Source organism: Danio rerio, chromosome 12 (genome assembly GCF_049306965.1).
Source record: "Danio rerio strain Tuebingen ecotype United States chromosome 12, GRCz12tu, whole genome shotgun sequence".
Lineage (NCBI taxonomy): Eukaryota > Metazoa > Chordata > Actinopteri > Cypriniformes > Danionidae > Danio > Danio rerio.
In genome coordinates this window covers 11,193,112-11,337,290 of record NC_133187.1, presented here as the reverse complement: position 1 = coordinate 11,337,290, position 144,179 = coordinate 11,193,112, and the positions used below count along the sequence as shown (strand labels likewise).

Below are 144,179 nucleotides of genomic sequence, written 5' to 3'. Positions count from 1 at the left end.
TTTTGTCTGTTCCAACTTTGAACCCTAGGGCTCATGGTTCAACCAGACATACTGTATTCATGTGCCAAAAACCAGCCTAGTACTATAGATAGGGGCATTGGACTGATAGTAAATGCAAGGGTCAAGGTATGTAACTTCCATATTACAATGGCTAAAACTAATAAAATCCAGCTATTTTAAATAGTCTTTTTATTATGCATTTTGCTTTATTTGATAGGACAGTACAGGAAATTAAGTGTAAGAAATAGGAGGAGTACAGAGTTTGGGAAAGGTTCAAAGGTTTCAAATTTAGCACATTAACCACTGGGCTATCGGCATCAACATTTCAAATTATCCTGACTGTTAGTGAATACATTCATACCCACATTTTTAGGTGTATCTTTTAAGCAGAGGTTTTTAACTGTTTGGTGGTTTGGGACTAAATAATAAGGAGGTTAGTGTGAGCTGCATTCAGTTGTTTTATCAGCTTCACATTTCATTAAAGAGTTAATAAACTGTAACAAATCACATCAAAGTTTAGTGTCCGTTTGTTTAGTTTTGTGGAAAATAGCCTTGTAATAAGTAGGACAACATACATATAGGCAGTTGCAGAATAAACTCTTCAGTCTTAAGCCTCATTCATGCTACAGGCAACCGTTTATATTGATGGAAAGTGAGCAACTTACGGTGACCTCTGTCTAAGCGAGTGACAGCAACCGTTGGTGACCAGGTGGGAGTGTCAATCGATGCGAAAAAGGTTCCTTCAACTTACTGCAAATGAAGAGCAACTTTCTTGAGCGACAGCCAACAGGAGCACCAGTAGAACTCACATGATCCTTTCTTAGCTTACTCAGAGGCTGGTTGTATTCTCCGTGCTGTAGGCCTACACAGAGCCACCTAGAGTGACAGGCATTATTCAACTGATATACTGCATTAACTGCCAGGATGTACATTTAAAGGCTCCTATTTTACCCCTTTTACAAGATGTAAGATAAGACTTTAGTGTCTCCAGAATGTGTGTGTAAAGCTTCAGCTCAAAATTACCCATCAGATTACTTACTATACCTTCCAGAATATCCCAATTATGCGCTCAGAGCAATGTGTAGCTTTTTTGTAGACTGTGTCCTTAATGCAAATGAGCTTTTTCTCCCCGCCCACCATTCCCACATGCGTGCATTATGTCAGATAAACAACACAGTGACAGAGACAGACATTAATGAAGACATTAATTATTTGATATATTTGTGGTGGAGCTTATTCAACCACAAGTCACACACAAATATCATTAAAAAGTTTGCAATACACACACACACACACACACACACACACACACAGTTTTTGCACATCTACTTGAAGCAGTCTAGTATAGCCTCCATGTCTTTTCTTGTTTACAAACATGCTCTGTCTTAACAACACGTTCTCACTCGTCATGTATTGGCGCTTGGTCAGGAACCCTCGGCGTAAGTTTTTGATGCACAGGGTACCCCTTCAGCGTCATATTTAGACATGCAGGGCTTCCCTATAGAATCTGTAACTAAGCCTGTGGCGTCATATGGAGACACTTTACGCCTCGTATAATTACCAATAGATGTCAACGCAATTTTTAAAACCTTATTTACACCTATTATTGCAGTTTTTTTATTTTAAATATATGTCATTTAAATTTTGTTCATGAAAAGCGTATGTAAACTGGGTGGAAACAACTGTAAGAATAAAATTCGGTCCACGTGACTTCCATTCAACGGTGAGTTTAACATCGCTCAGCTATTGGTCAAACTGCATCAGCGGTGAGTTCAACGATGTGTTCACCGTTCAACAATAAGTGGTAGGTTAATGCTGCATAGAGTATTTTTTATTAGAGATTAGTTGATGTTGATAAATATGTAATCATTTACTTTATATTTAATGAGTGAAATTATATTCGATTGCCCAGTTTAGGGTAATTATGCCTAATAAAATTTTGATTAATTCATTTTATTTATTTTTTTAACTTAAAAATCTATAACATTTAAAGTAATAAGTTTAAAAAATATTTTTAGCTGATCTTTTTATTATTAAATTATTAATTGATGTCGGGGTCTATGATCTATGGTCGCGATCCCAAGGTTCACTGCGGTTTTCCACTCGGTAAGTAAAAAGTAAACAAGTAAAGACAATTTATTGATTTAGATTAGGGTTTGTTTAGAACCTTTATAAAAGCAAGGTAGCTATCTCCTGATAAAATGACTTCAGACTTGAAATAAATAAAGCATGTGCCGTAAACTAGCTAATTACCTTCAAGTTTCTTTATTAAAATTTATTTGAATAAAATGTTATAAATATTTCCACATTTTTGCATGACTAAATGTATAAAAAAAAATTAACTTACTCCGAGGGTCCCTGACCAAGCATCAATATATGATGAGTTGGGAGTGAGAACGTGTTGGTTTTAAAAATGTTTTAAAATTGTAAAACTTATTCTTGAGATCCCAGTTTCCTTGCCACTCCTGTTTTGTGGACATTTTAATACACGACTGTCAATCTATTAGGTGGGCAGGGAAAACCACACTTGTATGTCACATTTCAGTGGGCCTCAAAATCAGAATGGGATTTGGATTCTATTTTAACATCAGAAAATTAAAAAAAAAATAGACTTGTGTTTATATCACTTCAATATGAAAGTGGGCACATTATACATGCACAAAGTTCTGTTCAAACAGCTTACAAAAGTTGATTTTGCATCATAGGTGACCTTTAATCCTTCCTTAACAAATAGTTAAGCTCCTCTTGAGTCTTTTTTATTACTTAAAGGTGATATTATGCCCCCTTTTACAAGATAAAATATCTTATCTCCCTAGAGAGTGTATGTGATGTTTCAGCTCATAATACCCCACAAATAATTTTTTATAACTCTTCGAAACTGCTCCTTTCAGGATTTGATACTAGTTGTTCCAGATTTCAGATGAGATTGTGCTTCCAGTAGTCTTTTCAAACAAAAGCAGAGCTACAAATGCCAATGTGTCAGCATAGTGGTGGATTCAAAAACAAGACTAGCATCCTGTGCTGATGAGGGAGACATCGTCACTAATGATCGGGTCTCCCCCCTTTGATGACATGTACAAAGGGAGAATGTCAATCAAAGTGTTTCTGCAGACTGTTTTTTATTCATTCATTTATTTTCTTTTCGGCTTAGTCCATTTAATAATCTGGTGTCGCCAATGCGGAATGAGCTGCCAACTTATACAGCACATGTTTTACGCAGTGGATGCCCTTCCAGCCGCAACCCATCACTAAGAACATCTATACACACTTAATCACACACATACACTATGGCCAATTCAGCTTACCCAATTCACCAGTATCGCATGTCTTTGGACTTGTGGGAGGGAACCGGCGCATACGGAGGAAACCCAATATGGGGAAAACATGCAAACTCCACACAGAAATGCCAACTGACCCAGCCGAGGCTCTAACCAGTGACCTTCTTGTTGTAAGGTGATTGTGCTACCCACTGCATCGCCCAGACTGCTTTATAAAGTGTAATTATAAAAATATAAATTATTTGTTTTGTTTTTTTTTTCATTAGAAGCTATTTATAGTTATATAGACTGTTTAGACCCTTATATAAGAGATTTCTGCATAAAAACTCTCCTTTAAGCATGACTTAATATAGTACATCTATTATATACAGTTGTAGTCAGAATTATTCGCCCCCTTCAAATTATTTTCTTCTTTTTTAAATATCTTCCAAATGATGTTTAACAGAGCAAGGAAATTTTCACAGTATGTCTGATAATATTTTTTCTTCTGGAGAAAGTCTTATTTGTTTTCTTTCGGCTAGAATAAAAGCAGTTGTAAAATTTTTAAACACCATTTTAGGGACAAAAATATTAGCCCCTTAAGCTATATTTTTTCTCGATAGTCTACAGAACAAACCATCATTATACAATAACTTGCCTAATTACCCTAACCTGCCTAGTTAACCTAATTAACCTAGTTAAGTCTTTAAATGTCACTTTAAGCTGTATAAAAGTGTCTAGAAAAATATCTAGTCAAATATTATTTACTGTCATCATGACAAAGATAAAATGAATCCATTATTAGACATGAGTTATTAAAACTATTATGTTTAGAAATGTGTTGAAAAAGTCTTCTCTCCGTTAAACAGAAATTGTAGAAAAAAAATAAACAAGTGGTCTAATAATTCAAGGGGACTAATAATTTTGACTTCAACTGTACATGCATTTAAGGTATATTCTTTGGGCTTTGAAGTACTAATTCAATATAAAAACGGCAGCTGGATGGTAAGCCTCAAATTTACTTAAAAGGGTGTAAAAAATAAAGAATACTATGGAAAAACATGAAAGGAACGAACTCAACCACAGACAGACTGGGCAAAGCTCAAATTTGTTAAACACAAACATATAGACACAAACATGTGCAACCTCTCAACCAATAAATGGTCTGCGTAAACTACAATTAAAACCCTGGGCACTAATTTAGTGGAAATAGCAGACTGTAAAAAAGAAATGAATGAGGGAGGCAAGGCGTGGAGCATGCAGTCACAGTTTCAAAACTTTCAGATAATTTAACTTCAACATAAGTTTTCTTTTCGAGCTACTATAATCTCAGAGATTGTTCAGCAATGCTATTTATTTTATTGTGACCATCAGCTGGGTAAGCTATATGACAGTATATATAAGAACACATCAACAGGGGTTGAATTTGATCCATATTAGGTCTCAAAAAATCCCTACCAAATCAAATATCAAAATTATTTTACTGTATGATTAATTCAAGGTATTTAATCTAGTTTCTAATGTAGAACAGGTCATTCATTCATTCATTCATTTTTTTTGTTTCGGCTTAGTCCCTTTATTAATCAGGGGTCGCCACTATGAAATGAACCGCTAACTTATCCAGTATATGTTTTACACAGTTAATGCCCTTCCAGCCACAACCCAATGGGAAACACCCATACCCTTTTGCATTCACACACATACACTACGGCCAATTTAGCTTATTCAATTCACCTATATGTCTATGGATTGTAGGGAAAAGCGGAGCACCCAGAGGAAACCCACGTGAACACATTGGAGAACATGCAAACTCCATACAGTAATTCCATCTGACCCAGCCAGCGCTCAAACAACAACCTTCTTGCTGTGAGGCAATCATGCTACCCGCTGCCCCATCGTGATGCCCATAGAACAGGTCATTAATTACAATTTTACACTAGCCAGGATAGAGGGAAAGATGAATGCAGCAATGTACAGAGACATCCTGAATGAAAACCTGCTTCAGAGTGCTCTTGACCTCAGACTGGGGCGACGGTTCATCTTCCAGCAGTAACCCAAAGCACATCGCCAAAATAGCAATAGAGTGGCTTTACAACAACTCGGTGAATTACCTTGAGAGGCCCAGCCAGAGCCCAGACCTAAATCCTATTGAACATCTCTGGAGAGATCTGAAATGGCTTTACACCGTCGTTTCCCATCCAACCTGATAGAGCTTAAGAGGTACTGCACAGAGGAATGGGCAAAAGTTCCCAAAGACAGGTGTGCCAAGCTTGTGGCATCATATTCAAAACGACTTAAGGTTGTAATTGCTGCCAAAAGTGCGTCAAACAAAGTATTGAACAAAGGCTGTGAATACTGATGTACATGTGATTTTTAAGGTTTTTATTTTTAATAAATTTGCAACCATCTAAAAAGTTTTTTTTTTTTTCATTGTCATTATAGGGGTATTGTGTGTAGACTTTTAAGGAAATAAAAGTTAATCCATTATGGAATATACTTGTAACATAAAAACTTGGAAAAAGTGAATACTTTGCAGATGCACTGTAGGTTAGTTGGCTTTACTTCTTTTCTGTCCTTGGCCAATCATATACTCTCACATTATTAGTGTGGTGTAAGCAATATCTAAATAAACTTTACATATATATTAATAGAAACTTTAGCTGAATAGATAGTTGTGTGTTTTACGATATGCTGTAATAAATTAGAACATGCATTGTTTTTCTTTTTACCACGCATGTATTAGGTCATGAAATTAAACTTTGAAGTCTTAGAAACAACATGGAAAAGTCATGTAATTTTGGTAGTTTAAGTGTGTACGAACCCTGCTATATGCCTGGACTGTATAGGATATACAGTGCTCAGCATAAATGAGTACATCGCATTTTGAAAATGAATATTTTTGTCAATTTCTCAGTAGCCAATCATGTTTTGGTGTATTTAAACAAAACAGTTTTATTAAAGAGACTAAGGCTGCGTCCGAAACCGCATACTTACATACTATATAGTATGCTAAAATCAGTATGCGAGCTGAGTAGTATGTCCGAATTCATAGAATTCGAAAATCAGTAGGCGAGAAGTACCCGGATTACTTACTACTTCCGGCGAGATTCTGAAGTGCGCATCCCATGCACGCTGTGCTATCCCATAATGCCATAGTGAGAGAATTCATGAATGGAAGTGAGGCGATGCAACTGACGCAGGTAGGTTACATGACCATGACAAAATGGCGGATGTAGTACGTCCGAATTCCATTCATACTTTTCACATTCATACTGTATAGAACATACTTTTCTAATGGCCAAGTAGTATGTTTAAATTTAAATGCAGTACCTACTGAGTAGTAGGCGGTTTCGGACGCAGCCTAAGATTTTAGTCACCAAACACCTAAAGGGATAGAAACAATTACAAACGACAGAACTTTTACAAAATTTTAGATATTTTTCTTTTTTTTTTCTGTTTAAATAAAAAATTAAATAAATTTGTATTTAATATTCTACCCAACATATTTATTTGGGTGTACAAATGTTCGATTTCTTCCAGTTTCTTTTTTTGACCAATCTAAAGTACATACACAAATATATTATTATAAAACATAATCATGTAGAAAGTGGCGAGGCAGTGGCGCAGTAGGTAATGCTGTTGCCTTACAGCAAGAAGTTCGCTGGGTTGCTGATTCGAACCTCAGCTCAGTTGGCGTTTCTGTGTGGAGTTTGCATGTTCTCCCTGCCTTCGCGTGGGTTTCCTCCGTGTGCTCCGGTTTCCCCCAAAGTCCAAAGACATGCGGTACAGGTGAATTGGGTAGACTAAATTGTCCGTAGTATATGAGTGTGTGTGTGAATGTGTGTGTGAATGTTTCCCAGAGATGGGTTGCGGCTGGAAGGGCATCCGCTGAGTAAAAACTTGCTGGATAAGTTGGCGGTTCATTCCGCTGTGGCGACCCCGGATTAATAAAGGGACTAAGCCGACAAGAAAATGATTGAATCATATAGAAAGTACAAACTGGAAAGATTAATATGCGAGGGCTGTACTCATTTATGCAAAGCACTGTATTTTTAAATATTTAATACAAAAAATATTCATTGAAAGTGTAGGAAACACCTTTTGAATACATACTTTGAGTGACCATTTAAGTGGACTAGACAGATTTTGAACCTTCCCATGCTGCCAGAAGATCAAAACGAAATCAATGCTGATTAACACTGTAGACTGTTGATTAAGCTTCTGACCTGCATGTCAAATTGGACATGAACGCTTCCAGAAAAGCCCCCGGAGGCCTAAAATTTCCTGACTCAAGTCCACCAGCAGTAATAACTAACTAGCTGATGAAACTGCTAGAAAGAATGCCGTTGCCTGTCAAAACTGAAAATGATTTTGAATTCATAATGTTTTGAATCATCAGGTCAAATGTTTCAGAAGTATACATGGTTTCAAAGCAGCTTTACACAAATGTTACTGATTGTTGTCAATGATATCTTACCATCTTTGTGGCTTAAAGTGTGTACTTATTATCATGCACTTCCATGCATAAAATCTTCAATTCTTTACACTTCATATTCACCTTAGAAAACAAAAGGCAATCCTGTTCCAACAGTATGTCCTTTTTTGGTGGTTTAACACTTCAAACAGAAAAACCAAAAGAGTGGAAGAGGTATAAGAAGGGAGGTAGTGTGCTTTATTAGTCACCCTTCTGAACTTTCATGTTTGCTCTTGAGGTGTTAAAATAACAGCACCTCTAACCGTCTTTGTGGTTTTGGTGTTTTGAATCAAGGGTTAAATCTTTCATATCTGTGCTTCCGGAGTGACTGCCACACCTCATATTTACAGAAAAGAAATCTTTTTCAATGAACTCCAGTAGAGGTTATTTCACTATAAATCAGTCAGGGCTTCCTGTTGTAGTGTGTTTATTTCTGTCCAGTATTAGTTTATTACCAAGACTTAGTTAGATTATAGCTTGTAAAATACTTAGAATGAATTAAAATGCTTTATCTTTTCTGTTTTTGCTATATTTTAGTAACAGTTTTGGTCATTTTTAGCATGCAAATTTATCATTTTACTTTTTTATTTACTTTTAATATTCTATATGTTAATGAATTCATTTATTTATTTTATTTTCGGCCTAGTCACTTTATTAATCCGGGGTTGTCACAGCGGAATGAACAGCCAACTTATCCAGCAAGTTTTTACGCAGCGGATGCCCTTCCAGCCACAACCCATCTCTGGGAAACATCCATTCACACTCATACACTACGGACAATTTAGCCAACCCAATTCACCTGTATCACATGTCTTTGGAATGTGGGGGAAACCAGAGCACCCGGACAAAACCCCCGCGAACGCAGGGAGAACATGCAAACTCCACACAGAAACACCAACTGACCCAGACGAGGCTCGAACCAGTGACGTTTTAGCTGTGAGGCGACAGCACTACCTACTGCGCCACTGCATCACCTTAATAATGCGTTAACCTTATTAATTGTTAATCTACAATTCTCTAAATCAGTGATTTCTTTCTTTACAAATCCTACCAAAACAAAAAATGTTCCAGGGGTTGTTCTTTTTACCCTGAATGTGGCATTTTCCAAGTTAAATACTACATTTACATTTGAATGAAATTTTTTTTATTTCTAATGTTGAATATACAAGTGACTAACAGAAAAAAATATTCTAAAATGAAACTTAAATCAATAGGTGACGGTATGTTTGCTGACTTATTCAATTATTCAGGAATGAGTAAAGTAAATGTCGTAATGAATGGTTCATTGGTCTCACTCGAAATTCAAAATGCTCATTCATTCATTAGCACATTGCTTTGAGATGCAAAGTACCTTTATACTGTAGGTTTGAAACTATTTCTTGGTAAGAAATGTTGTCCATCTGTAAAACTTTCATGTTTCCACAGCATTTATGGTGTTTTAAAATAATTTTTAAAATAAAAATGCTTTTTCATTTTCTTTTATAAAAACCGTCTCCATCCACACTTTACAACATAATTCTTAACCATTCATGCTCACTGGGTATGCATATGCATATTTTTTGACAGTGCTAAAGGCTGAAATGTGTGTGCTATGCAATGAAGAGATTTTATTTACTGTGAAAAATATCTGTAAAGCAACAGTTTTTCCATATTATGTTTTATTTTTCTCCTTTAATTCATGCTTTTGAATCGCATTATGTGACCTTAATCTTTCTTCCAACTTTTAACCTAGAAAAAGTGAGTTTTACTATCATTTTAAATTGTTTAAAGGAATTATTTTCCCGGGTTTGTGTTGTAAATTATGCTACAAAGACCTTGGAATAAACTGTCAGTACATTCTGTTATTTTACAGCCTTATTTCTCTATTATTTCTTATACATTATATTTTTTTCAAGAGTTCACACTTAGCTGATGATTGATTGTAAAGCTTGTTTGGCATGCTGTCCCGGGAGAGAGCCCTGTGCTCACAAGATCTTCGAGCCCGGGGCTCCCTCCCATTTGCAAGGTGAGAGGGGAGTCTGAGCTCAGGTAGATCTCGAGAAGTCCCTTGCTGTAGTAACTATTGAACAGATAGTGATTGCTCTTAAGAGATAACTACTTACTAGGAGCATGTCTATGGTGCTGATTTGGATTAGTCAATTAACTTAATTTGCATGTTTTTGGATGGTGGGAGGAAACCGGGGAACCTGGGGGAAACCCACGTGAGCATGGGGAGAACGTGTAAACTCCGCACAGAAACATTGGCTAGCTTGTTAAGGACTACAACCAGAGACGTTCTTGTTGTGAGGCAACAGTGCTAACCACTGGGCCACCATGCCACCCATCTAGAAAAGGAGGAGTAGGGGTGAAAGGGGGATTCTTTAAAACGAAGATGGCTGTTATATGGAACCTAGGGTATTTATAGTGGCTTAGGAATCGTCTGATTGGTGAATCATGACTTGAATAATGCAGGACCGGCTGCAAGCAATCATAAGCATGTGATCCTCTCGAAATTAGTTTATAAATAAACCTCACTTTAAACTACTAAAATATTTCTAAAAGTCACTTTGTTAAACTGTAGAGTTGAATTTTCAGCATAAAAAGTCAACAGAGAAGACATCAAGCTCTCACAATGCAATTCACAACCATAAAAAAACGGAAACAATTAGTTCACGAAATACAGAAACAGATATTGTTTTTTACAGATAAACCGTCACATTTACCTGAGGAAAGCTGCTCAGTATCCAAAATATTTTAATTATTAGGAAAAATTACTTTGCTAAGTATATGTACTATATGTGAAATTAAATTAAATTGAATTATAATTGAAAAATATAAAATTTTTTATCATATTTAAAGGTGAACATGTCTTTATTTTTTTTCACTGAAATTTAATGCGGACATGTTTTTCACAGTTTTAACCCAGGCAATGAACTGAGCGCCCTTCACACATGACATCACAGATTAGTGTCTCTGAACACCCTCTCCGGATTAAAGTGATTGCAGGTATGGCCCTGGCACTGGAGTGGAGTGGGCACATGGACTGGCATGAATGTTGGCACAGAGCTTATGCAAGCAGATACAGTGAGGATGGTAGAGGCATGACTGAGGGTAAGATTGAGACATGGGAATGGTGCTGGGTACATGAGCTGCCACTGTCAGACCGGGCAGCGCTCGTCTGCCTGAAGAGATAATCCCTCTGTACAGTCACGTTTCAGGAACTCAGGACGTGGACAGATGGCTCGAGCCATGCCAAGCGAATATGAATGTGTTTGGGTGATTATTTATTTATTATATTTTGGTTTCAAGCCAAAAACACAGAATAGATTCTACAGGGGCAAACAAGGGACAGGGTATGGGAGGGGGTGTGAGATGGGGTTTGAGATTGACATTATAGGCATACATTACTACTGGATTTCTCAAAGGCTCCCAGTTGCAAGCATTTACAAGAACACAACAGCTGAAGATTCTTTGCAATAATGTGATAAACTTTAAGAATTGATGTCTAATCATTATTTAGAGTTTTAAAATTATTGGTATCAGTCCGTTGAGCATGTTTTTTTTAACACTGCTGATTGGCCTTTGTGTTCATGTACTTAACAGATTGGCTTTGAAGGTCATTGCTTCACTACTTGTCACTGCTGTTCACCAAGTGCAAACACAGATACACTTTACACAAACACAGCAGTGTTTGAAAGTCGCATCTATCAGATGATCCATCTGTCAACAGATTTATGAGAGATCCACTGATGGAACAGCTGATAGACGTGGCTTTCAAGCAGTGTTTAAGTACATGCTCACCAGCACTCAAATGTTAGCTGGAAATGGTCATTTTTACAATTTTTGCATCAATTTGCACTAACATCAATACTTTCAACAATAACTCTTAACAAAAATAATGGGGTAAGCAAAAAATTATATGTCAAAAAGAAAAACTAAATCATTTAGCTTAACCAATTAGGAGATTATTTTGCTTCCTTAAAATTGACATATTATTTCTTAAAACAAGACAGTATTTTTGCTGGTCTAGAAAATACTTCTTTATTCATAGATGTTAAGATAATCCAGTCCAAATATTTGAAAATTTGGATTAGGAACAAAACAAAAAATCAAAATAAGTAAAGCATTTTTGCAGTGCAGAGACAATATCCCTGCAGGCACAGGACGTCAACATGATGTTGTATTGAAGTACAGCGTCATGGGGATGTTGGATTTTGTTTGGAAATGAAAATCGAGTTGACAACAGAACCCAACGTCAGGCCGACGTCAATGTCCGATGTACAACCAAATATCAATGTCTAATCGTGTTACACCTTGATGTTGTGTGGACGTTACCACTATGACATCTTTCAGACATTAAATTTTGGTCACTTTCCAACACAACCTAAAATCAACTAAATATTATACTGTAATTTGACCTCGTTATTGGACACCAAAATAACGTTGTCCTTAGAAGCTGGCTAGACATAGAATTTTAGTAGAGTTATAATTACTTATTTGTATTGTTTATTGAGTTATGGAATAAGTGCTTTACTTAAGCCTACGATGTATTTAAATGAATACATCTGGTTTAATAAAGAATAGGGGCAAAATATGTTTAGTGGTGTTCATTGGATTTTGATTTGCCTTAAAAGATCAAACATCTGAATGCTTTTCATTACTCACTTCCATTTTAAATCAAAAGCAGTATAACTTTCTTCCTACTATGGATCGTAAAAGATTTTTGAAAATATATCAGCTATTCAGTATAGGTAGTGCTGTCGCCTCACAGTAAGAAGGTCACTGGTTCGAGCTTTGGCTGGGTCAGTTGGCATTTATGTGTTGAGACTGCATGTTCTCCCTGCATTCGCGTTGGTTTCCTCCGGGTGCTCCGGTTTCCCCCACAGTCCAAAGACATGCGGTACAGGTGAATTGGGTAAGCTAAATTGTCTGTAGTGTATGAGTGTGAATGAGTGTTCCCAGAGATGGGTTGCAGCTGGAAGGGCATCTGCTGTGTAAAACATGTGCTGGATAGGTTGGCGGTTCATTCCGCTGTGGCGAACCTGGACTAATAAAGTGACTAAGCCGAAAAGAAAATTAATGAATGTCAGCTATTCTGTTTAATGCTGCTTTCACACCAGACGCGGCACGCGCGTCAAGCGCGAGTGATTTACATGTTAAGTCAATGCAAACGCGCGAATAGACATCCTGCGGCGCGATACGCGCGAATGGCGCAGCGCAAATTACGCAATTTGTGCGAATGGCGCGGGGCGAATTGAGCGTTTTGCGCGTTTGACGAGCTTAACGAGCGTTTCGCGTGAATCTTTCGATTTCGAAAATCTGAACTTCAGCGTACATTCGCGCCGCGTTAACCAATCAGAAGCTTGCTCTTGTGGGGGCGTGATTGTGACGTAGAACCTGTTGTTGGTGTTCCGAGGGAAATCCTCCAGTCTTCACCGATAACAGTTCATCAAACTCGGCTTGGCTCAGTCAGAAGCACCGCTGAAAGCCTCCGTCATCCAGGTTCAGTTTCTGGAGGAGTTTATGAGCTCACAGAGCTGGATGCACCTCTGAAAGAATGTAGTGGACTCAGACACGACCCTAAATGTATCGATGCTGTTTTTCAGTCTTCATAAAGCACATAAACACTGTTATTTTCTTCATAAAATCTATGTTAGCCATTTAGCTATGAAGCTAGAGTCTTCGGGTAGACAGAAGCCCTGCGCATCACGCGAATCCGCGTCTGTTCTGATGTGAATTTGACACGTGAATGAATCGGGGTTTAACGCACGTATGAAGCGAGTAAACTCAAATGTTCACGCGGCTTTTTACGCGCGAATAGCGTGATTTTTCCGCACGTTCCGTGTCTGGTGTGAACACAGCATCAAAGAAGTCACACAGGTTTGGAACAAAACTAACCAACATAGGTTCATTCTGAAAACGTCCCCCTATGGACATTTCTGGAAATCACAAATTATGTAGCTAGAGCTACGTATCTGAGCTACATGGCTGCATTTCATCATTAAAACAAACACTATAGGGTGGTATAACGCCGTTCCACTTTATGCTTATCAGCTGACCGTTTACCACCGTATGGAAGACTTTACTCAGTTACCAGTAGCTATATAAAACAGAAACTGCATAAAACGAACCCCCTGCATGGGACAAATTCGATGCTCTCCAGAAGTGTATATAGCTGTATGTTTTCAGAATGAGGCTGGGTTGAAACGAATTAACATGAACAAGACAAACATTTGATGTCATGAGTTTCATGCATTTATGATGTTCGGCTGCTGAAAATATATTTAGATGTAACTGCTCTCTTTTTTAAATCTGTGTTTTGTTTTGTTTTGTTTTTTAATGCAGGTGCAAATCCAGTGTGAACTACTCATTTAATAGGTCACTAAATGCAAAAAGCAAACTGCATATATGCACGTCCTGAAGCAAAACCAGCTGGGAACCCCTGATCTAATACATGCCTTCATTGCTCTAATATGTCAATATTTACAGATGACCTCAACTGATCATGTTTCCTGCCCTTCCTCAGGTCTCAGGAACAGATGAGGGATTCTTGGATTGATTTCGGGAGACAAGCATCAGAGGGAAAGAGTCCTGATCTGCCGGAGTCCATGATAGCAGAGATGTGAGGGTGAAACAGATGTGATGAGATGTTTGGAGGACTGCATGAGTCAACCAGACCAGGAACCCGAGGGTGTTTGATGACCAGCTGAGTTTTACTATCCATATTTCAACATCAAATACATAAATAAATATTTGTATACAGTTGATGTCAGTATTAGTAACCCTCCTGAATTATAAGCCCCATCTATATTTTTTCCCCAATTTCTGTTTAACGGAAATATTTTTTTTTCACATTTCTAAACATGATAGGTTTTCTTTTATCTTTGCCATTAAATCTTTTATCTTTGATAATTTTTACATTTAAAGGATTAACTGGGCAAGTTTGGGTAATTAGGTAAAGCTTATTGCTTAAAAAGTATTGCTTAAGGGAGCTCATAACATTAACCTTAAAAAAGCAAATATATATATACACATTCACACACACACACACACACACACACACACACACACACACACACACACACACATATATATATATATATATATATATATATATATATATATATATATATATATATATGTATGTAAGTATGTATGTGTGTGTGTGTGTGTGTGTGTGTGTGTGTGTGTGTGTGTGTGTGTGTGTGTGTGTGTGTGTGTGTGTGTATATATATATATATATATATATATATATATACATATAATATTTATATAAAAATGTAATATTTAATTTTTTATATCTGTCAAAGGTGGGTGGCATTGTGGTAGAGATCTGCGCAGAACTAAATTTTGAATCCCGCCCGCACCCGCCAGGTTTTAGCCCGAACCCGACCGCTCCCGCTTGTATTTTCCCGCCCCGTTTTCTGCCCGCCACGCCCGATCCCGCTAAAGAGCGGGGCAGAACAAAACCGAAAATAACCCAGCTATACAGTCCAGACGGCCAAGCTGTCTGTATAAACACACACACAGCACCAAGCACACACACACAGACAAAGCTCTCTCTCTCTCTCTCTCATACGCGCGCGCGCACTAACACACACAAGCACCAAGCACACACACAGGCAAAGCTCTCTCTCTCTCTCTCTCTCATTCGCATAGCAATATACGCGATATTGCTAGACAGCCCGCTCCCATCCCAAATTAAACCTGTTACCGACCGCTCCCGCGATTTATACAGAAATTTATGCAGACCTCTACATTGTGGCCCAGTGGTTAGCACTGTTGCCACATTGCAAAAACGTCACTGGTTCTAGTCCTTACCAAGCCAGCCAATGTTTCTGTGCGGAGTTTACACATTCTCTCTGTGCTCACATGGGTTTTCCCCATGTTTCCTGGTTTCCTCCCACCACCCCAAAAACATGCAAATTAAGTTAATTGACTAATCCAAATTAGCACCATAGACATGCTCCTAGTAAGTAGTTATCTCTTAAGAGCAATCACTATCTGTTAATTAGCTACTACAGCAGGGGAGTTCTTGAGATCTACCTGAACTCAAACTCCCCTCTGGCCTTGCAAATGGGAGGGAGCCCCGGGCTTGCGGATCTTATGAGCTCAGGGCTCTCTCCTGGGACAGCATGCCAAACAAGCTTGACAATCAATCCTCAGCTAAGTGTGAACTCTTGAAAGAAAGATTTCTGCTCAGTATACACTACAGTTAAATGTATTATGTTTTAAGTTAAACATGCACATATAATTTGTGTTTGCTTTTACATTGTTTATCTGCAAACTTTTTATCTCACATTAGAACTATATGTTTTATTTATTGATTTATTTATTTATTTAAATAATTTATATGAAAATCAACATATGAATTGTATTTATTTATTATTTGTATTTATTTATTTATTTTTACTTATTTCTGTAAGCTTTCTTTTAATTATTCAGCTTTTTTTGGCTTGCTGTAATAATTTGCTTGGTTGTTTGCTTTGTTGTTGTTTTTGGATCCTACATAAATTCTTTATTTTCTTTAACCTTATTTTGTAATCTTGTTTTCATTACATATAGATAAATGCTTTTATTCATATAAAGTCTTGGATTTCATTTTAATTTCTCAGATCAATAATACATTAATTGTACTGATAATAAAAAGAAGATTAGAAGGTATAGTAATTTCAACACATTGGGTTAATTTAATGTAATGTAATAAAGTTAATATATGTCTGGATTTAACAGACAGAATTTATTATTTAATTTGATTTATTTGTTCTAATAGAACAAAACTAAATTATTCATTAAATCCGCACAAATGTGTGTGTATGTGTGCAGGAATAAAGTTGTCTCCTTTTTTCATGACACACTATTACATCACGGTAGGAGACCTCTGAAAGTTTTACATCCTCCTCAGAGCAGAGTATGCGACAGCTGAGGAAGACAAGACACTGAGCCGCTCATCCTAATACAGGCTCCCAGCAGCCCTCAGTGCCTCTTTATCTAACAAATCGTCACCCTATCCCCTCTATCAAGACCTAACATTATCTCTCAATATCTTTCTCTCCCACTGTTTGGTCTCTGCTGTTTTTTTTTTTTTTTTTTAGTCTGGCTTTCATCAGTTGTAGAAGCTAACAGCCAGAGAGACATCTGAAGACTGACATTTGAAAAAAAAAAAAGAGAAAAAGAAAGAAAAAAAGACCAGACAGGAGTAACTCACCAACTGAACTCCCACGGGTGTATGTCTGTGTTGTCCCATTGGCTTTAATGTGTTGTATCTTTATGAACACTCTATGTCAGTCAGGTAGATGGAAACAATGATTTCACATTCTTCTAGTCGAATGAATCCTATGCTAGAGATGAGCGCTGAATGATAGACACACACAGACAGATAATCAATGGTCTCCTGTCAGAGTTCACGATCAGAGAAAACAACACTGCCATCTAGTGTCAGAGTTTAACTCAAACATAAAGCGCCTGTCATTAATCTTGATACATTTTGAGACAGTTTTTAGATAATTGACACACAGTATCCCCAGGCATGGGCAGTATTTCTGATACAATTATTTTAAATGCAAACTAGTATTTTGTCATTGGTTTATAATTTGTATCAAAAGTCTTCTCACATTGCAAAATATCTCTGGCCCAGCTCTGGCTCACACAATCAGCCTTTGCTTGGCCCACATGCCATAGTGAATAATGGCACATGATTGGACCAAATCTGGCTTCCAGACAAAGGACAAACATGGACCAGATCTGGGCCGAGTCTCAGCCAAGTTAATAATTCATAACTGAGCCTGAACTGGGCCAGATATGTTGGTGTGTCACAACTGCAATGAAATTGATAAACCCATGGATCATTGTAGGCATGCAATTAGTGTGCTTTTTCTCGAAGTGACCTGATTGGTAAACTTTTTTTCTTTTTCTGAAAAAAATAAAAACATATTTTAAATGTGGGTCAAGATAGGTCAAACTTACATGGCCCTCATATCAACTATTAACATCTGGGCCAAATAATACATTTAACATCTGGCTCAAGTATTCCCTAGTAGCAAAGAATTCTGGCCCAGATTTGGCATAAAGCTGGCACAGCAGGCATTCATCCGGCACTGGCTTACAGCATCTGGGCCAAACATGGCCCGGGTTTGGCAGAGGTGGCACCGTCTTTAAGGCGGCACACAAGATTTGGGCCAGATGAAAAACGTAGTATTTGGCCCAGATTAAATAATTTGATAAGTGGGCCATTTGAGTTTGGCCAGTCTTGACCCACATTTAAAATACACTAAAATCATTTTTGAGTAAAGAAAAAAAAATTCTACCAATCAGGTCACTTTGAGAAAAAGCGTGCCCATAGTGTGCCTAAAGCGCATCACTCCATGGGTTTATCAATTTAATTGCAATCGTGACACACCAACCTATCTGGCCCAGTTCAGGCCTAGTTATGAGTTATTAACTTGGCTGAGACTTGGCCCAGATATGGTCCATGTTTGTCCCTTGTCTGGAAGCCAGATTTGGTCCAATCATGTACCATTGTAATTCACTGCGGCATGTGGGCCAAGCAAAACCTGATTGTGTGGGCCAGAGCTGGGCCAGAGAAATTTTGCTATGTGGGTTATGTGCCTTCTTAAAGACGGTGCCACCTCTGCCAAACCAGGGCCATGTTTGACCCACATACTCTGTGCCAGTGCCAGATGAATGCCTTTTGTGCCAGATTTATGCTAAATCTGGGCCAGAACTCTTTGCTACCTGGGTTTAGTGTCTTGTATTTTGTATTTTTAAAATACTGTAAAGAACTTTTTAAGAAGTCTACAGTACGTGATGACATTATAAAAATGCAGCCTCAGATTTATGCTTTCTCAGTTATTTGCCTAGGCTTGAGATCAGAATAGAAAATTAAGAAGGCGGTCAATGCTTAGAGTGTAGATGGAAATTTTGCAACACACAAAGAAGCAACAGAAGTCAACAATCAATGAAAATAGTATCCTGTACAATGCTAAGACAGTAGCTTAAAATGACAGTATAGTGTACAATTTGGCGTCAGCATCTTTGCTTAAGAAATGAGATGGAATAAAGTATTAGTCCTTAAGAACAGGACGTGGAGTCTTCAGCACATAATCATTCTCAGTCTCAGTGCTGCAGGTGGAAATGCAGAGGATGTTTAGAGTAATAAAACACCTAAAGACTGTACTTATATTCACTAAGGAAGCAGACTGGGACTCTTACACTTAAAGAAGAACTGAAACAATCTTGGAAGACTGAGTATACTGGGCAAATAATAGTAGTTTTGGATGGATTGCTGATGTAGAGGCCAAGAAAATAAGACAAACAACATACAAATAAGTCATCATGGAAAAGATAAAATAAATTAGTTATTATAACTGAGTTAATAAAACTTTTATGTTTAGAAATGTTGTTGAAAAAATCATCTCTCGTTTAAACAGGAATTGGGGGAAAAAATAAACAGGGGTGCTAATAATTCCGGAGGGCTAATAATGCTGACTTAAACTGTGTGTGTGTGTGTGTGTGTGTGTGTGTGTGTGTGTGTGTGTGTGTGTGTGTGTGTGTGTGTGTGTGTGTGTGTGTGTGTGTGTGTGTGTGTGTGTGTGTGTGTGTGTGTGTGTGTGTAGTTTACATACACTGTATAAAAAGGCACATAAACATTTTTAAAAAGTGAGATGTTAATGTGACTAAACGTTTTCTTTTTTTTTTTTAGGTAAGTTAGGATTATCAAATTTGTTACTGTTATGCTTAATAGCAGAATAATGAGACAGATATTTTTTGAGAAATTGTTATAACTTTTCTTGAAAGTCACGTTTATATACAATAAGATTATTATGCCTCTGAAAAAAGCTCAGATGATGATATCAAGGGAAGTTTCTGATTGGCTAATTGACAACATTTGAGTTAATTGGAGGCACAACTGTAGAATAGTATTTAAGGAAAACCTGGGAAAATCAACAATCCAGAATCAACAAAAAAGCCAGATTACAATTTGCTAAATTACACTGGGAAAAAGAATAATTTTTGGAGAAATGTCCTGTGGTCTGATGGATTTAAGTACTAAGAATTGGTTGGCCATAATAACCAGTGTTACATTTAAAGGACAAAGGGGAAAGCTTACATATAGGAGCACCATCCCAACTATGAAGTATGGGGGCGGCAGCATCATGTTGTGGGGCTGTTTTGCTGCAGGAGGGATTGATCCACTTCACAGCATAGATGGCATCATGTCTCCAGACATCAGCCAGGAAATTAAAACTTGGCCACAAAAGGGTATTCCAAACAGACCATGGCCCTAAGCATACTACCAAATAAGTTAAAAGGTGCTTTAAGGACAACAGAGTGGATGTTTTGGAGTGGCCATCACAAAGCCCTGACCTCAATCCAATAGAAATCTTGTGGGCAGAGTTGAAAAAGCTTGTGCGAGCAAGACAGCCTACAAATCTGACTTAGTTACACTAATTCTGTTAGGAGGAATGGGCCAAAATTCCTTCAAACTATTGTGGGAAGCTTGTGGAAGGATACCCAAAACATTTGACCAAAGTTATACAGTTTAAAAGCAAAGCTAAAATAAAAAATAAAAATACCAAGGAAATATATGTAAACTTTTGACTGTCTAGAAATTACTAAAATATTCTCAAAAAAATTCTCTCATTATTTTGGCATTTACCAAATGTAAATCAGTTAGGTAATCCTAACGGAGCTAAAATAATAAAGATTTAGTTTGATTTATCATCAGACATTTTAATAAAATTGTTATGTTTCTTTTTTTACAGTGTATGTAAACTTCTGGTTTTAACTGTATATACATGTGTGCCATTTTAGGCATGGGGAGTTCTCTGGGTTTGGGCTATATTCCTCTGGTCTGCACACCAAATATGTTTACATATTGCTCAATCAGCTTATGTGTGGGGCAAACTGCTGTTGTTTTTGAAGCTTTATTGCCTCTGTAACCTTACACTTTTGTTGTTTGCAAAAGAGCAGTGTGAACATGTTGCTATACAATTGCTTTTGTGTTAAACAGAAGATGAAAAAGATATAAGGATTTGAAACCATGAGTGTGAATGACAGCATGCTCATTTTTCTTTCCAGTGCAAAACCCCCTGTGACATGGTGAATGGTATGTAATGTAATGTATAGGGTAATCAGTAGAGATCAGGGAAGTGTTTGTTAAGAAAGAGTCCTCGGGCTGAGTTGGACAGCTGATATCTTCCGAAATAAGGCAGGAATGTCTGGGACAGATACCACAATAGCGGACAATAATGTATGGTGTAATGAAGATGAGATGCAGGGGCTGAGAAAGACAGATGAGAGGATGCTATCGAATGATATCGCACCTCTTTTTCTGTAAATAGGACATCACACTGGAAGAAAAGGTATATATATATCTGATAAAGAGAAAGAGAGAGTCAAGAAAAAGAAAAATCATCTCCACTGTTAGGGGTTTAAGAGCAATGTCTGGCTTTTTACTTCTTAACTTCCTCTGCTCAAGGACAACATAGAATATGATGACACACACACACACACACACACAAGTTTTTTTTTTTTTTTTGTGAAAAGTGGGGACATTACATAGGTTTCCATTCATTTTATACTGTCCAAACCGTATATTGTATTGCCCTCACCCCACCCCACCCCTAAACCCAATCATCACAGGAGACTGTGTGCAGCTTTACTCTCTGATTAAACTCATCCAGTGTGATTTATAAGCATTTTGATATATATATATATATATATATATATATATATATATATATATATATATATATATATAATTGAAGTCAGAATTATTAGAATTTTTTTTCTTTTTAAAATATTTATTAAATTATGTTTAACAGAGCAAGGACATTTTCACAGTATGTCTGATATTTTTCTTCTGGGGAAAATCTTATTTTTTTATTTTGTTTTAGAATAAAAGTAGTTTTTAATTTTTTTAAAAACATTTTAAGGTCAAAATTATTAGCCCCTGTAACCTAATTTGTTCCCTGATTGTCTACAGAGCAAACCATCGTTATACAATAACATTAAGGTTGTAACGATACATGTATTCGTATTGAACCATTAGGTATGAGACTTTCGGTTCGGTACCCATAACAAACCGAACGATTCAAACTAATATCTAAAAAGATATAAGAGAATAAGTGTACAAAATATAATGTTTTCAGTGCAACAACGCTCAACAAGGCATCCCTAATGACGTGACAGGCAACACTACTCCAATCAGGCAAACGCAACACTAGCTTGCAAAATGGTTATAATGTTAATGTAATTCTCCTTTAACCAACAGCGGGTCTGGCGTTTGAAAGCTGTTTGGTTTTGGTACATTTATAGCTGTGGATATGAGAAAGGGCTCGAAATTGCGACCATTTTGGTGCGCCCGAAATGTTATCTATGCAACGTACATCAAAATATATTTAGGAGTGCATAAAATTGATGTCGTGCGACCAGTTTTCACAGCAAAATGTTCACCACATTCACAGATTTTGAAGGCATTTACGCATTAAGCATCTCTGCAGCTAAAAATGCCAAACACAGTGCTCGGGAATGGTTTAAAACAGTTGACATGTGAACTTGCAGTAAACAAAGCCCGGCTTCAAGGTCTTCTTATTGGCCCACTGCGCTAGAACAGAAAGCGAATGGATTGGTCAATATCAGCTGTCAATCACTCAGTTCCAATGACAGAGAGCTACAGCCAAGAAAAACGTAAAGGTCTGGATACAAGAGAATAAAAACAACACTGACAGATTTAGTTTTAGAAACCACCTAAAGTTACAAATAATGACACATCTGATTAGTGATCATGTAACGAATGTCAATCCAGCATTTACACTTTTTATAGAGTGGATAAAAGACGTCTAGTGTTTAAAGTCCGCTATGAAAATGACTAAAGCCATTCATCGTAAAGCCGGTGGGACTGGGTTTTCTACTCATTTTAAGCACCAGATGTTCTAACGTTATTTAATCCTTCATTGAATCATCACGATGCTGTCAGTCGTGCGACTGATACTGCGTTCACCATAGCTAAAGAGCATGCATTCAATGAGATGAAACTAATATTGCAGCTCATGAAAAGACTGTTACTGCTATTAAGATGACGTATGTAAATAATAAGTTATATGTCAATATCATCTGTGCAATATCAGACATCACCCTTGAGAACACAGGACAGTTATTATTAATTTATAATTAATAGTTATTATGTTAACTAATAATAGGGCCGGTAAATTAAAATCTGAGAAATCCTCTGGCTTTTTTATTTTTTTGCTGTATCGAAACATACTGTACCATGACACCACTGTATCGTATCGAACCGAACTGTGATTTTTGTAAACCGTTACACCCCTTAAAATTACATGCAAAATTACATTAACCTAGTTAACCTAGTTAAGCCTTTAAAAGTTCATTCAACCACAACTTTAATGTTTTAAAATACTCATCAAAATGTCTGCAGACAAAAAACTATAATTTATTATAATTATAAATTTTTTCCAATTAAGTCTTCTAAAGTAAAGCAACTGCTTCCTATGACAAGACTGACCTTAGACAGTTATTCACATATGAATGTTGGTCAATGTACATGCATTTATATGTAAATAAAAGCCTACATTCATACTAGATTCAAAGCCATAGCTAAAGTCTTTTTTTCCATAATATGAGCTGCCTTGTATCATCACGTAGGCAGCATCAGAACTGTTATGAAACCTTCGATTTTTGTGTATAAGTTGTCCAGTGAAAACTTTCCTTTGATGCTTCGAATTAAAGCTCTTGTTGCATATGTAACCACTGGAGAGCCTCTGTGTTTGGTCTCCTCCTCTTTCCAATATGCAGTAAACAATCTAACCAAGTCCAATAAAGCACAAAGTTTCTATCAATGCTATAATATAGAGTTCCATCAGTCATTTCGTCTGACAACCTTACAACTTAGCTGACTTTTTTTGGATTGAAAGGAATGGCACCTTCGTTTTTTATGTGTCATTCTGTCTAGAGAACAGGCATATCTGCAAAACCTTCAAAGTATATTCAGCCATTGATTTGTGTGCATAAATGAGTTGAACATGGCCAAGGTCACCGCATGGACATGTTCTGTTTGAACATTCACCTCATTGCTTGGGTGTTGTACACAGATGTTCTACACAATTTTGTAGAATCTTTTCAAAGAAGGTAAATATTGTAATGACCTGGCCCACAGCAGTATAGCCAGGTGCATCATGGGAGATGGTTTAGAGTCGTTTTATGTGTTATATTGGTTAAATGGATGGGTTGTTTATCTTTGTTTGTGTTTAAGTAGGCTCCCTTGTTTTAAGCCCAATATTTCCTAGGTTTATAAAAATATTGGCTGTGTTACGTGCCAGCTCAAGCACGCAACAAAAAATGAAGGGAACCCAAACCAAGTTGAATGTAATAATGCAAAAAGATATTTATTTAAAGGTTACAAAAAGACAAAATTATAAAATAAAATAATTTGCAAAAAGGAGTATCAAAGTAAACAAATTAATTGTCTGACATAACAATATTCAATACAACAAATTATATAGGAGCAAAGTTCAAATAAACAAAATTAATAGAAGCGGTGGGTAAGGCAAAGAAAGTCAAACGAAAAAACGGTCCCCCAAAGCAGTCTCTCCAACACAGTTTTGAAGCTCCTTTTATAAAGCCTGAAGATTAGCCGCACCTGCTGCATCATAACGAGTCACCTGTTTAGAAACAGAAAGCAAAACCCAGGAAACAGAACGAACCAATCACAAACCCATAACAGTTGTCTCCAGCAACAAGAATGTTGTGTAAAGGAAGCAAGCTAGTGGTTTGGTCCTGTGAAGGGCAGTTCATATTTTGGATCTCAAAATAAGAAGGTGAATTAACAATGCTGCCTCCTACCTGCTTACTCTGCCAGACTGCTACTAACAGAGACAGTCAGAGTCGTGCGGTGTATGGGACATGAGTGTTATTCTCTCTAACATGTGAGTAATACGCTATAAATGCATCCTGCTTGCCGTTTTAGATTAATTAAACAGTTTAGCTAGGTTATATTAGTTCCAGTTGCCCACATACAGCAATTGCTAAAATACTGATAATGTGTACTATACTCTTAATGTACTCCGTGATCCCAAAGCCTTGCAATATGCACACCGCAATATTTTGAAAATCATATGATTTTATCATGGATGTACTGTATAATCTTGGTTGTGGTGTGGAGAGAACCTCCTCACGACTGCGAAGCGCTTTGTGTGTATACATGATAAATGCGCTATATAATTCCACAATACTTACTGTGTAAACGTATGACACTACCATCAAGTCAAGGTAATGAAATCAAAATAATCATATGCTCCTAATGTTAGAGGAACTACAAACCATATAAATTTAAAATTAACCTACATATGGAATGAAGAGAGACTAAATCGCATCATATGCCAGAGTGTTGCTAATCAACCTGCTATGTGTGCATGTAAATTGTGATTTTGATTCTTTATCGTCGCCAAAAAAGCAACAGTGCATGGGGGGAAATGTGTGCTGATTGATATAGTATGCATTTGTCTACAAAATCATTCAGGTCGTTTAGCATTTGATTAGATAGGCTGTGAGCATTAAAGTTCACACATGACACAGTAACACGCAGTTGACATTCACCAACCTCTCAAACTGACAAAAGCAGAGCAGTGTGTGAAACTGCAGTCACGCAATGAAAGCATGTGACTGACAGAGACAAAGAAATCAAGAGAGGATTTTCTATAGTACCCTCTTTGCTTTGGGATGTTTGACAGCAGTTTATCCTACTGTAAGTGGAAAAACTGAGCGTTTCACTAGCAAGAAAACAGTTAAACAGAGCATCTGCAGCGCGAGAATGAGAGATGAGCCTCCTCATTCTTTACTTTTACTTTCACTCTCGTGGATAGGAAAACTTCATGTATGCACCGATATCCATTAGCCTATAGATAATTAATTTCGTTTGTTAAGCACAAAGATTTGTTTCAAAACTATTTCTAAATTCAGTTCTAATTTCCAGCAAATGAATAAATGAACAATAATAACGAAGTGTGGTAAAAAAACTTAGTTACATCCAAATACACATGCTGTGCCCCATATGGTCTAAAACCTACAGGTTGGCAAGTCTAAGCTTGTTTTTAATAAAACAAATATTAATATGGCTATAATAAATAATACTGCTAATAATAATAACAACATTATCCAAAAGCAAAATGTTATGAATTAACTGAAAAAGCCCCCTGAGATGAAGAAGGCATGAAAGCAGTGTTTTTTATGTTTATGTAGGCTAGAAAATAATAATTTTTGTTATATTTCAATCCTTTATATTTATATCCTATATATATATATATATATATATATATATATATATATATATATATATATATATATATATATATATATATATATCTTTAATATTTGAATTCTTTTTCATATCTAAAGATATTTGCGTATTGCTGTACATCCTGTCTGTTTTAAGCAATGTGTAAGCGAGGCGCACAACTAACGCGCTCTGCGCTAGCCTTTAGACCGGCTGTCACGACTCGGTCCCAGTCATTCCCCTCGCTGGCCAGCAGAGGCCACCATCTCCGGACTTTTAGCATTACATCATCCACCTAAACTGATTGCGCACACACCTGAACTGAATCCCGTTAATGAATCCACGGCCAACATTTCTGAGCACTATTCCTTGCCTGATCTCCTGTGTATTACCCCGGACTGTTTCTGACTCTGAGTTGCCTTCTGCCGCCCTCGACCCATGCTTGTTATACGGACTCTGAAACACGCTGCCTGCCCTCGACCCACGCTTGTTATACAGACTCTGAACCACGCTGCCTGCCACTGATCCATGCCTGATATATCACATTGTGTCTGTCAGCCGCCAGACCCTCGACCATTATTGCATGCTGTTGATGTGAGTTCGCACTTTAGTGCGTATTGTATGATTGTGATTGAACTGTGTCGATTAAATACTGCAAATGGATCCCTCCGTGTCAGTCTCCTCGTTACACCGGCTTTGTTCTGTTCTATTGAACAGTCTATTATAGTTTCTCAAAATAGCAACGCGCCAGAAATGCGCCTCTACATGCCTCCTTTTTAGACCAGAACGCCTATGGGCGAACATATGAGCGCAAATGCATTTGCTATTTAAACAGCGTTGTGCAAAACATCAAAATGACTTGCGCCAAGCTGAAACTAGCAAACAACAGTTGCGTTGCGCCGCATTGCGCAAAGTGTATGAGGGCCCCAAGGATTCTTTGAAATAAGTGATTTAAGAATCAGATATTTGCTCAAAAATAACAATTTTGTTTTGAGTTATCGATTTTTGTTAGGCTACTTGCTAGCATGCAAGCAACAGTGGAATGGATGAATTTTGTTTAAGTAAAATCATTTGACTACATACTCATGAACATTTTAACGTAATCAATCCTCACATTAATGCATCCTGTTATAAATTCTAAAACATTTTAAGTGTGAGATTTAACATGTGCATTCTGAACAACAATTTATTTTTAATTAGTTAATGTGTCTTGACACAAAGTAGACTGTTTAAATATCTTTTTAAGTTGGTTTTAGATAAGCAGAGTCTGAACTGATAAAATTCAAACAGTGCCCAACCCTACACCCAACTCCTGTGTCTGGGTTAGTATTTTCATCTATCTTATTTTTAAGGTCAGAGCAATTGTGCCTATTCATATAACTCATCCAAAGCAATCTTACAAATAAGCCTTTGCCTCAATAAACCTATGATTTGCTTCTTATTAATAGTTAAAGGGGTTTAGGAATAGGAAATTATTAGGATTAAGGTTAGGACTAAGGAATCTTAAATATAGTCATGTGGAATAAGGCATTAATATGTGCATAGTCATTGTTCTCTACCTCCGGGGGTTTGAGGTTGGTTAGATTTAAGAAATCCCTTAAAAATCCAAAGAAATATTGAAGTAAATTAATCCATTATTAAATAAACACATAATTAAAGTATTATTACCAAACTGCAATTATTAGATTAACAATACAGTACAAACAGTAATATTGTGGAATGTTATTACATTTTAATTAGTGCAGGGCAAAGATTACTTTTGTGTATATTTGATTTGTATATATAAATACACAAATACATGCAAATATTTGAGAAAACTGTTATTTATATTTAGATATAACATATATATGATACAAATGATTATATATATATATATATATATATATATATATATATATTATAAAATAAAATATTTTTGAGACATTTGTTTTGTATAGTTTTGTTTTTATGTATGTGGGGCTGCACAGTGGTGCAGTGGGTAGCACCATGTTTGCCTCACAGCAATAAGTTTGCTGGTTCAAGCCTCGGCTGGGTCAGTTAGCGTTTCTGTGTTTAGTTTGCATGTTCTCCCTGCGTTCGCGTGGGTTTCCTCCGGGTGCTCCGGTTTTCCCCACAGTCCAAAGACATGCAGTACAGGTGAATTGGGTAGGCTAAATTGTCCGTAGTGTATGAGTGTGAATGGATGTTTCCCAGAGATGGGTTGCGGCTGAAAGGGCATCCACTGCATAAAAACTTGCTGGATAAGTTGGCGGTTCATTCCGCTATGACGACCCCAGATTCTGTGACCCCCCCATGCCCCATGTTCGTGTGGGTTTTTCCGAGTGCTCCGGTTTCCCCCACAAGTCCTAAGACATGCAGTACAGGTGAATTGGGTAGGCTAAATTTTATGTGAGTGAATGAGTGTGTATGGATTTTTCCCAGTGATGGGTTGCAGGTGAAAGAGCATCCGCTGCGTAAAACATATGCTGGATAAGTTGGCGGTTCATCCCACTGTGGCGACCCCATATTAATAAATGGACTAAGCCGAAAAGAAAATGAATGTATGTGTGCGAATCACATACAACATGCCATTAATTGCTATTAATTTTGCCAATTAACTTTGCCCAGCACTTATATTAATTTACACTTTTATTACTTTTTAATAAATATTTGTTTCTTTATCATTTAGATATAATTATAATATGCTGATTTTGTGCTCATTAATCACTTCTTATGATCAGTTTTGAATAAAAAATATATATAATTTTGGACATATATATTAATCAAAATAATGTTTTGTTTTGTTTATTGTGGAAAAGTTTTTAATGCCACATTTTATAATTGCGTGCATCTGGACTAAATTAAAGAGTTAATTTATTTTTAATTATAACTATTTAAAAGAATGCCACTGCACAAACCTGTTAATAGGCTGCAGACTCAGTGCAGATGGAAGCTGAGCTGCATCCAATGCTCTTTAATACCCTCACCTAACCCCACCCCTAACCCTACCCCCTTACAATGACGTCACGAGCTCCACTGAGTGCATTGTGTCTGACACTGCATCTCAGCTTGCATCATAAAGGCTGCATCCAGATACAATTGCAATATTTTGCTGTGTGAGGAGCACTGTATGAATCATTGCCTCACTCCAGCTCAATTTTCTTCTATACCTGCCTGGATATAAATATTCTCTCTTCTCAAGAGGACTGTCTGGCTTTCTGGGTGGTTATTTTTTTCTTTGTCTTTCTTTTCTTTGTCTGATCTAAACCATATTGCTGCTGCTTTTCAGTCTCAATAGAAGCTGATGTTTAATGGCTGTTATAAAGGTCATCTTGTCAGTCAAATATATAAATCCCATTGCATTACATACATAAACAATACTATTCCTTTAATCGTGTATTTCTTTTTTGTATGCAGAATGAGGTTGAGAGGTCCTGGCTATAGAAATATTATCAAAGTTCTTTCAGAAAAAGTTTATGAGTTTATATATTTTCTATCTGGCTCCTGAAGGCAACATCAAACAACAATTTTCAGCCATTGTTTGATTTTTACATTTTTTTTGGTTAGATTTTTTTGGCTTCCTTCTCTTTTTCCTCCATGTCACATCACATTTGGCGATGCTCTCAGGGAAAAGGGCATTGTGGCTGTAGATGAGTCAAAGCTCCAGGCTGTCAGGCAGACCTGCGGAAAAGGTTAGCCAGGCAGGGAGGCCTGTGGCTGGGCCGTCACACAGCACTCGGCAGTCGCCCCCCTGAGAACCTGCCGTCAGACCTGCATTCATCACTAAAAAACTCACCTGTTTATGCACTTACAATACTGTCTTGGAATTGCTAGGGGCACAAAAACATGCTTTCGTTTAAAAGAAAATCTCACAGGCACATTCTGTATGTTATTCCGAAATCTTCTTGTTATTTATATTGTCATAGAACACTTTTGAACATTTTGAAGACCTTAATACCTCAATACATGCAATTTTTAAACCATTGCTCACTGAAATTCTTCTGTTTCAGTTCGGTTCTTTTAAAAGCTATTTTACAATAATCTGGTGCAGTGTAGTTTATGGTTCACAGTTTGATAATTTTTATATAACATTCTATTGACCTTGCAACTACATCCCAGATAACAAAACATTCCATTATGTTCCTTAAAAGTCATGTAAATGTTCGCATTCTCTCTCTCTCTCTCTCTCTCTCTCTCTCTCTTTATATATATATATATATATATATATATATATATATATATATATATATATATATTCTTGTCGTCTTAGTCCCTTTATTAATCCAGGGTTGCCACACTGGAATGAACAGCCAATTTATCCAGCACATGTTTTACACAGCAGATGCCCTATCAGCTGCAACCCATCTCTGGGAAACATCCATACACACTCATTCACACTTACACACTACGGACAATTTAGCCTACCTAATTTACCTGTACCGCATGTCTTTAGACTGTGGGGGAAACCTAAGCACCCAGAGGAAACCCACGCGAACACGTGGAGAACATGCAAACTCCACACAGAAACGCCAACTGACCCAGCCGAGGCTCGAACCAGCGACCTTCTTTCTGTGAGGCAACAGCACTACCTACTGCATGATCACGCTACCATGTCGCATATTTATAAATAGTTCTTGTAAAATTGATAGAAATTATAATTAGAACATTTTATAATGTGAATGCTGAGAACATTAATAATACATAAATATTTTTTAGAATACTTCAAAATAACACTTTCATAACTTATGATTATTATTATGAATTATTAAGGAATTATAATTCATTCAGAAGAACATTAACATAATATAGATGAAATGTTCTAATTACATTTGACATTTGAGAACGTTAATATAATATGACACTAAAACTTGATGAAAATGAATTGAATAACATTATTATAATCAGAAATTATGTTTAAACCATGCATTTTGAATGTCCTAATAAGAGCATTCCAAAAATAACAATATAAGGATGTGACAAAAACAAACATTTTCATAAACTAAAAATGTTGGATGTCAACTTTCAGTCATTGGAGTCTCAAATGAGTCTGCTTAAAATCTACTAATACTTTATTTTGATGGTCCTCAACACATTCTGCTAAATATATGTAACTTTTAGTGTACTGGTCAATTTATTCTACCTCTTTACATATCCATCTTCCCAGCAGCATCATAAGACGTTAATATTAGGTTAGACATTAAATTCAATGTCTAGCTAGTGTCAAGGACGTTATTTTGACGTCCAATAACGATGTCAAATTATGCTAATATTGGGTTGATTTTAGATTGTGTTGGAAAGTGACCAACAATGTCTGATAGATGTCATAGTGGTAACGTCCACACCACGTCAAGATGTAACACCTTTAGCCGTTGATATTTGGTTGATATAGCTTGATTTTAGGTTGGACATTGAGCATTAATGTCAGCCTGATGTTGGGTTCTGACGTCAACCCAATTTAATTTCCAAACAAAACGTCCCGACAATGTTGGTTTACGTTAGGCTACAACGTCAATATGACCTTGTGCCTACAGGTTTAGTTTATTCTACCAATACTCCAATACAAATGTGTTGACATGTAGTTGCAAAGTTCTATGTTGACCTTATTCTTCACGTATGCAGGAGTAGCCATTTGAATCTTTGGCTCAAGACTTCCAGTCTCAATAACTTCCATTCATTTTTAGAGGTTAAAAACAGCCCATTACGCTGCTTGATGTTGCAAACTGATATTTTCTTATTATATTATTCTGCTTTATCTGTACTGTCATGAACAAACTTGTTTGTAGAGCAAGTAGTTTGACCTTTTTTTTTTTTTTTTGCAGTTTACAATAAGGGATGGAAAATTAGTTTTACACATGAGTGAACTGTTTTGGGTAAGGTTTGAGCTTTTGCAAGTGAGCTGTAGTGTTGTGCTAAACTGTAACACTGTTTTGCCATATGATCTTTGAATTGAGAATGTAATATCGTTTCAAGAAATGAGTCAAATCAATGGAGAAAAACTGTAAACCAAAAAAACGAAAACGTGGAGATGTCTATACTGCAGATAATTCAGACTGGAACAACTGTGTGACTAACAAGCATTATCTTATAAACTGTAGTCAGATGGACTGATAAAATATAACACGGTTACTCTGGGGGAGTTGTGTAAAAAGGGCCAATCAGATAAATTGAACTTTTTACACTGAGAAAATGCATAATATGTGTGCATATTTCAATAGACAGTGAAATGGATGAAATATTACATGTTTATGTGTTCATATTACATGTTTATGTGTTCATATTACATGTTTATGTGTTCATATTACATGTTTATGTGTTCTGATCTCATGAGAAAATGTAAGTATTTTACGTTTTGCCAGTTTAGTGACTAATTCGTACGAATTTGTACGAGTTTACCATTTTAAAAAGTAGGCGTGGCACCTAACCCCACCCCTAAACCCAACCGTCATTGGGGGATGAGAAAATTGTACTAAATTGTACGAATTAGATCGTACGAATTCATACGAATTAGCCACTAAATCAAAAAGTTACAAATTGCTGTGAGATTGTGTTGGTTCATGGTCTAAAATATCACTTTTAATGGATGGATGGATGGATGGATGGATGGATGGATGGATGGATGGATGGTTGGATGGATGGATGGATGGATGGATGGATGGTTGGATGGACTTGTCAAATCAAGTTAGAGTTGCAACCTAACAATATAATAGACGACAGCACAAACACAGACACTCTTTCTCCAACACAACAAATAGACGGATGGCAATCAGGCTCAACTAAACGGATAAACACACTGACCCTAAAAGAGGAAGGAAATGAACCAGAAACAGCATGTTTGAGCTCTATGTCAGAGAAAATCTCCAATCATAGAGCAGAATAAATGTGCTGCACCGTAACTACATCAGTTTACCCTGTTTTCATCACAAAAAGCCATTCCCAGGCCTGCGGGCTGCACGAGAGAGGGCCACAGAGTTCATCTGCCTACTATACTCTAAAAGCCTCTGTTTATGAAACATGATGTCGTCATCCAGGAGAACGGGAGATATTTCCTCGGGGAGTCAGAGAAAGATTACTGTGGGAGTATAAAGGAGGAGAATGTGGTGGGAAATCTAGTACTCAAGTGGGATGATGTTCTTGCATAAACTACCGGTTTACCTTCTTTAAAAAGTGTACTACAGGCTACTTGATTTCTTTGAAGGATTCATTATGCTTGTGTAATTAATTCCACTAAATTGTTAGTTGAACTGTTTAAAAACCAGCAATGAGAGCGATATGGAGAAATGCCACTGTGCTTTTCAGTTGCAAATGCTTTAAATATGTTGTATCAGAAATGCCAAATGTGTGACAGTTCTGACAATCAATTTCTGAGCAAGTGAATGTCTCTGTTCGTGTATGTCTGCCCTTGTATAGAAACCTTTTCTATATAAAATTAAAGTTTATTGGGGGAAAACCTTATAGTTATATTTGTTGGCTTGGTCAACGACCTTGCAGATTTGCAGGGAGTGGTTATCCTGCAATTTTGCCTCCTCACATACACAGTGCTGCATCCAAAATGCATATATAAAGCATCTCCAGATTTTACTATCCTAAAAGAGAGAGAGAGAAAAGAGATGGTGACACAAATGACAAGTTTAACAGTCTAAAAGAAATACTATTGCGCTGTGCTGGCCATAGCAGACTGAAAAGCCAGCAATGTCTGATTAATTTGATAAACAATTTAATAGATACAAATATCTGACAAATAGTTCATTTTAGCAGTTTTAACAATAGTTGAAGTTTATTTATAAACAAATTTCGAGAGGATCACGTGCTTATGATTGTTCACAGCTGTTCCAACTTTAGCTAACGACTAATTATCCTATGAGATGATCGTTAACTCACTATAAATAACCAGACTTTTCTCTTCTTAATATCTTTGTCTTGATGAAACCCCCCCCACCCAACCCTACTTTCCCTCCTTTCAAACGGGCGTCAGGGTGTCCAGTGATTAGCGCTGTTGCCTGACACCAAGAATGCCCCTGGTTTAATTCCCTTCCAAACCAGGCGACATTTCTGCGCTGAGTTTTGCTCGTTCTCCCCATGATCGCGTGGGTTTTCCCCGGGTCCTTCTGTTTCCTCCCACAGTTCAAAAACAAGCACCCTAAACAATGAATCCAAAATATTTTAGCCAAACTCTGAGTACACATTCTCAGCATCCATATCTGACACTTAGCTACAATAAGCAGGAGGGGGAGTCATCGAGATCTACCTGAGCTCAGACTCCCCTCTCACCTTGCAACGGGAGGGAGCCCAGGGCTCGAGGATCTTATAAGCTCAGGGCTCTCTCTTGGGACAGCACGCCAAACAAGCTTTATTATCAATCATCAGCTAAGTGTGAACTCTTGAAAGAAAAAGAGGTACAAAAAATAAGCTAAAATTGGACTAGAATTTATAATAAATGTTGTTTAACCCTTATATGGTCAAGCTCTGAAAACCTTTTTCCAATGCCCAACATGGGTAAGTTGAGCATTTTTGTTTGTTTATCTTTTGAAATCAGATTATTACAGTATTTTTAGATTATATAAAATGTTTTATGTAATTGTTTTACACAAGCTATTTGAACAGCGATTATAAATAACAAGTAAATATATTGTTAAAACATTAATTTCTTCATTTTCTTTTTAGCTTAGTCCCATTATTAATCTAGAGTCGCCACAGCACAATGAACCACCAACTTATTCAGAATATGTTTTAAACAGCGGATGCCCTTGCAACTGCAACCCATCACTAGGAAACATCCATACACACTCATTCACACATACACCACAGACAATTTAGTTTACCCAATTCACCTATACCACATGTCTTTGGACTTGTGTGGAAACCGGAGCACCCGGAGAAAAACCCACGCCAACATGGAGAGAACATGCAAACGCCACACAGAAACGCCAACTGATCCAGCAGAGGCTCAAACCGAGACGGGTCTGGATGCAGACCTGATGCAGTGCAATCTGAGCTGCATCCAATGCCTTTTAATGTGCTCACCTAACCTAACCCCAACCGTCACAGTGACATCACACACTTCATTAAGTGCATTGTGTCTGACATTGCATCGCTGAGTGATGCAATCTCAGCTTGCATCATAAAGGCTGCATCCAGATACTATTGCTCAAACCAGCAACCTTCTTGCTGTGAGGCGATTGTGCTACCTACTACACCACTGTGATGTACAGTTGAAGTCAGAATTATTAGCCCCCTTTTGATTTTTTTTCTTTTTTAAACATTTTCTAAATGATTTTTAACAGAGCAAGGAAATTTTCACAGTATGTCTGATAATATTTTTTTCTTCTGTAGAAAGTCTTATTTGTTTTATTTCGGCTAGAATAAAAGCAGTTATTAATTTTTTAAAAAACATTTTTGGGACAAAATTATTAGCCCCTTTGAGCAAATTTTTTATCGATAGTCTACAGAACAAACCATCATCATACAATAACTTGCCTTATTACCCTAACCTGCCTAGTTAACCTAATTAACCAAGTTAAGCCTTTAAATGTAACTTTAAGCTGTATAGAAGTATCTTGAAAAATATCTAGTCAAATATTATTTACTGTCATCATGGCAAAGATAAAATAAATCAGTTTTTAGAAATAAGTTTTTAAAACTATTATGCTTAGAAATGTGCTGAAACAATCTTCCTTTCATTAAACAGAAATTGAAAAAAAATAAACAGGGGCGCTAATAATTCAGGGGGGCAAAAATTCTGACTTCAACTGCATGTTAAAACATTTAAATATTAAACATTTGAACATATTTGTATAATTTGAAAAAATCTAACAAATGAAATTTATTTTAAATATTTTCATGTTTAAAATAAAGAATATTACAAAAATATGACTCCAATTCAAATAAAAATAAATAAAAATAAAAATGATTCAAATTAATCAATGTGTAAAAAAAGAATAAGCACATTATTTGCATGAGGATATACACATTTGAAGATACATGGTCTATAGAAGAATGAAAAAAAAAAGATCTAGAGGATCAGTAGACTTGGTTCTCAATCTAAATGTAAGCAATTAACCAAATCAGCCATACATATTTTTGTGACTGATTTAAGTGGATGAATGACTTCTCCCATGAAGCACTACAGCTGACAAAATCAAATCAGAAACAACAATACAATAATATGACTGATTTATAGTCACTAATATGTTTTGATAAAAAAGCAATACATTTTGGTTGAAAAAGGTTTGATGAAAATCATTTGCTATGTATCACATAATTGTGTGTTAGCAGTTAAAATGTGTCTTGTAAACAAACAAGAAAACATGGTCTGTGTTTTAGGCTTGTCAAGATGAATGTACAAAAATGAACATATTTTAGAGTTCATGTAGAGTTTAATATCCTGAAATTTGGCTCTTCCTCTATACCCACATATATATGCAGAGAAGGGGAGTATGGGCACCTATATTTCCCAGAGCTCCTTTCTGTTCCTATTCTCCATGCAGAGAATGACTCGTTGAGTGAGATGACCTAAATACAGACACAGCTCTACACCGCACACAAGCCTGCCGGGCTTCGGAGAGGGAGGGAGAAAAACACAGAGTAAAGCAGAATAAAGTTTGAGACGTTAATCTTTTTTTCCTCTTTGGGCAGGAGAACAGTTACGTAAAAGCCATCTATAATTCCCTTCATGCGGATCAAAGGAATACAAGAACCCAATCTGCATACATGCTGCTACACACCCGCAGGCACAGACACACATGTGTGTGTGTGGGGGAGAGGAGACCATTTCTTCCTTTCTTTAAGCAATCTATAAACCAGATCACTACTATTGCAAGATTAACACCTAACTGCTGTTCCATATGTGTTTAAAAGTTGAGATGTAACTGAAAAACATTCTTTTTAAAGCTAAGCTAGTGTACCAGTTGGTAGTGCTTTCACCTCACAGCAAGAAGGGAAGGTCACTGGGTCAAGCCTCGGCTCAGTTGGTGTTTCTGTGTGGAGTTTGCATGTTCTCCCTGCATTCACTTGGATTTCCTCCGGGTGCTCCCGTTTCCCCAACAGTCCAAAGACATGCGGTACAGGTGAATTGGGTTGGCTAAATTGTCCGTAGTGTATGTGTGTGTGGATGTTTCCCAGAGATGGGTTGCGGCTGGAAGGGCATCCGCTGCGTGGCGACCCCGGAATAATAAAGGGTTTAAGCCGACAAGAAAATGAATAAAAAATCCATCTGAATAAAAAATCCATCCAAAACTGAATCCATCATAATGTAAAATAATGCAAACTGCTTAAACACGACAAGGAATATTCTATAATGCTGCTAATTGCTGTTTAACTTATTGTTAAACCTCTAAAACCATAATAGAGGTTATTACCATTAAGAGGATTTTACCATATTGTGCTTTAGCTAAAGATGCTAACCTAAAAATGCCAATGGCATGTTTAAAGAGCCCCTATTATGGGTTTTTGAAAATGACCTTCCATGAGTGTGTAACACAGCACTAAGTGAATGAAAACATCCAGCTGAGTCCAGCTAAATCTGAAAGTGTACCGTGTTTAAAACTATCAATTCTTTTTAGCGAAATAGTCGACTCAGAGTCGAATAAATGAATCGAGTTGGGTTCGGATCTTTTGCTTAAACGTTTCGATGTCGATATGTACATCACCAAATATGTAGTGCCGATCTGGTAAAATGTGAACACGCTTTTCCTTCAGACACAAGAGGAGAGCGGTGGATCACGAGATTGATCATGACACAAATAGATGATGATCACTGACAGATTCGGCTGAGGAAAACAAAGGGTTAAAGTTCATTTTTAGCACACCACCAGTATAGCCAACCGTGTGCTGTGTTTGTTCCTGTCATTTTTTTTTTGTTTTTTTTTTTTGTTACAATAACCTACACTGCAACGCGAGATCGGCCATTTGTTATTAAAGGAAGGAGCAGCAGAGAATATTTTGTAAAGGACTTTGTCAGTAACTGTTAAAGGTTTAGGACTAGTTTCTCCTTCGTCTGGATCATAACATGTAAGTGGAATTAAAATTGTAGCCTCGTTTTTGTGTAGTCTGCAACATATGTTTAATTGTGTGTTATAAGTTGTAATCGCTCTGCGTGGCTTGTAAACACTTATCTATTATAGTGCTCGTACTGTATCTCTCAGGTTAAATTTGTATGGGCCTGTTCACATACTGTGTCCAAAACCATGCTGAAAACGCAATGCGTGCTTCTTCCTTTTAGTGATGGAAAGTTTGGATCATTTTACTGACTCGGATTTTTGAGTCTCGTTCATCGAGATGCATGAATCTTTTTTCGAGTCATTTCATTCATTTGGTTCAATATGCCAAAATATTATTAAAATGTTATGAATTGCTTCCAAACACATCTACAACTAGCCCAAAAGATTGATCACACGACAAATAAGTCATAAACAGAATACTATAAGAAGAAGAAAATAATAATTCAATGTTTACCTGCTCTTTTGTCTATGAAGGCATTGTTGTCTTTTTGCTCAGCTCACCTCTTGATGTCTTCAAATGTCAGTGGTTCATTCACGTTACACTGACAGTCACATATAATCTTATAATCTCATTTATCACGTGACAGAAAGACTCAAACCCGAGGACTCGAGAGGTGAACGGATCAATACTTTTTAAGGCTCTAAACGCATCTGATTGGCCCGTGAGGAACGAATGACTCAGACCTGATAGAGGACTCGAGAGGTGAACGGATCAATTCTTTTTCCAGCTCTAAATGCATATGATTGGCTTTTGTCTTTCTGCAACAAACAACTCAAAAGACTTTAAATGAACGATACCACCTGCAAAAATGTGCGCACGCGCGGATGAACGAATCACTCCCTGAGAGGACTCGTAGTTCCCGAGTCATATTGAAGATTCGTTCAAAATGAATGAATCGTTCATGAACGACCCATCACTAATTTACCCATTTAAATGTGTTTCTGAAACTAGTGATATTCTGCCGTTTGTCTTTGCTATGGGCACCATCAGCTGTTCCTACACACATGCAGCGAGTTGCAAAATAGTTCAACTTTTGCCGTTGTGTGGATTAATACTGAATATGTGTCATTGTTATTACTTGAGGTTAGCGTTAAGAGTAGGGTAATATGCTGGTGTTTAACTGCATTGCTTAATTGCATTCCTGCATTGGGCTCTCACATACTCTGCTACTTCATAGCCATAGTGGGCATTTCTCTGTCTCGCACTGAATACAGTCGACCAATCACAGCAGATTGTCATCGGTCCAATCAGCGCAAATTAGCTTCGTGCTAAGAAGGGGTTTGGTAACAAATGAATTGCTGAACAAATCACATGGCAGTCTTTGGGATAATTAAGTAAAATAAATGCATATTTTAAGACAGTAAAAGTGTTTTTTTTGCATGCATATCAGCCTGTTGTTGGAGACCCCCAAAACCAAAATATGACCTTTTAAAATGCAAAATAAGGGCTGTTTAAAACAGAGTTTTATGTATTTTCATCATAATTTTCCTTTTTTAAGAGAATGCTTCACTTAAAATATCACAGTAACAGAGGTGAAAAATAACAAATCTACTAGTTTATTCTAGATATTTTGCCTAAATGAGAGCGAGAGGAATCGTGCCTTAATCCATAAGAGAAAGTGACATAACTTGGTGCAAGTCTCATGCTTTGCTTTATGCATTCATTGTTGTCTTTTTATAACAAAAGTAACAGTTGACCAGAACGGGACATGCATTTAAAAAAAAAAAAAAAGTTATTAACTGAAATTACAAATAATACAGAAAATATATGCATATTCATCCAAACAATCATGAATGTGACATTGGGCATAAAACTCTGTCAAGTTCTTAAATGTCTTTCACTGAGGGTAGGAGTTCCTTAACATGAGAGGTCAAATACACTCCATCATGCTTCTCTAAAGGATGATATTTTCATGGAAGATGTAACAATGTGTATGTCACATGATGATAGTAATGTATCTCATAATTATAATCCATAAGAAGCAACACCTATTGCATTCATAATGCAGCCATTGGACCTTGGCGTTGGAACTGCAGACATTGGTCCAGATTCTGCTATTTAATCACTGCTTTTTTATTATATGAATGAATGAATGCTGTTATTAGTATAGAATTTCCAAGACTTCAGTATTAGGAGACTGGAATTAGTTGATACTGAATGATTCATGTGTATTTTGCAGAGAAAGTGTGTACCGTTAGTTCATAGTTCGTTTTCTTTTCAGCTTAGTCCCTTTACAAAATGTGAGGACCGCGCAGCGTAATGAACAGCCAACTTATCCAGTATATGTTTTACGCAGCTGATGCCCTCGCAAAAATAATTTTTGGAAAAAACAAAAAAAAACAAAAAAAAAAAAACAAAAAAAAAAATATATATATATATATATATATATATATATATATATATATATATATATATATATATATATATATATACATAAATAACTGTTTCATTACTTTGTTTCAGTGACCTATAAACAAACCATTTGTGCTTCTGAACAGAACCCAAATATGGTTTGTGATCTGTAAGTAACTCAGCTCTCCTTTCCTCTTATAGAATTTCTTTACACCAAATGAATGCTGAAAGCTTCTTTTTCTATTTGAGCATAATTACGCTTACTGGATGTGTTACGAATGCAGGGGCGGTTTTTGTGTATAGCAGAGTATGACAATTGCCATACCCGATCATTCTGAGTTCAAAACATGGAGAAGCTCATGAAAGAAAATCCCAACATTTTTAGAACAGACATAAACATTGCTGAGTAGAGCTTACCAACGGGGACATTCATGATAGCAGAGTCTGTCATGATGAGCACCTGCTGTAATGTTAACTTCTCTGATTGGATCCTTATTTGGGATTGTTTTCAGCTCAAATTTTACCTGAGCTTTGGTCATTAAAATGTTGATTTTCATTAGTGCAGAGGTAATGATTAATAATATTCAGTTATACAGTTTCTAATTGGACAACTGCATCAATTAGTATCTGTTGATTATGATTTGCAAAGACAAGGATCAGTGTGAATTTTATGAATCATGCACTTTAAGTGAAACATGAGATTATCTTTCAGGAATGTTACTGCATGCACTGTATCAGTGTACTGCAAATTTGCCATAAACCCTTTTTTGTGAAACTGCTACTGTGCGAATGCAATCATTTGCTCTTCTCCTGAGGGAAGGATAAGGCTCAATCCCATTTCTATCCCTTTTCCCAATGCTTTTGTTGTGTGCATTCATGGAAAGGGGTAGGGGTGTCTGTTCTATTTTGGTTGGAGGGCTAGAGGAAGGGGGATGAGCCAGATAGCCCTTCAAATGAAGATTTATCAGAAGCACACCTCAAATGAAAGCTTATTGGAAATGTCATTGAAATGTAAGCATTTTTGACACAAATAAGGATTAACTCAAATTGTGTTCACATTTACTGTCCTGTTCTTCAAATAAACATTTTAAATGAATGAGTAAATTGCTATGAACAAATCAATTGGTTTAATAATGTTACACTGACTGCATCAGGGGTTCTCAACTGGTTTGGCCATGGGACCCACAATTTTACATGGTCATCAAGCCGCGACACATTTTTTTAGGAACTAGAAAACAATTTTAGCAATTATAATTAATTTGTATTTATTTGTTAACATACACAAGTAGTGACAGATAAATCATAAGAAAATCACCAAGACTTACAAATAAACAATATTTTATTGCTGTCATTTAGAGAATGTATCAAATTATAGAAATATTACAAAGTAAAAACGACAAATACTGTAAACAGTGGTTAGGGTAAGGAAAGGTTCAGTTACCATGAACTGAACTGTTTATAAAACATGTTTGGTTTCTAAATGTCGTTTTAATTTAGAAGGTTTCGTGCTCTCTTGTGAGCACCTGGCTACTTATGACACACTGAGGATTAAGTCTTTTTGTCGTAAATATATGTAAATCCATACATATTCAGGGTCGTACTTGCGCTTCGACATACTTGATACTTTAATAATTAAATGAAATTTCACATGTCAAACGGTAGGGTTGTCATGAACGCATTTCAAAATAAAAGTCAAAACAAGTTAAAAATGAAACTTGTTGTTTTTTAACCACACACTCCGCGACCCACCAGTTGAGAAACACTGGACTATATGACCACATCAAATCCGGAGACTAAGTCATCAGAAATAAAGGTCCAGTGGCAGCTGAGCTATAGTTGTTTAAAGCTAGCGAGGAAGCTGCTTCTGTAAGAATTTTGTAATCATAATAAAGGAATATCAACTCTAAGACTTCTAAGGAGTGGTGCATTTTGCTGCTTTCAGTTTTGTGTGGTGACAGATTTTGTCATTATTACTGTATCTCGTATTAATGAAAATAAATTTGAGTTATAATTTAGTGATCAGTTGAACAATATCCGCCCATGTGTTTACTTACTGTATGAAACTATAAAAAGGCCAGGATAGGCATGTAAAAAATACTGAACTAAATAGAAGAGCAACTTGTTTCCTGATAAGAGTGTAGCCTAATTCCTGGAACATCAGATAAGAGTGCATTTTTGACACTATGACTTTTAGAAATAAATCACTTTGCTGGACAGTTTATGAACAGCACAGCTGAAATTCCCTTAGCTACAGGGAAAAGACAACAAAAAGACTAAAACATTCAAAATAAGACCTGTTCTACCATCTCCTGGCTGCAGTGCGGTATTGCAAATAAGTGTAGTGCATGCTGAAATTCACCCATCTTTGTCGTTCCTATTAAACATTTTATTATGCGGAAAAATTGTAGTCTCACTGTGATTTGGCATGTCTGTGGCCAATATCAGAACCCAAATGATTGCAGTTTATTTGGTCAGAGTATTTATAAAGTATTCATAAGCTAACATTGATAATTTTTTCATACAATCATTATTTTTACTAGTACACTAATAACGGCATAGCTCTCTCCAAAATGAAAATTGTCATAATTTACTTACTTCACTTGTTTAAAACCTAGCACTTTCTTCTGTTAAACCCAAAAGAAGATATTGACTGGTTTGAGTACTTCAGAAACTGCTAATATTTTCACACCGAACCATCTCCTGTGTTTACAGAGAATGGTCAAAATGTCTTCATGACAGAGGTCAGAGGAGAATGGATACACTGATTTAAACTGACAAAAAACAAAGCTAAAATATTCACTCAATACAACAGTTCTGCAGAAGTGCTCCTCTGAACGCACCACACGTCAAACGTTGAAGCAGGTGAATTACTTAAACAAGAACTCACCACCTTTGGAAGTCACAGCATTGGCGTTTAGCCAACAAAACCACAGAGACCGTTTAATGATGTTGTGTCAAAGCCCCATTCACAATACCAGTATAAAGATACAGTTGAAGTCAGAATTATGACCCCCTAAATTATTAGCCCGTTTATTGAGTGTCGTTTATCATTATGCAAATGAAGTGCCACATCTGCTGTGGACATACAGATTGGCATTGACCTCAGGATAATAGCGGCAATGTTCATTTTTGAAATGAAGCGCATGTATGAGTACCATTTAATCCCCTCCACAATTTTCATTTCAGCAGCAAGAAAACTCATTAGTAAGCGAATACGTTACTTAAGCAACCTCAAGGTGGGAACACTCACCAGCAACTTCATCAGAAGCAGTTACAGAGTCACTGGTAAATGTAAATGGGGCTTAAGGCGGCAAAATATTTTCAGCAGTACTAAATAGGCCTAGCTGGGTAAAGTAGCAGGTGGACGTGCATGACATATACTGTAAATGGATCACATTCTGGAATACAAGCATATGAGCACATTTAATATTGAGCATATTTAATATTTCAGACACTAACAGTTCTCATTGAAAACACATTTATTACAAAGCTCAATAAGGAAAGAGAACAGATAAAATATTTACATAAAGACAAGACAACATATAAAAAACAGCAACATTCAACAATGTTGTGTAACAATGTTATGACATTATAAAAATGCTTAAAATTAAACTGTTAGATTGCTAGTTTTTCATTTAAGCCAAACAAAACAGGCTTTTTGCATTACAGTATGAACTTTACCCTTATGATTATATTCATTAAAACAATATGTAACAGCACATTAATCTTCATCGTCAGAGTCTGAATCGAGTGCGTAGGTCACAGGTTTAGTGGTGCGGGCAGCTCGGCTCCTGGGGGCTGCAGAGACCACCACCTTCTCAGTCTCTTCCAACTGAAAGCTTTCATCATCCTCCCAGCTCTTTGCTTTCTGAAATCAGAAATTAAATCAGAATGCTATTTCAAACTTTTTTGTTGTTGCTTATAACCCTGATCGTTAATACGGACCATTAAATTGCATTAGCTAATGTTTCCTAAACAGTTTAACGTACTGAATGCTACATCTAATTGCTTTTAGTTTGTACAATAGTCCCATATTGTGGTTCACCTTTCGCAGATTTTTTTAGTGCAATTTTAGCCCCTTTCACACATACAGACCTTTCTTGTTGTATGTGTGAACAGGTCCTTTTTGAAAATACCGGTAAATTCGTTCTGGCTATTTTCCGGAAAGAGAAGTTGTAACATTACCGGCAATTTGCCGGAATGCTGCGCTGTGTGAATGCAGAAGGAAGATTACCGTAATAAGCGCGTGCACGTCTAGAACGTGCTGACGTGAGACGTCTGCTTTAGCCAATCACAACAGTCAGACGCATTTACGTCCGCGCGGTTTGTGAGAATAAAAACCTTTGAATATTTTTCCAGACACATTTAGCTGCTAGAAGTTAGTCAGATCACGTTTATATGTTCTTCTTTATGCCAACTGTGTAAATAATCATAGATGAGATGCTTATGATAAGCCGTTGTTTGTTTACCTTTAGGCTTTGCGTGTGCCTTTGAAACAGCCTGTGAGCGCCTGCACACGCACATATTATGAACATCTCGACATGCGAAAGTGATCCTGCGAAAGTTGTTCACAATATTGATCATCCACAGAGTTTGTAATTTAGTCAAATGTTTACAAATACAAGCGCAGCCGTTTAAAGCTCATATGTGGTGAATGATGTCAGAATTTACCGGTATTTTGGAATGGATGTGTGAATGCTCTTTTCCGGAAAATATCCGTAACATCCTCGCCTGTGTGAACAGCGCTTTTTTGAAAATACCGGTAAAGTCGTTCCGGAAATTTTCCAGATATTTACCGGTATCACTGTGTGAAAGGGGCTAAAGTCATGCATTGTTTTTACAGTGCATTGTGTTCTGCGTCCTGATTGGCTATAGACCATTGTCAATCAATCTCCTCAGGGTATATGCAGGAATCATAAAATAAATTAATACCTTAAGATTTTTTAAAGACCTCAGAATATTTTAAGACCTCATCACCACTTCGAGTTCTAATGAGAGTTTGTAGCTACACCATGGCTAATACGTGGTTAAAGGTTTGATAACCTTTAACTTAATAAACAGTAAATAATTGGAGCATAACCATGCAAAAGAACTCAAAAAAGCTTGGTAGAAACAAACTTTGAAAGAATAAATTACATGGTTGTTTTCAGCGACAGGTTTCAGCCATTGTTTAAACGTGGTTGGAAAACGACAAGAGTATGCAAACTTGCATTTGCCCATTTTGCTGTTTTTTTTGCTCTATAGCAGGGCTATTCAATTATATTGTCATGGGGGCAGTTCATTAAAAATCATTCCTAATGAGAGGTCGAAGAGATATGACTTGCAATATGAGTGATGACACAACAGCAAATAAGAGTCCTAATGTTGTATTTTTGCTCCTTAACAGCTACGTTGGATTTTTCTACATTAAAACGTTAATATATTGTCTTTAAGCACAACATCCCTGCATTGTACAATGTGGCTTTTGTTTTTAAGCAGTGCATTGCTGAAGTAGGCTTCTTCTACATTCAGACACATTCATATGTTATGTTTTGAAATGCGTAACAATTATAAATGTAACAACTATAGATTATGGCTATACAATTAAATGGTCTGAAGAATAATCATGGTTTCATGGTAATGTCTAATGTAAATTGTTGGGTTAATCATTTTAATAATTTGTCTATATCTTTTGTTTACATTGCACTGAAAGCCACGCACAACTCACCGCTACGGCGTGAGATGTTTTCTACTGGGTGAGTCTTTAGTCTACACGCATGTTGGCATATATTCTTACATTAGAAATAATGAACTTGCGATATGTGAACGGCCCGCTGCTATAGTTAATCCAGTGTGTGTGTGTGTGAACTTTAAACTAGCGCAGAGGTGGCATAACTTTTAGTAGCAACTGTTTCGTTGTGCAACAGAAACACAGCGTTGAGAAGCTTTTAAGCTTAGGTATCCAAATGTTTTTGGCTGCTCGCACATTTAACTTCATGTTAGGTGACTCACGCTTTGCGCAAGCTTTAACTGCACCTCATGCTGTATTGAACAGATGCACGTCACTTCATAACTATAGCAGCCGTTTTTCGACTGAAATAAATTTATTTTTGATGTCTTGGTCACACTATTTGGAGGGCTGGAACAAACTGTTTGGTCAGTGGGCCGCCAATTGAATAGCCCTGATCTATGGTTTTGCTACCTGTGGAGAGCATCACATCACCTTCCTGAGTTTGTCGCAAATTACTTGACATCACCTGGACAGAGGAGCTTGGCCGGATGCACACGGCTTGAACCAATCGAGGAAAAGAAATGCATTTATGCTTTTTTGGAGTCAAACACTTTGAACAACGCTTAATTCTGTTTTTCGAGGTCTAAAATTTTGTTTAAGACTTTAATACCTTTTAAAGTGTCTTAATTTTCTTTTAAAGACTTTTAATACTTTAGGACCCCGCGGACACCCTGCTCACTGTGCAGTGTCTCCTGTACAGTACAGAATGTAATTTGTTAAAGTATTCCAAACTGACATTAATCTTTGATTGTTAGCAGTGTAACTCTACTGTATTTTTGCGCTGTACTGTATGTTTGAAAGTTCCCCCCAACAAACCCCATAATGTCGACAAAACATTCTCCACTGTCAAGGGCACCCTCGGCAGCACCCAAAAGGCAGAGGAAGATGCTAACCATTGCACGAAGTTGGACTTCTGGAAGGAAGGCAGAAGTAACGCGAGTGTTTAAACAAGAGAGAAAAGTGTGAAAAGGTTAATGCCTATCTAAGAACAGTGTAGTGAGGGGTTTTAAAAAATCTATAATAATTGTAAAAAATAAAGCAGACAACTTTGTGAATTTCACCTATTGTGGGCTATTTTTAGAACGCAACTCATGCAATTAACAAGGCACCACCGTATTTACAAATATTTAAATACACATCAGCATATAGGTTTTAACTCAGAGTTTCTGTTTTGACTTGAGGTTTAATCACATTTACTCTTCATTATTTGTGTAAGTAAATTAGAACCATCTCATAACACAGATCACAGATATTTAAACCTTCACAGAAAAAGATTTTATTTAATAAAATTCTAATAAATTCTTTTTTTTTGCATTTCAAATGACATGATTACAGTACACTTGAGTTGAATAAGAGTTTTAACAGCTGTAAAAGTAAAGAAGGTCACGTACCTTTCCAGCAGTGCTCTTGCCCTTGAGGCGGGACATGAGATTGCCGCTGTCAGAGTCGGAGCTGTCTGATTGGTCACTGCTCAGCACAGTCTTCCTCTTCTTGGCTTGTTTCTTTGTGACAGCAGGGCCTGCGCTGTCCGAGTCGCTGGACAATGGCTTGACAGCAGTTGGCTTTTTGACAACTTTGGACTTCTTAGGGCTTGCCTTGGAGAGCACGTCAAGGATCGAAGGCTGTTTTGAATCTAGAAAGACGAACCAATGGTGATTTAGTAAGAAAATAGCCCATTCACTGAGCACATAACATAAAGGGATGATAAACATTTCGCAAAACAGTAACATTCTAGTACCAGCTGCTTTCTTCTTTGAAACGGCACTTGTCATCTTGGCAGGAGGTTTTTTGGCAGCTCCTTCAGCAGTTTTCTTCACAGGTTTAGGAGCCGGCTCTTGACTGGCTTCAGAATGAGCTAGATTAACAAGTAAAGTTGTAAATCAGCTGCTAGGTGATCACATTACGTTAAAGTAAGACAATTATCTGTGATTGGTAGAGCAAAGCTGCATAATTCTGGATAAAAGGAAACTCAAAACTTTAAAATGGTGACCATGATGCATGCATGCACAAAATAAAAACACAACTAATAGTCATATATGCATTTTGCTAGAGGTTCTGACAAAATTTTAAATGCTGCATTCCATTTTTAAATCAGACTATGGCTTAATTAGCCAATCACAAACTTAGCACTCAGAGGAAAATAAAAAAATACATTTAAAAATGTTTTTAAAAAATTGCCTCAACTGCATGCACTCAACCGAGGAAACAGTTTAAATCATAAGTCTCAACTCATTCACAATACCAGACCTTGTTAAAAGAAGCAGATTACAAAATATGAATGAATATAAATACGCTACTCGCATCTGCCCACACTAATAACAAAATGTAAGTGATCAATTTAGGAGCAACAATGAACCATTGTTTACCTGAGGCTAAACAAAGCATATATCTTCTTGTGACAAACAGCCACATGCCAAAAAGAAAGGACAAGCTCTACTTTGTCCTTTTTTATTGCTTATGAGGCTGTTTGCATGTTGCGTCTTTAGAAACTTTACTAGGCCCAATCCCAATTTTACCCCCTTAGCCCTTCCCTTTGCTATGGAAAGGGGGTAGGGGTGAGACAATTCTCTTTAGCTTGAAGTTGTAGGACTAAAGGAAAGTGGTAGATAGCCCTACGAACTGAGATTTTTCAGGATCCAACTAGAAACCATGGGGTAAAAAAATATCCCAGAATACACCAGCCACAACAACAGGATAGCTGCACCCGAAAATCATTCACAAATTAGTATTTTTCTTCATTTTTACAAGTATGTTTTAATATATTCATAGCAGCATTTTTGTTTTACCATCGTGCTTAAAAAATAATAAAGCTACATTTTGCCATCTATAATCCATAATAACTCCTGTATAGCAGTCCCACAACATTCTGTCCCAAGGGGCAAGGGTACAAAAATAGAATTAGGATTGGGCCAAAGTGCGTCTTAAACTTAGTAGCCTAAATGTAATCGTTAGACTCACTACACAGAAACTTCAACTTTTAAAGATCACCTGTCCAGCTCTAGCTGTGGGTGGTGAGGTACTTACAGCTAGACTTGCTGCTGGCTTCTGGTTTCTCTGCCTTTGCTTTGGCAACTTTTGTTGGGGCTTTTTTCCTGAAAGGAGGAAGGAGAGTTTTAGAAGTCAATATGGAGAGCACGTCATCTCTGTGAAGTGAAAAGGAAGTGGTGTCTCACACAACAGGTGGAGGAGGAGAGTCCACATCACTGTCAGGTGCAGCACTGGGTTCTGGATTGAAAGACTCGTCGTCCTCAATCACAGCACGCTTCGTTTTACTGCTCTTCGTAAAGTCATCAAATTCATCCTCACTGCTTGACAGACTGTACTTCTTTTCAACAGCGGCTACAAGAACACAAAATGTATTAGCGTGGAGTTCATAAAATTGATTGTGTTGCTTTGCCGTAATTTAATGTTTAATAAATTGATATTTATTCCCTGCATTAAAGCTGCAACCCATGCGTTTTTCCATTTGATTGAAATGTGCAGTTTATCAATGATGATTAAATCTAATAACTGGCAATTAGATAGTCACATTAAACTATGCAAATTAATGTTATACTTATTCTGAAATTGTCTTATCCACACTAGCATTATGTCGCTGAACTGAAGCCTGATTTATACTACTGTATCAGGTAATAGTCTTTGCCAAAGTTGAGTTTGCCAGAAAGATGCTACTATAGAAATAGCTAAAACTTGCATGTATTCAAGGAAGAGGCAGGAACTGCTGAACATTCGACAATTTTAAACAATGTAAACAAAAAAGTCTCCATCTTGAATTGTCAAGGAGCTTTGTGCTTTAAGCTTTTGTTTTTTCCTATCTAACAAACAAAAATCTGCAATTTGGTGCAGTTGCTGACTTTGATCGTGCAAACATGTTGAAGGCTTCCATTGACATGTATAATAAAGCATTACAGTTTAAACACATGTAATAATAACAATCCCAATAACATTCCTGTATGAGGGATAAGTACGAGTATTATAATCCTCACCTCTGCGTTCTCTCTTTTCTCTTGGGGCTGTTTCCTCAGACATCAACTCTAGGTCAGAATCAGACTCTCCCTCATCAGAAGACCAGGGGTTCTTCTTCTGGACTGGTTTAAAAGTGAGGGTGGTCTGCTTTCCTGACTTTGAGCCTAATTTTTGTTTTTGTTTTTTAAGAGACAAAACAAAAGCCTGATCAGAGATTGAAGACACCATGCACTGACCTAAGAATTCCTTTTAAAACTGCACTTGACCTACAATGGTCTTTAATACTGTTAACCAACAGTAAATGTTTCTGTGATGTAAAATTTCCCTTTATCGACATTAATGGTAATACTCAAGCATGACTGGGCTGAGAGAAATGTGTTATCAAAAGTTAGTTGGAAAGTTAAGAGATCTGAACAGAGACCAACTTTAAGAGCCACAAACATTTACAGTGCTACCTTTGTCTTTGGTTGGCTCTTTCTTGATCTTCTTTGTAAGTCTTGCAGCCAATCCCACCCCAGTGCCATCAGCTGCTGCGTCTGCCTCATCATCAAACTCCATCTTCATCACCAAACCAGCCTCTTTCTAAAAAACACAAAAATATTCCCTCAGGATCTGCTAATTTATATACAAGCATTGCCTATGAAAGCTGATTGAATACGACTGTAAAAAAAAAAAGTGACCCCACATATTCCAACTGAACTGTTGGGAGGTCTGCAAAAAAGATAAAAAAAATACGGAAATTCAGTCAGTAGACACAAAGCTTAAAATCCAAACTCCTGCACTTTCCGCTATTAGGAACTATTGGACAAACAAGAAAATAGTCGACCTACGCCTTCACACATGCAAACACAGAATGTGAGAATGCACTACATTTAAATTTGTTTTCAGTTTCTTCAGTTTAGTGGGAACAGCAAAAGGTCAATCAATCATTATGAAATCATTCAATCAATCAGCATAAAATGATAGGAATAAATAAAATAGAAAATGCTTGGTACATGGTAGACTTGATTAGTTTAAGATTTGAAATTATCACATATGAAAGTAGAGAGCTGTTGTTTTAAGAGAATCACACATACAATGCATTTAAAAATGGCTAAATATTATTAATACATTGTTAAATTGATATGTCTCTGCTAAGAGGAAGCTATAGAAGCTAGTCATAAAATGTTCTCTCTGACAAATAAGCATTTCGCTTATACAGTGGTTGGTATAAGGCACACCTGTCCAACTGCTCGTTAATGCAAATTTCTAATCAGCCAATCACATGAGAGCAACTCAATGCACTTAGGCATGTAGACATGGTCAAGACGATCTGCTGCAGCTCAAACAGAGCATCAGAATAGGGAAGCAAAAATGTTGCTTGAAAGTTGATTTAAGTCACTTTGAACATGGCATGTTTGTTGGTGCCAGATGGACTACTCTGAGTATTTCAGAAACTGCTCATCTACTGGAATTTTCACGCACAACCATCTCTAAGGTTTGCAGAGAATGATCTTTAAAAAAAAGAGAGAGAAAATATCCAGTGATTGGCAGTTCTGTGGGTGCAAGAGCCTTGTTGATGCCAGAGAAGAATGGCCAGACTGGTTTGAGCTGACAGAAAGGCAACAGTAACTCAAATAACCACTCGATAAAACGGAGGTCTGCAGAAGAGCATCTCTGAACACACATCACGTCAAACCTTGTGACGGATAAACTACAGCAGCAGAAGACCACACCAAAGCCACTTCTGTGACATAAGAACAGGAAACTAAGGCTATAATTCACACAGGCTCACCAAAATTGGACAATAGAAGATTGGAAAAACGTTGCCTAGTCTGATTTTTGCTGCAACATTCAGATGGTAGGGTCAGAATCAGTAAGGTCAGCCATCTTCTGATGGCTACTTCCAGCAGGATAGTGCGCCATATCAAAGCTCTAATCATCTCAGACTGGTTTCTTGAACATGACAATGAGTTCACTGTACTCAAATGGCCTCCACAGTCACCAGAGCTCAATCCAATAGAGCACCTTTGGAATGTGGTGGAACGGGATATTCGCATCACGGATGTGCAGCCGACAAATCTGCAGCAACTGTGGGATGCCACCAAGTCAATATGGCCAAAAATCTCTGAGGAATATTTCCAGTAACTTGTTGAATCTATGCCACGAAGGATTAAGATCTGAAGGCAAAAGGGGGTCTAACCCGGTACTAGTAGGGTGTACCTAATAAAGTGGCCACGGAGTAGTTTGTAATGGACACCTTCAGGCAAGTCATGATACATCATTGGATGATTTTCTTTTAATATCTCGTCTGTCTCAGTTTGAGAATGAGATTTATTGATATAATGGACCAAATGCAGTGATTATACCATATATTGTGAATTAACCTGTGATTTCCAGCCCTTTAACTATGATAAGATCCTTCCTAATTTGAAACTTTCTCAGTCTCTGTATTTGTTTTGTTGAGAAGAAATGAATATTTACATATTCATCTAAATGTTACTTGCCAACATCCTTGCAACATCAGAATGTAAAATCTCGACTAATGGTAGTACTTTAAAAGTTTTACCAATGCTACTAGAGGAACACTTAAGGTGCCACACACGTCATCTCATTCCACACACATACCTTCGATCCTTTGCCTCGCTCTTTTTTTACAGCCTGGACCTTCATGGTGCTGGTGATGCGGGGGATAACTCTGCGGCCTTGCGGTGTAGGCATGGTCTCGTTCTTTACCTTGACCACTTTTGGTTTGCCCACTTTACCCTTCACCAGGGGCATTGCATTCTGTGACTCCTTCTCTTTCTGTTCCACACGCTATAAACAAATACAGAAAACTTTAGTGAGGTCATAAATCATTAAATCAATAGGTGATACAGGTTTGTCTAAAACACACAACTTAAATGCATCTAGATTTTATCTCATGCACATATCCATATCGGAGGTTGCGGTAACCGAATGATTTCCGTCATTGACAGATTTTTTTTCAGCAGTGACGGAAAAATCTGGAGGTGATCCGACATTGACAGATTATGGTGAGGGATCTATTGTAATTTGTTGCTAACTATAATTCCCACTCCTGTCCAGCTGATGGCGGTTGTCCTTGTTTTGTCTCCCCTTGTCACCGCTGCCTAGTTGCAAAAACAGACAAACCTGCCAACACTCCCGTTTTTCCCAGGAGTCTCCCGTATTTCAGACCCATCTCCCGTATCGTTCTATCTCCCGGAAAACTCCCGAAATTCCACCATCTCCCCCCGCTCTTCAGCTTTTTGGTACAGTCCCCATGCGCACCGAACACAACGCGCAACAGTCTCCATACCTGCTTCTCGCCTTTCAGTTTGCGCACCACACCTACCCCTCCCGCTCTTCACTAGCTAAAGTGGCTCTAGTAATTCTGGTCTCCAGTGTGGCAGCAGAATGCGGCTTCAGCCTCCGTTGTCTAGGAGAAGTCAGTCGACTTTCCGAGGCAAAGACGAAAATGACAATTGCCTTTGCATCAGTCTCCCTTGATGCACTTGATTACGCACAGGCAAGCACCCAGTTCAGTTTGACGCAGAAGGAAGATGAGTTAAGGCATATAAGAGTTTTTGTTAGTTTGTGAAATAAATGAATAATATAGCCTATATGCTCGTCGTGCAAGTTCATTATTAAAATATGAACGAAAAAAGCAATTAGAAAATATGCTAATTAAATGACAGTCAGTAATAGGTTATGACGGAATTTTTACAGCCCTATCCGTCAAAATGACGGACAATGAGAAAGTCTGACGCGACCTCTGATCCATATATACCCCACATCATTTTCTACAAATGCGTATCCACCAAAAACAAATGAATATGATCAATGTCATCTTTACCTCCAGCTCCTCAGTAAAAGCTGCCAGATCTTCTTTCCACAGATCAGCAGGGGCCTTCATCTTGAGTGTGTTCAACTCAGTCATCTGAAAACATGTGTACATTTTAACTCAACCTCTATGCTGAAGCACCAGTTTCTATGACCTATCAGCTTTATTTAAATTTTTATTTTCTCCTGTAAATCATCCGTTTTTTAAGTTTTTTATATTTTACTAATATTCATCAAATGTGAAGGAGTACATGTCTGAGTATATACACTGTACATACAAAAAAAATTGTCTTTAACATCTAGTCAATACATTTTACTAATTCATTTAATTTACAGAAAGGCTATTCTATTAATATACATATTATCAGGACACCGTCATAACTTTGTTTTTTGTTGTAATATTCTAAAATGTGTATTAAATGTAGATGGAAACATAACAAACAGTTACCTTTGCATCTCTCTGCTTGCACAACTCATCTTTCTTTTCTTTGGTTAGGTACCACATGGGCATGCTGAGCAGATAGTTATAATCAGGGCCAGACGTGTCCTCTTTCTCCTTCTCATCATCATCCTCAGCATCCTCTTCTTCTTCCTGCCAAACACAGTGGAAATGATAGGTACGCAGGTAACAGCCAAAAGGGAGAAAACAAAAGCATTTAATTTGACTGCAGTCATGTACCTTCTCCTGAGCATCTTTCCATGCTTTAACAGGGTCCGAGTCATAGCCCATCTGCTGAAGCATGCGGATCAGCTCTTTTTTCGGTTTGTTTTCTAGAAATGATCAAGATGAAGAGCTTCTTAATCAGTGACATAAATTCATATTCTGGCCCAACCCAATTACTTTGCTAGGTAAATTACCCCTATGTTTTATTAAAGGTGCAGTATGCAAGGTTTTGGCTTCTCTAAAGCTTAAAAATACCATATGTTTGCAGATATTTTAAAGACATGCTAAGTGAACATTCAAAGCATTGTTTTTCAGAAAAACAAGTCAGTTGTTCTGCTTGGAAATTGGATCATTGTCAGCAGTTTAAGCTGTTGTTCAACTACAATGTCAAAGAAAAAGAAACCATTTCTAAAATGGAAATTTCAGGTGTCGTTGTCTATGATGATTAGGACGAAAGTCCAATCAACATGGAACATATTCCTTTTATTGCAAGTGATCATGCATTGTTAGGACATTATGAATGCTCAATAGTCAGGCATGTTCGCTTATGTTGGTTCATGATGGCAACCAGTGTTTGCGTAGAGTCGTAGTCAGAGGGGCCAGGTGAAAAAACTAATGACTGTAAAAATATGGACGAAACAACAGCGTCTTTTCCCCATTAAGCGATTTGAAGGCAAAACGCCTCATGATGGGCACAAACTGGCGCAAAACACTGCTGAAATTGGAGCCTGGGCATGCACAGAAGGGACTAGAGCTGCACGATTCTGGCTAAAATGAAAATCGTGATTTTTTTTGCTTAAAATAAAAATCACGATTCTGTAAATGTAAAATAAATGCTTAATGAGATTGTTTTTTCTCAAACATATGGTAAAACAATATTAATATTGTGTAGGTGTACTGATTTCTATAAATACTTATATTCTACTTATAATAATTCTGATGTTGAATTATGTTTGAGATATAGGCATATGCTTGCAATGTCATTGAGAACATTATTAGATAATTTAATTCACTGGTAAAATCAACATTATATAGGCTACAGTAGGTATACAGACACTGTTAACATTTATTTTCATGCACAACTCTGTATTGCTATGAAAGAAAAAAAAACTTGTTGCAATCATAACTCTAAAATGCGATACGGTTATTTAAATGATGTGCATGCTTTCGGTTCTATCTTCACTAATAAGTGCTGTTCATAATTCGCAATCAAGTTCAAATTATGTTACAGGAAATCAATGTGGACAAACAGGCTAACATTAGTTTCGTCTTTTTAACTGTTATTTTAGACCCATTAAGGAAATTACTGCTAGATGGCAATCATTTTTTCCACTCCGTTTTTTTTTTTTTTTTTTTTATTTGGAATCAAATCTTGTTCATTAACACAGAGGAGCCAGGCTTTATGACTTGTACTGCAATCAGCCCAGAGGGGGCAATCTAACAGCCAGCAATCAAAAGGAGACGTGAGACACTTGGATAAAACCCTGTCCAGTGTTTTGAATTTAGGCCCCATTTACACTAATGCATTTTAGTTTAAAAACGCATAAGTTTTGCTACGGTTACGCCAACCGTACACACTACGCCAGAGTTCTCGAGCGTTTCGAAAACGCTGGAGAGGCCGTTTTCATTCTGAAACGCTGCTGCTCCGTCTCAGTATGGATGATGGAAAACGGAGATATTTGAAAACAGAGCGGGGCTGCAGACATTCGCCTCTGATTGGGGCTTTTCCTCAATATTAAGTAGCCTACACACACAGTTCAGTCCTGCATCCTCTCCTTTTAAGTTCAGACTTCACAAGTTTGATCAAGGCTGCAGTCTCTTCTTCTCAGTTTGATATGGAAAACAGACTATACCGAGGACACGGGTAAATCTTCAAAGGGAACAGTGTATTTTATAACTTCATTCACATCACCCTGGCTACGTTGTTTCACTTTCTCAACAATAAAATGTTAACATGATTTAAGGAACTGCCTATTTTCATTTTATTATTAGCAACTTAACAGACAGCAGACATGTTCGTACAGGCGTCGTGCTGTATATATGAGCGTCATCTTCACTGTGTGGTTATTTATAACAAAACGGAGCCTATAACAACTGCCTCCTTTCAATTTCAGTGAAAATACGAAACATACCCTCTCTTTTGCTGAATATCAGTTTTAATAATCGATAATGGCCATTATAAAAGTATAACATACAATAAGTTTATACATTATAGGAAATAAAGGCAAGCGATCAGTCAATATACAGGAATGTACATGGATTAATCATTAACTTATCTTTGCGCTCAGCCAAAACACGTTACCTGAGAACAAATAATGGATTCCAATGACCAAAGTCAGGGAATATGTCGTTAGATAAAGACAACAAGATGAATGAAATATCACGTTTAATAAATATAGTGAAATTAGATCCAGCGGGAGATGCTTGATGAGAAGTCCGACTAGCACAGCTCTCATCTGGGTGGATGGGCTCCAGCACTTGCCCGAGTGTGTGTGTGGTCACGTGATGTGCGTTTTCAGCATTTTGGTGTGGACGGAGAGCTGTTCAGAAACGCTGGGTAAAACGCGAGTGTGGACGCGGATCGTTTTCATTCTAAAACGCTGTTTTAAAACTAAAACGCATTAGTGTAAACGGGGCCTTAGACTGCAATACCCATTTCAACCACGTGGGGTAAATTCCACATAATGCACCTTTAACACTTTACACTGTATTAGGATCTGGTAAAACGTACAGTATTGGTGTCATAAATGCTGAGGTAATACTAGAGATACCCAGTAGATTAAAAAAAAAAAAAGCTTATCTTACCAATGACCAGTGTGCCCTGGATCTTCTCCAGAATAAATCGGGCTTGGTTGGAAAGTTTGGCACTTTCAGCTCCCAACATTCCTACAAGCCAGTCTTTCCTGAGGACGTAGTATTTCATTCTGAGCTCAAAGAACTCCTTTAAGATGTCCTGAACAGACTCATACTTCTTCAGACTGCCCACATGATCAAATAACACCTGCACGAGACATGGACAGATCATTTTTTTTTAAGAATTAGACCAACAAGTGTAAATATATAAAACAAACAGAAAAAACAATGAAAGTGTAAAACAGGTTTACCATGGAGTTACAGGTCAGCAGGTTCTGGAGTTTAAAGACTTTGTGCAGTCCAGCTGCCTCTGCCTCTCTCAGGCGCTCCTCTGTCATCTTAACAACAAAACGCACTGTGGTGTCTGTATGATACTCCTTGTAGTCTGTGATCAGAGCAGGGACCTTCTCTGTGCCGTTCAGCATCACCTCCAACACATTCTCCTTATAGGTCTGATTTGAAAGGGAAAGAGGTCATCAATTTAACTACATCAGTATTTATGTTTTAATGCAATATCAGCAGCATTGGCTATATTTATGACAACTAAGTAATCAATATCAGGCCTTGAAATTAACCCTTTTGATTGGTAGCACCGGTGCTCCTAACTTTAAAAATTTAGGCGCATCAGTCAAAATTTAGTCGCAATCACCATTTATAAAGAACCGTTTTATACAAACATATTTATTGCATTTGAAATCAACACTAATAAAACTTGAAGCCAATGGAAGTCTTTTATCCACTCTTCGAAAAGTGATAGTGAGTTAACATTCAGCACATGATCACTACTGAGTCATTATTTGTAACTTTAGATGCCATGGTTTCTAAAAGAAAATCTGTCAGTGTTATTGTCATTCTTATCTTCAGCGCTTTACAATTTGTTCGCGGTAGTAGCTCTCCCTGTCATCCCAAGCCAGAAGGCGTTGACTGAGTGGTTGACAGCTGATAATAACCAATCCATTCGCGTTCAGTTCCAGAGCAGTGGGCCAATAAAAAGAGAGCGAAGGCGGGGCAAGGATAACGGACTTGGCTTTGTTTACTGCAGCAAGTTGACATCACAACTGTTTTAAACCATTCCTGAGCACAGCGTTTTGCGTTTTAAGTGCAAAGATGCATTCTGTGTAAATGTCTTCCGAATCCGCGCATGTGGTGAACATTTTGCAATAAAACTGGTCGCAATTTCGAGCCCTGAATATATACACATGTACAATCAAAACTATTCTTTTATTGTCATGCATTGTAAAAAGAAAATGCAAACAACATTGATAAAGTCATGTTAGACCTTTCAATCTGATCAAAGATAAACATTCTAAAATTCCTCCTTTAAACATTTCCCTTCAAATATTTCCTGAATAAAAACGTCATCTAACATAATTAAAAATACACATTGTATTAAAATATTGTATATAGTTACAATATTCAATACATCTCTTATGAATAAAGATGTGCAAGTTCTGATTGACCAATTCTGCAACTTGTATGTACACCCTGGTTATGTCTATTTTCGAATTGGTCATTTATTTCCTTTCATTTACAAAAGCTGCATTATCTGCCTGTTCATCATCATTAAATCCCATATGGCCATGTATCCAACAAAAAATAATATATCTTTTCTTTAAAGTCCACTTTTTCTTTTAAGCAAAAAACAAACATAGGATGATCAGTTTTAAAAGATTAAGGCTTGTAAGCAGGACATAAAAAAAATCATTAAACATAGGAAACTGTTAAAAATGTATTGCTACCAAGATTTCAACCAACACCCCTAAAATATTTTGCATGCAACTACCTCTTTGTATGCCTTTAAAAAAATGTCTCACTAAACTGTTGGGGTGATTATGATGATTAAAGGCCCTATCCCAACAAGTGTATGTTTAAATACATTCATAACTGCGTTCGTGTTTTACCATCATGCTTTAAAAAATAAAAACCGCTAACTTTCTCTATCTATAATCCATAATAACTCCTCTATAGCAGTACCACAACATTTTGACAATCGAATACTCTTTTAGAAAAGTCAAGTGGCTGGAAAAGAGCTTTTTACATTGTCTTGTATAACGTTAATGTTGCTTTTAGTGTGTTTACATAGATGAATATGGCCACTGTGTAAATGCACAGTATCGTTACGATCTAATTGCCTCATTATATCGTTATGATAACATAATATATGCCTTCAGGGATTTCCTACAGATAAATACCAAAAAATAAAGCAGAGTAACTACAGCAGTCGCGATCATCTGACCTCATATAAAGCAAGAGATCACAATGACATATGATGATGTGTGCAAGTGCTGTAGTGTTGCACTCATTCTTAGGGTTAAATGTTGAAACCCTTCCCCTTCACCCTCCATTTCAAGGGCCAAGAGGAAGTGGTACAAAAACAAAATTGGGCTTACATTCCTTCTAAAATGTTATTTTTAGGTACAATTCACTATATTACTGATGCATTAACTATGACTTCCATATCAAACTCCTAATTAGATGCTTATTAATAGTTCAGGTAGTAGTTGAGATTAAGTAGGCTTAGGGAATATGTACTTTAAATACAAAAAAAAAAAAAAAGTTATTTCATAATAATTGGAAATTAGCCAGTTAATAGCAAGAATAAGTGTTACTTAATTCTGTTTGCGCTCCTAATTTTTTCCATATGCCCTTAGGGAAAAAGCATTAAGCCCTGAATACATAATTTCTACTGTTTATCACCCATAATAATTATATAGATAGGGGGTGTTAATAATAAACAAAAACATATCTTTATTGTTTTAAGGAAGCATGTAAAAAAAGATGACGACAGTTAAGTCGGAGTACAATAAAAACAGACCTGTGTCCAGGTTTTGACAGGCAGCTCTGTGATCTCGATGGTGGTGGAGTCAATGATGGCCACTTCTCCATTATTCACATACTGATTCTTTGCCAGCTCATCAATGGTGCCCTTGAAGCCCTTATAGCTGGGCAGCTGTATATATTCAGAGTGCAATGTTAATGAAGGCTGGTTTGGATCAATATCATTAATAGGAAAAGCTCTATATATGTGATAAATATCATACAGGTTTAACTTTACCATGGGGAGGGGCTCTTCTCCGTTAAGCATGCGGTGAATGTTGTTGATGATCTCTCGCACGTCATAGTTAGGGATGCGGCTGGCCCATCCTGTGCCAATGCCTTCACCTCCATTAGCCAGCACCAGAGGGATGATGGGCATGTACCACTCCGGTTCCACTCGCAAATTGTCATCGTAGTTGTACTTCAGCAGGTTGTCGTCCACCACAGGGAACAGTAGACGAGCAAGTGTACTGAATAAAACAATTTCCTTTTCATTTAGTTGCAATTCATTTAAAAATACAAAGAGCTATGTTTAATAATGCATTTAATAACTTGGATTAAATTGTCTGTGCACCTGAGCATAGTAAAGATGTATCTGGGGCTGGCTGAGTCTTTGCCGCCATGGAGACGTGTGCCAAACTGACCCAGAGGCTGGAGCAGGTTCAAATTATTACTGCCCACAAAATTCTGAGCAAGACCCACAATGGTCATCATCAGAGAGACCTGAGAAAGAAAATATTTCAATGTATGAATGTTCCCAAGATCACTGGCCTTTAAACCTTGAATTGTTTACCAATACACCCTTAGTTCAAATTTTCTGTTTATATAAATCCAAGGTAAATAAATGAATCTGAAAAAGTAATACATAAAAAAAAATAAATAAAAAATTTTTTTATATATATATGTGTGTGTGTGTGTGTGTGTGGGCCATTACCTGCATTAACGTGCTGCGTTAATACGAGACTCTTAACGCGTGATATAAAAATAAATAAAAAATTATTATCGCCATTAATCTACCCTCAAACTTAGGGTTGGCTGGGTCTATTATTCGCAAGTTATGACTTTCACCTTGATATTTTAGCGCAGATGTACCCGACCAGTGAGCCGTCTGACAAAAAAAAGTGCCCTTCTGAATCAAATAAGCAGAATGCCTCACTTTAACTGCAGTTCGGTAGTTTCACTTTAACTCTTGAACATTTCATTCATGCTGTCGTGACAAACTAAGGTTATAATAGCAAATAAGGAGTAAGGACTGGTGAGAGTGTTATGGAGCTTACTAACGCACGCCGATGCAAAGAAAAAAAAATTCTGCATTTCGTGGTGTGTGTGTGTATATATATATAATATATATATATATATATATATATATATATATATATATATATATATATATATATAATAATATATATATATATATATATATATATATATATATAATATATATATATATATATATATATATATATATATATATATATATATATATATATATATATATATATATATATAAAAAATAAATAAAATAAAAAAAGACGTTTCAAGCTTATGTAGGCCTACAGTTCAAAATTCATGTTTTTACTGAATTAACAGTTCGTAAACACAAGTACATCTTATTGAACATCATTTATTTTCATCACCAATTATCATAGTAGAATAGTTTCTCAAGCAGTTTGTGATGCATTTTGGAAACAGGAGATGAGCCCCTGATCTAATGCGCCACCTAGCTTGAGAAACCGGTTCTCAAAGTCTTACTTTTAGTCATTATTTGGATAGCACATATATTCTGAATGCCTTCAGCAGAATTCAAATGAGCCATTTTAATCTAGATTTATTCAGAGATTAAAAAAAAATGCATCTATGCCCACCTATCTATCTATATCTATATCTATATAAAATGGGCAGCATGTACAGATCTGGATATTTTAATAATAAAAAGCAGCTTTTACAATCTTTGCTGCAAGAATCAAATAAATTATGCTATACAGCCGAAGAGGCATAAAAAAAAGAACATCATTTATGATGTCAGCACATTGTTTTACATTTTACCAATAATCAAACCTGATCAAATAAATAAGTGTGTTTACCCAATTAACCACACGGGGGAAGACTAAAGAAGATGATGAGTGTTGCTTAATATATTTGTCTGAACTCTGATTTGAACTATAGACACATTATGCACAGGAAAAAAGGATTGCAATCGAGTAATGCATCAAACCAAATATCCTGTACCGGAAAGTTGTTATGAACATGTAACTGTTACACCCCTACCAGCCTTACATAGTCATCACATCAGATTGAAAAATCATTAATTATTGTGGATGGAGCATCTCAAAATCAAAAGCACTTTGAAGTCTTGTGAAATGCCAAGTTTGAGTTTTGGTCAACTTTTTTTTTTTTTTTTTGCTGCATGCCATAATTTTATTCTGGTGTCATGTCATGGGAGGGTTCTAAAAAGTTGTACTATACATTACTTTGGCACTTTTGACAGTGGAAATGGTGTACCTGTACTGTACCAACCCTTACCACTCATTAGAAAAGAACCATAAAAGTAGAAGCCCTCACCTCTCCATGGTGATATGCTGACATCTCAGCCACTGATCCAGCCAACTGAGCCACTTTCACCTCTCTCTTATCATTTCTCTTAAAACAACAGAAGACAACTTTCCTCTGGCCTGGTTTAAGCCCTAGGAGAGAAAATAAATAAGTAAATACCGCATGCATGCATGCATTACTTTACTACTTCTTAATTTAATAATACAAATAGTCTTAGCCCTAAAGGGGGAAAAAAGTAAACATTGCAATCTATCACAACTTCTGCTTCATGCAGACTGTCTTTTATACAATTAGTTTACATGTTGCTAGCATTTTTCTAACATGCTTCTATTTGTGCAAGCTGCCTAACCTTTACAACTACATGTACAAGTAATATGAATCTGGAATTCTGGGGAAATTTGGGTTTCTCACCATCCACCATGCAGGGGATTGACCTCTCGTTGTCAGAGTTGGAGAACAACACAAGCTCTTTATTGATAAAGTCATGGTAGGAGAGGGACTTGGTTTCCTGTCCATACAGATACTCCTGCACAATTAAGAAACAAGATAATGTTGCATGGTGGCACTCATTGGCTAATTCTATACAATAAAATCCTATCGACATATCGAATGTCAGATGATCTATGGCACCTCAGGCAGGTTGTGTTCTCTACGTTGACGTCTGTTGATCATAAAGCTGGTCAGCCATTCCTTCCTTTCCTCTATCATCTTCTTACTAAAGGCCTACAAACAGACAGAAAGTGCAAAAAAAAAAAAAATATTGAAACAGTTTGTTTGTTTTGGTGCAGTATCAAACTTTTTTTTTTAACTACATGACTATCAAAGTTCCACTGGTGACTTTATACGAACAGGCTAATGCATAAGGCTTAACAGGGTTTCTGCAGATAACAATGCCAAATTTAAGACTTTAAGACCTTTTTAAGACTATTAAGCATTAAATTTAAGACCTATATCACAATATCAAAAACATGCATACACAGAGAAAATGCAAAATCACAAAATTTGTGGTAAAATAAATGTATTCAAATTGAACAGTACTAAAGACAGGTTAGATGCATTATTGAACTACAGGAAAAACAAACAAACATCTTAAGGCTGATTTATACCATCGCCTGGCGCCGCATTGCACACCTCACGAAACGGACAAAGCTTTTATCCTTGAAGCGTTCAAATTGAGCTATTCTTTTAATGACAGGGGAAGGTCAAAAGAAACAGTAAAATCAGACAGATAAACATAGAAGTAGAAAGTTTCTGGAACTAGGTCATATCATAATATCATTGAAGATTTTTAAACTAATTGTTTTTATTAATTATTATAGTAATTATAAGGATTTTTATAACCATTCAAGATATTTTAAATCAAACTTTGATGCATCACTTGCACACAGTTCATATCCTGGACAGTTCTACCTATTAAAGTTGAATATTAAATGGCAATAGAACATGGGTTGCTCAATAATTGTATTTATTATGGCAGGAGTAAAAGCAAAAAAAAAAAAAAAAAAAAAAAAAAAAAAAACCACAACTTTTTTTGCCCAATCAACAATTGACATTACTGTCAGGCTAGTTTCTGTCCTCTACTTATAAGCTAAGAAGGCAATAATGGTCCAACATTTCTGACCATTATCACCATTAAGGCCCAGAATTGGGCATCAGTTTATTGTAAACTGATAGGTTCAAATATTCCTTTCCAGTTATCAAAGAAATAATTTGTTACTTTATTTTAGCTTGTAACCTTATTTAAAATCAAATAGTTTTAAATTAAAAAATGTAATATATACATCAGTGTAAAACCTATGAATGGTGAAAAAACATTCTGTAATATTAAAACCACCTGGGTCTCCACTTTTGCATGGCGTCTTTTTTTGTTTTACCAAACTTTTACAAAAACTTTCCTCCTTTCTCACAGCTGTTGCAATTTCTAGCCAAGAATTATTGGTCATCTGGTTTTCCCTATGATCATGCATGGACGGATCATAAAGATGTCTGTACAGTTGTACCAGTTTCAGATAAAATCTCTTCAGAGTACAACTCAAATCAAACGCGGTGCTGCGCGAACGGTTCAACCGAGTCTCTAATTTTGTGAGCTCCGCCAACCGAAATCATTTTGCGCGCACCCAAAATAAACCTCTGCAAACACAGCTATGCTGTTACATTCGCCACGCACACTGAGTTTAATAACATAAAGCTGATTGGCTATTGCATGTTGGTCTTATTTGTAGTTAATACCGCAAATTACATTTGGACTAGTGAAATAAAGAACCACAACAACACGAAAACCAAGCAACAACAAAAAAGAATTTAGATAAGAATTAGATATTGCGTTACATGGACATCGGAAAAATAAGACATGTGTAAAAATATTTAAGACCTAGAACAGCAAATGTAAGACTTTAAGGCCTAAAATTTTTATTTTAAAATTTTAGACTTTAAGACCCTGCAGAAAACCTGCTAAAGTGATCCATATATTTACATAATAGAACTTTTACATAATACAATTTAATGAAAAATATCAGATTTTGAAACAGTATGAGCAGTATTACTTTTGCTCAATTGTATCATGAAATTTTAAAAATAGCTTATCCAACCCGGAATCATGATATTTTAAGCAAAATTTTAATACAACACTGAAGATGATTACCAGGGTGATAGCCTCATCATCAGCCGGCCCGGAGTACTTAAAAGGGATTCGATGTCTTGTCATATCCGAAAAATACTCTTTGGCCTCCTTTGATGTGCTGGTACCCAAACCTGAAGAGAAGTAAATAGAAGGTACTAAATCATCATGCACATTTGAAAAACTTTTAAAGGTATGTAAACACCAATTGTGCAGTACCCTATCAGTGACCCATTCACTTTTAACATTACTCACACACAGATAGAGACAGAGTAAAACCATTGCTTACATTTGCCAGTGGACTACCACAGGTGTTTAAGACAAACCTTTGTAGTATTTGATTTTCCAGGATTTGATGCTACTCTGCTTCTCTTTCCACTCAGTGAACTCAGGAATACTGTAGAAAGAAATCTCCTGCTTCTTATTGGATGCCTGGAGTAAAAAAAAACAGCACTGCATTAATGAAGTGGTTCCACAACAAGGATTTTTATGTATTGTTTACATCAAGGGCTGTTGGCTTCATGATTACCTTGATGATAGGGGTGATGAACTCTTCTAGAAAGTTATGGCGCAGCAGTGATGGCCAGTTATGATGGATGAAGTTGATCAGCAGACCTTTAATGTGAGATCCATCTTGATCCTGTGGAAGTCACCAATCATTATATACACAGCAAACAACCACCGTTTTATAATTCACAATAGAGCCACCATGGCAGAGTCTGACCTGATCTGTCATGATCATGAGCTTGCCATAGCGCAGACTCTTGAGTGACTCAGGGTCACTGTAGTTCTTTTTGTACTGCAGACCCAGGATCTTAATGATGTTGTTGATCTCAGCATTTTCCATGATCTACAAAAAAAAATTTAAATTGATGACACAGGAAGAAAAATTAACATCAATACACTTTAAACTGTTCTAAATCCATCTGACTTTCTAGAATGGAGCATTAGAGTTTTGGCATAATGCTTGTTTTTGGTCTTCTGATTTGAGGCATGGTCTACATTTATCTCAAATCACTGAAATTTTACAGAAAAATCAAAATCATGCCAAGTGGAAAAACAAAGTCAAACACATTTAAGACGATATATTAATAACATTACCCTAAAAAAAAAAAGAAAAAGAAAAAAAATAATAAGCGGGTCTCTTGCGCCCTTGTCAAATTTCATTGAGACCCTTCTCTTTTACGGTCATTGTGTTTGACACAAGATCATGGTATTTATTTATTATTTATTTATTGCCACATCAGGAACTTATGGGCTATTTAATGGCAAAATGGATATAGATAAAATATTACATGATAAAAACAAATTCGTATTACAATAAAAAGCTACTTAGACAAATATATTTAATATAAATCAAATTCACACAAAAATATATTCAAAGTTAAATGCTTTTTTTAGTTCAATTTTTGATAAATAATTTAAGATTCTTCCTGGTGGCACCTTTATAAAATGTCCAAAGTACTTTCCTTATACAAGTTTGTCTAATGGTATTCAAACTTCCATATTCCAACAAAATATGTTTCAGGGTAAGAGCAGTCTGGCAGTAATTACATTTAGGTGGTGCTTCGTTATTGAGTAAATACAATTGAGCCAACCTAGAATGTCTAATTCGACATTATTATAGACAGTTTGATTATTGCTGGTCTCAAATTTATAATTTGCTAAGTAAAAGACCATGGTACACTGCTTAAGGCTAATTCATAGTTCTGCACAGAGTGAAGCGCAATCTTTAAACAATCGCACACCCTTAGCCATACGTTATGCCACATCTCTCAAAAAATTAAGTACACAAAGAGACATGTAGCGTAAGATCTGTAATTGGTCAGCTTGGCATCGGTGAATAGTGTAGGGGTGGCGTAAGAGAGCCATAAGCGAAGTGAGCCTGATGGCATGAGTGTTTTACAAACAGTGCCATCCAAAAGGCGATAGAATTACCCCTCCGAAATGTCGTTCAAAACTGAAGTGCTCAAAAATGGCCACTTCTAAGTGCTGGATTTGGTGTTTTTGAAAAATACAACTGATAGATACATTGGCCCACATGATTCTTTGAGGAGGGAAGTTGTTTAGAGTCGCACACTGCATTAAATTTGGAAGGGCTCCAGTTCCTTCAAAAGGGATCCTACAAAGGGATTAGGGCATATGGAGGAATTCTTCTGAAAGGAACCCCTCTTTTTCTTGCTCTCTCTCTCAATAACTTTTGTGGGGTATGTAACTAAAAATGAAAGTGATTAATTTTTAGTCATTGACCTGTTTGTGTGAAGCTTCTCGAACGTTGAGCATTTTACCACGCAGAGGGAAGACACCATATCGATCACGTCCCACAACACCCAGACCCGACACGGCCAGAGTTTTGGCCGAGTCTCCTTCGGTCAGGATTAGAGTGCAGCTATTGGAGTTCTTTCCACCTAAAACAAACAAAGCACCCGGCAATGAACATCCAGGCTGAAGGTGTCGTGACCATTTAACATTACAACAAACCTCTTGTTACCTGCATCGTTGGCATCATCCAGCTTAGGTACTCCTTTAATCTTCGTGTGTTTGACAGCTGAGCATTTCTTATTGAGCTGAGCCTGGGCTTTAAACTTCACCCAGTTCATAATGCTTTCCACAATTCCACACCCATTAGCCTGCAGACATAGATGGATTAGGATTTTATTAGAGCTTTAAAAGTTCAATTGCACTAACAGTAGTCAAAATCCAAGGGCAGTCATACAGGAATCATAACTGGAAGATTTGTGGCAGAGCAAAAAAAGTTCTACACATATTTGACATATTCAAGTATTACAAATTTATTGAGCTGATCAAATGAAAGTCTTTCTGATTTTAAGTCATGACTTCACTGTTGACAAATTGACTGCAACTTAAACATATCTTTAACCACCATTAGCAAAACCCTGATTTAGTGATACAAAGTTGAGTAATTAAATTGCAATTAATTGTTAATGCATTGCAATATAAAGTGAATACATTAAGTGAGAAACAAAACACAACAGTATTAAGGTTTTTGGGTTGTTAAATATATAACTAATAGGCTATTAAGAGATTGATGGTAAGATTTGTTATGTTAAAACACCACTTCACCTTCCATGGCCATTTTTATGGTGAGAAAAAGTATGCTGGAGTTGTTGATTACATTAAGGTTTTACACTATTTTTGCTAAAACTATAAAAGTTGCTAAAAATGTATACTTCAAATAAATGAACTAAATGAAATACCTTCCTCACTGAAGTAAAGCCAACACACTCAAATAAAACATGCTTGATAGTTAAAATGATTTTACAAATAAGAGCATGTGGGAGAAACCACTGGTTCCACTGGTTGGAGAATTTGTTGAAATCTTTTCTAACATTAAGGGTAATTTTGTCAAGTTTGTTTTGCATGTAAATCCCATTCTCTTTGTTTTATGGTAATAATGTGTTGAAAAAACTCAAGTAACATGCACTAACCAGTAAAATACGTCTAACATATTTATATTAACTCTAAACTCTCACCCATTATGCCATGATTTTTTACAGCAATGAATGATCGAGAAATCAGTTCTTACCTGCTTAACAAACTTGTCACTCAGAGAGCAGGCAGAACCAAAATTCTTCTGCTGCAAGGTCATATTCTCTTTCGTCTGGGAGTCAAAGCTGGGGTTCTCTATCAGACAGTTCACAAACAACCACATATGGTTCTTGACCTGCACACAAAGTTAAACCAGCACATGGTGATTAATTTAGAATGCCATGAGAAGGCAATACTATTTGATGCAGTTTGCAGAACATCTGAATGTACCTGGAAAGGTTTGACGGCTACTCCAGCCTTGTTCTTCTTTTTCACTACTTCAATCAGTTTGGACACAATCTGATCTGCAACATAGTCTGTGTGTCTGCCACCCTGAAACACACAGCATTTTAATGACCAAATGAAGCTGAAAAACGATTTGTGTAGGGCTGCTTTAAAACTGAACTGAAAGAAACTTGGCTTTTGACTTTTTAAAATGAAAATTGACTTGGTTTGTCACAACGAAACTTTACTGTATGCATGTACCTTATTAAATATTTATGTTAATTCATTTATTCATTTTTTTTTCAGCTTGTCCCTTTAATAATCTGGAGTCGCCACAGCGGAATGAACCACTAACTTATCCAGCATGTTTTTACGCAGTGAATGCCCTTCCAGCTGCAACCCATCGTTGGGAAACACTCATACCCTCATTCACACATATACACTACAGACACTTTTAGCTTACCCAATTATTATTTATGTTAATACATTTTTAAATTAAAGTCACCAAATCTACAAAAAAAAGCTAACTTTATACAACTTACATTATCTTATACATATTCTACACATTTGCTTTCACTTTATAATGGCATTTCTTGTCAGATGATTGACAGCTTAGGCAAGATACGCTAAAATCCCTCCCTTCCAACCACTGCTAGCAAATAAAAGAATTCAAAAAAACTTTACACACTACATTATATTTTGTAGACATTAAATAATCAATAGATCTGGTTTAGAATATGTGACGCATCTGTTTGATTGAAGATTTATTAAAAAAACATTTTTGAACAGTTTTGAAAAGGCTGTTTATTCATCTGAATACATTACCAGGGTATATGCAGCAATCCTTAAGTTAATTTTAATACCTTTTTAAGACTTTTTAAAGACCTTCTTAGAATATATTAAGACTTCATTGCCACTAAGTCCTAATCCATATTAAACTTTGACCTTAATAAACAGATATTAATAAACAGTTGTAGTTCAATAAATCAATGAAGCACAACCGTGTAACAAAACTCAGAGAAGCCTGGAAGAAACAAACGTGATTGTTTTGTTGGCGACAGGCTTCAGCCACTGTTTAAACCCATCTTTCTCAAATCAGAAGTACTCAAACTTACATTTTCCCATTTTGCTATCTGTTCCACTCTATGGGTTCGCTATATGTGGAAAGTGTCACGTCACCTTTCCATGTTTGCCGCAAATTACATGACGTCACCCGAATGGAGGAGCTTGGCTAAACGTGCCTTGGCTCAAACCAATTGCAAGGATCAAGGAAAATGAATACATTTATGCTTTTTTGGAGTTAAACACTTTAGACAACGCTTGAACAAAATTTAAGACCTCATTAAAACCTGATTAAGACTTTAACACCTTTTAAAAGCCTTAATTTTCTCATTATTGATCAACTTTTAATACTTTTTAAGACCCCACAGACACTATGATTACCTTAGTTGTGGCGATGCTGTTAACAAAGCTGACTTGCTGGAACCCTTTTTCACTAAGGGTAAGACACACTTCCCAGCGCTCATTCACCATCTCGTGAACTACTGTCAGGGGAGAACCAGTTTCATCCACCTTATCCTTCACATACAAGTCCACATAGGTGCGGAAATTATTAATCTGAAAGACAAAAAGAATTTAAACATAAATTTAAAATGTAATGTATTTATTTACAGCCATGTCAGCAATCAAAGCCATTTTCATGGCAAGATTATTTCAATAATAAATATACAAATAAAAACAACAAACAAATAAGTACATAACCCAAATAAGATTTTTAGTGTTAATTCATCATAAGAATTCAAAAATTTTCCTGGTGTCACTTTGTTAAAAATGTCCTTGAGAGAGATCATTTCATAAAAATAGTCTTCTGGAGTCATTAAAAGCAGGACAGTGCAGTAAAATGTATCTTACAGCACGGGGAGTTGTGCAGTACAACATTGAGTGGGGTCTTCATCTTTAAGCAAAAAGATTTAATCTGGTGTCCAACAACATCGGGTAAAAATCACTTGATCAAATCTAGACTTTAAAATTCAGTTTGAGATTTCAGGTTGGATATTCCTACAATTTATTATTTTCCAATGCATCCCATTTCTCTTGCAACTTATTAAAAAATAAAATAAAAATATACAAAAATACAATGAACATGGGTTTAAGGGTAAATGCAATAAATATAACTTACTGGCAGCCTCTTTCCATTAAGTAAGACACGGACACCTTTAGTGGATCCAGCAATGTCATATGCTCGTCGAGTCAGTAGCGCAACAGTGTCCTTATCTAAAGCTTGCATCTTGAACTTGGCCAGGTCTGGCTGGAATGTGATGCAGGTGTAGTCGTCACCGTCGAAGGGTTTAATCTTAGATTCACCTGCTCGTCCCATGTTGTCAAACCATGTCTACGGAGAAGAGATTAAAACATTCTGGTAAATGACCGCCACTAGCAAAATCACATCTGACTGTCATACAACTTAAGTATCACAATCACTGATCACTACATAAATGGATTTGTCACTGAATTGTAAACTGTCCAAACAGAATGAAGCTACACAAAGTGTTTGAGGGGGCCATAATGCCATTAAAAATGAGCAAAAATGTATCAGAAGAAAAGTCTGCAATGATTCATTGATCGAAAGTAAATCATTGCAACTTGTGAATTCTAACACAGACTTTGAACAAACACAAAAAAATGATCTCAGATGTGTGTATGCGTTACAAACTTGGTCCGACTTGCATTTTATGCAGCATTGTTTTTATCAAGCAGTAAAGAATATGGAATTTATTTACAATGAGATGGTTGTGCCAAATTAACAAAATTGTGCCAAGAATTCTGCAGGAAATTAAGCATGCCACCAACAACATTGACTGTGTTTACATGGACATCAATTTAGATTTAATTAAGACAATACTAATATTAAGACGTTAACATGAGTTGCTTTTTGAATGTTGCTTTCATGATCCCGTTTTACATGTTATAACGCATAATTTGATTAATGTCATTGCGTCACCACACTATCCAAATTTCCTCCAGAGTTACAGGTAATTTTGGGTGTTTCATTTTTAATTTGTCGACTAACTGCAGTTTAGCACTTTTACTTTTACTTTGGAACATCTCATGCATCCCCTGTGATAAACAAGATATTGAATGCAGCTATAAACTGCTGGAAAAGTGTTGTTTTAATGAAAGTTCATACCGCATGCTAAATGGAAGAAAAAAGAAAAAAAAACAACGAATTTCACAATGCAGGTGTCTGTGGTCTTTACTGACTCGGTAGGTGCAAAGAAGACAAACAGCAATGTGTGTATGTGGACTATCCTGTCGCAAAATGCAGCAAAAAGTCCTACATGGCAATAGTTTAAGGTGTTTACATGTCTGTACTGCACTTCAATAATGCAAAAAACATCGGCATACTGCACATGTCTCAATCCGGTTTCTCTTTATTTCGATAATGACCTCAATCGGATTAATCAAAAATCATGGTACATGATTACTCATTGTAGACTCTTAATCAGAGTAATGTCTTAATCACATTAAAATCTAATTATTGGTGTCCATGTAAACGTACTCACTGATGCTTGGAAATAAAGTTTAATTAATTAATTTGCAGCATTATTTCTCTACATGACATGTGGGTAAATTGCTTGGCCCAAATCGGCGCTTAACTGTGGTAGACTTTTAATTGCCCTGACAAAATTTGATCTGCCCCAACAGAATAATAATAAAATAGCTTATTTCCTAGCCACAAGTAATTAGCTAATTAACTGTATTGGTTAAAGCAAACTATTAATACTAGGGCTGAAACTTATTTTTTTTTTTCAATTTAATCAATTTAAAAAATAATCAATTAAATTTGTAGTAATCAATGCTTCGTTAAAAAAAAAAACGAAAAAGAAAACTAACGCATCACTTACTGCCTGTACAACATTTATTTGATTTGCCTAGATTTATTTTAGGCAATATGCAGCTTGTTTTTATTTTATCCTGTAGTTATATTGTTAACGTAACTTCTGGTGAAAACTTCCATTGTTTAAATTCAGAATATAGTGAAATAGCTGCAAATTGAGGTGAATGCAGTAAAGTTTGAGTGTATCTGCGATTGGCATTTATGCAATTTTTACTGCTGTTGCATTTCAGTGACAATAACTTGAAAGAAAATAGAAAGTTTATCCTAATACTCTATGGGTTATAGTGGTAGATTAATTGATAGCTGCTGCCCTAATTAAAACACAGTATCCAACACTCACCTGTTTGAAACAGCGTTTTGACTCTCTGCAAGCAGTCTCCACAGTAAACTTTAGGCTGAAGATGTTACACAGCTTTGCACCATATCCATTTCGCCCACCTGATGACAACACACAATTACAAATCAACTTCAAGTCACACCACATAAGTGCTGTCAGGAATCCATTAACTTTGAGCACAATCTTACCTGTGACCTTCTTCTCATCATCATCATAGTTACTGGAGGTCAGGAGTTGGCCAAAGATCAAAGCAGGAACATACACTTTTTCCACCTTGTGTTCAACCACAGGAATACCCTTCCCATTGTTCCACACACTGATTGTGTTATTCTCTCTGCGGACACACAAATGAGCACCACTTACGCATTCTCAACCTACACCACTGACCAGTGAGAGAATGAGCAGTACTTACGGGTCAATGTTGACCTTGATGCAGTTCATAGTCTTGTCCCTTTGTTTGTTATCAGCAGCATTCACTATGAACAGGACAACAGATGTTACATTTAAGCAGCAATGTGTCATGCTTCAACTTTTACCATATTTAATGTGCTTATTTAATGTGTTGGATATGTAAATGAAAGCTAATAACCTAAATTATATCCGCTTGTTATATAAACTGATTTGCCAGACTTGAATTAAACCACTTGCACATTCATAATAATGATTAATAATCATATTTTACAACACATTATGTAGAATTGTAAATAAAGGGATACAAATCTGTCAGGTTTATGTAAGAATATATTCAAGTTTAGAAGACAAATGATTTTAGTTTAGAACAACAAAAGGATACCCATCTTCAAGAAAACAATGGCACAAGCAATACAGATATAAAAAACGCATTCAACAAATGCTGTCATTGCTAAACCTTGCACGCAATGTTTTGCGCGCATTTTGTTTTAAGAATACATTCATAAAAAAAAGAAACAAATAACTTTGAATTTACACAAAGCTTTTACAAAAAAGTGTTCCCTTGTTAAATGAAGGTACATCTTTTCAAACACTACACCTGCCAAAAACAATCTAAGCCAGATTTCCCAACAAGTTAAGTGAACGATGTGATAACCAGAATAGTTAACTATTGGTTTTAATAATGGCTAGACTAATCCATTTTAAAAAAAGGTTAGCATCAGCTTGCTTGACATTCATCATAAACTCACCCAGAATCTCATCAAAAATCTTGTAGAGTCCTGGCACAAATGTGATGTCTCTGCAATTCATCCCTGTATCCTCATCAAACACCCACATTTGCTAAAAAATAAAAAGTCAAGTCATTAAAGAGAAGTTGTTTCTATTAGAAAAATAATTCAAAACTTAATTCTAGGACTATATTATGTTATATTAAAGATCTGGCAATAACCCAATCATTATGAAGTGTGGCTCTTCCATACCTGAGTCACAGGTTCCACTGAGCCTATGTAGGTGTCAGGTCGAAGCAGGATATGCTCCAGCTGGGTCTTCTTCTGATAGATCCGTTCCACAGACAGACGCTTCTCATCTTTCTTGGGCTTACTGAGAGCCTTATTCTCAAATAAACTCTATAAGAATTAACAACAACTTTACACCAATTTTACACAGGGCATGATCAATAAAATATTAAATAATCATATGACAATCCAAACAATTCCATAATAAAAATTAATAATAATTATACATATACAGAATATATATGTATACATATACAGAATATATACATATATATATATACATATATATATACATATATATATATATATATATATATATATATATACATATATACATATATATATATATATATATATATATATATATATATATATACATATATATATATATATATATATACACACATATATATATATATATATAAAAGATTACATGAGATTCCAATGGGCAATAATAATGAAAAATATATATATGATGTACACTTTTAATGCCTGAAAATACATTGGTCTTTAAAAATAAAATCTTTATTTTTAGATATTGTCAACTCAAATCCCTCTTTTTCTTACTGGAACAATCTTTTTGACGATATTAAATGGTTGTATGGTCAGTCCCCCAGAATTCTTTCAATTTAATTTATTAACAAATAAAATTAAAGAATTTTTTTAAATGATTCACAGATTTTAACCAGTTAAACAATTTCTACAGAAAACTGACCTTGATGTCTTTTGTTCTTTCTATGAGACTTCTGTTCTTTACTTATTTTGGGATTGTCCCTTTGTTAAAACTTTCTGGTCTGATGTGATGAATGAATTTTTCAATTTTAACCAAAATATTTGCAGTGATTTTTTCTTTAAGCTTTAGACACGTTGTTTTGAGGTTTTACATTCAAGAAAAACAATTTCTTAATAAACTTTTTTTTTAATACAGCTCAAGTTATTTATTGGAAAGGTTTTTTTTAATATATATACACAAATGTAAGTATACTATATGTAAAGCAAACTTTGTATTTCTTAAACGAGAATTGGAACTGTACTTGAATACCATTTTAGAGTCTCATAAAAAGAAAGCAGTTACATCTTCTAAAATATGTGCTTTAATACTTTTTTATGTGCCCCTCTCTTATTTTATACCGATTTTTTATTCTTAGCCATTGTCTTTCTCTTTGCTATATTGTTATACTATTTTTTAAATTATTTAGAACTGTTATGGATATTTAACAAAAGGTAAATTCAGCCAGACTTATAATTTAAACACGATACAAAGGGTAATAAGTGTTACTACAGTGAGTAACAGTTAGTAACGTTATGCCAGAAAGCATTTTAGAATTTGGATTATTTATTCAAAGACAAAAGACATAACTTAAACGATTAAAATAACTCACAAACTAACATTACCCTAAACGTTTCTGTTCGCTATTTAGAAGTAACGTTATTAGCCTCAACGCTAATACAAGCCAGAGTAAGTTACCGTTACCGACCACAGAATGTTTTAATCTTTATCTGAGAGGGGGACACTCGTAAAAACGGGGAAACCAAATAACTTAGCAAATAAAGCTTTTGATTGACACTCTTTTTTAGATGAAAAAGGTTGGTGAATTCCCGAATGCTATACGTTAACCGTAACTTGGTAACTTATAATCTGTAACGGTAACTTAGTGTTGCTAGGATTTAGGATGGAAGAATCTTTTTGAACTTGTCGTTAGGACGGATCTATGCATGCAAATACAAAAAATAACGCAAATAAACGGAAAATAAAACGCTAACGTAACTTTACACTTTAATGTTTAAACATTTCAACTACTTGGGTAAAAAGTTAGATAATGGAGCACATTTACAATATTCTGCATTTTAGAACATTTGTCATCTAATGCATTCATATATTCTTTCTAATCTTTTACATAAATATAATAAAGGCATTGCTATCCGGTGAAAATTGTGGTGTATAATGTTAATATAATTTACCTTCAGAGGTCCTTCTGTTCCAGCCATTCTCACCGTTTTACCTCTAACACGCAACGGAGCTTATCAAACTTTATCCTAAACAATACTGTCGTCGAGTGCCAACTCAATTACAGACGATTCTAACTCTAGCTGTAAAAATATATCTAAAGTTAAACTGCACTAACACAAGAGCAACTAACAAAACACGAGTCAGAAACCCCACTAGCAGTATTTGAAATTTCAAATCACAAATGTGTCCTCCCGCCGAACCGCTGGCCAATCACTGTCAAGGATGGATTGGGTTTTTGCCTCCTTAACCAACGATGTTGCAGATTTTGAATAAAGGCCCGCCTCTATTCAGATGTCCAATAAGATCGTAGATAGCAACCGTTCATCCAATGACATTTTTGTTCCGGTCCCACTCGGGCAAACAGTCAAAACATTGACGTTATCAAAATACGCAGTCAGATTAGTATATTTCTATGAAAAGCAAAACAGATGCATTAAAATAGAGTTTGTGGATGAAATTACGTTTTTAGATCATCATAATGTTGTTTCGTAAAATCAAACAGCAAGAATATTAGTTACGTTGAGTTAAAGCCACAGTCTAAGGTATAACGTTAAACACTTTTGAAACAACCTCTGCACAGCCTAGTTATTAATACCATGCTTTATTTTTAAATGAATATTGTAACGTTATGTATTATACACTATAATGTAATATTCTCTAATATAATCATGTTCGTATATATATATATATATATATATATATATATATATATATATATATATATATATATATATAATTATTATTATTATTAATTCATTTTTAAAGATGATAATCCACATTAGTCCTGATTAAGGCAGATTCACCATAGCTACACATGGGTGTAAGCGAAATGAAAGCACACACACATACAGGTTTCCACTGTGATGAGTATTAAATCTGATTGGTTGTTGGAGTGGTAATAACATTGATTCATGATGCACATGTGTCTCTGCCTCCCTCCCTTCTCTCTCTCTCTCTCTCTCTCTCTCTCTCTCTCTCTCTCTCTCCCTCTCTCCCTCATCTTCTCTCAGCCTCCTTCATTTCATCACTGTCCTTGGGTGTGTATAGCAGTGTCTGACATTCTGTCGCTGAGGACTGTGTGTGAGTGTGTTCACCCCGAGTAGCCCAATGACGCTGTAAATTTTTGCTCATCCAGGAACAGGAGTCCTCCAGCAGCATCCCGTAAGCAGGACAGAGGAGCAGTATGTCAACCCATCCCAGCAGCTGAGCTTCACTGTGGGATACGCAACTTAAATAGAGGTGAGTCTGTTTATCCAGCTTTCATCCTACTCCAGTCCTTTTGCCATAATGAAATATTCATGATTTTCAGCCTCTGTTTGTCCTGATTGTCATCTGCAGCTCTTATAGCAGAGGTGAGCTATATTAAAGCTTTCGATAAAGAGTGTAAGTTCTGCTTATTGATCAGGCATTATGTCTTTGACATGCAAGGTTAAACATCTCTGCATAGATAAGGAAATGTTGATGTACCCTTATTTGTTCTTTTAGCTCTGCAGTCAAAGTAAGCTTTTATTTGCTGATATGTGCACACAGGTCAGATTCGTCCCCTCCCATCTCCATATCGATTTGTTTGCTATTGCCATTCCCTGCCTGTCAGCTACTTAGCAGCCCTCCACCCCCCTCCTTAATTCTCATAGATGGGATAATGTGTGTGGGGGGCCATTAGCTTCATATCTCCATCACAATGAGATGTGACTTTTGAAAATGGGGCCCATATAAGCATTCGAATTGTCAGTCTACATTGGATTCTCAATAAGAACTGAAAGTTACATGTTTGCGTTCAGATTGTTATCCTGTTTTATCTGTATTTTGTATTTAGTGACTGTTTGGCCCTTGACGAGGCCCTGCTACCTTTTTAACCAACTGTCCTACCCAAATGCCTTTTCAGTTTGTTATTCCATCATGTCAAAATAATCGGGTAAAAACAGTTAATTGGGTAATGGTTTAAGGTTTCTTAAAAATTTAAATGAATCTAATATACATTTCATGTAAGATTACCAAAAACAAATCTAGTTTTTGGAAGTGAACAAGAAGTCAGTTTATAATTTATTCAGTCATCCTACAATAAAAAAAAACTGAAATAAACATTTTATTTAAAAACATTTGTTTTAACATTTTATTTCTTTTTTTTTTTTGCCATGTACATTAGGGTTTTAACCTACATCCTATGCTGTTTAATGATGATGTTAAGAGTAAACTGCTGTTTAGGGTGATTATCAGTATAATACAAAGGTAATGAAGTTAAAATAAATTTCCAACAATTATGGCTACCTTTTTATATTAAAATAAAACTGTAAATGTATCAGATAGATAGATAGATAGATAGATAGATAGATAGATAGATAGATAGATAGATAGATAGATAGATAGATAGATAGATAGATAGATAGATAGATAGATAGATAGATAGATAGATAGATAGATAGACACAAATATAGACAGACAGAGATAGACAGACAGACAGACAGACAGACAGACAGACAGACAGACAGACAGACAGACAGACAGACAGACAGACAGACAGACAGACAGATAGATAGATAGATAGATAGATAGATAGATAGATAGATAGATAGATAGATAGATAGACAGAGATAGATAGAGACAGACGGACGGACGGACAGACAGACAGACAGACAGACAGACAGACAGACAGACGGACGGACGGACAGACAGACAGATAGATAGATAGATAGATAGATAGATAGATAGATAGATAGATAGATAGATAGATAGATAGATAGATAGATAGATAGATAGATAGACACAAAGATAGACACAAAGATAGACACAAAGACAGACAGACAGACAGTCAGACAGAGACAGACAGACAGACAGACAGACAGACAGACAGACAGACAGACAGACAGACAGACAGACAGACAGACAGACAGACAGATAGATAGATAGATAGATAGATAGATAGATAGATAGATAGATAGATAGATAGATACTATGAATGTTATGGAAGGGTCACTGACTGTTCTGAAGGTGCTGGACAGCAGATGGCAAAGGGGCCTGTTGCCTGAACACTGTGTAAGTGGCAGCCAAGTCCTGGCCAACTGGTCAGTTATTTAAATGTGTGTATTTTTTGTGTATTCCAACTAAGAGAGTGTGTGCTTATGTGTTTTAAAATTGTAGTTAAAAATACAATGTGGTCACCAAATTTTACAATAAAGCTGTTTGGTTAACAAAATAATATTCTTCAAAATATCATATTTTTTGCAATAAAGTGTAATGGTCAGGTTCGGAATTACATGTAAAACATTATTGTCTTATATAAGAGATTTAAATTAATTTTAATTTAACAGTTTGTATTTTTTGTATTTTTTTCATCTAGGTACAGTTTACAGTTATTTTGAATTAATTTCACTCTATAGCTTTTAGTTTGAGAAGTTAGAATCAACAAATCCAGAACCAAAACTTAGTGCATCGCAATGGATAACTCATTTGTGCCTTCTTAGTTCAAAAGCACCAAAATAGAGATGTTCCCATGTCCATATGCAATTACATTTTCTAAGTTTTGCTATTTCAGATTGAATATGTCCTCCACTCCGCTGGCCGAGGCAGAAGAGGATGTGTTTGGTGAGTGACCTCTCCCGTCTGCTCATACCATCCCCCCTCCATTAATGTCCAGATCTTCATTTCCACATTCCCAATACACTGAGCACATTACAGGAGAGAGCAGCTATACAGTCTGGCCTCTAAAACACCAGGGATGACTATTCCACTGAGCATGTGCAGTGGTTTGTTTTAGAGTAGCAAATGTTTTATTTTAAAAATTATTTATGAATTTTTGTGTACAGCATCATGGTTGAGGAATTAATGAGAGATGCGCACAGTCAAGAGGCTGGCTTCAGGGTATTTTAGTACAGAGAGGTGCAGTCTGCTGAATCAGTATCCATGTCAATTTGCTCTGAGATGGGAATACAGGCTTGGAGAAGAAATGCTTTGGCAATGAAGTGGAGTAGAAGTATTTTACTTTCAGAAATACATTTCCATAGGGGGCAAGTCTTAAAGTGTTAAATTCCTACAACTCATGCATTTTTTATTTGAAGTAAAAAATAATTTAAATAAAAACAGTACAAGATTTTGTACTTAGTTTTTGTGAGGGAAAGAATTAAATCCCCTGAAGCACTGACATTAGATTATTTACTTGCTTGCTTAAAGACATTCCAGCTTATATTGCTATATTTATAATGAGAATCAAATCATTCAATCTTTCTTGTACACAGGGAAGCACGTTTTGGTCTGGTTCTCAAAGGAGTGCCTGGAGATCTTGATTGTTCCTCACATTGTTTATGGCACAACCATTCTACATGCTGTCATATGTACATGACATGTATCTTTATATCGTTGGAATCTAAACTTGAAATTTAAATACGTAATTTCCATGTATTGTCATGTATCAGATTTCTATATGTGTATGTTGTGGTCGGTGCACCGAATATGCACAAGGGAAACCCGGTTAGCCACCATCTGAGGTAATAGGGGACCACACCATTGCAAACTCCAATCTTCTTGACTTCAACTCCTTTTGTTCAATCAAAGACTTTATTTTCGAACTTCCTACCCCTCCAACCCACGAGCATGGAAAAGTTTCTATTTACAAAACAAATACCTTTATGTAATAAAAGCAATTGCATTATTTTTCTTTTATCTTCAATTTACCTAGCCTTCACCTTTGAGCTGTAGTAAGAAACATATGGCCACAGAGTAAACTCACAATAACATGGGAGAACATGAAAACTCCACCCATAAAGGCCTCCCATCCCTGTCAAGTTAAGGTAAATCCAGGTGCACACCAATGACACAGCAGGCAGTGCACAAACAATGAACATAGCAAACTAAGCAACTGATTTAAACATAACTGTGACAGAATGCCCCTTCCTGGAAAGTGAATGTCTCGCACCATAACAGAACACCAGAGGAAAGGTGGAGGTTCTGGCAGTTGATGAGATTTTAAAGCAGTGGTCACCAAACTTGTTCCTGGAGGGCCAGTGTCCTGCAGATTTTAGCTCCAACCCTAATCAAACACACCTAAACAAGCTAATCAAGGTCTTGCTAGGTATACTTGAAACATCCAGGCAGGTGTGTTGAAGCAAGTTGGAGCTAAACCCTGCAGGGACACCGGCCCTCCAGGACCGAGATTGGTGACCCCTGTTTTAAAGGGTCACAAAAACACTCTTAGGACATGTTTTTCAGTAAAAAGTGAAAATTGTTTGTTTTTGCGTTATTTCGAGCAAATTGGTTCTTCCGGTTTGAAACGAATTTTTGAAGCTACGTCAAGGCGATTAGATACTTGTGTGTATTCCAACGTGTAGAATGGCTGTCTGTACTGGCGAGTAAAACATGACGCATTTGAGTGTGCAGCATTATTTCATCAGAAAGACTTGGTTTAAACCAATCAGCGCGCTCTATTGTGTATGAGGTGCAACTTCATTAATATGCATGATATAACTTCGAAGACTGTTTTAACCTGCTACAGTGTTCAGACGGCAAAGAGACGCCACGTTGTGTGCCAAAACAAGTGAAAGAACAATAATTGTTTGGAGACATGGGTCTTTAATGTTGTGTTTATAAATGTGCTGCATTAAAGTTTTGTTTTCAATTCCCTGCTATGAGAGCACAGCTGGACTCGTGTGGAATACAATACACGCGACAGAAATCCGTTTTTACTCAAGAGCTTTTCGTATCTGGAAATGGTGAAATTCGGATTTGCCGCTCGTCTCGCGGTTCCGGTTGGTGTTGATTGTCCTGTCTCTACAGATTTTGTAATTGTTTAATCAGTTTTTCTTTGTTTGTTTATGCAGAGGTAAAGTTGGTTAGTATCATTAGCAGTACTGTTTTAGTTTTTAAAGACATACCTTGGTCAAATTATTTAGTTACTAAGTTTACAGTACGTTAATATCTCTCCGAGTGTAAACACCTAAATCAAACTATTACCGTTGTGTAGGATTTTTGCCACATTTTGTGACAGGATAGTCTATACACACGGCTTTCTGATGCTACCTACCGAGTGCATCTAAGGCCACGTTTACATTGGCAGTTAAATGTGACCCAATTTAAATTTTTTTGCTCAATGTGACACAGATCGGATCTGTTCTATGACCGTGTAAACACGAAAAAACGCATGCATTTGGATATTCAGAGATCGGTTTCAGGCCTCCATCATATGTGGAATACATCAGATATAGATTGGATATGTGACAATGCGGCTGTCATGTAAACAGGCAGATCGGATTTATTAGGGCATTCCATTGTGTACATCATTAAACTTGCGAAAATGTGGTGCTTCTCCGCGGTTTAATGACAGAAAGAAGAGCGTGTGTGGAGATGCCGACGCGGTAAACAACATCAGAGGAAACACAGTGGAAGAAAGTGGTCAGTCGTCACAATTTGCTCCCACCAGACCTGCGATCTCTTTTGGCGAACTTCGTGTTGTAACTTTTGGTTTTTGTCGCTATTAATACACACACTGCGGGCTACACATAGAATAACTTTATTCTCTCCAACACCAGTGCGCACACAGCCAAAGGCTACATCTTCAACTACACACACATATCAGGGCTATACCATTACATAAATTGCGTAGGGGTAATTCTGAACTAAACCATTCACGGCTTATACTACACTTCACATATTTCGCAGAGCTAAAAACAAGACAATTTCTTTCATCGTGGCTAGTGTGGCACAGATGCTAGAACCCGCCTTTATGCATGCGCGACATCGTAAATTGTATGGCAAGTGTAAACGCATGAATTGGATAAGGGTCACAATTAAAACAACGTGTAAACAGACAGGCAAACAAACCAGATATAGGCAACAAATCAGAATCGGGCATCAAGACCTGACAGTGTAAACGGGGCCTAAGTTACAGAGAAATGTGAGGCTTTTTTTCTCTCATACGTAGTGCGGTATCAAACATTCCATTAAAACCACACTTCTCCAGCAGTTCCTCGCATCCAAAATCTCGTTTGTCACGGGGTGCAAGCATGAAATGTTCCTGAACGAAAATGAAAGTGCCAAACTGCAGTTAAAGTCGACATATTAATAATTTGGCAAATTATTCAATTACTTATCTCCATATAAACGCAGTCACTTCCCCTGCACCTGTGTGTTTATTGTCTCTGTTAAAATCAGTGCGTGCCCAAACGAAACCTCCTATTTTTATGCAAAAGCTTTTCTTTTTCCCTCCCCTGACACTCCCATCTAAACAGAGCTAGACACACCCACTTTCCTGACTTTTTTCAAACTAGAGGTGTGAAAGCACCGCTGAGACAGGTTTCAGGCCCTTTAAGGAAGACCAGGATCCAAGGTGGGGTACCAGTAAGGGAGACCATAGAGGATCGCATGGAGTGAGGAACCATAAAGGGTTTGATGGTGGGTCGAGCAGGTAGAGACAAAGAGAAGCTCAAGGTCTAGTAGACCGAGGGTAAAGCCAATGTGGAACCAGTGTGCCAGAGGTCTGAGGGAGAACTGGAGTGCCCAATACACTGAGGTGAATCCAGAGGAAAGGAGTAAACTGAAGTTGAAGAGATGGTCAAGGTAAAGCCAGAAACAAGAAATATATAGAAATATATAGAAAATATTGCATAAAATACAGATTTATTTTTATATGCTTGCATATTAATAATAGAACAATACAACAGAGCATTTTCACGCACATGCAGTGTTTAGCACAGAAGAAACAGAATAAACTAAATAAAATGATTAAAATAAATAGGACTGCCCTAAATTATTTTCCACTAAAATAATTAATTTATATTACAAAACACTGACTGATTATTTTTAATAAACGGCATAGGCTGTTTTTTCCAATCATATTTTTGTCTTCCATCAAATAAAATAGCGGACTTCCTCAAATCGCTCGCTCCACGGAAAATATGCATTTATTTAATGCCCCACTTGTATTATTATAATCACAAAACCTTTTACATTTTTAATAGAAATCGTTATTTTAAAGAATATGTCTTGCTATATGGTTTCCTTTCTCTCCATCGCGGCTCAAGTGCGCGCGCTGCGTGATGAAAAGACAACAAAAACGCGCGCATATGTAGACTTTTTGTAAACAGTTGTGCATACATGCTTTATGTGCTGTAAAATTAAAGGTAAAGCCTATTTGTTACGTTTATAATGCAGATATAGGTCAACATCAACGCTTTTTTTGGCATCAACACGTCTGTTTCAAGCAATATTTTTCTTCCATTTTGCTTCTCTGGCAAATGTGTCTGTAGGCACGGGTTATACGTTATCGTCCCGCAAGTTAAGTATGTCTTGCAGTTGGACAAGTGGCCGACCACAGCTAACGTGCTTTTTTCATTCCAAAAACACGAGGCGCACCTCACTGCCTTTATGTTGACAAGGAAAAAAGAAGAGAAGAAGCGCGGTCCTCTTTTGAAACGACTGAATCAGCTGGGTATCGATTGTGCAAAAGTGTTGCTGTATATGTTGTTAAAATTGTAATATTTAATAATATTATGATATTCAAGATTTGTACAATCATACAGCTCTGAATAACTTAAAACAGCGATTAGACCTTCATAGCGGCAATAATGCATCCTGAAGTAAAGCGAAACGGCTATAAACTCCAGCAAGATAGAGTGATTATATGCAGAGTCATACTTTATCTTTAAATAAAGTATAACTATAGAAACTGTGTTCATCTTAACTGAAAGCTACTGCGTGTTTACTGGCCTCACGCATCGCGCACCTGTCAGTCAGTCAGTCAGCACGTAACGCCAAAGGGTTAAACAGATAGCGCACAGCACTATACGGTTCACAAAAATTTCCGCTGTTATAATCTACTTACCTTTTAATACGTTTTGATGCTATTATAATCTGCTATTAAAAACAACAACAACAATAACTGAATGTTTTGAATGGGTAATGTAGCCGTGGCGGGATGCATTTTGGTCCCTGACATGGAAGAATGAATGTAGTGGAAACCATGCTCTTTAAAAGTTCTCTGTAGTTGTCTTGACAACACAAACTGCTGCTCTGGGATGAGCCGCATGCAAAAGATGCCCCTCTTAACGCAAAGGCGCATTCAATCGGCCCCTTATGCAGCCAAACTAAAAATATATAAAATAATACTTTTAATCATTTAACTAATAGCATTAATCGGTCACAAACGCACCCGGTCAACGGTTAATCGATTATTTTGAGCATCCCTAATATATGTATATATATATATATATATATATATATATATATATATATATATATATATATATATATATATATATATATATATATATATATATATATATATATACAGGTTCAACATTTCAAGACCGCTGGAGGAAAGGAATATAGAATTCACAGAATCCAGGCAGTTAGTGAGATAGATATATCTGCAATGCAAAAAATTATAATTGACAGCAGCATAATGATTAAATATCACTCTGCTCATGTTTAGAAGCTACATAAGCTCTGTGTCAGTCACTGCTTTAAGTGGCACTGCAGTGACATGCACCGTAACACTGTCGGTGACACAGGTCACAAATGAATCAACACATGTCACAGGTATAGTTGACATATGACACTACCCACGGACACATGCCAATAAAAACCAGACGTGCCGCTGGAAGTGTTACTACACACAGTTGCATGTTTCAGTCGCAGCTGTACATCAGATGTCATGTCAATTTTATGTTAAAACTGCCTCTCTAATTTAGTGTAAGTTAGGGGTGCTCAAACCTTTTTCTGGAGATCTACCGCAGCAGATTTTTGCCACAACCTTGATCAAACACAACTAAACCAATGGTCGGGAGGGTTAGTACTAATTTGTCCAGTGGAGCCACATTGATTTCTCCCAGATCTGCCTTTAGTATTGATGGTCACGTAAAAACAGAAGTGATGCAGGCTATAAAAAATTCAGCCAACTTTTGAAAAGCTTCATCCCAGCGTAGGTTTTGACTGGCACAGTTAATTTCACACACAAAGTAAAAGCAACTCACGAAGAGTGAGCATGCGAGGGCTGGGTCAAGTGCTTGTTTATAACTAATACAAATTCCTCAGTCGACTTTTGTTTTTGTTTTCTTTTCATGGAGAGCTTCACATGAACATGGAATAGTGTCTTTTTTTTGTCAAGGAGTACAAACAGGGTAAATGTGATTTTGATAACATCCATTACATCTATCATCTAACATGTGTCATTTAAAGCCACATTATATGTATAATCTGAACCACTCAATCAGTGTTTAAAATGCAGGTTAAAACGGCTTGTACATAAATATCATGAAATTTTACATTTACCTCAAAAAATCCGCTCAATCATGTGCATAAACTCGTTGTCTACAAGAAAACTCTTTCTAAAGAAGATACATTTTGCTAAAACTGCAATAAATTTAATATTTGTGATGATTTATTCAATGCACAAGTGGTATTATAATGAAAACAATTTGTCTTATTAGATCCACTTTTTAAATGTTTAGTCTAGGCAATACAACCACAAACTTGCATAGAATAGTGTTGTAACGTTAAAAAAACCCCTCTTGTGAGCAATTCTAATGTTTGTACAATGCATTTGATTATGTATAATCTATTTGTTTGGATGGCTGTTTCTGAACATAACATGACTGCACATGCTAATTATTTTATACACCATTTAAGTAATCGTTTATTACCATTGACAGTTATTTGCCAAAATATTCAGATTTTCAACTCTTTTTTTTGTCACAAAATAGTATAAAACAAAGCATTAGTGTCCTTCAGAGTCAATCATTAACCCTGGGTTAAACTCTGAGTTGACAGAGAAGGTTATCCACTTAACCTGATCTTAACCAGCTTACTTTTCTTTTGGTTTGTCAACCTAAAACTTTGCAACCCAGAGTTTGTTGAACTAGTTTTGTGGAATAGGCCTAAAGCTAAAGCTTTTTTTTTTTTTTTTGAGAGAGAGAGAGAGAGAGAGAGAGAGAGATAACAAAGAAAAACTACGCGCTTATTAAGATGTTTACAGTATATTGAGGGTATAAATGGATCAATCCGTGACAAATGACAGCACAGAGAGGCTGTTGAAATAGTGACTTCTAAATGCCTCTCTTTGTGAATATTCAGTTGAATTTTGTCTATTGCATTTTAGTTAATTCATGAAACTGAACTTCAATAAATTAGGCAAATGGTTTGTGTCATTTTGTAATCTTTGTCAATGGCTTATCGCAGAATCTGATATTAACATGAACATTTGCCTACTGGAAATTTACATATATGTGTGCAACTATGTAATTAAATTTAATTTTTGCCTTTTTAAATAAAACAATTGTAGAAATATAAAAAAAATTTAATAACGAGAACGTTTCATGTGTTTGCTTTAATAGGTTAAAAAAAATTATTGACTAATGAACCACCATTGGTGGACCACCATGCCTATTATTCATGAGAAGGAAAGAGACCTAACTACAGAGAACGTGTAATTTACCTTCATTTTAAGCCAAATCCTTCTTCAAATCATCCTGATCCCTCTAAAGCTGAACAAAGCGATGTATTCTTCCGCTGCTTCTGGTTTCTTTCAATATGAAAGTCTGACTAACTAATAAAACGCTCTCTGTCGCCATCTAGAGGCGGGAAAGTGTCGTAAATTGTAACGCTCGTTTTGCGATACAAAAAACTTGCATTGAATACTGTTATTATTTATATCAAAGATCATTTTTAAACAGAAATATCTGGATTACTTTCTGCCATCATTGGATCAACTTCCATTCCGTGTGCACCGCTGCATGTATAATCTACTTGAAGCTATATCAAAGATAGGCTTAGGAGTTTTACAGAGGGATGTAAAATTCACCGCATTTGTAGAAGTTACGTTTGTAATTCTTTTAAGTGTGCAATTATCTCAACTGTTGCTGTCTTAATAAAATGATTTGTCCACACACACACAAACACACACACAACACATTTCTAAACATAATAGTTTTAATTATTCATTTGTAATAACTGAGTTATTTTATCTTTACCATGACGACAGTAAATAATATTTTACTAGATATTTTTCAAGACATTTTTATACAGCTTAAAGTGACAATTAAAGGCTTAACTATAGGTTAATTAGCTTAACTAGGCAGGTTAGCGAATTTAGGAAAGTTATTGTATAATGATGGTTTATAATAATAATAATAATAATAATAATAATAATAATAATAATAATTTTGTCCTTAAAATGGTGTTTAAAAAATTAAAAACTGCTTTTATTCTAGCCTAAATAAACCAAATAAAACTTTCTCCAGAAGAAAAAACATTATCAGACATACTGAAAATTTCCTTGCTCTGTTAAACATAATTTAGGAACTATTTGAAAAAAAAATACAAAAATTCAAATACAACATAATTTTGTCTTGGAATGACACAAGCTCTGCACAGTATCCAGATGGATTTTGAGCCATTCTTCTTGCAGAATGGTGGCCAGGTCACTACGTAATGCTGGTGGAGGAAAGCATTTCCCGATTCGCCCCTTCAAAATACCTCAACGTGGCTCAGAAATATTTAGATCTGGTGCAGGCCATGGGAGATGATCAACTTCACTTTCATGTTCATCAAACCATTCTGTCCCAAGTCTTGCTGTGTGTATTGGTGCATTATCATCCTGATTCATGGCACCGCCTTCTGGACAATGTTTGAGCCATTGGCAGCACATGGTCTTCCAGAATGGGATAGTAGTCCGTAGCAGTGACACGCCCATCTAGCACAAGTACTGGGCCTAGGCCTAGGGAATGCCATGATATTGCAGCCCAAACCGTTGCTGATCCACCCACATACTTCACTCGCATGCAACACACTGGGTGTTATGCTTCTTTAGAGCTTCTCCACACCCTAACTCTATGGGAAAGACAGTGAAAGTGTACTTATAAGAGAAAAATACTTGTTTCACATTGTCCACATCCCAAGATTTTTGCTGGTGGCTCCATTAATACAGACATTTGGTATTGGCAAGTGTGACCAAAGGTTTGGCTATAGCAGCCATGTATATTGACCTGTGAAGCTCATGACGAACAGTTTAAGTGTAAACAGGAGAGTTGAGGTGCACATTTAATTCTGCAGTGAGATATACTATATACACACACACATGTACATAAGTTAATATTGTGAAAGACTCAACAATCCGAATGACTCAATAATCTACAGAAGTCTGTGTATAGTTTGGCCTTAAAGGCTAAATCACTGCTTTTATTTCCAAAATGGCATAACAACTTGAAAAATTTGGTGAAATGCTATAAAAATAAAAATAAACTATTGTAATTATCTTAGTAATATTCATATTTTCACAGTTTAGACATACTACTTTTTATAATAATGTAGTGTATAGTATAAAATAAATCCACAAAATATGGTGAATTTTCCACAGTATTGTGAGAACTTGTTTTTGCTAAGGAATAAAAACGGTGACTGACTTTTAATCTCATTATTGTGATGTATTTTTTTCAATATCTGCAAAATATATCTTGCAACTGAGTAATAAACCCAAAAAAACTAATGTTTTTTTACACGAAATTTAAGATGAAGTTCTGAACTTATGAGTAAAACTTTAACATCTGTTTATCTGTTGCTCACAGTGCTCAGTGTCTTATGCTTTAGTGTGTGTTTTCTCGTTTCACTGACCCTCACACACCTCCGGGGTGTACATGAGAAATGACCGTCCATCATTCAAATAAGTAATCTAGGCTGTTGACAGCTTAATAGAGCTTTTGGACTTTTTTACGTTCTCTCTGTTTTATGGATTTAAGGAGAACACTAATGTGCACATGAGTGTGTGCTTAGAGCAGCGCAGCAGACTTTTATCAGGATTTTCATCATTTTTTGTGATATTAGTTTGTGTGTCTCAAGCCATGTGTTTGCCTCCAAATGTTCAGGAGCAAAATAAGTCAGAAAGTAAACATTGATGTGTTTCATACCTCATTAGATCTGACGGAGGCGGTTCCTGAGACCGAACGGCTTGACAGCAGCCTACAGAAAGCCAAAGCACAACTGTCAATCAAAACCAGGAGACATCGACCTTCCCGAACCCGCCTTAGGGACAGTGTGAGCTCCATAGATGGAGATGACGGCATTGACAGAATGGTGTGTAGATTTCATGTACCTGATTATATGTAATGAACTGTTCACCTACAAATCAAAACACTGCGATGCATTATGTCATCTACTCATTCTTATGTCATTCCAAAGCTGTTCCACACTGTTGTCCGGGCCATCATCATTCACAATTTTATTTTATTTTTTTGAGTTAGCACCATTTCTGTTGCTGTTAGATCGTGTGAGAATTGATAAGTAATAATTATGTAAATAAGCCATTTATAATACATTTTAAATACAATAATTTGTAAAAATGATTTTTAAAAAGTTCTATGTTTGCCTATTGTTTTTGTTGTTGTTTGCCTACTGTTGTTACAAAATACTTTTATAACAGGAATTATATACATGTAAAATATAACCTGTGGTTAAGGTCTACAGCCAGTTATAGCATATACAGTGCATCCGCAGAGAATTCATAGCGCTTCACTTTTTCCACATTTTTTATGTTACAGCCTTATTCCAAAATGGATTAAATTAATTTATTTCATCAACTTTCTACCCACAATACCCCATAATGACAATGTGAAAAAAAAAAAACATTTTTTTTTTAATTATTGCATATTAAAAAAAAAAAAAAACTGAAAAATCACATGTACATAAGTATTCAAAAGCGTTTGCAGTGAAGCTAAATTGAGCTCAGGTACATTTTGTTTCAAGTGATTCTTGAGATGTTTCAGCAGCTTAATTGGAGTTCACCTGTGGTAAATTAAGTTGATTTGGACATGATTTGAAAAGGCACACACCTGCCTATATAAGGTCCCAGGGTTGACAGTGCATGTCAAAGCACAAACCAAACATGAAGACAAAGGAATTGTCTGCAGACCTCCGATACAGGATTGTCCCAAGGCACAAGGCTGGGGAAGGTTACAGAAAAAATTTCTGCTGCTCTGAAAGTTCCAATGAGCACAGCGACCTCCATCATCCATGTGGAAGATGTTTGGAACCACCAGGACTCTTCCTAGAGCTGGCCAGCCATCTAAGCTAAGTGATCAGGAGAGAAGGGCCTTAGTTAGGGAGGTGATCAATAACTCAATGGTCGCTCTGTCTAGCTCCAGCCATCTTCTATGGAGAGAGGAGAACCTTACAGAAGGACAACCATCTGTGCAGCAGTCCACCAATCAGGCCTGTATGGTAGATTAGCCAGTGTTAACCACTCCTCGTCTGGAATTTGCAAAAAGGCATCTGAAGGATTCTCACACCATAAGAAACAAAATTCTCTGGTCTGATGAGACTAAAATTGAACTCTTTAGAGTGAATGCCAGGCGTTACTTTTGGAGAATTCAGGCACCGCTCATCACCAGGCTAACACCATCACTACAGTGAAGCATGGTGGTGGCAGCATCAAGCTGTGGGGATGTTTTTTCAGCAGCATGAAATGGAAGACTAGTCAGAATAGAGGGAAAGATGAATGAAGCAATGTACAGAGACATCCTGAATGAAAACCTTCTTCAGAGTAATCTTGATTTCAGACTGGGGTGACGGTTTATCTTCCAGCAGGACAATGACCGAAAGCACACTGCCAAAATATCAGTGGAGTGGCTTCACAACAACTCGATGAATATCCTTAAGTGAACCAGCCAGAGCCCAGACCTAAATCCTTTTGAATATCTCTGAAGAGATGTAAAAATGGCTGTACACCGTCGCTTCCCATCCAACCTGATAGAGTTTGAGAGGTACTGCAAAGAGGAATGGGCACAAATTCTCAATGACAGGTGAGCCAAGCTTGTGGCATCATATTCAAAAAGAGTTGAGGCTGTAGTTGCTGCCAAAGATGCATCAACAAAGTATTGAGCAAAGACTGTACATTTTTATATGAACGTGATTTTTCAGGGTTTTAATTTTAATAAATTTGAAACAATTTCAAAAAAATCTTTTTTCACATTGGCATTATGGGCAACTGTGTGTAGAATGTTGAGGAAATAAATGAAATTAATCCGTTTTTGAATAAGTCTGTAATGTAAAAATGTGGAAAAAAATGAAGTGATATGAATACTTTCCCGATGCACTGCATTGTATAATAACTATAAATTACATAGAAGTATATCTATAATAAATATATATAATTATAAAATGTATTTTAATGCTGTTTGCTCTTAAATTCCACACATTACTAATTGATATAAAATACTTTATGATTTGAATTATGGAAATAGTTTACATTTATTTAAATTTTCACAATATATGTAAATCTAAAATAAATCAAAACTAAATAGAAACTAAACTGTACTTTAAATAAGTTTTTTCTGTGAAAAACAAAAGGAGTATCAATGAATTAAAAACATCTGTGAAGATTCTTCAAAAAAATCCCCCTTCTGTGTTCTACAGATGCTAAACATTAGGGTATTTAAAGGGGACCTATTATCCCTATTATGTATGTATTTATACAAGATGTAAAGTAAGACTCTCATGTCCCTAGAGTGTGTATGTTAAGTTTTTAGCTCAAAATATGCCACAAATAATTTTGCATAACTCTTAGAAACTGCCCCTTTTAGTCTTTGTTCCAAATTCTGCTGTTTTGGTAACTGTCACTTTAGTTTCAAATGAGATTGTTCTTCCAGCCCTCTTTTCAAAGGAAGGTGGAGCTACAAATATCTATATACAGTGTTCAGTTGGGCACTCCAAAATGTAACATTTTTAATGCCTCTTAATTGCTGACATTATCTGTGGCAGGTACTGTGCGAAAACTGAAGGGCCCTGTCATACACCCAGCGCAATGAGGTACAAGATGTGCTATTTTTAGGCCCTAATTTTCACATTTCTAATGATCAAATCCATTTGCCCCACTTTGTGGATTCATGGGTGTGTCTGTCTATAAAGGTGGTGTGTTAAGACACACTGCTGGCACGTTGCAATAAAAACTGACTGCACCATTGACCAGTCCAGCGCAGCGCATGTTAGTTATGTGCATATGCATGTTCAAACACTTAACACAGGATGTACAGCAATACACAAATATCTTCACAAATGAAAAAAGGAAAAATGAATTAAAATTATTATTTACTACATAGATATATATATATATATATATATATATATATATATATATATATATATATATATATATATATATATATATATATATACATACATATATATATATATATATATATGAACCTCCATGCCTTCATGTCGGGGAAGCTTTTTTTTCAGTTTATTCATGACAATTTGCATTTGTATCATGTTATTATTATAAGCAGTATTATTTATTATATTCACATTTATATTTGTTTTAATAAAAACATGTTTAGATTTGTCCACCTGTCAGGTTTTGGAGAAGTATGTATCACCATATGTGCCATAAGAATAGGATGTTTTTTGAATACATTTCTTTGATATTGTTAATTTATTCGTTTGATGGAAATGGGTCTGTCAAACTGTTTTCTTGCTAGTGAAGCATTCAGTTTTACTATTCAGTTTTTCCACATACAAAGTCCACCATGTAAATAGCAACTGACTCTTACAGGCAATAGGAGATAAGACTCTGATTGGTTTAATGCACGTTATTCTCAAAACACACCCATAACTCATTAAGAGAATAAGCACAACCCTATTAGACCATGTGCTGCGGCACAAACCATATTTTTCCATCCTTAAAATAGCAAAAGTGCAACTAAGAATTTGCACCTATTGTTAAAATAGAGCCCTAAAAGTGTTCTTCTGCTTTTCACTCAGGGCTGTCTACACTAATGAGGGAAGGGTCTTCATTTATGATCAGGACTCTCCCCTCTGATATCTTGCTCAAAGGGAGAATGTCAATCAAAAGGGTTTTAAATGTGATTATAAAAAAAATTGAATTATCGAAATTTTACCATTAGAGGCTGGCTATATTCCACATAAATGTGATTAAAAGGAATTTTTCCACAATAGGTCCCTTTTATTCTTTGTTTATGTTCCTTTAAATGCAAACTGACTCATGATATATATCTTTGTGTATATCTTTGGTTTAGAGCTATGGCTCTTCCCCGGTCCACCCATCTTTCCACTGTTCCTCCCCCTCCTCCGACCTGCTCCTGTCCTCCCCTTCCTCACGAAGAGACCGAGCTTTCACCTTTGACCCCTGCACTGTGGTTGGAGAACGGGAGGTGCAAGATGAAAAAAGGAGCTACAGACACCTCCTGAATACTTCCCAGGAGACCCTGCCTCTCAGCCCATTAAAATCCCCCTCCAGAGCCTGCGTCCATTCAGAGACATCATCCCCAGCTCATCTTTGCCAGACGGACCGCCTCAAGTCTCGTGAGGGAAGCCAACCTCTACTACACTATGGAGAATACTCACAGAGTGAAGGTTTGAACAGCATTTTTAAATATCTTTTTTAAATATCATATAATCTTGCATAAAATTACCTGATAAAATTTGTATACTTACACACTGCAAAAAAGTTTTTGTCTTGTTTCTAGGTAAAATACATTAAAAAATCTTAAATCAAGAAGCATTTTCTAGACTAGCAAAAAACATTGTCTTGTTTTTAGAAATGATGTCAAATTTAAGTGAGATTTCTCTAAAACAAGCAAAATAATCTGCCAATAGTGTTACTAACTAACTAATAACTAACTAACTAACTAACTAACTAATAACTAACTAACTAACAAACTAACTAATAACTAACTAACTAACTAACTAATTAATAACTAACTAACTAACTAACCAACCAACCAACCAACCAACCAACCAACCAACCAACCAACTAACTAACTAACTAACTAACTAACTAACTACCTAACTAACTAACTAACTAACTAACTAACTAACTAACTAACTAACTAACTAACTAACTTTTATTAATTCAACAAATAAAGAACATTTAAAAAAAAGATTTATAAACATTATATAATAAACCCCTGACAACAGCTTAGGTTAAAAAAAAATTTGTCACTTATTACTTAATAATGATAATTAGATTGGAAAGATAAACATGATTTATTTAAATTATTTAAATAAAAACTCTAATTGACCCAGTGCTGCTGACTTTTCTTACAGTTTTTTCCTATATAGCCTGTTCTATCGAGACTGAAAACACATGTGTTTAGCTGTGCCTTTACTGAATGAGCACTGTGCTACGTCCGACAGATCACACTATAATGTTTTTCTCTGCTTTTTCATTCTTTTATAATCTGTTTTAACCTTTTTTTATCTGTTCTTAATCATTTTTATTATTTTTAAATGTTTTTATTTTTCTTATACATGTCCGTTTTGTTCCTGTTTATGCAAAGCACTTGTAAATTGCCACTGTGTATGAAATGTGCTATATAAATGAACTTGCCTTGCCTATAAATAGTGTTTCTCCACTCTACTTCTGGAGGCACACCAACCTTATCTGGCTCGTTATTTCAGGTTTTGGAGTTTCTTCTAATGCTTTAATAAGTTAATTTGGGCGTGTTTGATTGTTTGTTTTTGTGTGTGATAGATAATACATTTGATTGAAAATGTATAGTGTTGGTGTGTCTCCAGGAGCAAGGTTAAGAAACACTGGCTGTAAATGATGTCCTCCTTTTTAAACTATGATCAGGAGAATTTGAGGGTGATCCAATTCAGTTTTACCTGCATAATAATATAGACTCACCAGCCACTTTATTAGGTACACCTGTCCAACTGCTCTATAATGCAAATTTATAAGATGACAATCGCATGGCAGCAACACAATCCATTTAAGCATGTAGACGTGATCAAGACGATCTGCTGCAGTTCAAACCAAGCATCAGAATGTTGAAGAAAGGTGATTTAAGTGACTTTGAACATAGCATGTTTGTTGGTGCCAGATGGGCTGGTCTGAGTTTTCCAGAAACTGCTGATCTACTGGGATTTTCATTCACAACCATCTCTATGGTTTACAGAGAATGGTGCGAAAAAGAGAAAATATCCATTGAGCATCAGTTTTGTGGCACAAATGCCTTGTTAATGCTAGAGATCAAAGGAGAATGGCCAAACTGGTTCAAGCTGATAGAAAGGCAACAGTAACTCAAATAACCACTTGCTGCAACCGAGGTATGCAGGACAGCATCTCTGAATGCACAACACGTCCAACCTTGGGGCGGATAGGCTACAGCGGCAGAAGACCACACCAGATGCCACTCCTGTCAGCTAAGTACAGGAAACTGAGGCTACAATTTGCACAAGCTTACCAAAATTGGACAATAGAAGATTAAAAAAATGTTCACTGGTCTGATAAGTCTCAATTTCTGCTGCGACATTTGGATGATAGGGACAGAATTTGCCGTCAACAACATTTAAGCATGGATCCATCCAGCCTTGTATCAACTGTTCAGACTGGTGGTGGTGGTGTAATGGTGTGGGGGATATTTTCTTGGCACACTTTAGGCCCATTAATACCAACTGAGCAACGTGTCAATGCCACAGCCTACCTGAGTATTGTTGCTGACCATGTCCATCCCTTTATGAACACAGTGTAGTCATCTTCTGATGGCTACTTCGCACCGTGCCATAAAGCGCCAATCATCTCAAACTGTTTTTTTGAACATGACAACGAGTTCATTTAACTGAAAGGGCCTCTACACTCAGATAGAAATCCAATAGAGCACCTTTGAAATCTGGTGAAAAGGGAGATTCACATAATATATGTGCAGCCAACAAATCTGCAGCAACTGCATGATGTTATCATGTTAATTATGGACCAAAATCTCTGAGGAATATTTCCAGTACCTTGTTGAATCTATACCTTGAAGGATTAAGGCAGTTATGAAGGCAAAAGAGGGTCCAACTCAGTATTAGTAAGGTGTACCTAATAAAGTGTAGTGTGTAGAATGGATTAACTGAACCTAGTAAAACATGGGATTTCTATATCTACAGTATATTTTTGATCCATATTAAAAGTTTTGAACAACCATGCTCAGATTATTGTTTGGATTCTCTTTATTGTAAATTTTTGTTTTATGTTTTTGTTCAGATGAAAGTCACGATACAGGCCCAGATGATCCAGATAGTCCAACAGTGCTGCTGGACAAAAAAACAAGGAGACGGTTTCTTGATCTGGGGTTAGTGTCCTAAATGTCTTTAATTAATTTTTTTAGAAAATGCCTGGATCATTTGATATACAGTTCTCTTAATTAAAAAGTTAGATTTATTTGCTCACCTCCTTGTCATTCCAGATTTAGTCATGAAGAGATTATGTTTTTTTGTTTCTTTGCTTGTTTTTGTGGTATTGGGGGGAGATCTTTTAAGAAATTTTCTCCATATGGTGTATTTCAGTGATGCTCATAATTAGAATTTTAAAAATGCAGTTGAAATGCAGCTTCAAAGGGCTTTAAATGATCTCAGCCAAAGAATACAGATGAAACAATCAAGCATTTTCTAAAATGTTTTTTATTTGTTGCCAGTAATTGTATTGTAGTCCAGTGCAGCCTGGAGTGTATGGGAGGCAGCAAAGGAACAACTTGATAAGGAAACCCCTTATTTAAATGATACTTACATTAACAAACTGCACAGATGTGCTGTTTCAAAATAGTCTGTGTGGTTTGGAAACACAAGGGCAGTAGTTCCACAGACATTTGCTTTATGGAGAAATTTGCTGAATGTTCTCCTCAAAAAAAAAAAACACTTTCTTTATGACTAAAAAAGAACAATATTAATCTTGGATAATAAGGGGGTGAGTGAATTATAAGTACAAGTTTTTTATTTAGACTGTAAAAATTCAGCTATTTTTACTTTAAAGCTCTACATGATTTAACCCATACAATTCCTTTTTTGTGAGTGTTTTTAATTAGTTAGTAAGTTAGGTGTATAGTAAATTGTGTATAGTAAAAGTCTGTAATTTATCTTGGTTTCTATTGTTCCACAAAGATCTATAGGATGTTTTCTTTGGTTGTGTATTTATTTAGTTTTTAATTATAATATTGATGCAGTACCAGTGGCATAGCTGTACTAAAAGTTAACTGCCTGTTTTTCTGTGGGGCAGGGTCACTTTACGTCGCACATATGGAAAGGTCAGAAAAGACAGATCCAACAGACTATCAGCAGGAAATCGGTAAGTGTGTGAATCTGTGCTGTGTTCAATGTCAGTTGCCCGAGCACTAGAATTTTCCACTGTGTGAGGCATTTTGTATTTTTGTATGCAGGGATTCAGAAAGAACTGAGAACCGGTCCTCCCGTTCATCCGGCCCACCGTTTGTGCCTTTCTCTTGGTTCAGTGAGAGATTAAGGGGCTCTGGCTCCCCCAAGAACAATCAGTCCCCATCAAAGCCTTTCACACAGGTAACCTTACCTCAGCTAGTTTCCACATTTTTTATTAATTCTGCATGAGAAACAAAAAAGCACTGCAGTATTATTAAATATTAAATATTTTTGTAGGCCAAAAAGAAAGTTCGCATCTTCATGGTTCATTTGACAGAAGCTCAATAGGATTTTTCTTTTGGCTTTTGGATTATTGCAAAAAAGATAACAAATTCTGTGACGAAGACTTACAGTTATTATTTTTATGTTTTTTAAAGTTGCCATGAAATAGAAGTTAGGAATAAAAAAATAGGGCTGTGCATGATTTCATCGTTTGAGAACCAACTGGATTTTTGGATGATGGATTTTGCTAACAAGGAAGAGTGTCAAATTGACAATTGTAGGGCAAAAATTAGACACCCTCATAGCCCTGTCTGAAAGGCATTCCATGTTTCTAGAGAAAAGATTATGAGGGCAAATAATTTTTCTTTCAAAACAATAAAGTGGACAGATACATTATTTATAGCAAGCACTACTGTATAGTAGGCCACCGTCTGGCAGTGTTGACCATGGATGACGTATCCTAATTCTTATCTTGAGGCACGGCTGATTGGACGAGACAGCGTCATTGGTGGCTGAAGAGGCCAATATGGGAGAGACATTCTTTGCCACAGACGTCACATCCATAGGTGGCTCCCTGGCTGTCGATGTTCCCCACCCTTCGGCGAACTTGCTTGTCCACCACCGCACACATCATGTTCTTTTCCTAATTTGAGCTGTTTGGTCAGGGTGCTCCTCCACTTTGGGCTGTTATTTTCACCTGACTTGAGCTATTTGGTCAGGGTGCACCTCCTCGTTGGGCTGTTCTTTTTACCTTACTTAAAGCTGTTTGGTCAGGGTACACCTCCTCTTGGGGCTGTCTGCTGCCAGGTCTTCCAAGAGATGTCTCTCTTCATAACATCTTTAAATCGCAGAATCAGGTGCCCTGTTGTTCTCTTCCCGGAGGAGAGTCCTCCGTAGAGGATGTCCTTTGGAATTTTACTATTCTTCATGCGGCATACATGGCCAGCGCAGGTGACGTTGTCTAAGCATGGTGTACATGCTGGGAAGGCTGGCTTGTGTCAGAACTTCGACGTTGGAGACTTTGCCCTGCCAGGTACTGCCCTGGAAGCAGCACAGACCTTGTAGGTGGAAAGTGTCCAGTCTCCTCTCTTGCCTTTCATAGATGGTCCATGTCTCACTCCCGTACAGCAGAATGTTGATGACGCAGGCGTTGTACACTGCCATCTTTGTTGTGGTTGCTAGCTTATGGTTTGTCCGCACTCTGGTTGTCAGGCAGGCCAGAGTAGCGAGAGTACTTCTCAATCCTCTTGTTGAGCTCAGCATCCAGGGAGAGGTTATTGGTGATGGTAAAGCCCAAGTACGTGACCTGGTAAGCGACATTAAGCTGGAAGTCGTCTACTTTGACGGCTGGCAGAGTGGCAGTATCCTGGCTTAGGACGTTTGTTTTCTTCAAACTGATGGTCCGCGCAAAGTCTTTGCAGGCAATGGAAAAATGGCTCATCAGCGACTGTAGTTCTTCTTGGGTGTGTGTGTTGACTGCAGCATCATCAGCAATTAGCATATCATGATAAGCTTAATAAATGAATGCAGCTTTTATGAAAAGTTAAATGTGAGTAGGTACATTTGAATTTGAACTTACTTCAGTAGTATGAATGATATTCTGACACAGTACATCCACCTTGTTTTTAGTCACATAATAGTGTCAGCCCAATGGATGTACACTTCAGAATTTCAGGGGAAAACCAGCAAATGTCAAAACTTGAAAACTAGCAGCTGGTTCCCAATGAGTAAAGTCTTTAGTAAACAAAATACTTTTACGTACATTTACGTAGAAAAATATTTAAGGAAAATCTTGAAAGAGCCAACCTCTTATGAAAATGGTATTTTAAATGGAACTTTTATAATTGTGTAGGGCATAAAATCCAGGAGTAAAATGTTTCTCCAAATCACAAGAAGACCTCAGGGAATGGGGGGCAGCAGTGGCAATTTAATGGGATGAAAATAATGAAAATATATTACTGCAGTTTCTTTATGAATTCTTCCAAAGGCTGAGTGGGATGAAAGTACGATAAGAGAATATGGAATGTTACAGCACTTTAACACCATTTTCTCTTTCTTGTAGGGCTCTAGCACCGATGAGGACTTTGATTCTTCAGTGGGTTTACTGGAAGACTGCAGACCCTGCAAGACTGAGTCATCACAACCTTATCAGACCCTTCCTGAGCATTCAGATGGGGTGAGATAACACAACATTCAGCTCCATCATAAAAATCAACCACTCAATTCTATTTAGTCAGTTTAGTTGAGCACCATTAATTAAATAATCTTACCAAAAATGTATACAGATGAAGTCAGAATTATTAGCCCCCCTTTATTTATTTATTTTTTTAAATATTTCCCAAATGATGTTATACAAAGCAAGTAAATTTTCACAGTATGTCTGATAACATTTTTTCTTCTGGAGAAAGTCTTATTTGTTTTATTTCGGCTAGAATAAAAGCAGTTTTTCAATTTTTAAAAAACATTTTAAGGTCAAAATTATTAGCCCCTTTAAGCTATTTTTTTTTTCGAAAGTCTACAGAACAGACCATTCTTATACAATAACTTGCCTAATTACCCTTAACTGCCTATTAACCTAATTAATCTAGTTAAGCCTTTAAATGTCACTTTAAGCTGTATAGAAGTGTCTTGAAAAAGATCTAGTCAAATATTATTTACTGTCATCATGGCAAAAATAAAATAAATTAGTTATTAGAAATGAGTTATTAAAACTATTATGTTATATATAACAGAGGCCAGCTAGCGAAGTGCTATGCAGGCAAACCTCACTCCTCTGACCTCAAAAGGTGCTCTAGCGACAGAGACGCTAGAGGGTATAGTTTTTAGCCTCCTTGTTAGAGCAGTCGACTCCCATACAAGGAATCACCGGTTCGATCCTAGCTCAGACCAGGTTGGGTGCAGTAGGACGGGTGGGTTACACATATATATAGATATTCCAGAGTGCTGCTTAAAGGTCCCATGAAGCGGTTTGAAATATACATGTTTGACATCATTTCAATCGAAACATTAAGAGAGGTCGGAACATAGTGTAGCCCCTTCCCTTTTAAAAACAACAGCCTACAGTTTTGTTTTATGAACCGCTCGGCCAGTGAGAGGGGTTGAGCTCAAGTGCATTAAATGAAAAGCCATTGAGAAGCGTCTTAAAGGGGATGGGCCATGTCATGTACTAGAGAGCATTTAATTGGTTATGATTTAATCAGAAACTAGTATGGGTTAACAGAAGTGACAAACTACAAGCTTTACATGTTTACAGCATATCAGTTTTATATCTTTTAAAAGCGAATTTTGTCACTGTTTTTGAGCTAGATATCTAGCACTAGCTAATAGACATCTAAAAACATAACAATAATGATACTAAAATTTTAAAATTTAATTTGAATTTTATGTAACTTTTAACAGTTAAGATTTTCAAACATGTTTTAAAACATTGCAGTTTTAATAACTAATTTTTAATAACTATTATCACTTTTGTCATTACCATGATGACAGTGCTCAGCATATCTGAATACACCCCTTACAAATCTATCTTTTGAATATTTTTAAATAGGAAGCTATACACTATTATATTTGTGCATATACATTAGATTAGTCAGTACTAAAGTCAGGGCAACGCAATGGCGCAGTAGGTAATAAGAAGGTCGCTCGTTCACTGGTTCGAGCCTCGGCTCAGTTGGCGTTTCTGTGTGGAGTTTGCATGTTCTCCCCGTGTTCACGTGGGTTTCCCCCGGGTGCTCCTCTTTCTATTAAAGTCCAAAGACATGCGGTACAGGTGAATTGGGTAGGCTAAATTGTCCCTAGTGTATAAGTGCGTGAATGAATGTGTGTGGATGTTTCCCAGAGATGGGTTGCAGCTGGAAGGGCATTCGCTGCATAAAAAAACGTGCTGGATAAGTTGGCGGTTCATTCCACTATGGCAACCTAGGATTAATAATGGGACTAAGCCGACAAGAAAATGAAAATGTGTACTAAAGCCAAATCTGGAGCTTATGTAACAAAATAATTTATGATAACGATCCAAAAGCTAGAACACACAAATTAGGATAAAATATTAAAATATTAAATACAATTTTTTTAAAAATATGATAAATCAAGAGAAGCAAAAAAAAAAACAACCTTTAGTTGATATTTCGTAGGTTGTCATTTTCTTTATTTGGCAATATTTTGCTTGAATGAATTTGTATCATCTGTCAATTTCTACATTTATTTGGTGACTAAAATTTATTTTAATAAAAATATCTGTTTAATAAATCTGTTTTGTTTAAATGTTTATGCTAAGCACTGTGCATAATATTGTTCTAGTCATTTTGCAAGACTCTAGTATACAGCTTAAAGTTGATAATATTGTTTTATCACTATAAAATTTTTTTTTAATGTTAATGCTTTTAAAATTTTAATATTGACCTTAAAATAGTTTTTAGTTTAGCTTATGCTCTAACCAAACATACATGAGACAATGTGGTACACAAGACTATTTATTAATGTTTTAGCAGTAATTTAGCAAGAAAATAAAATTTATGCAAAAGTGACAGCGAAACACATTTAGAGTGCAGCAGAATTTGCATTTATAAACTCTTTTTATATTCATTATAAAATCCAAAAATAGTATCACCGTGCTCACCTGTTTTACAAACTTTTTTTACACAGATATTATCAAAATGATTTAAGATGGATTATATAACACTGATGACTGGAGAAAATTCAGAAATACAGAAATACATTAGAAAACATATTGAAAGAAGTTTTACATTAGACTATTGTACATTTTCACTATTATACTGTTTTGCTTAATAAACCTTTCCTAAAAACAATTAAATATCCCAATTATTACAAACTTACCTATACTAAAATCTCCATAAAAATACACACAGTTTAATGCTAAAAGTTAAAAGAATAACAAGGTTGCACAGCTGCTCGCAGGAACATCCTAATGTACTGGCAGAACATTAATATAGATTTTTCATGAAGTGCCGTTTCAGTCCTCTAAAATGCAGAGAGGAACATTTGGTGATCGATGGCGCTGGCACTTCTTAACAGCATATCCATCTTTCACAGAGAAGCACGATCGTATTATTCTAAAGTGAAACAGATTCACACCAGCTTGATCATATTAAAGGTGGTTTGTGCTGCATGTTCAGTTTGTGCTCAGTCAACTGCTCTGCTATTTGAATATGCTAAATTAAAACATTTGCTTGTCAGTTTGTTCAAGACACTTAACTGTTATATGTACTTTGTTTTTGTTTTTTCAGAATGATTGTGACAGCATTCGTGGCACAGATTTCAGTTTTAAAAAGAAGGTGCTATCTGCCGCTGGTAAAGATAGGACAGAGAGACAGAATGGCGTCCATGGAAAACGGGACAGCGGGAAAAATGGACACAGTGAAGATGGACAAAAATTACTGACCTCTTGATGGCATTTCAGAAAGACTGAATACAATATGCTGCAGGTGCCATTATTACTGTCTAATGTTGCATTGGCTTTCACAATGTATTACTGATAGATATAATAATAAATATAACTTGCAAAAATTGTTCACTTGAATGTATTTATTTATTTTTTTTAAAAAAGTGATTTTGGAACAGGGGCATCACGGTGGTGCAGCACAATCGCCTCTCAGCTAGAAGGTTGCTGGTTTGAGCCCTGGCAGGGTCAATTGGCATTTCTGTGTGGAGTTTGCATGTTCTCCTAGTGTTCGCGTGGGTTCACTCTGGGTGCTTCGGTTTCCACTACAAATCCAAAATCATGTGGTATAGGTGAATTCATTCATTCCTTTTCTTTTCGGCTTAGTACCTTTATTATTCTGGGATCGCCACAGCAAAATGAACAGTCAACTTATCCAGCATAGGTTTTATACGGCGAATGCCCTTCCAGCTGCAATCCATCACTGGGAAACATCCATACACACTCCTTCACACTCATACACTACGGACAATTTAGCCTACCCAATTCACTTGTACTGTACATGTCTTTGGACTTGTGGGGGAAACCGCAGCACCCCGAGGAAACCCACGCCAACAATGAAAGAACATGCAAATTCTGCACAGAGACGCCAACTGACCCAGCTGAGGCTCGAACCAGCGACCTTCTTGCTATGAGGCGACAGCACTACTTACTGTGCACCGTGCATAGGTGAATTGGGTAAGCTAAAACTGTCCGTAGTGTAGGTCTGTAATCGAGAGTGTATGGATGTTTCCCAGTAATGGGTTGCAGCTGGAAGGGCATTTGCTGCGTAAAATATATGCTGTAAAAGTTGGGGGTTCATTCCGCCGTGGTGACTCCAGATTAATAAAGGAACTAAGCCGAAAAGAAAATGGATAAATGATTATGGAACATGCAAGGTGTTTATTGGTAATTTGCAAGAAAAGGTATGTGAACCCTTTGGTATTACCTAGATCTCTGCTTAATTGGTGCATGAAAATGTGCTCTGATCTTCATCTAAGTCACAACAATAGAAAAACACAGTCTGCTTAAACGAATGCCACAAATGTAGCATATGTTTGTATTGAACACAATATGGAAGCATTCACAGCAAGGTGGAAAAAGTATGTGAACCTCTAAGCGAAGCAGTGGCGCAGTAGGTAGTGCTGTCGCCTCACAGCTAGAAGGTCGCTGGGTCGCTGGTTCGAGCCTCGGCTCAGTTGACGTTTCTGTGTGGAGTTTGCATGTTCGCCCTGCATTCGCGTGGGTTTCCTCCGGGTACTCTGGTTTCCCCCATAGTCCAAAGACATGCGGTACAGGTGAATTGAGTAAGCTATGATGGGTTGATGGGTTGCGGCTGGGAGGGCATCCGCTGCTGGATAAGTTGGCAGTTCATTCCGCTGTGGCGAACCCGGATTAATAAAGGGACTAAGCCGACAAGAAAATGAATGAATGAATGAGTCAGCCAACCTGGAGTTGATATGATAAGATTAGATGTGTTGCCCTCTAAAAAAAACACACTAGTTAGATGGTGTGAACCAAGCCTTGCATAAAAGTGCCCCTAGAAGACCTACTGTCAAGAATTATTCACTTGCCTGAAGCTGGAAAGGTTTACAAAAGTATTTTTTAAAGCCTTGATATTCATGTGTCCACTGCAAGACAGACTATCTACAAATGGAGAAAGTACAGCACTGTTGCTACTCTCCCTAGGTATGATTGTCAATTGAATTCAATTCAGCTTTATTTCTATAGCGCTTTTACATTGTAGATTGTGTCAAAGCAGCTTTACATAAATGGTCATATTAAATTGGAACAGAGTAGTTCAGTTTCGTGTGGTCAGCTCAGTTCAGTGTGGTTTAAAATCATTACTGAAAGTCCAAACACTGAAGAGCAAATTCATCGATGGGTAGCGCGACAGCGGAGAGGGAAAAAAACTTCACCGAGGCGAGTGAGAAAAAAAACCTTAAGAGAAACCAGACTCAGTTGGGCACGACCATTTTAATTTTTCCGCTGGCCAAACATCTTGTGCAGAGCTCCAGTCTCAGCAGCGGAGGCTGGAAGCTGGCCTCAGCGAAGACTCGTCTGTCCCTGGAGCTGAGGCTCATCTGTCCCTGGAGCTTCACTGGAATCAGTCTCATGTTCTTCACTCCTCTATGACCAGCGCAGCAGCTGCTCAAGATACGGCCTGGTCCAGGATACGGAAACCTTAGGATCATCTCGTCAGTGGTCTTGGATCCAATCAGTGACTCCACATAGTCTGAGAGCCTCGGGATGAGTATCCCCAGGTGGAAATGAGGCAAATAGAGAATAATTAGCGTAGCTGCTGTTCATAGTGTATACCAACAAGATGCAGAAACCTGTGTGGAAACCCGCTAAGTGATGCATTGAGTGTATGCTTTACTAAACAGATAGGTGTTTAATCTAGTTTTTAACTGCAAGAGTGTGTCTGAGCCTCGGACGTTATCAGGAAGGCTATTGTCTTATGCTAAAGCACAGCGTAGAATGCTAAATGAGGTAAAGAAGACTCCTAGTGAGTCAGCTAAAAACTTACAGAAAACTCTGGCACAATCTAACATTTTTGTTGACAAATCTACAATAAGTAAAACATTAAACAAGAATGGAATTCATGTGAGGACACCAAGGAGAAAACCACTGCTCTCTGAAAAAAAAAAAAAAATTGAAAAATGCACATGAATGTTCCACACCTCTACTGGCAAAATATTTTGTGGACGAATGAAACCAAAATTGAGTTGTTTGGAAAGAATGCACAACATTATGTGTGGAGAAAAAAAAAGGTACAGCACACTATCAAAACCTCATCCCAGCTGTAAAATATGGGCCATCATGGTTTGGGCTGCTTTACTATCTTAGGGCCTGGATGGATTGCTGTTATCGATGGAAAAATTTCAAATATTTTAGTTCAAGACATTTTGCAGGAAAACTGAAGACCATCTGTCTACCAGCTGAACCTCAACAGAGGATGGATGATGCAACAGGAAAAGACCCAAAGCATAAATCAACAAAAAATAGCTCAAAGGAAGACAATTCACTTTCTGAAGTGGCCCAGTTAGTCCTGAACTCAACCTGATTGAGATGCTGTGGCATGACCTCAAGAGAGCGATTCACACCAGACATCTCAAGAATATTGCTGAACTGAACAGTTTTGTAAAGAGGAATGATCCAAAATCTCTTCAGACAAGTTGTGCAAGTCTGATCTGCAACTACAGGAAAAGTTTGGTTGAAGCTATTGGTAGGTAGGTAGGTAGGTAGGTAGGTAGGTAGGTAGGTAGGTAGGTAGGTAGATAGATAGATAGATAGATAGATAGATAGATAGATAGATAGATAGATAGATAGATAGATAGATAGATAGATAGATAGATAGATAGATAGATAGATAGATAGATAGATAGATAGATAGATAGATAGATAGATAGATAGATAGATAGATAGATAGATAGATAGATAGATAGATAGATAGATAGATAGATAGATAGATAGATAGATGAATAAAATATTTCAGATAGTGAACATTCCAACAAATCAGGCACGCAGGAGAGAACAAAGTAAGACAAAAATTCTTAATCTAATAATAGTTTTTGTACAGTTTGAGTGCATAAGCAGGTGATATGTAATGAAATATTCCAAATTATGACAAATTGTTGATTTTGTGCTTAATTTTACCTTATATAATATGTATTCATCATAGTTATTTTACATAAACTGTGGTATTTAACTGTAGGTTTTTGTTTGATCTCCATAATTTTCCACCAATTATTTCTTCTCAGACCATGCTGAGAATCATTATCAAACTGAATCTGAAGCTAACCGCAAGCTTTGTATGTCACTTCTTTCTGTCAAAACCGTATTAAACTGGTAAGACATCTGTTGTTTAAAACTGATAAACCATAAATTTATTTTTCTAATTCAAAAAGGCAATTCTAAGTCAATTCTGCAATACAGCCCTACAAATCATAGCCTAATAATATTTTTGATGCCTTGCTCAAGGGTTTTCAGCTATTTCCATGAAATAAAAGTATGGTAAACACATTACATTAACGTACTATTGCTGTTATGTGATAGTGAAAACTGTTACATTGTACTTTCATTTCCAGTGTTACTCATATTCCCGAATCAAAAGTTCGCTACAATCTATCGGCGAATCAGAGGACGCGACATCACACCACCCAATCGCATTGACCTTTACTTCAACAAACAGATACTCTCAGCCAATCAAAGGACGTGATCTTGCAGACCAACATGGCGGCTCGGAGTGCAGAGAATTGTAAATGAACAAAAACCTGATTCATTTATTACAAATTTTGAAATATTTTGTGGTAAGTGATATTTTTAAAAATAGCAAATCATAAATTGGCCTTCTATATTATTTGTCCATTTGATTTGTGCATTTTATACGCGAAATATGTTTGTTTTATGAGAAATTAGTAACGTTACAGCTGAGATGTGACGTTCTCCTGTCATACACTGGGATGTGATTTGTACATTACAAATACTTATTATACTGTCTACAGTCTTAAGGATCTGCCAATATGAAGGTGGTGAATCTGAAACAGGCCATCCTACAGGCGTGGAAGGAACGTTGGAGTGATTATCAGTGGGCCATTAACATTAAGAAGAACTGTCCCAAAGGAGCTACATGGGATTATCTCAATCTAGCAGGTCATATTTACGTCACCTTACAAATGACTAGTGTGACTATATACAGCCTTTCTTTAACTGCCGTCTGAGCGCCTTCACTCCATTTTGTCCGCTATTGTACATGCCAGTGGTTTGTTTTTAAAAGAGTCTACTTCTTTCTTTCTTTCTTTCTTTCTTTCTTTCTTTCTTTCTTTCTTTCTTTCTTTCTTTCTTTCTTTCTTTCTTTCTTTCTTTTTTTGTATAAGGCTCCATGTATTTAATCTGAATACAGCAATGCAAAATATTGCAACTTGCAAGAACTGTTTGCTGGTTTTATTTATAAAAACAAAAGCCGAATTCTTTGTTATTCCTGTGAGAGAGTTGTTTTGTAAATAACTGTTCAGGGTCACATGATTCTAAATAAATTATTGTAACATAGTCATCGATGCTTAAATTTATTTTTGTTTTTGCTGTTTCACATTTTCTGTGGGAACCATGGTAGATGGTCTTAAAGTAGTTTAGAGTAAAATGAAAAATAAAAGTAAAAGCAAACAAAAATTTACAGTTGATAGTACAATTAGATATAGATATAAATAGATAGCCTAAAAATAAACACCAAAAAGATTTCTGAAGGATCATGTGACACTAAAGACTGGAATAATGGCAGCCGAAAATTAATTACAGCAAAAGTTTACATTTGTAAAATGTAAATGAAAACATTTTCTGTTAATTGCTGTAATCTAATCAGTGGTGAAAAGAGTACAGAAAAAAGATACTCAAGTAAAAGTACCATTACTTGCCCAAAATGTAGTGCAAGTAGAGTAAAAATATCTGTTGTAAATATAACTCAAAGTATGAGTAAAAAGTACCCGAGTAGTGAGTATTACAGTGTGAATGCAATTTGTGCAGGTGTGTGTAAACGTAACATTCTATAGTGCATTTAGTCAATTGTTTAAGACTATTTGAAGACTTCAGATGCAAAAACCTCTAAAAGTTATTTGATATTTTCTTCTAAAATTAGCATTTTTCTCCTTTCTGTAGGCTCAGTCATTTTACTTCTATGGTGACGAATAAGTTCTTTTCATTGCCTTTCAAGTGAAATAACTGAACATAAACATAGGAGGCTGACAAAAATGCTTATTTTAGGAGAACATTTCAGAGAACATTTACAGGTTTTTGCATCTGAGCTATTCATTTGTCGATTTCAGTCATCATACAGTAAACATCTGCCATCTTCTTATCAGTGACATGCAGTCTAAACAGTCATTCCGTGTAAAGAGTTTAGGCATCTTCTTGGACACTTTCCAAACATTTCCTGAGGTTGTTCAATATGATGCAAAACTATTATTAGTTATTTTAGCCAATACCCATAGAGAAGGAACAAATAAAGTAGTGACTGTAGGTTAAAGGAAAATAGTGGAGTAAAAGTACTGATACTGCACTAAAAATGTACTCAAAGGAAAGTAAAAAGCACACATCTTTAAAACTGCTTAGTAAATTACAATTCTTGTGAAGAACTACTCAGTTACAGTCATTTGAGTATTTATAATTTGTTACTTTACACCACTGAATATAATATTGTTATATGACTCTTTAAAAAACTGCCTTAGTGTGCATAAAAGACTTCTTTTAAAAAACACACAATCTTTAATATTCCAAACCTTTGATTAAAAATGTCCTAAATTCACAATTTTGTAAATGGATACGTTCAGTAAATGGTTGCATGATATTTTAATTATTTATTTTTAAAATAATTGTCCTTTTTTCGTCCACAACAGGGGTGCAAACCTCCCCTTTTGAGAGTATCGTTGAAAGTGCTGTGTAATAGCTGTATAGTTGTAAAGGTGTAATTACTCTTTCCTCAATACAGAAGCTCTTCTGGAGCAGGCTATGATTGGCCCATCTCCCAACCCCCTGATCCTGTCCTATCTGAAGTATGCCATCAGTTCACAGGTAAACACACAAGTCATACCCGTAGCCTTTTTTTTTCATATAGCAAGAGCTGCATTATGGCAGCTGAATTTAATGAGTAGAATACCTCTTTATTAATTTCCATATTTGCCAACAAAAATAATGTTTGTGTGCTACTGCATGTGCACCACTAGGTGGCAGTATAAATTCAAGATGACAGCTTCCACAAAAAACAACATTTTTCTATAACATATTTTCTCTCAAACCTGTAGATGGTGTCGTATTCTAGTGTGTTAACGGCAATCAGCAAGGTTGGTGTATTTTTTTATATTTATTATTATTTGTATTTTTTAATAGGCGCTATTTATGTAAAATATTTTTATTTGCTCATCCACAGTTTGATGATTTTTCACGGGAGCTATGTGTCAAATCATTGCTTGAGATTATGGACATGTTCTCCAACCGACTAAGGTACCGTCTGTCAGTTGATCACATCTGTCCACCAACAGTCAATGAAATGCAATTTTCTAAAAATGTAGCTAATATGTTTTCCTCATGTGTGTTTCTCCCCTGCAGCTGTCATGGAAAGGCAGAGGAGTGTATTGGGCTCTGCCGCGCCATGCTGTGTACCGTGGTTTGGCTCCTGCAGGGCTGTGCATGGTACTGTGAGAGACTGCGGGACCCCAATGATTTTTCTGCATTAGAAAGCAGTCTGAGGGCCTGCCTGGAGCGCATGGCCAATCTCTTGCACAGCACAAAGAACAGAGCCTTGGTACACATCGCACGCCTGGAGGAGCAAGGTGGGTATATGAAAATCATGTTCATGAATAAATGTTTCTTTTCATTTGCTTCAAGTAATCGATTACATGGTATAAAACGTAGTTTAGTGGCCCCTATTTTTTTTCCAGCTGAATACCTTTGACAGTATTATTATAATTTAATTTATTTTATTTTATTTATTATTTATTTATTATTATTATTATTATTATTGTTGTTGTATTTTTTTATTTTTTTATTATCATTATTAAGGTGTAAAGTATTTTTTTAAATTATTTTAAAAAGGCATATCAAAAGTGTCATTCATTCAAACCAAATTTGTGTTTTTAAGCATTTTTACATTAGATTTTTTAACAGTAAGAATGCACTTATAATTTTCAGATTGTGTGTGAAATTTGTATATGTACTGAAGTTAAAATATTTTTCTTTTATTTAACTTTTCATACATATCAGTGCTTAGTAAACATCGCAACTGCATTAAAATTTAGGCTTAAAAATCTTCCTTTAATTATTGTAAATTTAATATTTTAATTGCTAGTTTCACTGTAGATCATCACCTGAGGACTGAGCAGTCTTTAGACCATTTATTCTTGTTTTAGGTTGTGTTTTTTTTTTTTTGTGTGTTTCTGTTTATTTTGTCATCCAGTTTTTTGAAGCACCCTTGCAACATGATGAGGCCATGTGACACTGCAGCATACTATTTGTTACACATTACCTCACTTGCTATTTAAAAATAATAGTGTATAATACACGGGATTCAGTAAGTAGTCATCAGCTTAATAATTAGTGTGACTTGGTGTGATTCATTTTCTCAAGTTATTTTTTTAAACTATTTTTAAGTCAAAACCAATTTCCAGTTTGGTTGCATCAGCTGTTATCATTTGCTAATTTTGTCAGTGTTATGCTTATTGAATGACCCTGTGGTGTTTGTCAAGTCATCTTGATGATAAATTTTATTTAATAAATTTTCCATGTTTTTTTCTTGTCTCATCAGCATCCTGGACCAATGTAGAGCAAGCTGTGCTCAAGCTGACAGAAAATCTCAGTGCTGTGACCAATCCAACTCTGAAGGAAAGTCTTGAGGAGTGTGTTTCATTGGTCAAAAGGTGAGAACCCCAAAAAACTTCAGACCCACCTTTTGGAGTATAGCTATGATAGGGTTGAATAATAAATTGATTAATTGCAAAATGTTTTGTTCGCACTTTAATTTATGCAACATTAATATTGCATTAATTTTAATTTATTTTGATAGATGAGTCATTTAATTAGTTGCACAACCAGTCTGATGTGGCTTCATTGTCACAGAACGCTGTTGGGTATGGTATGTGCTTATATGGTATATACTTCTGTGTACACTACCATTAAATATTTTTAAATAATTAAGACTTTTTAGCTGAAAGGCACCGTTTATGCTTAAAATGATCAAAATGCAGTTTAAGAAAACACTCAATTTTATTTTCTTTGAATATCTTTTGAAATATTATTTATACCTGTGATTGTAAATCTCAATTTTCACTAGGTATCCATCCAATGTTCAGTGCCACGTCATCTGTCAGAAATTATTTTGGTAATCTGATTCGGTGCTCAGTAAACTCTTTTATTTATCAGGGTTTTGCAGTTTGTACTGCTACATTACTATGGGTTTACTGGATCACAACCCACAGTTCATAACACACGTGAACCCACAAATTAATAGTTATTTTTTTTAACTTGTAGATTAATCCTAGATTTGTAAGGATCACAGAGAGATCGCCTCTTGTGTCATTCAAATCACATGTATTAAAGCATTTACACTTTCCTGTAAAACATAATGATGACCGGTTATTTGGGATGTGGTGGGTTTTTTAGGTTAAAGGTATTTTCTGTCAATACTTGTTTAGTCTGCATTAATGCATTTAGTGTAAGCTGCATTTTTAATTATCAAAAGATCAGGATTTCAACACCCACGCAACTTAAATTATAAATGTTGGTGATTTGCATATGTTTATTAATCCTTCGAATTGCGGTATTCAAATCTGTGTTTGAAAAAAACAAAAATCAAGAAAGAGATATTCAGTCTTTAGCTTTTTGAGCTAGTTATGAGGTTACAAACAGTCCAATAACACATTAGTACTCGGATAACAGTTTATACTTTAGATAAAAGATTTTTACATTTAGCATGATCAGAAACAGCAGTATTAACAGTGAGATTTTCACAGTACTGAATATTTTACAATTTATTTTTATTCAGCTGATTATTTCTCCATTATTTTTAATAAAATTACAGGTTCTAAGTTCTGTTTGCTAAAACCATAGATTGGTTAAAACCAAACGTTTCTTGCAGTAATGTTTTTGTAATAAATGGAAAGCAAATTACATTTGTCTCCTCGCCTTTTTGGCTCATTCGAAAAATGGTCCGATCTGTGACTAAAAAACAATGTTATCCGAACCATAAGATTTGTGATCCGTTACACCACTATACATTACCATTAAAATGTTTAAAATAAGCATTTAGCACGAGATAAGCTTAAAAAATAAGCTGATAAAAAAAGTGTCAGTAGTCAGTGACAGGGAAGTCTGTTAAAAAGTTCACAGAAATAAGTAACTATTTTTAAATATATTGAAGAAATAATTCACACACACAATAAAAGAAAACTCTGTCATCATTTAATAACTTTCAACATGTTCGAAAGCAGTTTTTTTTCTTCTGTTGAACCCAAAAGAAGATACTTTGAAGAAGGAATTCACATTTATAATAATGTTGGAACCCTACAGCCACTGACTTCCATGGTATATGTTTCCTTATTATATGATGTCAATGGCTTCCAGTTTATACCATTCTTCAAAATATAATTTGTGTTCAGCAGTAAAAGAAACCCTAATAATCCTAAGAACAACTTGAAGATGAGCAAATTTTCATATTTGCATGCAACGTCAACTTTAAGCTGTTTGGCTAGAACTTTAAACTATGTCCACTGTCATGTTGGAGTGATATTTTATTTATTTATTCATTTATTTAATTTCCTGATGTTAAAAAAGGATCCAAATCCCAGTCATTTTGAGGCCCACCACAACGTGATGTAGGAGTGTGTTTTTTTCCCCCACTTATCGAAATGATTGACAGGCGTGCATTAAGATATCCCCTTAGTAACTTATATAAACATGTCCACAGAACAGGATTTGCAAAGAAACTGGGATTAAAAGATATAAGTATAAATAACCATTTCAAACAGTCAGAGCTGAAACCAATTAAAAGATTTGTTTGTGTTGTCATAGTATTCCTCAGATGTTGTGTCTTCAGTGTGATCCACCAGTCCACACCACATTTCCTTCAGTCCATGCCTTCATCATGCTGGAGGGAACCATGAACCTCACTGGAGAGACGCAGCCATTAGTGGAGCAGCTAATGATGATCAAGAGGATGCAGGTGACTTCAGAAAGCAGTCTGTGTGCTTGAGATTGAATTATTTCTTTGTTGGTTTCTGATCTTTCTTTTAAAAAAAACTCTGTAGCGGATTCCAGCTCCACTGTTTGTGCTGGAGATCTGGAAGGCCTGTTTCACTGGACTTATCGAGTCCCCAGAGGGAAACGAGGAGCTCAAATGGACTGCCTTCACATTCCTAAAGGTAGCTGAGCCACCAGTCACTGGTTTTGTTTGATTTATGTTGAAATATTGTTTGTGTTAAATCCATAGTTTACTATTATTATTATTATTATTTCCTTAAATCTTGTTGTTCCAAAGTTGAGGCTAGTTTCCTAAAACACAAGGAATACAATTTGCTTAATAACTTTTTATTTTCTATCTTGCACATTTTTAAGATGGTTCTAAATAAAATTAGCAGGCAAAAAGTTTGTAGCAGAAAAAGAGACTGTTATGTGCATTGGTTATCTGTTTAGAAGTCTGGTAGCTGATGGGAAGAAAGAGTTCTTGAGTCTGGCAGTCCTGCATCTCACACTCTGTTACACCTAGCTCAGAGATGTAACATAATAAGGGAGACGACAAGGAGAAGTATAATCAAAAAGAATATTTATTTAACTCAATTTAAATTATATAATCAAAATATCAGTATCAGTATGTTCAATCAGTGTGAAATGCAAATGTATGGATGCTGTAATTGTTGTCAGTGATAGTGTATGGATGCGAAACAAAGCATAAAGGCCAAATAGGAGCGCGGCTCTGGCCAACTGCCAAGTGAATGGACAGCGGCCCCGACAAACTCTCTGCCGGGGTTTAAATAAGGGCGCTGACCAGCATCAGGTGCGCTGAAGGCACGCCCCCAATCTAGAATCAAAATCAAACACAAACAAAACAACGCAGTCCTAACACACTCCTATACCTCCGCCCTGAGGGTAGGAGTGTGAATAATGTGTGTTGTGGGTGAGTGGGGTCTTTAAGGATGGAGGCAGTTCTCTTGTGGACTCTGTGATGGTAGATAGTCTGCAGAGAAGGCAGTGGGGACCTGATGATCTTCTCTGCAGTCCTCACCACTCTCTGCAGACGTTTGCGGTCCTTTACAGTAGTGTTGCCATACCATACAGTAAGGCAGTTGGTCAGGATGCTCTCAAACACACAGCTGTAAAAGTTTATTGGTTAAAAATTAAAATTTATTGACATGAATACTTGCTTTTAAGGAATGAACTATCCATTTTGAGCATGTGATGCGCTTTCGCAGGTTATCAACTAGGTTTTGCAGTTTGTACTAATTGTTTTGAGAAATGCAATAACTATTGTGCAGAAATGCACTAGTGTTGTGAGAAACGCATCAAAGCGACTGAGAAAAACTGTAACATAAACATGTTTACCAATAAACGTTCATTTTGGAATGAGCTATATTGAGAATTTACAACAAAGTCATAATTTTACTACTGGAAATGTAAACAATACTTAAGTAAGTAGCAGCACTTCTTATTGAATAATCAGTAAAATAAGTTGTATGTTAAAGGGAGTGTTGTGATTATTGGTGCACATGTAGATTCAGTATTTTATATCTATATTAGATATTGGTGTCAAACATCTTTGTCAAAAAATAAGTCAGTCATAGGATTTTTGTTTCACATTGTGTTTTCAGATTCCTCAAGTTTTACTAAGACTAAAAAAGTACCCACAAGGAGAGAAGACGCAGGTACAGTTAAGCAGTTTATCTCACTTTGGCCTATCAAATGTAACAATTTTGTCTCAAACTTCAATCCTGACATCGTGATTAATGTCCATTTACTCAATCTCTTTATTTGTCAGGATTTTACGGAGGATGTGAATGTGGCTTTTGAATATCTTCTGAATCTCACTCCTTTGCTGGATAAAGCTGATCAGAGATGCAAGTATGCAGCAACTACTTTTTGTGTTAATTATTATTTACTGAATCACTGAAAATTGGTAATGATTTATGTGTATAGAAACATCAAATGCTTTTATTCAGAATGACTGACTGCATGTTTATCATTAAATTTAATCAATTGAGGAATTTACTGCAGTGTTATTTATTCACTGTGTCTGTGTGTGTGGGTTTGTTTGTGTGTGTTTAGCTGTGACTGCTTGAGTCTTTTACTGCAGGAGTGTAATAAACTGGGGCTGCTCTCTGAAGCAAACACCGCCACTCTTACTGCAAAACGGTATGATCATAATGTGTCATGTTGATTTTTATATCATTACAATTAAGCAACGTTTACTTGTTTTTTCCTAATCTGTTTTCCGCTTTTTAATCTCCATGCTCTATTTTTTGTTGCTGTTCAGGAGTGAGGACCGAGAACATGCACCTAGACTGAAGACAGCAGAAAATGCCAACATTCAGCCCAATCCAGGCCTCATCTTGAGAGCCGAACCAACTGTCACCAACATCCTTAAGGTCTTCGCTTGGTTTTATATTAATTTAAAACACATTTTAGTCACATGGAAGCAAAAGTCATTTAGGACTGTGGTTGTTTTGTTTGTTTTTATTCAGTAGAAGTAGGGCTGGGCAATAATTCAATTAGAGGTGTGAACCTATACTGGTCTCACGGTTCGGTTCAGTTACGATTATCATGCCATCGATTCGATATCTCGGTGCATCACGGTGCATTGACGATGCTTTCCATATATAGTGTTATATTTTAGGGGGGAGGCTATAACAAGCTGTCTGTATAAACACACAGACACACAGCACCACACTGTCTCTCATCCAAACACGTACACAAACATAGACAGCATCAAACAAACAAACACGCACACACAAACAAACACACTTAAGCCCTTGAAACAGGGAGAGCTCGCGCTGAGCGGAGCAGAAAAACGAAAAAAAGAAGCACTTTTCCGACGGTCCCTTACAGAGAGCTCCTCTCAGCGCGAGCTCTGCCAGCTAAAGTAAACGCAGACTGCGAGGGCTTAAACGGAGCAGTGCTGGTAATGTCGAGCGAAAAAAAGAAAGACAGCTGTGAAACATAACCAGCTTTGTCTTTCTGTAGGAAACACACTTTAGATCTTTTTAGGGTAAGCGTTTTTTGAGTTATTGCCGTCTATAACTGAAAGTGTGTCAGGAAAATCGCAAACAAAACCAACTGAAGCGAGCTCATTTCTGGCGCCCCACTGGATATACAGCGCCCTAAGCATTTGCCTATGGTGCCTATGCCACGGGCCGGCCCTGAGTTGGCTGAGTGTTGTAAATAACGGTGCTCACCTCCCTCGCGACAGAGTGCATAGGAGATAAATGACGTCACTACATAATAACCGGTTATGGTTATTACTGAATCGATACCGAATTGTCCGCGTCTGCATCGCGGTGCACCGAAGAAACAATTAATTTTGACACCCCTAAATTCAATAACGATAATTATCACAATATATATTTTTTTCGGTAAAACGATGAAAATTCGATAAGTGTTCATAATGTTTATGCATGCATAACACTGCGCAGGCATTTAGCAGCCTGCACTTTTGGATGGCGCCAGTAGTACAAGTTTACAGCTATACAGTGTTAGTTGCACTTGGAGGAGTAAGAAAAAATATAAGTTCAAAGAAAACAAATATGCTCAAAGACATTGTTGACAAGAAACTACAGGGGCAGGCTACCTCTCAAGCTAAGTCTAAAGTTCACGCTTAATCAAGGTACTATATTAACATTCACCTGTTGTAATTTGATGCCATTGTAATTCACTTAACCTCTAATAATGATTAAAACTTTATATATATATATATATATATATATATATATATATATATATATATATATATATATGTATATATGTGCGTGCGTGCGTGCATGCATGTATGTATGTATGTATGTATACATACATCTTTATATCAGTCAGTGATCACGTGTATAATATATATATATATATATATATATATATATATATATATATATATATATATATATATATATATATATATATATATATATATATATATATATATATATATATATATATATGTGTGTGTGTGTGTGTGTGTGTGTGTATATATGCATGCATGCATGCATGCATGCCTGTATGTATGCATGTATGTATGTATGTATGTATGTGTGTGTGTATATATATATATATATATATATATATATATATATATATATATATATATATATATATATATATATATATATATATATATATATATATATATATATAATACACACGTGATCACTGACTGATATAAAGAAGTAGGCTTGAATGACTTTAAAACTGTAAACCCCAAATAGAATAATCAGGAGATGGATCTTTGCAGAGCAGTAACCTCACTTTAATAGAAAGATATTTTTCCACAGGCCGCAGGAAAAACAAGTGTCAAAGGGAAAGCAGCAATTTGCAGCTGATTCAGGAGCAAATGAAAAATCCCGCCGCTTGCGCATTGTACCCATCATTTTAAACTTAGTTAAGCCCATTTTGAATGTTACAGGAAGCCTGCAATGCATTAACTTCTTTCTTGCAGGCAAAAATTGGCAGTAGGCTGAGCACGCATTCTCTCCTTCTCTCTAGCGTACGCGCGCAAGAACAATTTCATTGTATTGTGACATTAATTGAACCTAAATAATGGCCTATATTTTAATATCTGCAATTTCCGGTCAGCTTTTTCTCTTGCTTTGTTGCAAGCCGTACTGTAGTTTTTGATTATTATGTTGAATTTTTTTATATGTTTGAACTCTAAAAACCAACTCTAAAAACCTCACTTGCTGTGAACAGGTGTGTCTCATTTCAGAGCTCTTTCAGTTTTCGGTACCAAGGTAGCACACATCATAATCAATGCATCTACTTTTGACCATCAGGGTTATACGACAGTAACGTGGACAAGCACTTATCTAGATAATGTAAACTGAACTCAGATTAGTTAGATCTAATGATCTTCAACTTGCTGTTATGGAACCAATTTAAGCGAGGACGTTTAGTTCGACTCATTGAAGTCAGGTTTTTGACTTTAATCCACACTTTTTTAAAACCACTTTTATGAAACAGCCCCCTGAAGTGAAGCACTTCAAAGCTATATATCCTTAGCGCCAAAACAATCCATTAAACTGTTTTCATGGTTTCTATTTAATTAGTTTAATCAAGCGGTGTTAATGAGCCAGGACAGTCTATTAGCAGCACTGAATGTATTCTTAGGTTACCTCGGAAGGATAAACTCGGTCTAAAGGATGAGAGAACTCAGAAACTCGTTGTGTGAATGGAGATGCTCCCCACATGTCAGCTGTGATGCACGATTTTTAAACTGAGAATCTGCATAGGCCTATTGGTGCCAGTCTGTCAGATAAAATTGGTTTAAACAACCGCGGGTATAACCGAGATATGCGCAAAACATGGTTTTATGCAAACTGCAATATGCAATGTCAAGAGAGTGACTCATACGGCAAGGTAAACTTAACACACTTGTTTATGTAATGCGTGGACTCTCTCAGTGCAAATAACTTAACCTTTAAATGTCCATGCTTAATCAGTCATCGATAAGGTCTATCGGTTAAAGGGTTATTGACAATTTTATAAGCAATCACAATCAATAATAAATAATAACTTGTAGTATACTGTCTTTGGTTGTTGAAAACTTCAACAGTAAATTCTGAAAAATGATTGAGAGTTTTTTTTTATTATTGTTGCATAGGTAAACCATTTTACAAAATGTGTTAAATCAGCTGCACAAAGGGATTGGCATGCTGAAAAGCCTTTAAAATAGTCATATATAAAGATTTGACATTCATCGTGATAATTATCGATATTGACTGATATGAAAAAAAATTATTGTTACAATTTTTTTTGTCATATTGCCTAGCCCTAAGTTGAAGGTAAGATTTAAGTGTTCTACATGATTGTAAACGTAAATATATATATATATATATAACAAATGGAGAAGTTTGATTTTTTTCATGAATTTGATCAAAGATTACAGAAACGAATGTGTAAAATGAATAAACACATGGATGAATCACAGTAAGATCTATGATGAATTATAAAATGTATAGGGTGATTTTACCATCTCAACTTTAAGGTGTTTTAAAATGATTTTGATTAGTGGGATTTCATATAGTTTCTCTTTTATTGAACTCGTATGCCTATGTTTTTATCTGTCATAATTAACCCATGACTCAAATTGTTAATTGAATACTGAACTTGATGTCACTCTTGGACAATTTATGTTTATTCTTATAAGTTTATGACTTCTTACTAACTAGTAATCTGTAATTGAGTTCCTGTTTTGTAGTGTTCATAAATGGAACTGCCATGTTAGATCAAATTTAGCTTTTAAAAATGTAATAAATGTTAAGTATCATAATATCTTTAAAGACCAATTATAACTAATGATTATTGCTATTATGAATTTTGTCTTTTACTGTTATTATAAGATTAATAAATGGTTTAGAAGTGTTTTCATTGCAAATTCATATTGATTAGTATGTTTGATTCTTAATTAATGGAGTTTTATTGTGAGTGTTATCATTTAATGACTTTTACTTGCCTTTCTGGTTATTTAGACCGTGGATGCGGATCATTCTAAGTCTCCCGAGGGATTGCTGGGAGTTTTGGGTCACATGCTCTCAGGAAAGAGTCTTGATTTGCTACTGGCCGCTGCTGCAGCCACTGGAAAACTCAAGTCTTTCGCCCGCAAATTCATCAAGTATGACAGAGATCGGATCATTTTATCTTGTGTTTCTCAACCACATTCCTGTAGGATCATCAGCTCATTAGCAGAGACTGAAAAACCTGTAATGGGTGTGACAGATAAAGGAGACATCCAAAACATGCAGTGTTGGTGGTCCTCCAGGAACATGTTTGAGAAACACTGGTTTTATCTGTAAACCCAAAAATACAGAGTGTCAAGAAGTTTGATGTATATTTGTTCTTTTCCAGGCTGAACGAGTTTCCAAAGCACATTAGTGGAGAAGGATGTAAGTTTCTTTTCAGGCTATTATGTTTATTCGCTGTGAATTTTTGCCCTCTTCTAATTTTTTCTTTATGTATTTTTGTAAATTATAATGGAAGATTAAGGATATATATTTGGGTATTTTGAGCAGCACATTACCCAGCCAAATCTGAGCACAAGTTCACTTTTAACAATCTACTTTCTAGCGAAGTCTGCATCAGTACGAGCTCTGCTATTCGACATTTCCTTCCTCATGCTGTGTCATGTCGTACAGACGTATGGATCAGAGGTCAGCATTTACACATACATAATTTCAATCTGATAAGGTTATGTAATGTTCTTATATAATTCTTAATCACATCCTGTCATCGCAAAACACTCAGAGTCACAACTGAGTCAAAACGCTCCGATCATATCCTACTTCCTGTCTGTCCAGGTGATTCTTTCAGACCCCAGCCCATCAAGCGAGACCCCTTTCTTTGAGACATGGCTTCAGACGTGCATGCCAGAGGAAGGGAAGACCCTGAATCCAGACCACCCTTGCTTTAGACCTGAGTCTGGGAAGGTGGAGAGCCTGGTGGCCCTGCTTAATTCTTCATCTGAGATGAAGCTTGTGTAAGTGGTGCTTCTCTTTAAAGTGCCATTATTACTCTATTTAACAAGTTTGTTTTGAAGGTCTTTAGCAATAAGTGTATATCCATCAAGTAAACAAAAAATATATACTCTTACACTGTAAAACCCAAAAAGTTAAGGTATCTCAAACCGTTCGAGGAAACTGATTGCAGCAAACCATTTAAGTCCAAAAACAAATCCTAATGAGTATTGTGAACTTAATCCATTTAAGTAAATTAAGCAGTTTGAGCACAGTAAAACCTGATAAGTGAAGAGAACTCAAACCAATGGAGTACTGTAAAACCCAATAAGTCAAGGCAACTCTAACTGTTTGAGGAAACTGATTGCAACAAACCATTTGAGTTCAAAAACTAATCTATATGAGTACTGTGAACTTGCTTAATTTGAGTTGAAGTAATGAGGTATTTAATTTGAGTTCAAAACTCTTTTCAAATGAGTAGAATTAACTTTCAGTCAATTTTGAGTTAACTTCACTCATTTCACTTGATAAAGTTGAATGTTGGGTTTTACAGTGTAGCATACATTCCCTGTTCATGTTCAAGGATCCACTCTTTCTAAATCTCTCTTTTTGAGTGTTTGGATTGTCAAATAGGCACCATTTTTTAGTGATTGGTCTACAGCTCATTAAATTAATTGCAAGTGGCTTCCTCTGGACTTGTAAATACAATGATAGAAACAATAACGTGGCAATGGTTTTGTCAAAACGCATTTTCTTTCATTCATTGAGGATTCATACAGTGTATTTGTTTCAGCTGGATTTATTCTTTCGTCTGGCGCCGCATCACACACCTCTGCTGACTGCGCGCGCACCTCACAAAACGGACAGGGCTTTTATACTTGCCGCATTCGCCAAAACAACAGGGGGTGGTTAAAAAAAACCCCACCGTAAAATCACACGGATAAACACAGACTACATCATATCATTAATATCATTCAAGATTTTTAAACAAATAATTTTTATTATTTTAATAAATTATTTTAATGATTATAAGGATTTTTATAACCATTTAAGATTTTTTAAGTCAAACTTAGATGCATCTTTTGAACTTATGTTCATATCTCGGACAGTTTTACCTATTAAAGTTTATTAAAATATCATTGACAACAGAACATGGGTTGCTTTACAAATGTATTTTTATAAAAGCAAAAAAAAACATTACAATTACTAAAAATTATTTTAGATTTAGCCCGCTCCACAGTTTACACATTACTGTCTGATAATGTTTCTGTCCTCTACTTATGCTAAAAAGGAGATAATGGTCCAACATTCTTGACCATTATCACCAATAAAGCCTAGAAAAACAGGCCATCAGTATATTGTAAACCGATAGGTTCAAATATTCCTTTCCAGTTATCAAAGAAATTATTTGTTCTGTTAGTTTTGTAACTGTTATATTGTTTTAAATAAAAAAATAATATATACATTAGTGTAAAACCTATGAATGGAAAAACATATTTCTGTAATTGTGTATCCGGGTCTCCACTTTTGCCATGGCCTCTTTTGGCTTTAACAAACTTATCCCTCAAGTTTTCCCAAATGTTTTAGCAAAAACATTCTTCCTTTCCCACTAATGTTGTAATTTTTAGCCAAGAATTTTTGATCATCTGGTTATATCTATGAACATGAATCATAAAGATGTCTCTACAGTTGAACCTGTTTCAGACAAAATCTCTTCAGTGTTTCATAATCAACTCAAATCAGTTGTGGCGCCGTGCGAACTGTTCGCTCGTCTCAAAAAAATCATGCGCTCCGCCAGCCGAAATCATGACGCGTACACCCAAACCTAACCTCCGCAAACACTGCGATAACGTCACATTCGCTGCGCCCACTCAATCGAACTAGCGGACATGTCGAGTATAAACAATGCAAAAATTTTCTTTTTGACCTGTTGACACCACAACTGTACTGTTTAGATGTTGTTAATAGGATGACAGTGAAAACTAAAGGCTGGCATTTTCAAATGTGTTACAAACCTACATAGGGTTGTGCATGAAGTAATGCCTGAATTATTGACCATCACTGAATAATATTCTCTATGACACAACAAATTCATTTATTGTATGCTTTTGAATATTTGCATACCTTTTACATTCAGAAACCGCTATATTAGACACCACACCAAAGAAAATATCTTAATCATTCAGTGTAACATCAGATAAGTGATGACTCGTTTTGAATAATAGATCCAAGATTGGGAGCATATCTCACTATAGCAAAACGTTTTGCTAATGTGGAACTGTTGATCACTCTTTGAGAGCTGACTGTTGCTCGGATACAGGTGTTTGTTTTATGATCCTGAAATACGTTTGAGTTAAAAATGTGTAAGTAAGTGTCTTATTAAAATTAAAAATATAAAAAATAAAATAATAATCAGGGATTATATTTTAGGGTCTGCTGTCTTTAAATGAAACTATTAGCCTAACAGTCATTTGTGTAGTTTTAGAGTGTACTACCAGATGTGAATTGGCAGGCCAAGAACCTAGATCCAAAAGTGCATATTTGTTGTATGTATATTTGATGAAAAATTTGCTCAGATTTGGGAGAGGACAGTGTGTTTTGTTTAAGTATGGAACGTATGCAAGTAAGTAATGATTGGCCACAAAATGGTTTGTTTTGTCCTGCCTGTGAGATAAGTCAAACATATGCTTTCTTCTTCCCAGTCAGATGAAATGGCATGAAATATGTCTTAGTACTCCTGCAGCTATACTTGAGGTCCTGAATGCCTGGGAAAATGGAGTTTTGTCAGTGGAGGCTGTTCAGGTGAGGGCATTTAAGAAGTCTTTAAATGGCACACAATTCCCATCATTTGACAGTTCGGGACCAATAGTATGAATGTCACACAGTAGTTTCTTCTTTATGACTGTAACTGAAGATGTGTTTTTCTGTGAGTGTAGAAGATCACAGATAATATAAAAGGAAAGGTGTGCAGTATGGCCATCTGTGCAGTGGCATGGCTGGTGGCTCACGTTCGGATGCTGGGATTGGATGAGAGAGAAAAACCTCAGACTATGATTCGTCAGCTCATGACTCCTATGTCAGGGGAAAACACTTTGCAGTTTTACCATGAGCGGTAAGCATCTCCTCACACATCAGACTACAGAATCACATTAAAGTACTCCCATTCAAAGTCTTAAATTGTGAATATCAACAAACAGATTTCTATTTTTAGTATTTTTATTGCTAATATCTAGAAAGTGCCGAGACATTACTGGAAGTACATATGCCCTTTATAAGATCTAAAATGGAATATATATGTTTATATTTTGTGTTAAAAAGAGTCTAATAATAAGCTTACCAAATAAAATACTATTTAAAATAACTATTAAAGTTTCATTGTAAAATATAATGCATTCCTGTGATGGCAAAGCTTAATCTTTAACATTTATTTTAGATAGAAATATTTATTACTTTTGAATAATGAATAAATTTTATTTACATCGACTTTCCCTTTAAGATTTAATGGGCTAGCATTGCACCAGACCCCCGTAAGTGGTTTCGTTGTAAGTGTAAAATCTATATTTTATGAACATATGCATCACTTTGGTTTTTATTCTACTTTACAAAAATTATTTACACTTAAATACACAGTGTTTTGGATACCCGAGCTAGGTATTTTACACTGGTTCGTTTTCATATTTTTCATATGACACATGTGCAAGTTATAGCTAAATGAAAGCTCTTGTTGGTGCTCATACAGTTCGAGCATTTTTTTACTGAATTATATTCACATATAAAACAGTTGCTAAATGAATCACAGTGTTTCCATGGCGCAGAAATGAAAACAATACATTCATGATCAATAAGCAACCCCAGATAGCACAGACAGCTGTCATCTCTTACCTTATGCTGTGCGCTTCAGGGCCATTCTCCTCTGTTTTTGAGGTGATGTGCATAAGTAATACTTTTATATGTCTGACGTGGTCCAAACATAGTGAATTATGTTTGATCAAACAAAAGAATAGTGAAATATGAAAACAATGATCGATCCCTGTGACTTGTACAGCACCTCTCATCAGTTGGAATACAATAACTTTTCCATAGATTATGGTAGAGACATTTTTCCTATGATTACAGACATGTGCAGGAACCACCAAAATTAATTACAGCACGCTAGACCACACAGAACCTAAAAGGTACACTTTCAAATTTGAATTCATAAAAAAAAAATACAAAAAGCGCTTCTTTTTTTTAAGTGTTTATTATAACACAGACAACATATACAGTTATTTTAAACACTTTAATATTGTTTTATGAAAATCCAAAGGGGTTTCTTTAAAATGATTCCTGTTTTTGCATTTACACATCTGCATATGGATTTGGGAAGCTTTTAAATTTGGGTAGGCAAAATCCAAGTGGAAATTCCAAAATAGCAGCAGAGTTTAACTGGTTAAATAATAAAAGTTAATTAATAAAAAAACAACTTGCTGTGTACACTTTGCAAGACTTACTGAGACTTGCCAGAGCATCTATATATTATTGCTTTTCTGTTGATTTGATTTGCTTCTATTGTCCTCATTATAAGTCACTTAGGGCGTACTCACACTATGTACAGTATGCCTTGAACCGGGCCAAAGCATGCTTGTCCCCCCTCCAGTCTCCACTGACGGCCTGCACTCACATTACATGCAGGCCTGGGCATGCTTACGTCATCCAGGAATGCAGGAATTAGGAGGTTTGCTGGAGGTGCAGCTGTCGTGCAGTGAGGGGTTTGCATCTTTAATAACCTATGACAGTTTGTGTTCATTGAACAGTAGGAATGAATAATAAATCCATATCAAACAATCTCGTCTTGAGTTTTGGACTCAAGCGCACTTTACGCTCACACTACAAGTGTACCGCGCCAAAGCCCAAGTGAACCACGCTCTAGCACACCTCTTCCAACCTGGTCAGGGCCAACCAAGTGAACCGTGCCTGAGCCTGATTGAGAGCACTCACATTTCTCAAACGATTCGGGAAACGGGCCTGGGCACGGTTCGGATAGCATAGTGTGAGTACGCCCTTAGTTGAAATAAAAACTTCTTCTAAATGAATAAATGTATTATAATGCAAATCTCTTATGGATAGAGTGACAATAAAGACTGTAGATAAAGATTTCTGAGAATTCAGCTTTGCCATATAATTTCAAATGTATTAAAATAAAGTTATTTTAAGTTGTAACATTTCTTAATATGACTTTTTGTGAACATAAGCTGCTGTCCTGCATAGATTAGTTCTAACCATAGTTAAACAATAATTTAGCCAGTCATGGTCTTTTAGGCACTGTTTACATCTTCTATTAAGATTATTTTTTGTAAATCTAATCTATAGTGGACAATGGTTTATACAAGAAGTGTTCAAGATGTAGTCTGCCTTCATACGGATTGCTTTCATACTTTAAATACTCATGTGGTGGAATGCTTTCAGATAACCTTAAAAGACCATTTACTCTCTGCCTGCTTGACTAATACTCGAGTGCTATGGGTTGCATTGTAAGAAAGTGCATCAAAACAACATGTTCTTACTTAGATGTCTGTTACAACCTCTTTGATGTTAGTCTAGGGTAAAAGTAATAACATTTAAAAGGTGTGGTACTTTTACAAGATGATGGGTTAAAGCAAAAGACACAAACAACAAAACTGCCAACAAAAGTGATTTAATGTACAAAAAGTGAATCAGAATAATGCCCAAATATATATACTATAAGAAAAATATTTACAATAATAAAGTAACAAATTAAACAAAGTATCAACAAAATTAGGTCAACTCAAGAGTAAGGGGAAGCTAGTGAAGCCAAATCAATGAAATAAATATAACAAAACAATTCTAACTCATAAGCAAACCCCTTACCTCGCTAGAAACATGAAAAGAAAAAGGAAAGAAAAGTCTTCAGCGCAGAGCGCCGTAATCTTACCTATTCTGAACTAAAAACAAAACAAATACATAAGTGACGTTCACTTTCTTACCTGGTGTTTTAAACAATGGATTGACTAAGTGTATGTAAGATGGAAGTCGTACGACATCTTCCCTGTCCGCCTTACTCTGAGAACAAAGTCAACTCTCACTTATCTCTTTTTGGTTTGCCAGGTAAGAGTTGTACCAAAAGTAACAAACAAACAATCGAATATAAATGTACAGAAATCACAAAGTCGTTCAAAAATGAGCAGAAAATATACTAAATAATTTTAGCCAAATGAAAGTTAAACAAAATTAACGAATAACAAAATCATGTCGGCAAAAATACACAAAAACGGGATCAAAGGAAAAGTGCGCTGTCATCCGCTCTCCCTGGCGTCCTTATATGTGACAGAGCCACGTCACCCAATAATGAGTGACTGGTCTCCTGACCAATCGGCTTCCGCAAAGGCGGACCTAAAGGATATGACAGGTAGAGATGGGGAGAGAGAAAGAGAGGGAGAGAGGAAAAGAGAGAGAACGGGACGCAAAAATTCCACCAATATACGGCAACCGTTACAATGTCAAAATAGAGAGATTATAATCCAAATCGTAGTTGTCAGCCACATCCCTTTCATTAGCTCGCATTTCTGCGTATCATGGATTTATTCAGTCAGTAGAATTAATGCTTCATACTGAGGTTAGATGTTAAGGTCCAGCTGAAATCTCATCACAAGTGGTCACAAGAATACCCTTAAACTTATATCTTTGACACTCTCTCACTGTCTGTCTTTCTTGTCCTCTTCAGTGTGGTGATCATGAGCTCTATCTTGGAGCACATGTGTGCTGATGTGTTTCAACAAACAGGACTGTCTCTGCGACCAGCAGTCGAGGGTCAGGAGCCAATTCCCTACCGGAACCTTCTCCCAGCTCGCCTGCCCATCCGACAGGCTCTGCAGTCCCAGTTCAGAAAGGTTCTGGAAAAGGGCTGGGTGGACTCGCATGCGTTTCATCTCTTTGAGAACCTGCTACACATGGGAGGGGTGTTCTGGTTTACTAACAACCTGGTAAAGGTAAATATGCATGCATGTTTTTACTAATGAAATTCCAAGTATATTGATTTTGTTCTTTTCTTAGTGGTAGAACAAGTCACAAATACTATTACACAACCCAGATGTCTAGATGAATATGTAAATACCAGTGGTGAGAAAATGTCAGTTAAGAAAACATGAGATTATAGTGCTCTGGATTTGTTTGCACAAGCTCTGCAATTCAAATCTCCAGCCATGTGACACCACATCACCTTTATTTAATTTACATAACACTTAGATTGCTTAAAATCAAACAGTTTTACAAACAGAGTCTTTTTACACCATTGTTTTTATGGCACTTGTTGAAGTACTTAGAGTAAATACTAGAGTGCTATTGGTACTTTTGAACTATTATGACAAAAAAGACAAAAATTATATTGTAATCAATGTCAGTGAAGTTATCATATATGGTCTTTTGCCTGATAAAGGCTTAAATTAGCATTACAGTTTTAATGTGTTTATCAGCCAGAGCGAACCAAAGTTGGTACTTTGCATTTGCAAGCCATTTCAAAATCCCAAACAAACTCTAAAGTAACTTCAATTTGTCCTATATAAATATTGTGTATATATATATATATATATATATATATATATATATATATATATATATATATATATATATATATATATATATATATATATATATATATATATATATATATATATACACACACACATGTAAGAAGAGTTTGGTTGCAAAACGCGATAAATGCCATTTTTTGACATTTGAATTTTACTATTGGAAACCACTGTTGAGATGTACCTTAATCTATGTGTGAATTGCTGCCATTAATAACTATTAAGAATATACATTTTAGGTCTAGTACAAAATGTATTTTTTCACAAAACGCGATATCCACCAGACCAGTGCGATATAACTGATATAGAACGTTCAGCATGCTGTGCGAGCTCAACATCCCCTGGGAAGAGAGTTATCACTGAAGTGCTCCGAGTTTGCTCAGTAATGAGAGTAATTTTGGTCTGTGTCATGCCGACAAACTATTAGATGAAGATGTTGCCTTCAACTTTACAAAAATGTATAAAAACGCTACAAAAGTGGATAAAGATCAAATAATCCTGCAACTGTCAGTCTCCACTGATGTCAAGAAGAAGGCCAGGGGATACAGTGAAATGTTGCCTTTTTTCCTGCACTCCTCCCCAATACAAGATACCTGTCTGCAAGGCTACATTTCTAAGTGTCCTTTGTAAGTTTTTTCTTTAAATAATTTCTGTGAATACCGAATGAAAGGATGATCACTTGTGAGCAAAGCTGTTGTGATGCACGCGACTGTTTAAAACGCGTGCACGCTCTCTTTTTCTTGCGTGAAATTGTGACTGGAAATGCAACTATAGCCACGGTGGTTAGTCAGGCCCTGATGATGTTGATGATGATGATTTTTATTATTATTACTATTATTATTATTATTATTACAGTAAAATAATTCATTAAATATGACTGGGCGAGGCAATCTCGTGTCACGGACTGTGCAACAGAGGCAAGAACTGTGACACAGCGGCTCCGCCCGCTCTAATCATACAGGTTTGGTTTTCAGCAGCGGTGTTGAAGGAGCCTCCACACTTTCTGTAACAAGCTACAAGTCGTTTATCTTACTAACTTAATCTTACTTATCAAACAAAAACACTGATTCATTAGCTTTTCTTAATGGCATTACAGTAGTAGAATATTGCCTAAGGTGGATATATAGCGTTTTGCAAAAAAAATAATAATAATGTTATGCACGTTCTGGACAAAACTAACTCAGAATCTTATTATTAATCAATCTTTGTATTTACTATTCCATATTTATGATGTATTTTGTTTTTTTTAACCAATTTAAGATGTTTGACAATGTTAAGATAAATACGTTGCATTTTGGCATGGTTTTTGACTTATTTATAAACTATTTATGGACATAAAGTTAAATAAAAAATATCCCGAATTTGAAGAATATTGTGTACCTGGCTTTCACTGAGCTCAAGTAATAGTTTAATGTATAAAATTTGGGAATGAACTTGACTGCTGATGCCTTAAATAATAATGTCAAATAACCAATATTTCTCAAAATAGATATATCTCCTTTTGCAACAAAACTCTACATAAATATATGTATGTTTTTTGTGTGACTTGTCAACAATTTACAGATTTCACTTGAGGTATATTTAAGCTAGTTCATAAGATAATTCACCAAATTAAATTTCTGTCATCATTTACTCTCCCTTTACTTGTTCCAAACTTGTTTGACTTTCTTTCGGGTGTTCATCACAAAAGAAGATCATTTAAAGAAAGCTGAAAAGCTGTTTCCATTGACTTCCATTGTATTTGTTTTTCCTACTATGGGTTTTCAGCTTTCTTTAAAATATTTTTTATTGTTCAAAAGAAACTCATAAAGCTTTGGAATTACTTGAGAGTGGGTAAATAGTGAGTAAATTTTAAATTTGGGTGAAATCTTCATTTAGGATTATGGAAAATTGATCAAATTTTCTGTGCTCGTCTTATAGGAACTCTTAAAGGAGACGCGTAAAGAGTGGGCGTCTCGTGTGGTGGAGTTGCTTTATAGTATTTTCTGCCTGGACACACAGCAAATCACCCTCACTCTACTGGGTCATATTTTGCCACGTCTCCTCACTGACCCTGCACACTGGCACAGCCTGGCAGACCCACCCGGCAGAGCCCTTGCAAAGTACGAAAATGCAAACCTTTTTTTACCTGTTGTTATGATTAGCAATTTGTATCAAAAGAATTCCTAATAACACACAGATTACAAGAAAGGTACATGTAGTAAATCAAAACCGATCATTCTTACTGTTCATTGAAAAACATTTTTACCAAACTTTCACATAGAATATTGTTATTTTTTAAGATTTTAATGTTACAATATTCATTTTATTTTTGACCAGTCAGTAATTATTAAATGATTAAATTAGAATGTTTATTAAGATATGAAGCATTAACAAGAAGTGAAGCATTTAGCAAGCACCTGTGTTGTAAGAGAACACAACTTGCCTTATATAAAGTGGATCCTTTAAATATTATGTTTTACTTTGACTCAAAAAATGTTGAGTACCATTGCAGTGACATCATGGGATTCTACTTTGTGTCAGGAATTGAAGCTTAGCCTATTTTGTGCCAGATTAGATCATTAGTGCTCCATTTCTACAAATTTTCAGTAATGCTGACATTTATATCCTGTTACTGTTCATCCTATTATTCAAACCAATTGGAAAACGCACGTCATTGTCTACTTGTGTTAATATGGAATGAGAAGTGGTACTCTGACCCAGTGGCTTTACAGACTATGATGGTTGTTTTTTGATTGATTATTTCTTAGAAAGGGTTGATTCATGGATTTAAAGTGTATATATTTATGAATGGACCTCCGTTCTTTACTCTAGTTCCTCTTTTGATTTGCTTACGTCCACTTACTACTTTTTTTCAGTCTGAGATTATAAACGGACATCCGTTCTGATGAATATCACGCTTTTCCCTTAGTTTCTCTTCTCAAGATGTTCTTTAGATGTTGTCAAACACCCTTGTCGACAGTCGGTGAACTGCTTTGATGCCATTTTCAATGTCAGCTTTATCTTTGTCTGCGATTTTGTTCATCTCAAAGCCAACAGTTAGGAACCGAAAGCCACAATGTTTTTATAGATACAGTTGAAGTCAGAATTATTAGCCCTCCTTTGATTTTAATAAAAAAAAAAATAATTAAGTATTTCACAAATTATGTTTAACTGAATAACTTAATTTTTTTTTTTTCTGGAAAAAGTCTTAATTGTGTTATTTCGACTTGAGTTTTTCATTTTTTAAACACAATTTTAAGTACAAAATGATTAGCCCCTTAAGCTAATTTTTTGACTGTCTACAGAACAAACCATTGTTATATAATAACTTGCCTAATTATCATAACCAGCCTAGTTGAGTTAATTAACCTAGTTAAGACTTTAAATGTCACTTTAAGCTGTATAGAAGTGTCATGAAAAATAGTTATTAGAAATGAGTTATTAAAGCTATTATGTTTAGAAATGTATAGAAAAAAATTATCTCTCTGTTAAAAAGAAATTGGGGAAAAAAAATAAACAGGGGGTCTAATAATTCTGACTTCAACTGTGTATATATATTTATTTATTTTTATTTTTATTTTTTATTTTTTTGTTTGAGGTATTTAATATCTCTGTTTATTTGTTTAGGTTATCAGTGTGGTGTGCTCTCAGTTCTTACTCGTCTCATCATAAGGGTCAAGCATCAGCACGACAACGCAAAAGACACCGTGAGGATATAGAGGTCAGTTATGCTGTTTTTCACACAGCTAGCGTTATCAGAACTTTGACAGTTTAAGAGCAATGAGCTTAAAATGAAAGCACAATTAGTCTCTTTTGCGCTCACTATTACCAAGCATATAATTCATCTTTGAATCTCATTCATATCTTCATTAACCACACTAACTTAATAAAAATAAAGTGGTCGTTAAAGCAAAGTAGATATAGGCTGTGTAGCTGTATGTAAATTTCCATACATTTAACACAATCACCATATAGCCATATACAGTTGCAATCAGAATTATTAGCCCCCCTTTGATTTTTTTTTTTCTTCTTTTTTTTTAAATATTTCCCAAATGATTTTTAACAGAGCAAGGAAATTTTCACAGCATGTCTGACAATATTTTTTCTTCTGGAGAAAGTCTAATTTGTTTTATTTCGGCTAGAATAAAAGCAGTTTTAAAATTTTATATAAACGTTTTAAGTTCAAAATTATTAGCCCCTTTTTATATAATATATATATATATATATATATATTTATATATATATATATATATATATATATATATATATATATATATATATATATATATAACCTAATTAACCTAGTTAAACCTTTAAATTTCACTTTAAGCTGTATAGAAGTGTCTTGAAAAATATCTAGTCAAATATTATTTACTGTCATCACGACAAAGATAAAAGAAATTAGTTATTAGAGAAGTTATTAAAAACCATTATGTTTAGAAATGTGTTGAAAACATCTTTTCTCTGAAATTGGGGAAAAAATAAACAGGGGGGCTTAACAATTCAGGGAATTTAATAATTCTGATAGACTGTGATAGATAGCAACTGTAGACATCACTTTCGCTTTCTTTATTTCACTTGTGTCCAGTGTCTGTCATCAGAATTTCAAATACTAATAACTGCTTGTATTTTATTTATAATTATGGACATTTTCATTAAAAGGATATTGCAAGCAGGTGACACATTTTATTTGCTGTTTTTACACTGGTATTGACAGAAATGTGCTGAGAAGAAATAATACATTAATTAAATTAGAAATAATTTAGTTAGATAACTATAAATTCATGTTTTTTGCAATTATGTTTTGGGGAAATTACAATTATGGAAGATTGAATACAATCAACATTGGCTAACTATTATTATAATAATTATTATTATTCTTTTATTTTAATATTCAGAAATAACAGAAAAAAAATGATTAAGAAATCTGATAAAGGGTCACACATTTGCCTGCAAAATCAACATGTGTATTATGTGTGTACACCTCATGATTTTATAAACACTTCAGCTCATTCACTGTTCTTTCATTGGTTGCAGGACTACACCAGCCTGTTCCCTTTGGATGACACACAGCCATCTAAACTGATGCGTTTGCTGAGCTCCAATGAGGACGAGAATTCTATGCTGTCCAGTCCAGGTCATATCCTGCCTGCCTCAACCAAACAAAACCTATAACAACTGCATTAAAATTATATACTGCTCAGTACTGCACCTGAACTTCACTTTTGGGGTTAATATGCCATTGGTGTCTATTAGTCAATCAAGAAATTTCACTTTTAGTGTGCTGTAAAAAATGCATATACTGCAGTTTTTTGCTGAAAACTCCCCACAAATATGCAACTTGTCTTGCATCAGTTTAGAGCTTCCTGTGGCAGTAGAACTTGGTATACTCCTGACACAATGACTGAAAAATACATATACAACCTAATTTACAGAAGACAATGCAGTAAACGTGTTTGTTTAAACTTTATTGTCTGTTCTGCTTGTCACTGAAGGCAAATTTGTCTTTAACACTGAATTTAACATATAAATAAAATCATACAACAATTAGAATGTAGAACAAACACCAAATTTACATCAAAAAAAGTTTGGATTTAGGACAACAACCACAATTAATAATAATAAAACAAGTTTTTATAAGCATTTCCTCAGTCTCTAGGAATTTTAAATGTCCTGATGTATTATTTCATACGCTGAGTGAAGGGGATGTGTTTGATCTTTAAAACTCAATTGCTGTTTTTTGAAAGTAGTTACATCAAATCTGCAATGCATGTTGTTTGTAACCAGTTATCTTATTTGCCTGAGGGATCATTTTAAAATTTCAATTAAAAAGGAAAGTTCTGTCATTTACTCACCCTTTACTTGATTCAAACCTTTACTTGTTTTCTTCTGTTAAACACCAAAGAAGATGTTTTGAAAAAAGCTGGAAGCCTGTAACCATTGGTTTATATACAGTTGAAGTCAGAATCATTAGCCCCTCGTTTGATTTTTGTTTTATTTTTTAAATATTTCCAAAATTATGTTTGAGCAGAGATAATATTTAGATAGTAGTTTGTCTTGTAATATTTTTTTCTTCTGGAGAGGTTTGCTTATTTGCTATATTTCGGCTAGAATAAAAGCAGTTTAAAATTTTTTAAAAACAATTTTAAGGTCAAAGTTATTACCCCCTTTAAGCTAATTTTTTTTTCGATAGTCTACAGAACAAATGACCGTTATATAATAACTAGGCATGTTATTATAATTGGGCAAGTTAACCTAATTAACCTAGTTAAGCCTTTGTCACTTTATGCTGTATAGAAGTGTCGTGAAAAAAATATTTAGAAAATTATTATTTACTGTCATCTTGGCTAAAATAAAATAAATCAGTAATTAGAAATAAATTATTAAAACTGTTATGTTTTGAAATGTGTTAAATAAATCTTATCTTCGTTAAACAGAAATTTGGGGAAAAAAATAAACAGGTTGGCTAATAATTCAGGGGTTCTAATAATTCTGACTTCAGCTGTAGTACTTGTTTTTCTAACTATGGATGTCAATGTTTACAGGATTTTATTTTCAAAGTGTCTTTTCTGTTCTACAAGATAAAAAAATAATAAAGTTTTGAAACTTCTTGGGGGTGCGGAAATAGTGAGTAAATTTTCATTTTGGGTGAACTATAATTTGTTGGTAACACTTTACAATAAGGTTGTATTAGTTAATTTATTTAGTAACGTAATCAAACAATGAACAATACATTCATTACTGCATTTGTTCATGTTATAGGTAACATTAGTTAATAAATACAGTTGTTCATTGTTAGTTCATGTTAACTCACGGTGCATTAACAAACGTAAACAAGCATGCATTTAGATGTCACTAATACATTAGTAAATTAATAAATGCTGTGCAAGTATTGTTCATAATTAGTTCATGTTAGTAAATAAATTGCCTAATAAAACCCTAAAATTGTAAAGTGTGCCCAATTTCTTCTCTATACTCTTTAAAACAAGATACGAACTAATTTTTTAAAGTCTTTTAGACAAAATATTTTACAAATAGGAAATCAAAATCTAAAGCTTCAATAGCTTAAAGCTTAATTTTACACTTTTGTTACGACTAGTCTGTCACTTTCACAAAAAAAGGAAGAGCTAGAAATGAAAGTTGGTTTTATTTATAAAGTAAACCGAGAAAGGGAAGTTAACAGGACTTGATTTATTAAAATCTGCTTTGATGGCTATTAGAACTTAGTACTCATTTCTGTTTTGTGATTTCAACAAAGGAACATCTTTTTTTGACGATAAGAACAGACACACTCAAAATAACTGATGTTGTGTTCTGTAGGTGACCGTTCCATAAGCAGTTCACTGTCTGCCTCTCAGCTCCACACCGTCAACATGAGAGATCCTCTCAACCGAGTGCTGGGTTTGTGCTCATTTTCTCCTGAATGTATAAATTAAATATCATATTCGCAATCTTGCACCTTAGTACCATAATCATCATAGCATCTCACACTCTTACAGACTGTGCCATTTAGTCAAAAACAATTCTTATGTTTTTTTCCCCTTTCTAGCAAATCTCTTCCTGTTGATTTCCTCTCAGTTGGGGTCTAAGACAGCAGGCCCACACACGCAGTTTGTTCAGAGCTTTGTTGAGGAGTGTGTGGACTGTTCAGAGCAAGGCAGCCGCAGCAGCATCCTGCAGTTTATGCCCTTTACCATGGTGAGGCAATCATCTTGTGTGCATGCTCAGCACACACACACATAGAGAGAGAGAGAGACAAACTTGAAACCTACTTTGGATAAAAGCCTCTGCTAAATGTAGAGCTACAAATGCTGCACGCAAACACACATGAAGATAATAAAAGTGGTGAAAACATCAGTTAAGAAGGCATCTGAATATTTAGTACCAACTGTACAGTGTGAACCCAGTTAAGATTATTTGGATGGAGGCAAATATATGAAGAATTCGGATACAAAGACCGCTAAATGCATTTCCGGCAAAAACTAGATAATGACATTGCTTTAGGCACGTAGTACATGTTCAACAAAGAGTTTTGTTTGAAATGATCTAAATCCCAGCGTCAGTGCATTTAGAAATAACAGTTTGTTTGCAAAAGCCGCTAAAGGCCACTTGCCTTTGACAGCAAAAGCCGATATATCCCGAGAACCAATCAGAAGGCGTGAATCGAATCATATGTTTTCAATATAGCAGTGCGCTGATACGCCGGCTTTATGAGTCTGTTTCATTCCGCTTTCGATTTTAAAAGATGAAGCTTGATGAACTGGATGAGCCTCTCCGACTGTCAGTGAATGGCAAATAAAAGTCCTGTACTTCAAAACTCATAGGAAAATGGAAACACAATATACAGTTGGAAGTGTAACATGCATTCATAACGTTTGTTTGCGCTGCGGCGCTACTTTAAATGGGTCCGATTTACTCTTACTGCATTAAACACCAACTTCATTTCATGAAATAAAGTTAAGATGCTGTTCTTTAATCCCGCGTGGATGCTATGAGGATAAACAAGAGACCAAAAAGATAGCAAGATCTTGAGTATAGTGAGGATAGATAAATGACAGCTCCTGAGAGACATCCTCTTTTTTTTTTGCACAGTAGGTCTACCTTGTGTTTTATTTGCTAATGCAAGCTATGTTTTAAAAGATAAATATAATGTATGCAACTATACGTTATTTCTATTACTTCAACAAATTCTTTTCTTTTCTTTAGTAATGGACAATGCACAGATATTGATGTGTCACAATGTTTTACACTACATTATTTAAATCTAACAAGCTTGTTTAAATTGCTCTACTTGCATTTAATCCAAATCCCAAATATCAAAAATGACAACAGATTGTTAAGATTTAATTATTGTCAATTTTAATGTTATTGATTAATGCACTTACTTGACAGATATAATTAATTCAATTCCTTCTGCTTAGTCCCTGGTTTATCCAGGGTTACCACAGTGGAATGAACCGCCACTTACATGACAGATGTATTTTTAATTTCAGGTGCTTTGTGTAATGTGTTTCATGTTTGGTAAAATAATTTCTAATTGTATCTTCAGTGATTTTCAACTAATTACACTGTCTTGTATCAATAGGTGCATTTAGAGGTTTTTGCATAAAAAGCACTAGTGGATTTAGCTGGTTTTGATGCAAAATAAAATCTACCTTGTTAAAAACCAAAGAATTGTATAAAGTGATATTTTTGAAAAACATTTATTTTATTTACCAGCTAATAACTTTATCATTACATATAAAATGAACGCGCTCATTTAAAAGAAAAGAGGTCTGATGGATTTAGAGCAGGGGTGGGCAAACTTGACCCTGTAGAGCCGGTGTCCTGCACAGTTTAGCTCCAACTCTCATCAAACACACCTGCTTTTAGATTTTGAGTGATCTTGAAGACACTGATTAGCATGTTCAGGTGTGGTTGATTAGTGTTGGAGCTAAACTGTGCTGGACACCGGCCCTCCAGGATCAAGTTTGCCCATGCCTGATTTCTAGGGTTTTGCATCTGAACTCTTCATCTTTTCATAGAATTGTAAGTCATGCATGTGTCTATGTTCTCTTGGTTTGTGCTCAAATTGCAGTAATCCTGATGAACAAAATAATGTTTATGTTTTTAACAATTATTTTTGATTTTGTCTTCTTAGATTTCCGAGCTGGTGAAGCTTCAGTCACTGGCTAAACCTAAAACTGTGCTGTCCATCACAGACCTGAGCCTTCCTCTGGGCCGGAGAATGGCGGCTAAAGCCATCGCTGCTCTTTAGAGGACCTTGGTTCCTGTGTGGTTGTGCGGAATGTTTTTCTTCATTATCTACATTTGCTTCCAGTAAGCATTGAAGGTATGATGCAACATTTACGTCTGAAGGACAGCTCAGTGTTAGTTTTGATTTGGCATATGTGGGCACACCTGTGAATCGAAACTCTCCTTTACTCCTTTACATTTATTTACAGCAATCAGGCGTAAGAGCAAAGTTGCATTGTGTTATTGTGTTTGTTTTTCTATTCATATTTGTTGTCACAGTTCATGCATTATTGCCTTAACTTTTTGTGTTTTTATAAATAATGCCTGTGATTTGGATTTCCCCCAACTTACGAAAGTTCAACATTTTGTATTTTTACTAAAATGGCAATAAAATGTAAAATAGAGATGCCATTTCTCTGTTTATTTTTATTTAAATTTGTTTTCAAACGATGCACAGAACATCTGTCAGTAAACATGAGTAAAAATGTGTTTGTTCAGCAGCACTTATGCATAATATTTCCTCTGACGGGACAGATTATTGCTGATTTCTCAGCCTGTGGTTGATTTGTGCTGTTAGATTTTATCTGTGTTAATAGGAACAAATGATAGGAAGTGTATTTTCACATTTGACAACTTTACAAACTGCACATCGACAATATTTATAGGGGGAATAAAAGATTTACAAAATGTTTACGTCCTATCATCTTGGATTTTAGCAGGATTATTAAATATATTTTCTATAATATCCTTTATATTTTCTATAATATTAAGCACAGTCAAAACTTTGCACAAAGTTTACTACCAGTTAAACACCAACTTTCGGGTAAATAAAATAAAATAAATAAATAAAAATCACATAATTAATCATAAAAACTAGTCAAGCCTTGACAAGTTTTGATTTAGTTACTTTTATTCAACCAGCATTTTTTTTTTACTTGAAATGACACCCGTCCAACTGCTTGTTAACACAAATTTTTAATCAGCCAATCACATGGCAAGTACTCAACGCATGTAGACATGGTCAAGATGATCTACCGCAGTCCAAACCGAGCATCAGAATGGGAAAGAAAGGTGATTTAAGTGACTTTGAATGTGGCATGGCTGTTGGTTCCAGACGGGCTGGTCTGAGCATTTCAGAAACTGCTGATCTACTGGGATTTTCACGCACAACCATCTCTAGGGTTTACAGAGAATGGTCTGAAAAAGAGAAAATATACAGTGAGCGGCAGTTCTGTGGGCGCAAATGCCTTGTTAATCCCAGAGGTCAGTGGAAAATGGACAGACTGGTTCAAGCTGATAGAAAGCCAACAGTAACTCAAATAACAACTGAGGTATGCTGAAGAGCATCTCTGAATGCACAACTTATTGAACATTGAGGCAGATGGGCTACAGAAACAGAAGACACCAGGCGTCATTCCTGTCAGCTAAGAACAGGAAACTGAGGCTACAATTCTCACAGGCTCACCAAAATTTGAAGAAGATTGGAAAAATGTTGCCTTGTCTGATGAGTCTCGACTTCATTCGGATGATAGGGTTAGAACTTAGCGTCAACAACACGAAAGAAAGGATCCATCCTGTCTTGTATCAACAGTTCAGGCTAGTGGTTGTGGTGTAATGGTGTGGGGGATATTTTCTTGGCACACTTTGGGTCCATTAGTACCAATTGAGCATCGTGTCAACACCACAGCCTACCTGAGTATTGTTGCTGACCATGTCCATCCCTTTATGACCACAGTGTACCCATCTTCTGATGGCTACAGTACTTCCAGCAGAATAACATGCTATGTCATAAAGTCTGAATCATCTCAGTCTGGTTTCTTGAACATGACGAGTTCACTGTACTCAAATGACCTCCACGCTCACCAAATCTCAACCCAATAGAGCACCTTAGGGATGTGGAAAGAGAAATCTGCTTCACGGCTGTGCAGCCAACAAATCTGCAGCAACTGCGTGATGCTATCATGTCAATATGGACAAAATCTAGGAGGATTTGTTGAAATCTATGCTGGTGTTTTAGACTTTAGAATTGCATTATGTTTTCTGCACATTTAAAACTGCAGACCTTTGATCCTAAAGCTTGCATGCATTTTGTTTAACATTGTTCAGCATCTCAAAGCTTTATTTTTTGATAAATATTAATATATGTATTTAAATATGAAAAATGGAACACAATTTTCTAGCCCCCCCTGTGAAATTCTTTTTCACATATTTCTCAAGTGCTGTTTAATGGAGAGAGACACGTTTTTTAGACTGATTTCTCACTCACTGACTTTATTTCGGCTCATTCCATGTCTTATCAGGGGTCACCCACAGTCTAATTAACACTGTGGAATATTACTCTGGCAATTGCTTTACACAACGGATGCCCTTCCTGCCGCAGAACACCCACATACTCCCATTCACAAACTACGGCCAACTTAGTTTTTCCAATTTTCAAATAAACCACATGTCTTAGGAAAACCGAAGCACCCAAAGGAAAGCCATGCCAGCATGGAGCGAACATTTAAAATCCACAAAGAAAGGTCCAGCTGTGACTTTCTTGTTTTGAGGCAACTGCGCTAACCACTCATCATGGCAGCCATAACTGATTTCAATAACTCTTTTTCACACTATTCATGACTGGCCTATTGTTCACTGTTAATTAGCTTATAGTTTATAAGCTGTTTTATTAATTTTTTTTATAACCAGTTTCTTTTATTTATGCCATGATGTCAGTACATGATATGTTATGGCTGTTTTGCAAGTGCAATAGGGTATATGCCAAGTTAGTGCTGTTCCCATGCTAATACACTTCCGGTGACCTGTTATTGTGAACTTTTTTCCATTTTATACAGTTCCTTATACAGCATCGATGTTGTAATGTCATTAAAATACATTCAGTTAAATAAACTTTAGCATTTATTTGGTTGCTCAAGCGTAAAACGAGACAAAAAGCCGTTTACTCGCACGAGCCCGTCAGAATCGGCAGGCTAACGCAGAAGCTCCATTGAATATACTGGGGTAAAATAAATGCTCATATTATAAAGACATGGCAGGGGAAATGTAATTTAATGCAGTGCTTCTTGTACAATCTGAGACCACCTTTAAATCAGATATCACTCAGCTAGTGGAAATTGCTGATTTTAAAAGAAAACAGACCTTAAACGCAGCGGATTTCGCATTGACATTCAATTCGCCGGAAGCGCTTAACCCAGGTTACTGCAAAAAGTAAAAGTCCTATTAGCATGCTTCGGCATATACCCCATTAAATGGCTTAATCATAGGTTGACCAGGCAAGTTGGGTGAATTAAGCCAGTCATTGGACAACAGAGGTTTGTTCCGTTGATAATCGAGGAAAAAAAATCTTAACAAGGCTAATAATATTGACCTTGTTAGTTTTTAAAAATGTTTTGGTTTCTTTTTATTCTGGCTAAACTAAAAATACCATTCAAAGTTTTTTTTTTTTTTTTTTTTTTGTGCGAGTTAGCAAATAATCTGCTTGTCAGAAACTAAAAAAGCCTTGCATTACTGGAAAATATACCAGTGCGTGATCAAATGGAAAGCAATACCATTCAAGAAACCAAATAAATATAAAAATAGAGGTTGTTTCATCATATCCTGTGTGTCAAGAATGTCTTTATGTACGTCAAGGAATGCCCACGGTGTCAGAAGGTATCCTAATTTGGTTGTGCTTTACAATAAGGTTTCATTAGTTAATGTTAGTGTAACTTCTTGTTACAACTTTAATGTAACTAACGTTACTAATATATTATTAAAATCCAATGTGATGCTGGTAAACATTAATGTACTGTGAGTTAACATTAACTAACAGTAAATTATTTCATTTTGATAATAATAATACATTTTATTTGTAATGCGCTTTTCTTAAACTCAAAGCGCTACAGGCAAAATATTAGCAACACAAGGCAAGCAAAACAGCACAACAATAAAAGATGCAATAAAACAAAAATATGAACCATAAAATTTTGCCATTAACTAATGTTTACAAAGATAAATACTGTAATGTGTTCATTGTTAGTTCATGTAAATACATTAAATAACATTAATAAATGGAACCTTCTTGTA

The 144,179-nt window shown here is 36.0% G+C and overlaps 3 protein-coding genes across 10 annotated transcripts; 2 read left to right on the top strand and 1 right to left on the bottom strand.

Moving 5' to 3' along the window:
• Window positions 1-43,429: 43,429 nt before the first annotated feature.
• On the bottom strand, window positions 43,430-88,402 carry top2a (DNA topoisomerase II alpha). 2 transcript variants are annotated; one of them, NM_001310015.1, is made up of 35 exons: window positions 76,791-77,021; window positions 74,793-74,939; window positions 74,562-74,652; window positions 73,814-73,877; window positions 73,590-73,735; window positions 73,405-73,502; window positions 71,346-71,558; window positions 70,610-70,783; window positions 69,173-69,274; window positions 68,940-69,077; window positions 67,884-68,022; window positions 67,643-67,800; window positions 66,117-66,242; window positions 65,922-66,032; window positions 65,719-65,824; window positions 65,417-65,526; window positions 63,406-63,498; window positions 63,187-63,301; window positions 62,785-62,906; window positions 60,797-60,945; window positions 60,461-60,692; window positions 60,221-60,355; window positions 57,657-57,857; window positions 57,358-57,553; window positions 54,568-54,659; window positions 54,337-54,480; window positions 53,902-53,985; window positions 52,674-52,862; window positions 50,522-50,648; window positions 50,087-50,230; window positions 49,274-49,439; window positions 49,125-49,192; window positions 47,839-47,955; window positions 47,492-47,733; window positions 43,430-44,198 (listed from the first exon to the last, which is right to left on the bottom strand). In NM_001310015.1, exons 1-35 carry the CDS (start codon window positions 76,815-76,817, stop codon window positions 44,052-44,054), a joined length of 4,713 nt encoding a protein of 1,570 aa, NP_001296944.1. In that variant the 5' UTR covers window positions 76,818-77,021; the 3' UTR covers window positions 43,430-44,051. The 2 variants fall into 2 exon arrangements, with proteins under 2 accessions (NP_001296944.1, XP_073773516.1); XM_073917415.1 differs by lacking the exon at window positions 76,791-77,021 and adding an exon at window positions 88,259-88,402 and having other exon boundaries at window positions 43,792-44,198.
• On the top strand, window positions 77,187-104,717 carry samd14 (sterile alpha motif domain containing 14). 5 transcript variants are annotated; one of them, XM_073918265.1, is made up of 11 exons: window positions 77,187-77,381; window positions 77,975-78,078; window positions 78,149-78,191; window positions 80,372-80,421; window positions 90,734-90,891; window positions 94,851-95,187; window positions 97,805-97,892; window positions 98,813-98,881; window positions 98,973-99,108; window positions 101,252-101,365; window positions 104,436-104,717. In XM_073918265.1, the coding sequence occupies exons 4-11, from the start codon at window positions 80,379-80,381 to the stop codon at window positions 104,595-104,597; spliced, it is 1,107 nt and encodes a 368-aa protein (XP_073774366.1). In that variant the 5' UTR covers window positions 77,187-77,381; window positions 77,975-78,078; window positions 78,149-78,191; window positions 80,372-80,378; the 3' UTR covers window positions 104,598-104,717. The 5 variants fall into 5 exon arrangements, with proteins under 5 accessions (XP_073774366.1, XP_068080832.1, XP_073774367.1 ...); XM_073918266.1 differs by lacking the exon at window positions 77,187-77,381 and adding an exon at window positions 77,838-77,876; XM_068224731.1 differs by lacking the exon at window positions 78,149-78,191.
• Window positions 104,718-108,854: 4,137 nt separating this feature from the next.
• On the top strand, window positions 108,855-140,518 carry med24 (mediator complex subunit 24). Of its 3 annotated transcripts, none has more exons than XM_009306486.4 (26): window positions 108,855-108,939; window positions 109,135-109,282; window positions 111,111-111,193; window positions 111,424-111,462; window positions 111,549-111,622; window positions 111,728-111,951; window positions 112,923-113,034; window positions 115,184-115,334; window positions 115,420-115,533; window positions 116,977-117,030; window positions 117,144-117,226; window positions 117,431-117,517; window positions 117,639-117,750; window positions 121,834-121,976; window positions 122,210-122,247; window positions 122,429-122,511; window positions 122,659-122,837; window positions 125,517-125,616; window positions 125,751-125,926; window positions 129,536-129,800; window positions 132,318-132,499; window positions 134,007-134,100; window positions 135,417-135,516; window positions 137,700-137,780; window positions 137,929-138,077; window positions 140,020-140,518. In XM_009306486.4, exons 2-26 carry the CDS (start codon window positions 109,153-109,155, stop codon window positions 140,134-140,136), a joined length of 2,970 nt encoding a protein of 989 aa, XP_009304761.1. In that variant the 5' UTR covers window positions 108,855-108,939; window positions 109,135-109,152; the 3' UTR covers window positions 140,137-140,518.
• Window positions 140,519-144,179: the final 3,661 nt, after the last annotated feature.

Excerpts from the sequence above, each read along its gene's own strand:
- top2a (NM_001310015.1), bottom strand. The coding sequence starts at position 76,817 with ATGGCTGGAACAGAAGGACCTCTGAAG. Across the intron at positions 69,078-69,172 it reads TAGCCGTCAAACCTTTCCAG|GTCAAGAACCATATGTGGTT; the intron begins GTACATTCAGAT and ends CTTTGTGTGCAG. Across the intron at positions 66,243-67,642 it reads GAGAAGCTTCACACAAACAG|ATCATGGAAAATGCTGAGAT; the intron begins GTCAATGACTAA and ends TTTTTTTTGTAG.
- samd14 (XM_068224731.1), top strand. The coding sequence starts at position 80,379 with ATGTCCTCCACTCCGCTGGCCGAGGCAGAAGAGGATGTGTTTG. Across the intron at positions 97,893-98,812 it reads AGACGGTTTCTTGATCTGGG|GGTCACTTTACGTCGCACAT; the intron begins GTTAGTGTCCTA and ends TCTGTGGGGCAG. Across the intron at positions 101,366-104,435 it reads TTCCTGAGCATTCAGATGGG|AATGATTGTGACAGCATTCG; the intron begins GTGAGATAACAC and ends TTGTTTTTTCAG.
- med24 (XM_009306486.4), top strand. The coding sequence starts at position 109,153 with ATGAAGGTGGTGAATCTGAAACAGGCCATCCTACAGGCGTGGAAGGAA. Across the intron at positions 111,194-111,423 it reads AGTATGCCATCAGTTCACAG|ATGGTGTCGTATTCTAGTGT; the intron begins GTAAACACACAA and ends TCAAACCTGTAG. Across the intron at positions 125,927-129,535 it reads TTGCAGTTTTACCATGAGCG|TGTGGTGATCATGAGCTCTA; the intron begins GTAAGCATCTCC and ends TGTCCTCTTCAG.